This window comes from Marmota monax, unplaced genomic scaffold, assembly GCF_021218885.2.
Source record: "Marmota monax isolate L192 unplaced genomic scaffold, Marmota_monax_Labrador192_F-V1.1 WCK01_AAM20220418_F8-fsc00104, whole genome shotgun sequence".
Taxonomy (NCBI): Eukaryota; Metazoa; Chordata; class Mammalia; order Rodentia; family Sciuridae; genus Marmota; species Marmota monax.
In genome coordinates this window covers 3,401,504-3,545,682 of record NW_026693836.1, presented here as the reverse complement: position 1 = coordinate 3,545,682, position 144,179 = coordinate 3,401,504, and the positions used below count along the sequence as shown (strand labels likewise).

At 40.7% G+C, this 144,179-nt stretch overlaps 2 protein-coding genes across 2 annotated transcripts; both read right to left on the bottom strand.

Moving 5' to 3' along the window:
* Positions 1 to 22,726: 22,726 nt before the first annotated feature.
* Panx1 (pannexin 1) lies at positions 22,727 to 63,162 on the bottom strand. The gene is made up of 5 exons (XM_046462388.2): positions 62,522 to 63,162; positions 41,687 to 41,826; positions 29,070 to 29,293; positions 27,361 to 28,010; positions 22,727 to 26,821 (listed from the first exon to the last, which is right to left on the bottom strand). The coding sequence occupies exons 1-5, from the start codon at positions 62,700 to 62,702 to the stop codon at positions 26,742 to 26,744; spliced, it is 1,275 nt and encodes a 424-aa protein (XP_046318344.1). The 5' UTR covers positions 62,703 to 63,162; the 3' UTR covers positions 22,727 to 26,741.
* A 2,236-nt stretch (positions 63,163 to 65,398) lies between these two features.
* Positions 65,399 to 142,628, bottom strand: Hephl1 (hephaestin like 1). The gene is made up of 20 exons (XM_058584968.1): positions 142,459 to 142,628; positions 126,356 to 126,600; positions 113,687 to 113,899; positions 112,792 to 112,971; positions 109,590 to 109,844; positions 106,776 to 106,944; positions 104,296 to 104,435; positions 104,014 to 104,145; positions 102,260 to 102,471; positions 100,197 to 100,347; positions 97,231 to 97,443; positions 94,010 to 94,223; positions 89,475 to 89,614; positions 86,884 to 87,024; positions 74,963 to 75,069; positions 73,339 to 73,561; positions 71,147 to 71,286; positions 67,957 to 68,119; positions 67,427 to 67,495; positions 65,399 to 67,327 (listed from the first exon to the last, which is right to left on the bottom strand). The coding sequence occupies exons 1-20, from the start codon at positions 142,626 to 142,628 to the stop codon at positions 67,134 to 67,136; spliced, it is 3,471 nt and encodes a 1,156-aa protein (XP_058440951.1). The 3' UTR covers positions 65,399 to 67,133.
* Positions 142,629 to 144,179: the final 1,551 nt, after the last annotated feature.

Below are 144,179 nucleotides of genomic sequence, written 5' to 3'. Positions count from 1 at the left end.
TGAGTTCTCCCTTCACCAATAGTTTCTACCTCTCCTGCTCCTGATACTATGAAAACTGGCATCTACCAGTTCGAAGAATCAAGAAGATGATCTTTTCCCCTGAAGATAATTTTCAAGTTCTGGCTACATTGTTTCTGGATGTTATATCTGTTTTATGCTGCTTATGTCTTAAAAGCTGAGAGAGGACTTCTGCCACCTAGTCTCCCCTGGTTCTGGTTCAGAACTGCCAAATTTTTATCTTCATCATTTCCTTTTGATGGGTCACATTTGGGCTGCAAGATGTGGTTTCTGCAGGCATTTTGGGCTTCAGAGCCCCATAAAACTCTGGGTGAAGTAAAGCAGACTTTTTATATTTGATTTTAGTATTTCACTACCTTAATGGGTTCTGTTAACTCTGCCCAGGGGATGCCTGGCTACAATTCATGTCTCTTTCTGAAGGCAAGCTGTTCATCCATACAAGATGTGCTGGATCTGCAATGAGCTTTGAGAAAACCACTCTACCTCCTTAGTAGCTTCAATTATGTATACAAAGAAAGAATTTTACACAAAGCTGTCCACAAAAGAATCTGGTTTGGCCATTAATTTGGGCATACTCAAACCCAAAATTGGTTTCCTTTCACCCCAACTTTTTGAGGTAAAATTGATAAACCTAAATTATGTATATATGAGATATATTTTCTCTCTTAGTCCATTTTCTGTTGCTGGGAACTATGAAGACTAGAGGTTTATTTAGTTTATGGTTCTGGAGGGCTGTGAAGCCCAGGAGCACGGTACCAGCATCTAGTGAGGGTCTTCTCGCTGCTTGAGAACATGTGGGAGGGCATGACATTGTGAGATAGGACAGGCATGCTAGTCCTAGTCTCTCAGCCACTTCTTATAAAGTCACAAATACCCTCATGGGGCCTCACCCTCCTGACCTCAGCTAACCCTAATTACCTCCTAAAAGTACCACCTCCAAATGTCATTAATATGACTGGACATTAAATTTCCAATCTTTGAATTTAGGGGGACATACTCAAATCATAGCAATAATATTCTGATATACAGTATAAACAATACCACTATCAAGCTAATTGATATCCATCACCTCGTATAGTTACCATTTTTAATAGAAATTGAGTATTTTTATCTATGAGTTTTGAAATATGCATACATTGTGGAATGGCTAAATCAAGCCAATTAACATACACATTAATTTCACATACTTTTTTGTGATGAGATCACTTAAAATCCACCTAATGATTTTCGAGAATATAACATGTTGTTATTAGTAATTGTAGTTACTATGTTGTGCAATATATCTGTTAAACTTATTCCTCCTATCTAACTGAAATTTTGTATCTTTTGTTTAATATCTCTCCAGCCATCTCTCCATTTCAGCCCATGATTACAACCATTTTACTTCATGTTTCTATGAATTCAACTGAGTTCATGCTGAGTTCTGGGAGCAAGAAAGAGAAGGCACCTCTGGAGCCTCCCCCAAAGAAATGACCCACAGGCACCAAAATACTCTGTACATTTCACCTTCCCTCCCCCAGGGCAGCATCTCCTCAAATGTGCCTCTATGAGTGGTGAATGGATCTTATGCAATAGCCGGTTCAATTTTGCAGGAGAAAATATACACTTGAACATTCCAGGGCACCACCTTAGGAAAGATAAATGGGAAAGTCTTAGCTCTTGGTTTGGCTTTTTGGAATCAAGAGAGAGAAATGCAAACATAAGAATTCCTTCCCAAGAGGAACAAGAGATGTGGACTAGGCACACCCATACAAAATGTTTCAGAGAGTCTCAGAATATCTTGTTAGGCTGACTAACATGGGTGATTCTCTACTGGGGAAGGTCAATAAAGACAGCACGAAGTAGCTATTTCTTTAAATGCATAGACAATACTGCACCACTTAGAGGAACATGAAAAAATTAAGAAAATATGGTACACCAAAGGAACACAAGAATATATCATAACAGACTTCAAGGAAATGGATATCTACAAATTGCCTGACAAAGAATTCAGAAATCATTGTTTTAAGGGAGGTTGTAAGCTATAAGAGAACACAGACAACACAATGATATCAGGAAAATAATACATGGACAAAATTAGAAGTTTGATAGGGATAAAAATAATTTTTTTAAAACCCCAAATTCTGGAGCTGAGGTAAGAAAGAATTAAGTCTCTTGGGCAGCACCCTGTATAACTGAGGTAGCTGGGTACTCACTGAGCTCTCAGAAAATGCAGGCTGAGGGGTAGTCCCTCTTGGTATTGAGCTGTGACACCTTGGGGGAAGACTGATGTGGACCGAGTGAAACTTTCATCTTACTTACGGCAATGTATCCATTCTCAGATTTTTTTCCCCAATGGTGTGCTTCTCCACCGGACTCCCAGACACACACAAAGCTGCTCTTTTTGTAAGCAGTTGTTAAATTGAAGCTTCTGTATGTGTGTGTGCATATATGTGATGGGAATAACAGTAAAAAATAGCCTACTCTGCCAATTTCTGACATCCCAAAGTTGGTTTCTAAGAATATATGCTCTGTATATAATGATAATAAAATTCTAATAGATTACTGTAGATAACTTTTATTGAGCAGCCTCTGGCCTAGGAACTTTGTATATGTTATCTGATGTTGTGAACAATAACATCTGCCTTGTGTGTGGATTTCATGGGCTAGCCTCCATGTTTTATGTCATTTATTCAATGGATCTTCTCAACTACTCTGTTCCCATTTTACTGTGGAAACTCAGCACACACCTTTTAAGTGACTGAACCTGAATTTGAATCTCAGCCTATCCATGTGAAGGCCCAGCCCAAACCTCTATCCATTAGGCCACTCTGACTTCCTCAAAGGGAAGATTATAGCATGTCCAGCTCTAATACCTTCTGCCACCCCAACACACTAGGTGAAGGCACTCAGCCACATGCATTATGGCCCTGTGACAGCCAGAGTTCCTATCAGCTGATTCATACACAGGGAGAACAATGTCAGGTCCCCAGAATTGCTCAATTAGAGACACTATGTGGTCTGTTAACAGATGTGAACTTACTCAGTGAGCAACTTGGCCCTTGCTTTTAATTTCCACAGAAACCCTCTGTTCTCTCTCAGGGATGGGGACCTAGAGAACCAGACTGAGAAGCTCAGGCTGAGATCTAGCTCTCGCTACTGGTCTTTCTTGGTTGAGGTCAGACCCTCATGTTTTTCAAGCATGTAGGCCACCTAGCTGGGAGCTAGGCAAAAGGTTGTTGCCTCCCTGGCCCAGTAAGTCCTGTTTCTTTGTCTGAAAAATAAGAGGATTAGACAAGAGAAGTAGTTTTTCAAGCTTAGAGACTTTTTCATAAGAAAAAAACATTAGACTTCTAGAAATTACATTTATTTATTTATTTATACAACATACATACATACCAGGGATTGAACTCATGGGCACTCAACCACTGAGCTATATCCCCAGTCCTATTTTGTATTTTATTTAGAGGCAGGGTCTCACCAAGTTGCTTAGGGCCTTGCTAAGTTGCTACGCCTGGCTTTGAATTTGTGATACTCCTGTCTCAGCCTCCTAAGCCTCTGGGATTACAGGTATGCGCCACTGCATCTGTACATTTTATTAATACATTTTCACATCTATTTGCTTGCCCCCTCCCCCATCTTAGTCAATTTGAGATGCTATAACAAAAATACAATAGACTGGATGGATTAAAGAACAAAAAAATGATATCTCACAGTTCTAGATGCCAGGAAGCCCAAAATTAAGGCAGCAGGAGTTTCAGTGTTCAGTGTATGATGAAGGCCCCTCCCTAGCTTATAGACAACCACTTTCTTGCTATGTCCTCTCATGGGAAAAAGAGAAAGACAGAGACAGAGAACAAAGAAAGAGACAAAGATAGAGAGAGTCTTATACATATTCATCTTCCCACACTGTAACATAGTACTTGGCACACAGTAGACATTTGGATGATATTTGATTAATAAATAAATCAATGTATAAATGAGTGAAGGAATGGATGGATGCCTGAAACAATCAGAAGCGTTGATAAAATGGTAGGAATAATCTATAATGGGATACTGGATAACTTCTTGAACCAAGGGACTATGAGAAGAGAAAAAGAAATGCCTTGCCCATGACCCATGCGGAAGATGAAATTTGGGGTTCCTCCGCATGTAATGGGCTGGCTGTGATAAAGCTAAGAAAGAGAAAACAGTGAAGAAACTACAGGACACAGGAAGTAATTTTATAAAGTGGGGGAGCAGGACTGCTCTCCAATCTTAGGGATCAAGCTTCCATACTGGAAAGAGAGAGCAAGAGCCTGCACTTGCTTTATATGGGGGGAAGCATTAAAGGATTTCTATGGAATGTTCTTTTGTCAAATAAGGTAGGAGATGGGCTGTCCAGTTTCCAACAGGTTGTGCCCATTCCAGAGCTACAAGAGTGGTCTCCCTAGCAGAGCGAAGACAGAGGTCACATGCATTGTGCAATCCATTGAATGGGAAGAGCCACAGAATAGTTTGCCCATGCCAAACCTAAATCTCCCTGGATCAAGGCTGAGTGAAGACGCTCAAATAAGCTCAAATAATTCGTCCCACAGAAATGCACTATAAATACCTTATTCTGGTAAAGATATAGATGTATTGATGTCATGAAGCTATTGATGGATTTAGCAATTCCTTAAACAGACCACCCTCAGGACCCATTATATTTGTGTGTGTGAGTGTGTGTGTGTGTGTGTGTGTGTGTGGGCGCGCGCGCGCGTGCACACATTCTAGCACTTTGGTGAGACCTTCAGAATCAGAAATTAGTAAAAATCTTTTCCCTTAAAATGCTCTTGATTAGGAATACAGACAAATGTATAAACAGAGTTATTACAATATAAGGATTTTAAAATGCAATGTATCAAGCAAGATAAGTCACTTAATACTACAGTTACAAACATCCCCAACTTTCAGTGTTTTTAATTGATAAAGCTCATGTTCATCTCCCTAATCTCCACTCATATTATTCTGACACTAAGGCCCAGGCTGACTTAAGCAGCCATTGCTTGTTGCTATGGCAGAGATGGGGAGCCTGGCATACTACTCATTGGCTCCTTAAGAGAATGTCATTTTACTCACATTTGATTCATCAAAGTAACATGAACATATCTAATTCCAAGGGGACAGGGAGTAATTTAACTTCAAGCAGACAGAGGAAGAATACAAAACATCTGGTGAACACTATTGTGGTTATTGCAGAGAGGTATGAGTGAATTATACTGGGAGCATCAACAAGGGCATTGCTCTGAGCAGGTAGCTAGAGTCCTGTTCACAAAGGAGCTGCCACTTGAACTGAGTCATGAAGTCCAACACTAGTACAGAGGCTAGGAGGCCAGTCAGCTGGTGGCTCAGTCACCTTTGTGCTGTCTGAAGGTATTCCCCTGGGCATAACTCCACCTGGAGTAGTTAGCAGTTTGGGTTTGTTAGAATCTACAGCTTCACTAGAGACATCATGATTATGTTTACTGAGTACCTTCTCTGTGCCCAGGAAAACCTGGGGACAGACAGTTCACCTGAGTAGCTTATTCACAAAGGACTATGAATTTAGACTACTGTGTCATATTCAAAAAGATTATAGAGAAATTCACAGAGATTTCCTGAGAAAGAGGCTATTCATCACACATGCTTGCATCTAACTTCTGGACAGAGTCCATGAGGACTCTGAATTAGTATTTTCTAGAATTCCTGTAATCACCTTGCACTGCATTTTTAATACTAAAAGTGACAATTCATTAATGCACACGTTTAAGCTCTTCCCCAAATTAAGTAATTTTGTTTGTTTTTCATTTTCTACCTAAGAGCCTTAAAAAGTGGGATGCCCTGAGTCCCTCCTGACCTGGGCAGGGCTTCCACAGGTTCTAGGCACTCTACTTTCCATCTTACTTGCATCATTTCATTTATTTCTTCATGGCAAACAAAGGCATAGCTATTGTTATCTTGATTTTACAAAGGAGGAAACTTAAATTGGTGAAGGAAAGGAGATTTGCACCCAGGCCTGTCGTGAACTTAAAGTTTTAATACCCATAACCACTGCATAAGCTGCTTCATATCTCAGGGGACTTGCACCTTCCTCTTTGCTTTTTTTCCACTGCGGTCCACCACTATCCTCACCTCTCTTGGAGCTTCTAATTTCAATTGCTCCTCCTGCCTCAGATGGAGAAGCAAGCCCAGAGAATCAGATTTTTTGTCAAGCATAAGGTCAGGAAAGGATCTCACAGTTACACCGGAGTCTGGTGGTTCCCTTAGCAACAGAATCAATCAGTCCACATGAACTTATTGAGTGTTCCTTATAAACTCAACCTGGTGTTACACCTGAGAGGTGGGGAAATAGGCAGAGGGTGGGAGCAGCAACAGAGGTGAAGGCAACAGTGGGGTGCTGTGTGTGTGTGTTGTGTGTGTTTGGTTGGTTTCCTGCATCAAATCTGCACTGAGAGGCTGAAGTTGGCTGTGATTCAGACAGACAGGCATCATTCTCAGCCATTGCTTGCCACTCTGTCCCCTGTAGCAACTGCTGGTTCATTCACTGTATTTAAGCATTTTAACAGAACCCCTGGCTGCTCCTGAATGTCCAAAGAAGAGGAATTAGGGGTAGTTGTTGAGTTAGTTGGGCATGGACTAAAGGTTTTGTTGAGAAACAGCGTTTATATAGAAAGCATACTGACTTTTACTTAAGTTGCATGATGATTTGGGCCTGCAGGGAGGTGGATCTGATGAAAATTACTGGGGAATAAGCCACCAACCCTGCCCTTGACAGCAAGTATTTATCAAAGACTTTTAAAGTGTATATCACTGTGCTTTTTCACTGGGGATTTTATAAGTAGGACAAAAACTGAGAAGAATTGAATACACTCTAAGAAATGGTGAATTTAATGCACTCATTACTTAAATATAAATTGTTAAATTGTAATACTCCAGAATAACTACAGGGCAGCTCTGCTGCCATTCTCCAGCTCCTTTTGATGAGGCCAAGAGGAAAACTTTCAGCAGGAAAGGCCAGTCATCTCACTCCGGCTGATGCACAGTTGTTCTTGGTGGTTTGATCACAGATGTCATACCTCCAGCCATGGAGGTAGCTTGCTCCCCATTAGCTTTAGGAAACTGAGCCTTTGCCAACTGTATTGCCAGAGTATCAGCTCCTGATGCTGCCTGCTGCTGTGTGCACACCTATTTAAAGACTGGCACTGAGAGAGGGGAGAGATGATTCTTGATCTTTGATGTACTTAGAATCATCTGCAGAGCTTCTGAAGAACTCAGTTTCCAGGGCTTCACCATGGAGATTCAATCTGTGAGTTGGAGGTGGTGCCAGGAATCTGCCTTCTCCAAACACTCCAGAAGAGTCCGAAGCCTGTAGGAAGCCACCCTGAGAAACACTAAAGTGCACGGTGGTCAGGCAAGTCTATGCTTCATCTCTCAAGTCCCATCCTCTCAATTTTAAAGTGGGGAAAAGAGGACCTTGCCAGGTGGCTACTGAGTGGCCCTGCAGCTCACAAGTAGCAGAGCAGACTTGCACTCAACTTTATTGACCCTAAAGCTGTGCTTGGCCTGTATTCCAGAAGACATCTAGAGGCTGCAGTATGACTCCTTTCCAGGTCTCTAGCTTTCACAGGCCAAGTTGGGGTGCATTGGCCATGAGGACATATGAGAAGTGCATGGCCCAGAGAGGAGGTACTCAAGAAATGTCCAAAAAAAGGTTGATCATAAAGTAATTACAGGAGGATAATTTATGAAGTTTAGTCCCATCTCTGGCCAGGCCTTCTGCTAGTGCTTCTGAGACCTGAACTGCTGGAGATGAGCCATGGTCTTTTTTTTCATACAGTGGCCACTTATTTGATGGCTACCAGCTCTCCTCCTCCCTATCAAAAGACAGGTCCAGAGATATGACTCCCTTTGCCCAACACCTTTCCACTCTACCTCCACACTTCCTGTCTCAGTCCTCATCTTCCTCTCTGTAAAATGGACATATTCAACTCTCTTTCTCCTGCTGTTTAAGGGAAAAATTATATCACACCAGTGTTATGAATTGAATGTTTATGCCCCTACTCTATTTTCTATGTTGACACCCCAACCTCCAATATGGTGGCATTTAGGAGTGGGGCCTTTGGAAGGTGTTTAGGTCATGAGGGTGGAGCCCTCATGAATCAGAAGAGTACCCTTAAAAGAAGAGGTAAGAAAGTGAGTTAGCTCTCTTTTAGTCATGCAAGCACAGTGTGAGAAGATTCCCTTCTGCAAACCAGGAAGAGATGTCCCTCTGCAAACCAGGAGGTAGGGTCCTCACCAAGAACTGAATCGCCAACACCTTGATCTTGGATTCCCCAGCGAAATCCAAGATTTTCCTTACCAAGATTTTCCCTACCATGAGGAAAATGTTCCTGTTGTTTAAGCCACCCAGACTACACTATTTTTGTTTTAGCAGCTCAAAGTGACATAGACAACTTTGTCAAGTGCTTCCTACACATAAAGGATGTTCTATCCCTTTTCTCCCACTTCCAACTAAGGATGGCCAACCACATTGGTAGTAGCACTTTGCCAGAGTTCAGAGCAGGCTACCCTCAGATTAGAGCTGTGGCGCACAGGGTCATCAGGGATACTTGTCCCTTGGGTCAAGGTGGTCAGCTGAGAATGAGAAGTGGACCAAAACTGGTGCTGCCCTGCTGTCTCTTTGAATGCAAGTGGTTCTGGAGAGCACTGGGGATTTGTCTTTCCTTGGGACTGGTGAAGGAAGTTAGTGATGTTTGCATAAGGGAACATGGAGGCCTGAAGTGGAGGTGTTCCCTGGGACCTTCATTGTTCCTGCAGCTCCTAAAAGCTCCGTGGTCTTCTTTATCAGCCAGTGTCACCAGACTGTGCTCTCTCGGCTGGAACAGTTGCCTCTTCTTCCAGCTGTTTCCCCCTTGTCCTCCTGGTTGAGTACAGAAGAAGCAGGGCAGCACAGGGATTCTCAAACAGTGGACACTTGAGTCACCAGGAAGGAACAACAAATGCACATCCCCAGGCCCCACCCAAGGGTTCTGATCAGTGAATTTGTGAAGAGGCCCAGAAATCTGCCTTTTAACAAGCACGTCTGTGAGTTCTGATGGAGTTGGTGCTCAGGCCATATTGATACTGACATACCCTGGGTTTGGGGGTCTGGCTGGCCCAGGATGAGATCTTGACAGCATGGTATAGGCAGGCCTGTTGCCTCATCTGGGGATGGTGATGGAATTTAGTGTGTAGTGAGGAGTAAACTAGACAACTTAAGGGCTTGCTGTGTTTGGACGTGGTCTTTTCTTCAAAAGTTCATGTGCCAGAAACCTGGTCCCCAGTGCAGTGATGTGGGAGGTGGTGGGATTCTTAAGAGGTGGGGTGTAGCGAGAGGTACATGGGTCATTGAGGTGCTGCCCTCTAAAAGAATTAGGTACTTCTTGAGGGACCCCTGAGTTATTTCTCACAAGAGTTAAGTTTTTATAAACCTGAGCTTGACCCCTGGATTGCTCTCTGTCTTCCTGTCTTGCCATGTGATCTCTCTCATGTTCTTGCCATGAGGTCCTCATCAGAATTGAGCAGATGCCAGTACCATGCCCTAGAACCTGTGAGCTAAGTAAACTCTTTTCTCTATTAAGTTTCACAGCTGCATGTATTTTATTATAGTAATGGAAAACAGACTAATGCAGAACTTCAGCATCTAAGCAGGTGCTTAACGAAGGCAACTCTTTTCTTTGGGCAAGACTTCCTTCCTGTCTCCCAGGCCTGTGCACCACCACCTGAGCACATGTCTCTTCTGATGAACTCATGGGGGTGGGTTCTCTGAAGGCAGGCCTGGCTTATTATGGGGGCTGTAGGAAGAGGGAGATGGAATGATCCTAGAATGGAGTTAAATTGAGGAGAAAGAGAGCCCTCAGCCCAGCCCTGCCTTGCCCCTCATTCCTTTTCACCCAAAGGCCTCTAATCTTTCTCTGAACTACAGGCTGCATCTCTCACCTTTGGTACGTGCGTGCTTTTGTAGTTCCCTTCCTAGATTGTCACCACTGTCCCAGCTCCTTAATGTTTCTAGGCTCAACCCCAAAGTGACCTCTTCTTTGTTTCTGCTCTCTCTGTTCCAAAGCAATATTCCAGTGGTGTTTTACACATACCCTCTGACAACAAATTGTGTTGGGATTTCACTCTCCCTTTGTTCCTTTACTTCTAAACTGTAAGCCCTCAAGGGCAGTGATTAGGTCTGATTCATCCCCAGTGTCTGTCACACCACTGGCTACAAAGATGAAGCATATAACATATTTGTTTAATAAATAAGTGAATGGATGATGCTGAGTTGATTTTGTTGCAAGAACCTTAGTCCTTACATTTCAAAGAAGAGCATCAGCCTGACACAGGGGTTAACTGCACAGGGTTTAGAATCCAGATTTTTCTTATTTTATTAAATTGCTTAATTTGGGGTGAATTAATCTCTATAAGCTTCACTTTCTACATATGTACAATTGGGATTGATGGGATCCATCTCAGTGAAAGTATCTATCTTATATGGTTTTCAAATGAATCAATGCCTGTAAAGTATTTGGCATCGTGTCTGACACATAATGAGTACCCAACAACTCCCCAGCATGACGCTCACCAAGCCCTAATCAAGCCATACACATCACAGAAATTTTATTATTACTTTTTTCTGATATGTACATTCTAGATTCTCCCATATTAACGTATATTACTGCTCGTTATTTTCGCATATAAAGTGTCTCTCAAAGACTCTTGTATTGAAGGTTTGGTTTCTAAGGCAGCAGCGTTCAGAGGTGGGTTTTGGGGGAAGTGATTGGATCATGAGGGCTCTGACCTCCTCAGTGGATTAATCCATTGGTAGCTGAATGGACTACTGGGAGGTGGTGGAAACTGTAGGCAGGTGGGGCATGGTTAGAGGAGGTAGGTCACTAGGGGCTTGTCCTTGAGTACTGTATCTTGTGCTTGTGCTTGGTCCCTCTCCCTTTATCCCTCTCCTTCCCAGCTGCCATGAGCTGAGCATCTTTCCAAGTTTTTCTGCCATGGTGTTTCTACCTTGGAGCCAGCCAACCATGGATGGAAACTGTTAGTCAAATGAAACTTTCCTCCTCTAATTTGTTTTTCTCAGTTATTTGCCACAGCCACAAAAACAAAACAAAACAAACAAACAAAAAATCACTAACAGACTAGTCTAACCCAGAAAAATATGCATATACTTGCTGTTAATCTCTGCCCAGCAGAACTGACTCCTTGGACTTGAATTATACGCCATCAGAAGCCTAAGTGCATCATGCTCCTTTTTAGATGGATTTCTTTTTGTGAATAACCAGCAAGAAGCTGAAAATGCACTGAAAGATTACTCTCCAAGAGCAAAATTACAAGGCAAACACCACAGATTCTGATAAAATAAAAACTGACATCAGGCTCCACCTGTGCCACTCACTATAACTCTTCACATCTGCCCCTTCCTTTCATCTTCACCACAGTCTTTTGAGGTCAGTGACCTTATCCCCATTTTCAGTCAATTTCTATGGAGATTGAGCAATTTCAAGTCATGCAGCCAACCCACAAACAGGAACCGGTCTGCTAACTTGAAAGCTCCTTAACTCTCCACCCACAGAATTCCTCTCAAAGCAGTGCATTTGACTAAAATCAACTATACCACAGAGCTATAGTAATAAGAGCTGTATGGTAATGGCATTAAAAACAAATACATAGAGCAATGGTAAAAAAAAAAAAAATAGAAGACACAGAGACAAACCCACATAGATACAATTCATCTGATCCTTTATAAAGGTGCCAAAAACATACACTGGAAAAAAGACAACTTTTTAAACAAATGGGGCTATGAGAACAGGTTATCTATCTGTAGAAGAATGAGACCAGACTCTTATCTCTCACTCTGCACAAAAACTAACTCAAAAATAAATAAAAAACTTAGGAATTAGGCCAGAAACTGCAACTCCTAGAAGAAAACATAGGGTCAACACTCCAGTACATAGGCACAGGCAAAGGCTTTCTTGATAGGATCCCTAAAGCTCAGGAAATAATGCCAAGAGTTAATGAATGGGATGACATCAAATTAAAAAGCTTCTGCACAGCAAAGGAAACAATTAAGGCAAAGAAAAGACCCATAAAATGGGAGAAAATCTCTGATAGCTACTCTTCTAGTAGAAGATTAATATCTAGAATATATAATAAACTCAAAAACCTTTACATTAAAAACCCAAATAACCCAATTAATAAATGGGCAAATGAACTAAACAGACACTTCTCAAAAAAAGAAATGCAAATGATCAACAAATATATGAAAAAATGTTCAACATTATTAGCAATTAGGGAAATATAAATCAAAACTATAGAGATTTCATCTCACTCCAGCCAGAATGGCAGACAACCAGAATACGAGTAATAAAAATGTTGGAGAGGATATGGGAAAAAAGGAACATTTGCACATTGTTGGTGGTTTTATAAATTAGTACAATAATTATGGAAATCAGCATGGAGATTCCTAGAAATACTAGGAATGTAACCACCCTATGACCCAGCTATACCGCTCCTCAGTATTTATCCTAAAGTATTAAAGTCATCACACTACTGTGATACATAGCTGCTCATGTTTACAGCAGCACAATTCACAACAGCCCAACTATGGCTTAGCCTAGGTGACCATCAAGGGATGAATTGATATAGAAAATGTGGTATATACACATAATGTAGCATATATACATAAAATATACATACATTTTATTTATTCAGCCACAAATAAAAATGAAATCATGTCATTTACAGGAAAATTGTTAGAACTTGAGAACATTATGTTAAGTGAAATAAGCCAAATTCAGAAGGTCAAAGGTCATGTTTCTCTTGTATGTAGTAGCTAGAGAAGAAAAAGGAAAAGAAAGTGGAGATGGGTGGGGATAGGCAGATCTCAGGGAAAGGCACCATGAGAAGGAGGAAGGCAAAGGGAAAGGGGAAATCCTGGGAGTGATATTGGACAAATCGTATTTTTATATTGTGTCCATGTACAAATATGTTAAGACAAATCCCAGCATTATGACAACTCCAATGCACCAATTAAGAAAAAAGAATTTTTTAAAAAGAACAAACAACTGGTGTCTTGAAAAAAAAAAAGAAAGAAAGACAGATGTTCTTAAATATATGTGTTAGAAAACTATGGTGCTCTTTCCCTTTCGGAACAATTCAGACCTAAATCATTAAGCAGAAGAACAAGGCAGATGTCTGGAGATGTAGCTTGACATGGGGAGTAGGAACTCAAGATCAGCAAGAAGCAAGAGACTGGTCACTCAGCCACCATTGCGACTCTGTCGGGTAGAGGCAGCAATGGATGGTGGATTTTTATTCCATATATATCTGTATTCTCTAAATTTCTCTCTCTCTCTTTCTCTCTCTCTTTCTCTCTCTCTCATGAATAGCCTGCTTCATTTCTTAAAATTAAAAATAACATGAATAAATGACAAAAGAGAAAGGGGGGAATAGAAACAGAAGAGCCACAGCCAGTTTTGGCACCTGCGGCTGCCAGGCGGGGAGGATGAGCTGGTGCCCCCGGCCCAGGAATGGAGCAATGACGCTGCGGGAGCCCGTGTGCGTCTGCAGAGCCCACGCGATCTTGCGCAGTGGCCTGTGGGCTGGGGTTCCCGGGGTAGCTTCTCCAGCCTCAGCTCCATATGCTGGGGAGGTTCACGCCCACTGTGCCCATCTGGCTCATCGTCTGGGGGCTCTCTGAGTCAAAAATATTCCTGAGTAGGGTTCTCTCCCCGCTTTCTTTCTACTTAGTTGTACATGGCAGCAGAATGCATTTCAATTCTTTGTACACAAATAGAACGCAAAAATTTCAATTCCCTGGTTGTACACTGTGTAGAGACGCACCATTCGTGCAATCATACATGTACCTAGGGTAATGATGTCCATCTCACTCCACTATCTTTCCTATTCCCATTTCTGAATAGTTTTGAATATACCTCCCTCACCCTCACAGCTCTGCCCAATCTTTGATGCCACTCCACAGGGTCCAAGGACAAAACCTGGGGTTGAAGAGTGGGGCGGAGGGTTACACTTGAAAAACATGGGGTTTTCCTGTTTTAGCAACTGCTCTTTCCAGGATGCTCCCGGCTGAATTCTCACCTTTGAGTTCCAAGAAGCACGGCTAAATGACTTCACTTTCACTTAGCTGTTGAGTGTTTCTATTTGAGGTAAGAAAAATAGCTACTATCTTCTGAGCTCCCGTTGAGTGTCAGGTATATTATCTAATTGAATCCTAGGAACAACCCTGAAAGGAAGACAATAGTACAGAGAAAAACACTATAAGTAACCCCCAGGGCATACCGTGTGAGGAGGATCAGAGCTAAGACTCCACACCAGATTTTCTGACATCAAAATCCAAACTGAGCCTTTTTTTCAGTGCACCCCGTTGCCTTTCTCTTAAGCTCCCATAGTTTGGGATTTGTGAGCAAAGAAAATACTACTAGACTTTAAAAACAAATAAAAAGGCTATTTATCATATCTGGACACTGTGCTTAGTGCCTTTAATCAAATTTAACATTTATCCAAACCGCACAACTCATCTGTTACAGGCCAGGAAAGCAAAACTTAGCAGTGTCAGGAGTCAGGGTCAGTCAGGGGGCAGCCTGACATCAGAATCCAGGCAGCTTGTCTTGAGAAGCCATTCCTTAAGTGTCCCTCACCCCACAACTAAGGGAGCATCCTTCCTGCATTCTGAAGATTTGTGAGCTGAAGTGTATTCTTTTTTCTTTCTTTCTTTCATGTAAGTTTATTTCCTCAGGGATAAAATTATAAAATTAAAATTGATTTCAATAGTCACGAATTAAATGAAAGAAAATATACCCTGTTAACTTCAAGCAATGGTAAATGCAAAATACAGACTTTATTTAACAAAAGTAACAGGTAATGTCAAACAGGCACTTATATTAAGAGAAAAACTGATGAGAAGAAATTTTATCTTAAACACCTTACAATAACCTACTTGCAGTTGCATTTAACCGAGCCCTGTTGCTGTGAAGATTACAGCTCATGCACAGGTCTGGATGAATGATTTGTACATTTTTTAAGTATTCACTGCATACTACCTTATATACACATGTACGTTAAATTTGCAAAAGATTTAATTGATGATCCCAGATAGACTTCATTTGTGGTGCACTTTTGGAAGAGGTTGTCTAAAGAGAAGAATATGCGGTTCCGGCTTGTGAATCATGTAATGAACGCAGCCTAGATGCCAGCTGGGGTTCCGGGGTAGCTTCTCCAGCCAAGTCTCTGTTGGACACCAAGTCTCCTCCACTCCTCTTCAGATATTAGATGAGTTTGGGGTACTTGATTGGAAGGTTCTCTGGGTAACATGACATGCTGGTACTCATAGTGCTTGTCGAACTACTTGTCTGAGTAGTAGATCTGCTTAGGGGCCATACTGCTGGCACGCAGCAGGGCAGAAACAAGGCGGAAACCTGACTGCAGAATGGGCGAAGCAGAACGCACGTCCATTTCAGGCCAGGGCATCGACTCCTGAGGTGTATTTTTAAGTGACTAGCATGTAAGTGCTCAAGAATTATTAATTCCCTTTTTTCCTTCTGTCTGGGTTCTGGGGAGCTAGTGTAGGACACTCTGGGAGAAGAAGGAGACCCGAGAAGTACAGACTGTTACACTTTAGAGGTTATTTAGTCCAAGACTCTAATTGGGCCAATGAGTCAGTGGTGATGTTATAGTTGGAAACAAAGCTTTCCTCTCCCTGACCTTCCCCTTCCTTTTTGCCACCATCATTCCTAGGAAACTCCACAAGCCTAGTACCCTGCTGCATGTTCTCTCCATATGCTACCACCTGACCCAGGAGGGGTTTGAAGAACCTCTGTTTGACAGATGCATGCCAATCTCACCTCAACTGGGCAGAAGTTGAAGTCCTGAAGGGTTTTTCTGCACAGGAGATTTGTATCTTGGGAGAAAACGAGCATCCTTGGCTCCCTGTGCCAACTTGATCAGTGCTCCGGGATGATTCACCAGCTTGGTTAGGAGCCCAGTTTCCCAGCTGACATGCTACCCAAAGACTATCCAGGGCTAAGTGCAGAATTCACCAGCTGGCATAGACTGTGGGCAGGAAGTAGGCACAGTACAGTGAAAAGGGCTCTGGGCTGAGAGTCAGGGACCAAGGGTCTGATACTCCTGGCCACACCTCTTTGAACCTTCCTATCCTTGACTCTAAAAGGAAGAGACAGGACTGTGATCACACCACAGGGCTTTACAGAAAAGACAGAGCAATGGGGGAAGAAGGAGGGTGAGTTCACAGCCACTGAGAACTACTGCCCTAACTGTTCTCTATCTTCAGCAAGAGCTCAGAATTAGAGGCCAGGAAAGAAGACCTGACATTTACTAAGTATTGTGTTGGTGACTTACCTTTATACACTTTTTGTGGAGTCCCCCCAAACAAGTTTTATAGAACACTATTCAGCAATAAAAAGGAACAAACTACTTATATATTCTTGGAAGAATTATCCTGAGTAAAAAAAAAAGAAAGAAAGAAAGTAAATCTCACATTATGTTTTATGATTACATTTTAATAGCTTTTCAAAATTACAAAATTATAGAGATGGAGAACAGATTAGTGGTTGCCAGGGATGAGGAATAGGTTATGGGTTGGAGCATGGCTATAAAGGAGCAACTTGAGGGAGTTTTTTGTTTGTTTGTTTGTTTGTTTGTTTTTTAAACCATGATGATGTTCTTTACCTTGATTGCTGTGATGGTCATACAAATCAATCAATGTGGTGAAATTGCATAGAACTATACACACACGTGTGCATGCACACACACATGAGTGCATGTAAAACTAGTCAGATCTGAATAAAGTTTGTAGTTTGGACCAATTGTACTCTCATTATGCAAGGTGTTACCATTGAGGAAAGCTGGGTTAGGATAGAGGGACTTCTGTTCTTTTTTCGCTATTTTGGCAACTTTTTATTTGTCCACAATTACTTCAATATTAAAAGTAAAAAAACAACAACAACAAAAACGTGTTTGAGATATTGTTATTCCATTCTATAAATGAAAGATCTGAAAATCGCAGAGGGCCTATAGGGTCATATAGCTCTAAATAGTAGAGTAAGGATTTGATTTAATTTCTCTGACCCAAAAGCCATGAGCTTCTTTCTCCATCCCAGGGCTTTGGGTATGAAAAGGAATTGCCAGAAGCTGGCCTATACAGTCTCAAAATCTTCACTTCTTCAAGAGAGCACATAGGTGTGACTTTTTTTTCCCACCTTGGCAGTGGGAGTCTATGACAGCCAGTTCATTTCAGAGGTACTCTTCTACCATACCCTTTTATTACACATCTAACCCTAGGCCTATCCATCAAAGCTCTGGTAAAAGAATAAAGAATGACTGAGCATCTGCAGTTTGATCTCAAGGAGTGAAACACACTCATCAGCCACTTGTTGATTTTCCCTAGGTCCTCTCCCATCTCCCTTCAACTTGCTATGTGCTTAGCAAGTGGTAGACTGAGGTTGGGGGTGGTATGATTTACAAAGATTCTTCACTTGAACACACTGTAGTCAGTCTCCTGAGTCTTCTCCTACATTCATCTGGGAACTTCCTTATACAGTTGTTAGTAAGAACCCTGCTAAATCAGTTTAGCAAGAACCCTCTACTATCAATACCTAATCTCCATATCTGATCAGGTTCCTCATCCTCCACTATCCCCCAGGTGATGTCCAATCACCCTGGCCTGTCTTTAGCAAGAACCCTGTCAGGTCCAGGGACCCAGAATCCCGCTAACCTCCAATGATCCACCTTAGTTACTTTCTACCACTGATGCCCATTCTTCTTGTTTATATATTTCCAGTTACTCTGTACTTGGAGTTGAGCCCAGTCTTCCACTGCAATAATCCCATTGAAATGCCTCCTATACCTATTGAGATGGTCTTGAACAGTATGTTTTACCATGCTTTACCAATTGTCATTGAATAATTTTGTAACAAAGTCTACTAAGAAGACATTAACACAAGATGCCTGAATTTATCAGAGTTCACAAACCTGTTTGAAGAGAACAAGGATACGTAGCAAATGAGCAAACAAGACAACAACACTTAAGACAAAACTGTGTAGGGGCTGGGGAAGCAACCACCAGCTCTCACTCTAGACCAAAGCTGCTTCAAAGCTAGGAGGTATTTAACCTATTCCAGCCCATTATTCAATTTTTATTTTATTTATTTTTTGGGGGGTACCAGGGATTGAACTCAGAAGCACTGGACCACTGAGCTACATTTCCAGCCCGATTTTGTATTTTATTTAGAAACAGGTCTCACTGATTATTGCTTAGTGTCTCACCATTACTGAGGCTGGCTCTGAAATCGTGGTCTTCCTGCCTCAGCCTCCCAAACTACTTGGATTACAGGCATGTGCCATCTGCGCCCCGCCCATCATTCCATTTTTGTTTCATTTATGGAACACTTAAAAAAATAAATAGAGCAACAAATATAACACTAATTGTAACTTTGAAATATTTATGTTTTTAGAGTTCTGTGGTTTTGATAAAAGCAATAGGTGAATGATTCATGATAATATTAATGTATTTAATGTTACTAATGGCAATAAATTACACAATAAGCTCTAGATTATTATTTCCAACCTATTTTAATGCATCGGTGTCAATTTCCTTGAAATATTTACAGAATTGAAAACTTGGGACTTAATGGGTTAATGTGCAACTTGCCGTGAGCTGATGGTAAAGCACTCACAGATTTGTTGAGTTTCAAAACAACAGAGAATAAGCACCCAATTAATTCTGTGTAGAAGGACAGATAATCTTTCAGAAAGGTGGTATACTTTATGGACAGAAAATCCCATACTAAAAGAAAGGCACTGATAAGGATGCAGGGACACCAAAGTACATACCATTAGGTGGGAGTAGACATGCGTCAATATAGCTGCCACTAAACAAACGTGACTCCTGGGTATTTTAAGTGAGATGTACTATAAGTAAAAAATATATTTTTTTTTCAAAATTTGGTATGAAATATTTCTTATATTGATAACATGATGAAATAATATTTTGGAGAGGTTAGTTAAGTAATTATTAATTTTAATTTCAATCATTCCTTTTTTTATATGTGGCTAGAAAGTTTAAAAATTACGTAACATGTCTTGCATTATATTCTGTTGGCCAGATGGTCTAGACCATTCTGACTCTATCTACAGATTAGGCTTTCTTTTGCTCCTCTTTGCAGAAGCCATCATTTTGTACAAATTTCTTCTTTCTGAAATGAAGCTTTCCTTCTCTCAAGGGGGGGATATTATTTATAAAGTACTTAGCAAGATGGTAAGGAGCCTCAAGGGCCTCTGTACTTAACAATGCTTCCTTTGTTCGCAGGCAGTCTTGATATTCAAAATGAACAAACGAGATGAATGTTAAAATCTTCGAGTCTCTTTACCTCTGAAATTACTGTTAGAACATTACCTTTTATTTTCCTGAAGTTTCCATGGAAGCTCAAGTTGTACTAGACAATCTTTGCTTCCTGTGGTAATGCAAATTTCATTTCTGGGGATTTGGAAGTGATTTTTGATAACACTTTAGTTTCCCTTGTTTTTCATTTCCTGTGTCTGAGAAAAGACATATTGATACAGGTTTCTTGGAAAATGTATTCTTAGTTCTCTTCATTCAGAGGGTCCTCTTATTTCTCTCCCTGAGGGACCTGCCCTGGCTCTGTTATAACATAAAAAACCCCCATAATATTCTCTCTTTTTCTGTTGTTTTCAAAGAGGGGATCCTAGCACACTGATGTTATTGGAGGGGGGAGGAGGTAGGATCTGCAAATTCTCAATTGTTTTTCTGTTTGGATACCGTAACCAGTTTCATCTGGAAGGGCCTGGAGCCTCCAGCTCAACATCTCTCTCTTCCCCTGCCTGGGTAGGGGGATCACAGAATAAACCTCTTATAAACAAAAACTCTATTTCTGTTCTGACTATAATGACCATCAATACCTTAAGTCAACATACACCCAGCTGCACTCAAACAAGGTGGTGTATGTGAGAAACCACTGAAAATGAAATGAGCTGGCTACTCAGGGTAGCTGGTGTGAATGTACATGGGAGAAAACACTGCCAAGGAAAGTTACTTAGAAATGCTCCAGAAAGCCCTGGGTTAAATCCTCAGTGCCTAAAGTGGAAGAAGTAACTGGAAGATGAGGTATACTTGGCCCCCTCAAACCAGACCAAATGCAAGGAGTGTGGTGGAGATGGAAGACTGGCCCAGGGTAGAGTTCACTTTTAATCTGATGCTGTCCCTAACATGGGGGCATTGTCAGAAGGTACTCACAGGGAGTGGGGGCATAAGTAAGTAATTCCTTAGTGTCTGGGTGCTGGGCGTACAGGAAGGAGGAAGCCTGCTTCCTGGCCTCCCAGTCTTGAGGGAGGGACAGAGGAGAAGGCATAAAAATGCAGCAGAGTTCTAAGCACTGAGGCAGTGAGCGATGGTGAGCACAGGAGGACCATCCAAAACCAGGCCAGAGGAAGAAGGGGAGCTTGGGAATGTCCTGAAGGAGATGCTGGTGCTGGTTTTTGAACAGAAGGTGTGGGGAAGTGGGAACAGTAAGAAGAGTGAGAAAGCAGAGGCCTTTAAGGACCAGTGTGTGTGACTGCATGAGAGGAGGGAGGTAGGGGGTGATCCTGAAGAGGTGGGCAGGGGTGGCCCATGGCCCCTGATATGGACTAGACCACAAAAAAATGCTCATTATCCTAAAATCCAGAGTCCTGAGGGCTTTAAAAGTGGTGATGGAGGATGTGGTAGGACAGGTTGGCATCATCAGATTTGCATTCTAGCAAGCCCAATGACAGGCATGTAGAAGATGGGTTAGACCCATAAGACCTTTTGAGGCAGTCACTAAGGAAGAGACAAGGGCCTGGAAGACAGCACTAAGAATGGAGCAGCCTCAGATGAATGAGGAGGCATAGGAACTAGTTTCAGAGACAGTATGGATCATCTAGGCAGATGGATCATGCTTCTCCTTAAGTTCTTGCCCTATACAATCTCCTCTGAGTTTGGGTAGGACCTGAGACTTATTTCTAGCCAACAGAATATGGAAGGAGAAATTTTGCAGATGACATATTAAGGTCCAAAATTAATTGATTTTAAGTTAATCAAACTGAATTCTGCTGGGAACGCAAAGTAGCTTACAAGCAGCAGCTTCCCAAGTTGAACCTCCTGATGAGACTACAACCTGTCCACATCTTGATTGTGACCCGTGAGACCCTGAGTAAAAGACCAGCTAGGCTTTGTCCAAACTCTTAACTCAGAATACCACAAGATAATAAGCATGTGTTGCTTTGAGCTACTTAGTTTGCATCCTGGGGATGGCCCCCTGAGGAACAGCTGGGGAGCAGGGAGTACTGAGGATAACCGAAGCTAGTAGTATTTATGGAGTGCTTAGTATATGTGAGGCACTGTACTATGCTCCGGTGCATGGCATGGCTCTGGTTTATTACAGTAAAAGGTGGGCAGGATCACGCGTTTATCTGCATATGGTCCCTGTTCCTTCCTTCCCGAGCTCAGACAAATAACTCTCAGAAAGCATGTGAGTTCTGCTTTAGATATCCCAGAGTCTATAGGCCTTTAATCAAGCATTTTCTTTAGTTATTGCCAGCTGGATTTTAACAAATTCCATGGAGCCTACTCAATTTTATGCATCCAGCCAGTGGGGAGGGAGCTTCAAGACATTTCAGAACTGATGTCCTGTTATACCTTCCATGAAGTAAAGGGAAGGCAAGAATTTTGTTTATTCATTTAAAAAAATTTTTTTTGTTCTTTTTAGATATACATGAGAGTAGAGTGCATTTTTTGACATGTTATACATACATGGAGTATAACTTCCCATTCTTGTGGTTGTACGTGATGTGGAGTTACACTGGTTATGTATTCATATATGAACACAGGAAAGTTATGTCCAATTCATTCTACTGTCTCTCCTATTACCATCCCCCTTCCCTTGCCTTCATTCCCCTTTGTCTAATCCAATGAATTTCTATTCTCCCCCGCCCTGCCCCCCTTATTGTATTAGCATCTGCATATCAGAGAGAATATTCTGCCTTTGGTTTTTTTGGGGGAATAAGGCAAGAAACATTAAGACACTTTTTATTACTTAGAGAAGTTTTATTTCGGGGGACACCACAGTGCAGAATTAAAACATTGTTTCACCTTTGTCTCACACCAGCCTAAGCTCTCAGCTTCCAACCCTCTTTACATGGAAGTCAGCCTGGTCAGATGCAGAGCTTGGCTGAGTAACTTACATGGAGATATGAAATATAACAGGGACAGCCACCAAAATGCACCACTTTCAAAATTCCTGTGTTTTCAAGAATAATCATTTTCTAACACATCATTTGTTCTCATCTTCAGATCTTCATGGAATAAAATTCATGAACTTAATTTTTAAAGTTGTTCTTCATCGGTTGGCAGCATTCTTACCAAATGACACAGCAAAGTGCATATTTTTTCTTCAGAAGTTCTGAAGAAATTCAGCCACTGAAAAGAATTTAACTTGCACAATCAGCATCACTCTACTGAAAGCCATTAAATTGTAATTATGGTGATTTAAAGAAGTCAACTTGTGAAAGAGGAGCTGATTGTTTCAGTTTGTGTAGGGGACACTAATAACACTGTAGAATCCTACAAGGATTTTTCTCCTCTGATGGGCAGGGGAAAAAGGAAAACACTTCAAGACATGAGAAACTTCTATAACTTTATGGAACCTGAAGAATAATGACTGCTCAAATTGCATGCTTTAGTGACAAAGTATTTTTACAGCTAACGGGGACCCAGAAACACAATACATTTAATAAGCAGGTAGGAAAACCAATCACGAATTAACATCTATCATATTCCACAACATAATAACATCTTTGTCGATCTTTTAAAAAAGGGTTCACTGTTCCTATGAGAAATAGGGTCAAATGCCAGCGATTGCCCAGATAAAACCTCACCCTCAGATAAAACCTCTATTACTGGTAATTGCAAATTTCAATCCACATCTCCTTTTAAGAGACTTATTCTGGGGATAAGACCAGGACTTTTAAAACTTCATTTTCTCTAATCACTGCAAGATAATATCAAACTTGTACTGAACTTGGAAAGTGGTCATGACTCACTCCACAATAATAAGCTAGAACTATCAGTGCTTACAGTGGAGAGCTAGTCATTTGCAGAAATACTTCTCTTTACCAAGAGGTTAAATGAGCCTCCCCTCCCTCCTGTCTCTTGCAGAGGACCATATGCCTTTAAAAATACATTACTAGTCATCAACAAACTAGGGTTGGTTCTCACAGTTAGTTTGCTCATTTATTCAACAAGTACTTATAGGATACTTATTATGTATGAGTCACTATTTCAGGAACTTGTGGTGATACAGCAGTAGATAATCCCCACACCCCCATAGATCTCCTATTTAACCTAGACTGACATAAGCAAAATAAACCAAACCCAAAGGCTTTTAGAAAGGAAAGGTGTGTGACAATCTTTTTCTCAGATTTTCACAGGAACAAAGGCCACCTCAGCTCACTCTGGATGGGAAAGGGTATGTAATAAACGGAGTTTCCACACACAAAGCATAAATGTGCAAACCAGACCCACCACACAGATGGAAGTTTCTAGCTTTCTCACAGCACATCTCTGAAGAAGGACGACACATTTTATCCATGCTATGTCCACCCTCTCCACACCTGGGTGAGGCTGGATGGGACAATGACTTAAAGAAGACAACAAGGCATTAGCCTCGTGACTTGGAAAAAACAGCTGCCTGCTCACTCCAGGCCTGCTGCTGCTCCATTCACTCTTTTACTGACTTTTTTTGGACTAACTCTAGTAAATGAAGGCAGTTACTTAAAAATACACAAATAAGATTTAATTAAGCAAACCCACATCTGAGGCCTGATTCAGAAGTAGTGTCCTCAAGAGCAGAGGAGCCTTATTCTCTACGAGGGGCTGGCTCTTCCAAGAGGCCACAGCTGCTTCTCCTCAGATACACAGGTAAGATCCTCTTGGAGTTATGTTTCAAATGATGTAGAAGCATATATAGAATTTTTGGTGTCTGTATGAGAGGGTCTGTAGCTTTAAAAATATTTGCAAAGGGGTTTATAGCCCCCCATAGTTTAAGAACCTCTATATTAGAGGCCTCTGCCTGTTGCTTGATAAAATTAAAGGTGTGCTGGAACACTGTTTTAGGAATATTTGTGCTGCTCCCAGCTGCCACACTATTGTTGTGAGTCGGTTCAGCAGCTTCACAGTAGTTCCCGAGGGAGACATGAGCCAGAAACCAAGTCAGCAGTCCCGGAGTGGCCATTAAGGGTCTGTGTGTGTCCTTCATAAGGCAGTGAGTGCTGATGAAAGCATTCCTCCTCGCTCTCAGAGATGGGCTCCCAAAAGCGGTCCACCAAGCCAACAATTCAGTGGTTAGAAGAATTAACTTTCAAGGCCAAGATATGTAGCCAGGTATCCACACCAACTTTTCAGAGCTATGGCTATTGCTCATCATCAACTACTCCACAGCTATTCTCCCTGCTCCCCTGAAGGAAGGTAGAGAGGGTAATTGTTCAAAATCACAATCTATGATATTGTTTTGCCCAAACGTCAACCTAGAGGTTTTGTGACTATTAAGAGGTTCATCTGCCTCTAGGAAAAATTATAACTATATTCTTAAAATCAGCTATGTGGGGGCAGGTGGGGTTGGGGGAGAGACAATATGATGTCTCCCAAGAACATGGAGCATTTGATGATTTTCTAGCAGGGCTTTTATTGTGGGTGATATTTCTCTTCTTAGTAGTCTTTTACGAGATTCTCAAGTCTTCCAACATGGGTCCTTCCTATTTGTATCTGCATGGCTAAGTGCCTAGTTGATTCCTGGGATACTGCAGATCCTACTGGAATTCAGAAAGTGAGACTGGGAAAATTAAGTGAAGCAGAGGTCAAGGCCCCTAATTATTTGAACTCTGATGAAAGTATTATACGTGGTAGGACTTGGAGAGTTCCTAGTTTCCCCAAAATATCCATTTTTACCATTTCAAAATACAAATTAGGGGTAGTCCACAGGGAAGATGCTGCTTCTGAAAAAAAAAATCATAACTTAGAAAAATATATTTTAAAAATTTTTTCAAATTTTCAATAAAGAAAGCAGAGAATTATGGTAGATTATCTCAGATACAACAATATAAAAGTAGCAAAATCAATGACTTAGATTACTGCCATTTCTAAGTCACACTATAATTCAAGAGTAATAAATATCATGCAATGGACAATAATTTAAAGCACTGATTGCATCCTTGATATTTTGTCATTAGCTGTCCTCTTCAGCTGTCACAGAAGTACAAATAAAATCTGCTTTTCTGTATATTCTGAAAGGCAGATAGCAGCTTATACAACTTCTGTTCTTCACCAGAATGCTATCAGATTAGGTAAACAACTCTCCTCGAGGGCCAAAAGTAAACTCTGAGCTTCCTGAGGGCTACTCGTGTAAGCAATGTATTAACGTTGTAAGAATTAAATTGGAAGAACCAAAGATTAGAGGTTTTTGTGTATAAAATGGGAACATACAATATATTTACATGGCAGAAATGTGAAGTTTTTTTTAACATATTATGAGTTAGCCTTAAATATTTATGAAATAGTGTATCCATTCTTATTCAACCATTTGTAACATTTATGTTACAATTTTCCATCAATACTAGGATGTTCTTCTCAAAAATTCTCAATTCTGACATTGTATGAGTGAAAACACATTTTTAGAAGCTGTGCTTAAATACAAATAAAATATACTGCTGGCTCCAAGAACACCATATGTCAAATGTCATTTATGTGCTCTAATCATATTAGGCCAAGTGTCCTTGACCGTAAACATTCCTGTGTTCTGATAATATTTGAGTAGAATTCTGTTTTAGATGTGTTTGACAACGCTCTATAGATAACCTCTTTGAAAGTGACTGAATTTGCTTCTTCTGTAATCTCAGATTTGTCCTTTGGGCTCTCTTCCAAAGCCTTTTTTCTTGAACTGAGGTCACTGTGGTATTAACTGAGCACCCTTTATAATCTATCTCATTAACTAAGTTTTCAGCCAGATGAGCACTTGGACCCTTCACAGCAGAGTGAAACACACAGTGGTGAGAGGGCCACAACTGGCCAAGGCTGACGAGGAACTGTGGAGACGGATCAAGTGGATGAGAGCCAAGACACCAGACTATACCCAGCTGAGGACCCTGCCAGGCTCAGGTCAACCTAGTGGTCCTCAATTATCCAGTGAAGGCTTTTCTTGTCCAAGTCAGTAAGGGCATGTAAGAAGATTCATATTAACTTATATTCTGACATGTTTATTATTATTTCATAAAACAAACCTCCCAAAGTGCCTGCTTTCTAGTAGCTCTCGGTCTTGTGGTAGCATGGGTACTGAAAGCTGTTTTTCCGAAGCTCTGAATGGCTCTTCACTGCTCTTACTAATCCTTCCTCTTTTCACTGATGAAGACTTAACACATGTATATTTGCTAGAGTTTGCAATCTTCATGTTGCTTCTCATAAGAAAGTCACAAACCATTCTTCATAATATCTTGCTGCCCATTATGTTCCTCGGTAAGACAAGCTCAATCTCTCTACCAAGACCCATTCATTTACCACAGATCAGCTGTGAACCCAACCAGGGTGCTTTAGCCAAAATGAATTCATGTCACAGAAGTCACAGATTGGTAGTTCAAGAACAAAATCATCAGCAAGAAGAATTTAGAAGTCTCTGTCGAGCATTCTTCTCTCCATTACTTGTTTTAGTTTCACTGTGTATGTCCAAATCTGTCAAAATTGAAAGCAAATATTTACAAAAGGCATGTAGCAAGAAGTATCAATACTAAGTAACTTCTCTTCTAAAAGATCCTTTTTATCTACTTTGCTTTACTCCTTAGCCTAATTTCAAAGCAGCGAGTTAGGTCAAGGCAACAATTAAATCAATAACTCTCTTGGTTCCTTTTAAAAGAAAAAGTTGGAGAACAATAAATGGGTCAGAGGTACAGAGAGAAAAGCCAGTAAGACAAGACAAATAAAAGCAAGAAAGACAATAAGGAGGGGTGCTGGGGCAGCAGGCAGAATATGAGACAGAGAGAGAGTCAGAGAAGGAAGACAGAAAAACCAGAAAAAGCACAAAGTGATCATCTTTGGAAATTTGGGGTGGCACCAATTCATTCCCTCTCCCTTCCAGTCTTGGACTCCCCAGGGACCATAATAGGACAATGATGGTTCAGATGACCGATGGGGTAAAGATGGTCAATATTCATAACGGGCTGCTGCAGAGTACGCTGTGGCTCCACAGCCTCTGCCCTGAGAGCCAAGCCTACCTTTGAGCTCTGCCATCTGGGCTTCTCCCTTGGTCTCTGCCGACATGGGAGATTTGCCATCCACAATATCCATCTTGATCATGCCAAGGTTAGTCAGCAGTAGCATTGGGTCGATCCCCTGACCACTGCTTTTAATATTCTCCAGTACCTTAAGACACTTGTATGACTTGAGTTCACTTATATTCTCCTCCAAGAAAAGATTGTAGAGGCTCAAGTCGTTGTACCCTTCAGACTTGAAATGCAGAACATCAAACGTGGGCAGAATTTCATACACTTTGAGAACATCTGTCTTCTGTCGCAATGGAACAAACAGTGTATAGACAACCACAGGGGCCAGCAGCACATACACCATGAGGTTAATGAAGCTGAGCAACTGGAAGATGCCGACTGCGATGAGCTTGCACTGAAACTGATCGGGGACAGTGCTGTCGTTTCTCAGGATCCCTGATTTGATGCTGCACACAAACTCATCTGAGAGTGAGGACAGGCTGAAGTAATACCCCAGGTACATGCATGCTAACAGTATGACAGTGAGTGTTATCAGCCGGCAGCCAATGTACTTGACAATCAAATTACTGGAATTTTTCTTTGTCTTCAAGTACTGTTCCACAATTGGGTACTTGAAGTGGCTTTCAGATATCTCCCACAAACTAAAAAGAAAAGGAAACAAATGAAAATAATTTAGATACTCAAATATTAAAGACATAAAAACATCCAACAATGTCACTAAAAATTTCAAACACCCATACTTCTCTACCTATAACTTTATTAGGGTAGTAAGGAATAACATTCAAGTTGAAAAAGTGGGAGTAAGAAAAGAAATAGCAAAATACCTTTCCTCTTAATATTTTAAAGAAAGTCTAGTTAATTAAGTGAGTTAGTACTCAGAAATTCTTAGAATAATACTAGAACTTAATTGTCTGTTAAATAATCAGTTCCTAAGTAGGAACTACTGCTTTGGTTAACTACAGTTTTTTCACAGAATACATTATTCCACAGAATAAGCTAAAGAAATGTTCAGCTCAATTGCAACACATAAGCCTTAAGCAGAGAAGGTCTGGAGACACTCGAGGGCACAGGCCTGTGGGGCCCAATTGAGATGGTTCTGAGCCCAGCTGTCTCACTTACAGCTATTGGGACAGTGCTTTTATCTGGAAAAAATAGGTAAGTGGAGTAAATAAATACACTTCGTTAAAAATGTTGTTCTGAGAGTTAAATGAGAAAATGTACTCAAAGACCACAACACAGTGTCTGGAATATACTACGTATTCAAAAAAAAAGTACAGCTATTATCATTACTGTTAATAACAAGAACTAGAGGAAGAATACAAGAAGACAAGGCACTACCAACTTTTTTTTTCCATTTCTTTCACAATTCTCTAAGTTTGATTCTCAAAATCCTCTGTGCTTTTCCACAGAGGAAGCTGTATACAGTACCTTCATCTGCTGCCCCTGTGAGAACTGCATATAAAAAGGAGATGCCGACATTTTACTTAACAAGGATGGTGTCTTGATAGGATAGATGTTGGGAACATATGGGTGGATACACTTTGGGGAGAGTGGGTGTTTCTGGCTCCCATAGACTGTCCCTGGGTGGATGACGCCTCTCCCCTTTAATTTACAAGCAGTGTAAATGGCAGACTGGCAGGAGAAAGGCAGAGAATGAGTACTACTGAACCTGTTGAGCTACCTGCTAGGGGCTAAGTTACCTTTGCCCTATGTTCTCATTAACACCTGGAACTGGGCAGGCACCATCTCTGAGATCCAGGTCACGTGCACTCCTTGCAGCCTTAATTGCTCGGTTGTAAACTTTGTCAAGTTCTTCCATGATAAACTTCAAGTCTGAGCAAAGATGAGGAGCAGCTGTGAAACGCCAGAACAACGTGGGCAGGTACAGGAGGATGGCAAATAGTAACAGGATGTAGGGGAAAAACTGAAAAACAAGAGAGCAAAACATAAGCTTAACAGGCCCCTGCCTGGTAGTAACAGTCACCTAATCTGCTATGTGTGGCTCACTTCTTCTCATTTTGAGACAAATGTGCATGCCCCTGTCACTTATGGAAACTGAGCTTATTACTTAGTGACAATTGCTTATGGCTAAATGCACCTGTCCAGGCAAAATGTAACCAAAACTTAATTTGACAGATATTAATTTGAAATAGTCAACAACAATGTGACACAGTATTTTCTTTCTAATCATAGAAGGAAAAGAAAAAAATAAATAAAATCACTCCCATGTCCTAAAGATCAATCTCTGAAAAAAAAAAAATTCCAATTAAAAAAAACAAGTGAGGGCTGGGGATGTGGCTCAAGCGGTAGCAGGCTCGCCCGGCATGCGTGTGGCCCGGGTTCGATCCTCAGCACCACATACAAAGATGTTGTGTCCGCCGAAAACTAAAAAATAAATATTAAAATTCTCTCTTTCTCTCTCTCTCTCTCTCTTTAAAAAAACCCAAGTGAATGTCATAACAGACTGCTGGGTTTTTTTTGAAAAATCATTTATTATAGGTTTAAGAAGAAACTAAGGATTAAAACTCTGATTTTCTTTACTCTCTAGAATCTGGTAAAATGTCAAAGAAACACCTAACTTCACCCAAAACAAATTAGAAAAATTCTGGCTTCAGTGATTATCTCAATAAGACAGCTGGAAAAAGCAGTGCAAATTCACAGAAATGGAAGGAACCATTAGTGCTAGAACAAACCAGGAAGATCCAACAATCCAGCCCCCTCATTTTACAGTTGAACAACCTGAAGTCCAGAGAAGCCAACCACCACGGGCAACAGAATTGAGAAGAGGGCTTCTGGATATGAGGTACACATAAAACAGAGGAGAGGGGATTTGGAGTCAATAAATGTGAGGGGCGACTTGGAGCCTGGCCCGCCAGGGAAGGAAGGCTAAGGAAGATCTGACCACAAGCTAGCATTGAGCTTGATTGAAACTCAGTTTTGTGTTCAGGAACAGTGAGGTCACTAAGCCTCTAACTCTCAGCGTCACTCCTCATGAAATGGACATGAATACGGATGTGGGGAAGATTAAATTAGATCACTTATGAAAAATGCTTCGCATGGTACCTGGCATGTAATAGGCAAATACATCAAATACACCAAAACCAATAGAAGGGCTAGCCAGGTGAGTGGTTATTTTTAGCTCTCACAATGACCCTAGCAGAGCTATATGGATTGCTCCATTGCCCAAAGGAAGAGAGGAAGCTCAGAGCAGTTTCTGGCCCCAGATCACAAAGCTGGTAAGCTGGTAATACCTCTCACCCTAGAACCATGCCTTTTGCATCCTAATATACTCTACTTCAATTTACTTCTCTGGAAAAACTCTCCTTACCTTTGGAGTGGCCTGTCTCCACAGTTCTTTGGAGTGGTACCTGGAAGAGGCCACGATGGCCTTGAGATGATGCAAACCCCCACCCCAGCATCTGTGGGAGTGGCCATCAGAGCCCACCCCACAGCTCTCACTAACTGCAGCTGCACAGAAGACAGTATAGTTCCCATGACCTCCTCACCATTCCCCCTGTAAGAAACGGATATTGGCACACCACTGTGAACCATGCTCCTGACTTTCATCTGGATTTCACAGTTTTTCCATCATTGTCCTCTTTCTGTCCCAAGACACAGTGCCAGCACCCAATGTAGTTAGTTGTCCTGTCTCCTGGCTGTCCTTGGTTTTGTGAAAGTTCCTCAGTCATTGTTTCATGGAAACAATTTTTTTTTTTTTTAACAGAAAGGAGATCAGTAGATTAGAGGAGGAAGACCAGGGGGAGGGAGGCAAGGAGGGATAGGGGAGATGCTGGGGAACAGAACTGACCAAATTATATTATGTATGTGTAGGAATATGTCAGAATGAATTCTACTATTATGTAAAATTATAATGCACCAATTAAAAAGTTAATTAAAATATTTTAAGTGCATAATTAATACACATATATTCACAGGGAAAATGGGATTACATTCATGTAAAGTTATCAAAACATTTTAAAAACACATGAAGGATCCACTAGATGGTCTAATAACTATCATACATTTGAAGTAGTGAAGAATAAACAATATTCCAGGGTACCTGTGATTTTGGTGGTGACACTACTATATGTTATTACCTACATACAATTTTTTAGTGTTAAATTTTAGTGAGAAGTGAATGAAAAATAAAGCTGTTATTTATTTTCCTGTCCCCATTCATGGACGCCCAATGCTATTAGGACCCACATTAGGAATCCCTAAAAAGGGGGAATTGAACAAAATGGCCCTGAAACTTTATAAAGCCCTCTCACCAAGACAGTATTACTGTGGGGTTCTGGCATGGAATAGGGTTTCTCAAAATTATTAACCCAATTTGCAAAGGGTACACCAAGTCATGTGTGGCAGGCTACGATTAGTTGAATTTTGGCTGCATAATTCAGAGTTGGCTCTAAAGAGAAACAATGCTCATTCAATCCCCGACTACTCTGATGGTTGTCCATTAGTATAAAAATGGAACTGCATGACTGTGCTGCTTTCACAACTAAGAAAGCCTGGCATTTCCTCTGGGAACCACAGGGAAATTTATTTCTAACTTGGGCTTGTGAAATGTTTTGTATGTCACTTTTGTTTCAAAGCTATTTGAATAACAGCATTTTACCTCAAACTGTTCTCCTAAATTAAAAAGTGACTGTTTATGGTCTGTGGCAATTTTTCTAACATGCCCAAGCTATGCAATGATTAGTACCAATGAACAGTTCAGAAAAGTTTACTGTAATTAGAAAAACAAATATTTAAAGGTATTACATATTGGGTATTTTCGTTTTTCCTAAATCATCTTATACCCTGATCACCTCTGTAGGAATGTAGTTGAATACTCCATTTCCTGATTTTCCCCAAGCTAAACTGCTTTCCTGCCCGCCAAAAATAAGACAGCCAACTTTCAGTGAGTCTTTAACAAGGTAGTAACATCAATTCAACTGAAACAGAAATCCAGAAAGCATTAAATTATAGTCTTTAGAATCCTTTCATCCAAACAAGGAACATAGAAGACATGCAGTGCTTTGAGAGTGATTTGTTCATAGGCTCCGTCTACTACATGTTAGGTCTGAGATGCTCAGCTTCTCTTAAAACCGTGATTGTACTATTTTGTAGGATGTATCAGTTAGTACTGAGCTCTTCTAAGACAGTGAGACACTAAGCAGTTGTTCCAACAATTTTCAGTCTATTTGCTTAAAAATTTCTGTTGTTTCTGGAAGGGGCTGTAGTTAGAATAACAGAACCCCCAGGTGGAAGGATCCTTAAAGGTGATCCAATATACCCTCCCTCCATGGTAAATCCCTGCCACTCTATCTAAGGCAGAGAACCATCCAAGTAGGATGAATCACTCCTCTCTGGAATGTATATGGTCTTGTCTTACGGGTTCAAACACAGATAGGTGAATTTACTCAGAAACAACTCCCAGGGACCTGTTTTGCGCCATGAAGCAGACAGAACACAAGCCCTCTCAGACCAAGTGCAAGATCTGTCCCAAGATCACAAAGGATGAAGAATTAAATAGCCAAAGCATAGAATATGTAGGTACTGAACACTGAGGGAATAGAAAATTTCTGGGAAGGCCACAAAAACTTCATAAAAGAGGTAACCAATACCTGAACTATGTCTTAAAGTATAGGTAGGTAATAAAAATTAAAACAAAACAAAATCTTACTATGTTAAGACTCAGTCATTGGATTAGAAACCACTCTAACTGCTATGACATTGTCATATTAATTACATATACAATGACCCCATTTCCAAATAATATCATATTCTGAGGTTACAGAATGACATGAATTTTTAGGGGACACCATTCAACCCAAAACACTCTTCCAGCCTCAGTTCTTTCTACTTTCTCATTTGTGAGCTTGTTGTTTATTTTGATGTCTTAGATGGCTGAGAATTCAGAGGATAAAAGGCTTTTGAGTAGGGGAGGATGGATTCCCACAGGGCAGCAAAGGAAGAGACTTCACTCAGGTCTGCATGAAAACAGAAATTAAGGCAGGGAGTTCCCTCCGTGGAGTCTTGTCAACTAGTGGTGGTACGTGTCTTTAGGATTCTAGATAGGGGTCTACAAAGGTTTTCCTTTAAAGAGCTGAAGAGTAAATACTAGAGGCTTTGTGAGCCATACAGTTTCTGTTACAACTATTCAACTCTGCCATTATGGTATAAAAGCAGTCGCAGATAAAGTATAAATAAATGAGGAAAGCTGTGTCCAAAAAAGCTTTATTTACATAAAGAGAATAGGTTTGGCCTGAGCATGGGTATCATGGTTTGCCAAACCTGGCTCTGGATTCTTGCTTCTCAAAGATTGGTTTGATCCACAGAACAGTAACTTCAGTTATCTCCTGGGAGGTTGTTAGAAATGCAGAATTGGAGGCCCCCATCAGGCCTACTGAATTGGAGTCTACATTTTCACAAGATGCCCAGCTGATTGCATGAACACAGAATTTGAGAAACAGCAGTCTGCAAGAATGGTGCCCATGTTGGACTCCATTCCAGGCTGGAAGCAGCAGAATCTCCTGTGAAGCTGATGAAATTTCCAGAGATTCCAACCTAATGGTCTCGATGGGACTCAGGACCCTGTATTTTCTCAAGCCCCCTCAGGTAATGCTAAGGAAACCTATCTGGCAGCCTCAAGGACTCTTCTAACTAAGTTTCTGTGAAACTACTTAAGAGAAATAAAGAAAGATTTGCCCACTTTGTTTAACATTTTTTATTCTTGTTGGTTTTATTTTTCATTTTCTGTTTCAGGCGAAAATCTTGCCAACAGTTGCTTGTCTACACTCTAAACTTCAAGAACAGAACATTAAAAAAAAAAAAAGGCTAGTAATAAAGCAGTCCCAGAGCACCACCTGCTGGTGTTTCTGAATGCACCCACACCTCCAGCCAAGACCTCTCTCCCGCTCTACTGGAGGCCATCAGCACTGAATGGAGAAGGGGAGGAAAAGCAGAAAAAGGAGAAAAGAAAAACAACGGAGGTGGAGAGTAATTGTGCCACTGACTATACCAGTGCCATAAGCTCTCTACACTGATTCTCACTTCTATTTTACAATGAATAATGTCTTTGGTAGAATTTTGAGTCTCCAGGTTTTAACTTCCACATCAGAACTGAAGAGTGTTTAAATAAAAACTGTGCCTTTAATTCCCCATCCTTAGTCAGACTGCCCTGGAGAACTAAGTCTGGTTCTGCACAAGGACACACAAGCCACCCCATTCCTCCTTTCTGCATGAGCATCCTGAGCACTCACTATGCGCATGCTATGCTTTATCCCAAGGCATATGATGAACAAGATCTGGGCATGGGCTGTTTGCATGGGACTCTAAAGAATTCACAAAGTAGAAAGGGAAAGGGGAAAAAGCTGGTCCTGCCATGGGGACATCTGGTAGGTCTGATGACAGGAAGCTGAGAATGTTCTCATGACAAGCTTTCATTTTCTCTGAAAGCAGTGGGGGAGGTCTTCTGAGGGTAGATGGCGGAGGCAGGGAGTAGTAGGCTGTTTGACTTTAGTTCCAGATAACCAGTTTGGAGGGAGGAGGCAGTGGGAGTACATGGATGAAGTGAGAGGAGGTGCAAGTCCTTGGAGATGATGCAGAGAATGGGAGTCAGGGTGCCACGTGGGAGGACACAGAAGTCACCTCAGGGTGGGGAAGGAAGCGTCACTACCAAAATCCTGCACAAATGATAAAGGGGTGATTGGGAGGATGACAATATGAGAAGGACTGAGGAAGGTGCAGTCAGCATTTCAGAACATCCAAGGAGCTGGGCTTCTATCGAAGGAAGAGCAATCAGGGTAAGAAACAAGGACAAGGGAAGAAAATACAAACCTCCGTGATCATCCTGAACTAAGGGCCTCCTGGTCAACTATGGGCTCCCTCCCTGGGTACAGCTAAAGCTTACCAACTGGCAATTTTCACCCACAGGTGGGTCCAGGTTTCCGAAGCCACAGAAATTAAACCTGTATCTTTTCACATGTGAAAAACATCTGAAATCTGAGGGAGACACTGTGCCCTCCATCAAGTGGCTGTGGGACCTCAGATAAGGCATTCTCTGCTTTGGCCTCACCTCTGTGCGATGAAGAGCCTGAAGAGAGATGACCCCAAACCAGCTCAACAGCCTTAAGTCTGCTGAAGGTAAAGAGGCTAAAAGACCACTAAAAGGAAAACCTTTTTCAACTTGGAAAAGAATCTAGCAATTCCACTTCCAGGTATATGCCCAGGAGAACTGAAAGCAGGGACTTGTACAGATGTTCACAGTAGCAATATTCACAAGGGCCAACTCAAGTATCCCTTGATGGATGAATGTATAAATAAAACATGGCATAAACTTACAAGAGAATGCTATTCAGCCTTAAAAAGGAATGAAATCTTAAAACAAGCTACAATATAAATGGACCTTAAAAACGTTATGCTAAGAGAAATAAGGCAAACACAAAAGACAAATGTATGATTAACTATGTGATCTATCCAGAGTAGATAAATGTTTTTTGTTGTTGTTGTTGCTTCTTTTTTTGTACTAGGATTGAATCCAGGGGTGTTCTACCATTGAGCTATACCACCAGTACTTTGTATTTTGCAACAGGATCTCACAATTTAAGTTGTGCAGGCTGGCTTTAAACTTATAATCCTCCTGCTTTAGTCTCCCAAGTAACTGTTGTACACCACTGCACCTGGCTTAAAATTGACAAATTCTTAGAGACAGGAAATGGCAGCTCCCAGGAGCTGGGGAAGGAGCAGTTGTTTAATGGGCATAGGGTTTGGAGTTTCAGTTTGGGAAGATGAAAGAATTCAGAACATGGATAATGGTGGTGACTGTAGAGCAACATGAACTTAATGTACTTAATGTCACAGAAAACTACATGCCTAAAAATGGTTTAAAAGGTAGAATTTTATGTTGTGTATATTTTACAAGAAAAAAAGAGAAACTTTGAAAAATATCAATGTAGGAATAAAGGAGCTATGATTACCAACTCTGGCCTGGCTAAGAAAACCACATTAATATTCACACCTGGAAGAGGTTTATTCTTCTAATTAGGTTGAATCTTGATTTATCTCTATACACCTGTATTAGTTTCTTATAGTTGTGGCAACCAAATCCCACAAACTAAATAGTTTAAAACAACAGAAATATTTTCTCTCACAGTTCTGGAGGCTAGAATTTCAAAGTCAAGGTGTTGCCACAGTCCTGCTCCCTCCCAGACCCTTCCTCGTCTCTTACAGAGTTCCCTGTGGCAGCACAGCTCCAAGCTCAGCCTCTGTGGCCATGTGGCCATCTTCTCCCGAGTGTAGAATCTCTGCCATGTCTGTTCACATTTTTTTCTTTGTAGGAGGACACCGGTTGTACTGGAGCAGGGGCCCATGCTACTCCAGAATGAATTCATGTTAACTTATTACATCTTCAGCAATTCTATCTCCAAATAAGGTCTTGTTCTAGGGTCCAGGGGGTAAAGAGTTCAGCACTTTTTAGGGGACACTATGACACCCCAATTGTAGGGTTTATCTAAGTCTCAATCCTAACCTCACTTGCCCTTTTGGCAACATTTAACACAGGTTATTATATTGACACAGGACTGCTTTACAGGATCCCCTGCCTTTCATTCATGTAGCACACGCTTCTCCTTCTCCTCTCCACCCCCAGCTCTCTGTCTCTTCTATTCTCCATGTTGAGTCCCCTTGTAGACTTCGCCCCACTAAAACTCACTCCCTTGGAAACCCCTCCAGTCCTGCAGCTTTCCACGCCATCTGTTTTTTGAAAGACCACAATATTTATAGCTCCAACTCACCCTGCGATCTCCAGATACCATACCCCACTATATACTTGGCACATCCTGTAAGCCATAGAGCACCTCCGATTTAACATGGTCAAGCAGGACTATCTGGTTGTCATTCAAAACCTGCTCCTTCATTAGGCTTCATCAAAGCAGTGCATGGCCTCACCTCCACCCACTGCTTGCAACCTTGTTTGTGTCCTGGATTCTAATCTTTCCCTTATTCTTCCACATCCAATCAGAACATTTTGTTGGTCCTACCTTCTAAGACACTAGGAACCTACCCACTTCCTAACACCTCCACTGTTAGTGTTAGCCCAGGGGTAGGCAAACTGCTGCCCCTGAGTCAAATCTGTTCACAACCCATCTTGTACATATTGTTTAATTTGGCAGAGCTGAGTAGCCACAACAGGGACTGTGTAACCTACAATGACAGAAAGACTCTGCTATCCCACCCTCACAGGAAAGTCTGCTGACCCCTGACCTAAGCACTTGATATCACCTTTCACCATCCTTTAGGGTAATCTTCTAATCAAAAAGTGCTGCTTTTTATTTGTTCTGTGCCTTCTCAGAAATACCGGCTTCTCTTCCCTTCTGTTCCCTGATCAGAACCTTCTCTCTGTGCCCAGCTAATGGTTCTCTCCCTGCCTCTACTCTCGCCAACACACCACCCTAAGGATGAACTCTTGGAACCACCGGGTTCATCCTGCTCAGGCACCTGCCATGGCTCCCATGTTCCAGTATTTAGCCTGCACACCTCATTAGCTCTCACAGATCCTCTACAACCTAGCCCGCCTTCCAGTCAGTCAAGGCCCCACTGCTTCCCGACAGGACAGGCCTCTCCCAGAACCTCTGTACCTTTCCCAGGCAGTGCTTTGAGCTGGCTGGACTCCACACCCCAGCCTCCTCTCTACCTTCTTACTCCATCAGCATTTAAGTTTGTTCAGAACTGTCCTATTCCAAAATCTCTCTGGACCTCAACCTTCCTTACGGTTACTACATAGATTGTTACTCATTCTTCCACTTATTGGGAAGAGAGATTTTTCTGAAAAGGAAAAAAAACTGAAGAAATTGTCTATTCGCATCATTTCCTTTCCTCACCTCCCACTCACTCTTCACCCACGGCCATCTGGCTCCTACTTCTGCAATAAAATCCCTCCTGCCACGATCACCCGTGGTTTAATTAAATCCAGTAAGCTCTGATCCACCCTAATCATAGTGGCAGAGAATAACAGAGCTTATTGCTCCATCTGGAAACACCTTCCTTGGTTTCTAGAATAACCACACTCTTGCTTTCCTATCTAGCTTTCTGATTACTCCCTCTCAGTATCATTTTTTTTTTCATTAACTTAAGAGGTATTGGCTCTAAAACAGACACCGTTAGAGTTGACACACAGTGCTGAGGGACAAAGTCAAATGATAAAATATCAGAAGAACACATAAACCAAAAAAGAAGCCATGCTCAACCAAATGTTTATTATTCCTCCAAAGATAAAATAACAATTTGACTTTGTTCACCCTAGGGTAATAGACTGTATCAGGTGACTCCAGTTATCTCAATGGCTATGGGCCATGCTGCGCAGATCATGTATGTCTGGTGAGATTAAGTGAAAACAGAAACTGTTCTTTCCTGTACTAGGGATTGAACTCAGGGGCACTTTCCCACTGAGCTACATTCCCAGCTCAGTTTAGGTCTTATTCATTTAAAGTTGTCAATGAATCTTTTATTTTTATTTATTTATTTGTTTATATGTGGTGCTGAGGATCAAACCCAGGGCCTCACACATGCCAGATAGGGCAAAGGGGAGGGAGGGGGCAAGGGGGTTAAAAAAAAAGATAGTGGAATGAGGAAGACATAACTACTCTAAGTACATGTATGAAGAAGACACGAATGGTGTGAATATACTTTGTATACAGAGATGAAAAATTGTGCTCTATATATGTAATATGAATTGTAATGCATTCTGCTGTCATATATAACAAATTAGAATAAAAACAACAAAAGCCACCACCAAAAAAAAAAATACCCCCAGATACAGGTTTAAAAATTTCAGTATAGCCAGATGCATGCCTGTAATTACAGTGACTGGGGAAGCTGAAGCTGAGGGACAGCAAGTTCAAGGCCAGCCTCAGCAATTTGATGAGACCCTGTCTCAAAATAAAACCTAAGGACTGGGGCTGTGGCCCAATGGTAGAGCACTTGCCTGTAGTGTGTGACGCCCTGGGTTTGATCCTCAGTATCATCTTATGTGTTTGCTTTGCCACCAAGGAGTGAGATCCATGAGGAAGGGACCATGTCCCTTGGCAGCTCTCTGCTATCAAGCCCACATCCTAGCTTACCGAGGGCCTTCAATGAACGTCAGCTGAAATAAAATTTTTTGCACCTGCTGTTTGAGAATTTGTTTGACTCTTTTATGAAGTTTCCAGTTCTGTGAAATTCTCCACATTTTCATAACTCTTTGAACTCATTAGTAATGATTTAAAATGGGTGTCTGAAGTGGATTTCCTATAGGTCTGTTTCCATTCTGATTTTTTTCCCTTGGTTTTCCTGCACATCTGAATCTCTGAGTTAAGTTCTAAATACCTTATATGAAAAACCAGAGCACAAATCTGAGGCTGTAGCCAGTGACACCTTCCTCCAGAGAGGACTTATTTTTAATTCTAGCAGGCAGGTAGACAAACTAAAGACACTGGCAATGCCAGACCTCCTTCATTCCAATGGCACTGAATGATGCAAACTAGGACTCTAGTTCCTGTGCGGGCTAGTTTAATTCTGCATCACCCCTTACTCCCAAGGAATGGCATTTCAGGGTCCCAACCTCCGAATGCAGCAGATCCTGACTTCAATTTCTGTTCCCAGCCCTGTGAATCTGGCAAGAACTCTGCTCATCTGTCCAAACAAGCTAATCTACTGAGAAAGAACTTCTTAGTCTCTCCTGGATGTCAGGTAATCCAAAGCTTGACTACTCACTGACTGCTCCCATACCCCCGCTTCCTTGATGGTAGGAAAATGGGCTGGGAGTCTGCAGGCCTGAGTTCTTATCTGTACAGCTGGCAACTAGTCCTGACTCTTGGGCCTGATCTCTCAAGGTTCTCTAACATGTGAAATGCATCTGGACAAAAACCTTTTGAGTTTCTTCTTGTTCCAAAAGTTTCAAAATCACAAATATTGCTGCAAGCTCTTAAACTAGACAATCCCAGTTATACAATCTTCTTCAGTGGCTGCCTTAATGCCCAACACAGTAGCTGGTTACAACTCTGCATTTCCATAACTGCTTTTAATACATGGATGTAAATTTCCACAGCATAGACTGAGATTTACAAAGCTGTCCAACTTCAGGACCTGTGTCTATTTGTGCCACAGATCCTTATGTTATGTTGCCTTGGCTACAAAGCCAGGCAAAGCTGGCAAGGATTCATCCAATGGCTCGGCTGAACATCAAAGAGAAAAGCCCAACCCAAATACAGACAGGAGTCACTGTAGGGCACCACAATGCCAAACTACATGCAATAAACAAATATGATGAAAAACAGGCCTGAGTTACAGCAAACTGCAATTGTTCTTTTCAAAAGGGAAGACAGTGACTGGTCATCCAGCAGTAGCTTAAAGCAAGAGAGAGTCAAACAGAACTTCAGTCTTTCAGTTTTCAGAGCTAGAATTTTTTGCTTTCCTCAGTAGATGAGAATACCAGAAGATACACAAACATCTTCTCATTTCATGAATGACAAAAGAACCAGGGGTTGAAACAATGACAGGCGGAAAGGAAGACAAAGTCCTCCTTTCCTATGCACAGAGAAAACCTAAAGTAGTTACTTTATTACTCAGAATGTTCTTCACAAACTTGCTAATTCCAGCCCAGGTTCTTAGCTTCCAGTCTCTATGTGCTCCTGCTCCATAGCACTCCCCTGACCACAGAGCTCCTGACCTGCCCCTCTTCTCTATAGGACACAGAACCTAATATTGATGTCTCTTGTGTAGTATCTCTCCTTCCTTGCAAGGCCTGGACCCATCAGAAAGCAAAGGAATCTACTCCAAAAGCCATGCTGCACCTAGCACTCCCAGAAGGAGTCACACTTTTGGGCTTCTGAATGCCCCAATAATGCATTGGCTAGAAGAAACCAAACTCTATGTTGGTCCTTACTTTTTCCAAGATACCCTGTACGTGACAGAAAAGTCACTGGTGAAGGAGTTTTGCTAAATCCTGACTCTGCTACTCTCAGCCCTGCTCTTTCAAACATTCAGAATGTACTGAGAACCTCCTAGGAACCAGACATTCTGTTGGGTATTAATGGAAAGTAATAGAGACCAACAAGGTGCTTCTGTTATAGAGCTGAAAATCCAAAGCACCTGTGTCCCCATCTGCTATGCAAAGCTGCAGGACCAAGGAAGCTCTGAGGTATCTTTTGAATTGAAAGTGCTGTGGCTTTATAATCTGAGAAACAGTCCTGTTGGCCATACCTATCCACAAGGCTGTGGACAGGCACAATCTCTCTAGGCTTCCACTTGCTCATCTATAAAACGAGTAGGACAGATTGGAAAGTTTCTCTATTACCTTATGCAGCCACAATGGAAGGTTTCCAGACTCACTCTGCAGAGAGTTCTTTTGTTGAACAGCAGCCCAGCAATAAGAATCCACAAAGGCAGCCTGACGCCAGGAGAAAGAACTTGGGGAGAAACAGCTTATTTGGGTACCTGAGAAGCAAAACAGATTGTTTGGAATGAATTAAAATGCAAGAGCCTGCACCCTCCCCACACTACCCACTCCCTGCAAGACTATGGCAGGAAATTAGCCAACAGGACCTGGGGGGCCAGGGCAGAGCTGTGTCTCATAGCAGGCACAGGGCCTGGCACTGAACCTCCACTTGCAGCCACTGGTCCAGCATGCTCCCTGGTCCACATCAAGCATGCATGGAGTGGGTGTGTCACAGGCATAGGGACCAGCTGCTGGGTCCCTTGTAGGCACAGTCTCTCCCACAACCTATGCAGCATGGAGAGTGCTAAGTGCCTGGGCTTTGACATAAGTTGTATTTAAACCTGACTCTGCCATTCATAACTGGGTGACTCATAGCTGTTAAGTCACTTAGACTTCCAAAGCCTGAATCTAAAAAAATGAGATTGACATTAACATCTACATTATAGATTCGCTGTGGTGACCAAAAAAGGAGGGCAGTTTTGACAGCACTTATTACAGCGTTTGATTCCCGCTAGGTGCTTGGTGTCATACTTTTCTCGGTAAAGTAATGAGTAGTTCCTGGTATTCCTTTAAAGACTAGAGCATGCCTGCCATTCTGCCTTCCCACCCCATGGAGGGGCAGGGACTAGACTTCCCCCAGACTTTGGCACATAAAAGGTCTTAATAAGTCACCTTCTCTGGGGAAGTGTGGCCTACGCACTTATGGCAGAAGAGGGAAGTGAAGGGTAGGTCATCAGGAGAGCGGATGCTTATAGTAGGAGGAGGTGCATGGGAAAAGCTCTGAGCACCTCTTCTTCCTTGGCAGAAACCTCCATGCCATAGACTTCAAGAACTTGAGATCCTGCATTTTTAGCAATCAGGAAGGCACAAGGCTCATGGCTAACCTCACACTGCTTTTGTATCAGTGTGACTATCAATGCTTCCTATGTATCATTCAACACCAAGCTTAGGAGTATAACAGTAACACAACAGGGGATGGCAAGTTCTCAGGTTACAAATAGATAGCTTCTGGTAAAATTGTTGATAAGCTGCCAGCTTGGGAACATCTGTTCAAACACTTATTCATGAAAATGAACAATGCTGTTAGAATTTCCTAAAAGCCTGTGCAGATCAAAATGTTCTTAAAGTTCTCATAGTGAATTAAGTAAAATTCTTTCTGTAGGTAATGATGCTTCCAGTTCTATCATAGGATCTCAGGGGCAATGGTACATATCATGGGATCTCAAGGCAATGGTACAAAGTTTTGGAGTAGAAAATACAAAATGCTAAACATTTTATACCAAAGTTTTTGCAAAGAAGGAAGAAGGAAAATATAACTGAGATGAGAAGATACATATATAGAGAAAGAGAGATTGAGGACATGCTGAGCTGCTCAGGAAATGTTTTTCATCTGGAATAGGTCAGGAAAAACAAACAAACAAACAAATCTGGAGGTAACCAATATTCACTGGATACAGCCAGTCCTTTCCATCATTACCACATTAAAGCTTCCCAGACTAACGGGGAGAGAGAAACCTATCTCCCTTTCTCCTTGGAGGGGACCAAAGCTCAAGAGTAGTCAGTAATCTTCCACCCATCTCAACACTTGTCTCTAGGCTGGTCCCTTCAGCAAGGCTACAACAGAGGAGGTCCCTGGACTTAGTCTTGGTGGAATGGGGTGGTCTCAGAAGGTGTTTTCTCCAAATCACCAGGAAGGGGAGAGCTTCCTAGAAAGGGTCAAGGACAACCTACGAAAAGAAACAGATTAAGCCCCAGTACTGAGTATTGAATGGGAAACTAAGTCAAGGAAGTCAAGTCCAGGCACGGGCAGGATCCAAGACAAGAGTGAAAAGCAAGAGCAAAGGGAGGACACAGTCAGAGGGTGCGAGGGACCTGCACATGCTGCTTGAGCAGCACTATGTCTTCACTCACAACAGTCTGCCTAATGGATAGGCACTGTTTCAGAGTGACTGCTGCTGCTACTGGATTGGGAAGCCTGGGACCTGTATCACCCTGACTGATGCCTCCAAATGTACTTCTATGTAGAAGTACATACTTCTATCACATTTACTCTTAAAATAATAATTGGAAGATAAACAAACTTTTGTGTTTACATAGTTTTCTAGTAGTCTTCCACTAAAGAGAGTTTCCAGTCTTTTTAAACTCCACCCATTTAAACTGCTGCCAGATGACTCACCCTAAAACTCCATTCTGACCTTGGCACTCCCTTGGCTCAACATTGCCCACAGGTCCTCCCAACCCAGGGTACAAATCCAAACCAATGCTCCAATACAGCTCACTGGTTGGCATATACAGTCTGACATGTTTCCAAACCTGTGCCTTTTCTCACACTACTGCCTTGGCCTGGAGGGCTTGACCTTCAAAATCATCTAACAATGCCCCATCCACACTGGCTACCTCAAGGAGCCATCTTTCCAATCCCAGCTCAGACATCACCTGCTCCACAAGCTTCCTCCCCACTGACCTTCCCCAGAACTTTGAAGCCATAAGAGATGTGCAAAAAATCATCTTTAAACACCCACACATATCTTATTTCCCCTAGTAATAGAAGTCTTCACAGGCAGGACACGTCCCCATCTCTCTCAACTTCCACACCATCCTGTGCCAAACAAATTCTGTCTGGTGCTTGAAAAGTTTCAAAGTACTACCATAAGTAATGTCTCAATTAACATGCAAGTGTTCACCATCCCATTGGGCATTTGGGGAAACAGCCCCATGAGAGCCTTCAGCCAGACTCCTGGGTTTTGCGAGGCCATGCAGCAGCTGAACAAGCACTCCAGGGTTTCCAGGAACAGCTTCAGTGAGATACGCGCTGCTGTTCACAATGCACAGAAGTTGTGAGTTTCAGGTTTACACCCTAAAGGACAAAGAACACTCCTACTTGGCTGAAGTGTTGAGGCAGTTGTGGGCTTTACACTCATTCATCAGGCTAAATATAACAAAAGACCTTGCAGTAGAAATGGGTGTTCACTGGGTCCTGTGGAGGTAGTCACAACATCTGCTGAGTGGCCTGGACCACAGGTCTTTCCCAAACACCCTCTAGTGACGCAGTCTGGCTGGGCACAAATGCCGCAGTCTGGCTGGGCACACAATCACGAGCCACCACACAGCTTGTAGATTCAAACAGCAACTCTTTATTCCCGAACTCACACCAGCCGTCTACAATCACGTTCTGGGGAAATCCACGTTCTCTTCCCAAATCCACGTTCTCTGCCCAAATCCACCTCCACTGGGCTTCTATCTCCAAAATATATTGTCTGAATCCCGTGAGAACTCAAGGGGAACTCAGGCAGCAGGATACGCCCTATTCCCAGCAGGAATAATCTTAAACCTGGAACGCCCTAAACCCGATTATCTTAAAACCGGGAACACCCTAATCTGCCTTGGTCCTTGAGCAAGGTCACGTACATTCAATGTCACTGCAACATGGGGTACGCTGGCAAGGAAATTGTCATACCTACTTACTTGGCTAATGGCTCCCAGCACTCTAGGTACCTCCACCTGGAGCCCAGGGCATGGTCACACCTTTCTGAGTGGCAGCCCAGGTAGCCCTTCATGTAGCCTAGACCTGTAACTGTGGCTGTCCCACAGTAGCTGGTAGAGAAGCAGACAGCAGCAATGCCTGAGGAGAAGCAAGACCCAGGGAACAGAGAGCAGAGAGCCAGACAGAGGCTTCTCAATGCCACCAACACCAGTACAGGGCCTCTCCACTCTTATCTAGCTGCAATAGGAGGGATTCTGGCCTACTTTTGCTATAGTCCTGGGCTGGTCAGAAGGGCACTGAAGATCTTGAGGGCTGAGCAAGACCCCAGCTGCCCTCTGACAATTATGTCCACCCTGCCTCCCAGGACCCAGAGCATGGACCCAGGCACCAAGTTTTCTGTGTTGCTTCCACATGAGAGTGCTGTGGGATGGCACAGAAATCAGGCCTCCTTGGAGTTAATGAAACCAACAAAATCACAAGTCTAACAAATATAAGAACAGGAATGGTGAGCTACAGTAAACTAGCTGGGAAAACTTCAGAAGAACTTGCAAATGGAAGCTATTCTAAGCTAATGAGAATGCAGGGAGCAGCACATGGTTGCTAATGGGATGGACCCATGCTGTGTACTTTCACCCTCACGTGAGAGACAGGAAACTGAGACACTGAGATCCCCTGGCTGGTGAGAGACAGCTGGGATATCCACTTGGGTCTCCATCTTTACTTCCAAACTCAAGAAAGATGAGCCAAAAGGCACAAGTGATTGAAGAAAATTGGGTCAGACAGGGGGAAATGAGAAGAAACAAAGCAAGGGAATTTTTTGGAGGGGAAAAAAGAATCAATTCTGAGGTGGCTGTTCTGGGAGGCACAGAGGCAAAACAGAGAATATAATAATGATTATATCAATAACAGTCATTAGTATCTACATGATATTTTAAGGGTCTACAAAACATCTCATTTTTTAAAACAAATCTGTACACGTCAATGTAAATTACACACACACACCCCTCATACGTATGGGATCCAGGTACATCATAAAACAACCTACAAAGCACTGAACTTGAAAGGGTTGTCTCTATTTAAAGGCTGCCAGGAAAATTTGAAAACTGCTCTACTATAAACTCTAAGTTCAGTGAGAACAATTACATAAAAAAGATCATGAATTTGTGCTGTAAAGAGAAGGGATGAGTAATGTTTGGCTCTTAAAAATCAACAGAACAGCAACAAGCCTTATTAGGACAATGAAGCAGGCCTGAGTCTGCTTAAAGTACCTTTGACTCCAACACAGGAAGACCAAATGACATTTGCCCCAGAAGGTTCTTTCCTGCCAAATACTCATAGATCCCAACCATCACAAAATACAGTAAAATTACAAGAATCTCATGATAACTTTTCTTCCTAAAAAAAGAACCCCATTCCTCTCTTTTTGCCTTCCCAGCAGACTTCAACCTAAACCCATCTTCCAACTCTAAATACCAAAAAATTTATATATCCTTGAAGTCCCAAATTATCCATGACTGCCTCCATTTCTCCTTTGCAGAAAATGACTCCAAGGCTCAGATGTATTTCAAAATAGTGAGGAAATACAAGTACTCTTTACAGCCCAAACTAAAAAACGGAATTGAAATAATTTTCTTTCCCTTTAAGCCAAGCTGGTTCACTGGGTCCCTTTTTTTCATAGCTGAGCTGACTTTTCAAGAGAACACACCAGAGCTAACAACACCTGTGCCTTTGCTAAGATGGGCACATCGATGCTATTTTCTAGAGTTCCAAGGAATCCTGATACTTCACTAACCCATCACCTATTGTACAGAGCAATAAATAGCTGTTCCCTGTCTCAGAACAGAAGGTCTTCCCTCATGGATTAGACAAGGCCCTGTTAGTATAGCAACTCCCTTTGTACCTACCAACCACACAGACCAGGATGTGTGACCACATGGCCCCACAGCCAGAGAAGAAGACACAAGGTGGTGAGCCTCAGCAGGGAGCTGACCAGAACCCCTTAATCCCATGAACAATGGTGGGAGAGCATGGCCTGCTAAGTGCCAGAGCAGAAGAAGAAACTAGACTGTGGTGACAGCCACAAGTCACCACGAGACCTGGTTTATATCTAGGGAACAGACAGACTGGGGAACAAAGGGCTAGTCTGAGGGACTTCTTCCTGTGGTAGCAAGTTCAGTTCCTTAGCATACTAGGAAGGTCTAAGCCACACAAAAGAAGAACTTGAATAAATCTAGTAAAACCTGACAACCATTCCACAAGTAATATTTCCATGTCTACCACGGTGTGAAGTTAGGCATCAGAAGGACCCAACAATACATAAAGATGCAAAAGAGGATTGAATGTATTTAAATTTTTTTTAAATTTTGCCATCTTGATATTAACATAAAGCTCAAAAAGTTTTAGTTTTATAAAGCCATATTGATATTACACAGTGCTGCATTTACCTCATCTTTTTTATTTTTTATTTTTAGATGGGGGTCTCACAATGTTACCCAGGCTGGATTTGAACTCCTAGGTACGAGTGATCTTCCCACCTCCCCCACCACCCCGCCTGAATAGTTAGGACTATAGGGGCACACTCCCATTCCCAGTTTACCTCATCCTTTTTTTTTTTTTAATTAAACATTTATTTTCAAAAGTTTTCAGACCTACAAAAAAGTTACAAGAATATTACAACATCATGTATATTCAAGGTTTAGCTTCAACCCCCGTCAACATTCTGCCACACATCCTCTCTATGTATATATGATATATACATTCTATTTTTATTTTTCTGAACCACTTGAAAATGCTGCCGACTTCATGACCCTTTAGAATCAGAATTGTGAATCCTGAAGGAATGGTCTTCTAAGAACAAGGACATTCTCTTAATCCAGTGCAAAGACTGAACTGAAAATAGCATATGTGGTACAGTTTGCTATCTGTAAAGATTGAATGTCTCTTATTCAAAACACTAGAGATCAAGTGTTTTAGATTTTGGAATATCTGCATGGACTTTATTGGTTGATTATTGTAATCCAAAAATTCAAAATCTAAAATGCTCTAAAACCTAAAACTTTTTGAGCTCCATCTTGGTGCTCAAAGAGTTTCAGATTTCAGATTAAAGATGCTAAACCTATATTTAGATTTGCCAAACTATTCTTTACAGAAACTTATTTTTTCTTCAATCAGAATCCACACTGCATTTAGTTGTCATGTCTTTTTAGTTACCTTTTCTGGAATGGCAGTAATCCCAAGGGCAGGCTGTGGGTCCTCCTCAGGACACTACCTTGGGAGTCACTGAGTGGATAACAGTTTCCCCCATGACTGCTGATCTCATCTATCACCATAGTCATTTGGCTAAAGTGCCTCCACCAGGACTCTCTCCACTGCACAAGCATCTTTTCCCTGTGAATAAGAGGAGACCCTGGGAGACCATGTAAATATTTTATCATGGTATACTTCATATTCCTTCCTCTTCAGCATGCTTCATCCAATGTTACTTGGTGACACAAATCATCCACTCCATGGGAAAAAAAAAAAAAATCACATGTGAGCCAACATGACTTCCACATCATTCTGATGTTCTCTTAAGTACTGATCACCTTTAAGTTCCTTCCCAGCACAGAATCACCTCTTTGAGAGAGACAGAGACAGTATTTATTGAATTCAACTGAGACAGGAGTTTGCCACTCTCATTCAATTCAACAAAAGAAACCTCTCAACTAGCTATTATACCCATTTTACAGATGAGGAAATAGAGGCTGGGAGGGTTAGGTGACTCATCAAACACTTGGCCAAGCTAGGATTCACCCCCAAGTGTGGGACATACATGATACCCTGGAAGGAAAGTAGAGGCAGACCTGGAGCAGGGCAGAGTGCAGATGACTGGACACTGCAGAACACAAGGTTGGCCAATACACAGGAATCAACAACATCCTCTCCCAGCAACCTGGTCCTAAACTCTACACCCAAGTTCACCAAAATGTGTCATCAAAAACCACAGAGCCAAGCCAGGCGCAGTAGTGTATGCCTGTAATCCCAGCAGCTCGGGAGGCTGGGGCAGGAGGATCACAAGTTCAAAGCCAGCCTCAGCAACTTAGTGAGGCCCTAAGAAACTCAGTGAGACTCTATCTCAAAATAAAATATAAAAAAAGGGCTGGGAATGTGGCTCAGTGGTTAAGTGCCTCTGAGTTCAATCCTTGGAACCAAAAGAAAAACAAAAAATCCCATTATATTCAATAGGCAGTGGGTTTTTCTTTTACTTCCTAGCAAGTTACTTGCTCTCTCTAAACCTAATTTTTCTCATTTGTAAGACTTCATAAAATTCCTATAAATATCAAAGGAAATGTCTGCCACAGTGCTAGAACACAGTGAGAGCTCAATAAATGGTAGCTAAGATGTTTATTTCTAGGTGTCAGGTGCCATGGTAAGCCCAGGAGATATATGGATGGAAGGTCCCTTTGTCATATCATGTATTGTTTCTTCTGTGCATTTATAATTATTTTAATTTCTCATTTATTTACTTTTTTATTTTCTAAAATGTACCATAAAAGCTGACCTTGAATTTTTAAAAGTCTACAGCCTGAAACTAGATTCAACTTCATGAAGTCTTTTTGTATCATCTCTCCCTCAAAGATGACTTTTAAAAGCTAGCTTTTGTAGCTCCTGAAACAAAGAAACCTTTTTATGTAGTAGAAGGCCTTGGGCATCTAAATTCAGTTCTGAATCAAACATTAGTTACTACACAAAATGAGAAGAACTCTTAATGACTGTTACTATTATGTAGACAACTGGTCATGAGACTGCTTTGCAAACAAGGGCAATCTAAATAGACTATCATGAGTTTCACGTGACAGAGGCAGATGCTGAAGTGGCAAAAGCTCTTTTCTCAAATAGAAAAGGGACTTCCAAGCTGTCCATTAAAGTGGGGTATTTACTACCCCATGGCCTTTGTGCCTGCAGCAAACCACTGAGAGCCAAGGGTTCAGGCCTCCCAAGGGTTCCATCCTTCCCATCTCTACAAGAGGCAACAGATGGGAAGGATGTTTCCCAAAGGCAGAGCTTAACTCAAAAAGCATTCACAGGGCACCTACTATGTATGTGGTACTGTATGTGATGCAGAGGATTCAAAGATAAAGCAGGCACAGTCCCCACCCTTCCAGGGCTTCCAGTCCAGTGGAGGAGGCCAAAAATAAACTACTAATGATAACAGATTAAAACAAACAAACATTGCATGAGGGTAAGGGCTGAACCATGATACTCACCAGATATTCACACTTAAAGCGAGGAGAGGAGAGAACACAGACTGGGGAAACAACACAAGAAATACCTTGAGTCTGTGGAGTTGAAAGTGTGTTGAGGACAGGGAGCAGACTACTGTGTCTGAAGAACAGAGTCCAGCTGGGGATCAGGGCAAGGACATGCTGGGACCACACTCTGGAAAGCACAGACTTGATTCTGAATAGTGGCAAGGAGGTTCGGCAGTGTGGCGTGGAAGAACATGTTGTCTCCACATTTTAGGTGCTGTAATCCATGCACAAGTATTTCTGGTGACCAGCTGGGGCTACAGTATTGAGCTGGGGTAAGACTGGCTGGGACTCTAACAGAATCAGCACCCTTCCCAGCAAGAATGCAAAGAGTAGGAAAGAAGATCCCATAGAAGCAGAGTAAGAGACCTAGTGCAAATCAGCAGTCTTCTGAGCTGGGAGCAAGCTCCCGCCATTAAGTGTACTGCCCTGTCATATGTACAACCAAAGGGTAGAAAGCACACAACACTGGCCAAAACCCAGGCCTTGGAATGAGAGCTGCACTCCATCCCTGCTCTGTGTGCCTGGGCACAGTTCCTGACCCCTGTTGGCCCATTCATCTTCTGTCATAACAGGATTAGGGGCATTTCAGTACTTAACATGCACTGAATGCGCCCTATGTTCCACAGTATGTTCTGGTGCTTCCTGTGTATTAATTAATTTAATTCTCTCCACCCCATGAGATAGGTTCTTCTATGACTCCTTTCACTAAGGAGGAAGCTGGGGCGCAGAGAATTACATAACCTGTCCAAGGCCTCACACTGAAAGTGTGTTGTGTCTAGACTAGGTCCCATGCATGCTGACTCCAAACCTCAAGCCTTAAACCACTACATATTCCACACAATCTCTCAAAAGTGGAAAAATATAAATGTTTTGAAGAATTGCTGCTGAGAAAAATATCAGGCCTAATGAATGTAGCACATACACAGTGGCTGTTAATATTAGCAATAAGGACAGAGGAAGGCATGAGGAACATGTCCCATTGGGACATCCCTACTTAGTTGTTCCCTTCTAGGGCCCTAGCTAGGCCCTTAGCAGACAGGACTTTCTGTTTTGCCAGATCGTGAGAGCCAAGTGCTGGAGCCATTTGGGACCCCATCACACCACACCTGGTCCACCCCTGCCAGCCACAGTCTTATTCCACACTGTCCACTGTACTGGCCGAGCTTCATAAGTGATCATAAAGTTTCAAAGCACACTCATTGAATGTGACCAGCTTGAGTTCTTCCTGAATCAATTCCAGCATCCCCAGGACAATAGACAGGCATGTCCGCAGAGCTCCAGCAATGGTTCCTGATAAATTTTTACCCCATATAATGTACCACAGCAATTCCAAGATATATATGATACTGCTGGCACACAAGTTAGTAAGCTGAAACTTCCTGCAATGCCCCTAATTAGTCTTTCCCCAAAGTATCTGGGGTATGATTTTAAAATGCTCTTAGTTCTCAGAAGAGGATATACAATTAATCAACAAATACATGAAAAAATGTTCATCATCTCTAGCAATTAAAGAAATGCAAATCAACACTACTCTAAGATTTCATCTCACTACTGTCAGAATGGCAGCTATTATGAAGACAAACAACAAGTGTTGGCAAGGATGTGAGGGGAAAGGCACACTCATAAATTGCTGGTGGGACTACAAATTGGAGCAGCTATTATAAAAAGCAGTATGGAGATTCCTTGGAAAACTGGGAACGGAACCACCATATGACCCAGCTATCCCTCTCCTCGGTCTATACTCAAAGGACTCAAAAACAGCATACTACAGGGACACACAGTCACATCAATGTTTATAGCAGCACAATTCACAATAGCTAAACTGTGGAACCAACCTAGATGCCCTTCAGTAGATGAATGGATTAAAAAATGTGGCATATATACACAATGGATATTACTCAGCAATAAAAGAGAATAAAATCATGGCATTTGCGGGTAAATGGATGGAGTTAGAGAAGATAATGCTGAGTGAAGTTAGCCAATCCCAAAAAACCAAATGCTGAATGTTTTCTCTGATATAAGGAGGCTGACTCATAGTGGGGTAAGGAGGAGGAGCATGGGAGGAATAGAGGAACTCTAGATAGAGCGGAGGGACGGGAGGGGACGGGAGGGGAAAGGAGGGGGCAGGGGGTCAGCAATGATGGTGGAATGTGATGGACATCATTATCCAAAGTACATGTATGAAGACATAAATTGGTGTGAACATACTTTTAAAAAATAAAACCAATAAAAAAATTAAAAAAATAAAATGCTCTCAGTTAAAAACCCTCTGAGATCCAAATAAATTCTGAGACCCAAATCCCACAAGGCCCTCAATAACCAGACTCCTGTTCACCTGTGCATTCTTTTTACACCACTTCCTCTTACCCCTTCCTCAATAGGTACCAATAACACTAATTTTCTTTCAGTTTCTCAAAAAAAGCACATCCATTCTTCGTAAGAGGTCTCAACCATGCTGATGTGTCACTTGGTTGCAGTGTTTCTTCCTCAGTAAAGCCATTCCTGAGGCCCCATACTAGATGAGGTCCTCCACTACCTCTCTTGTTCCAATGCACTGATCAGCCAGAGTTCTGAAATGACTAGGGAGATGGCAAGCTCCTGGGACCATGTCTGCTTTCTCACTGATAGATCCTAGGGTGAACCACAGTGCTCAACAGATATGTGTCCAACAAAGGAGTACATGAATGGAGAGAAGAAAAAGAATGAAGGAAGAAAAAGAATCATCACCTTAAGGCAGGCAGAAACCACAGTTCCTGAATCAGACGGCCACGGGAGTGCATGCAATATCTAATTTTATCTGGTGCCCTCATGTTACAGGGTGAGACTGACCTCAGGGGAGATGCCTTCTGCCCACACATGGGCCACACAGCTGTTCCTTGCTGTTAATAAAGGGATCATCTTTCTGTTCCATTATTCACTTCAATAGCTCAATAAGGAAAACAAACTGAGAACGCAGGGCTTAGATTGCTTTTTAGAAAAAAATGAGGCCTTATTAAGAAGAAGAATGTTATGACCATCAGTCTCTGGGCTCTCCTCCTGCCAAGAACACTGGGGAAAGGAAGGGAGGCAAGTCACAGTCATCACCATTCAAGACTTATTCCAGCTAAGCCTCCAGAGCCTGATGAATGGCCCTGAATCTGAGGGGGAGCTGGAGACAAGCCTGAGACTGTCTCAGGTCTGCTGGAGGCTGATAATTTTTGCAAAGTACCTTCAGACTGTATTAGCTTAATTCATCCTCAGTACTAAGTCAACCAACATTTACTGAATATCAACCATGTGTCAGGCCTCTATGTATTATGTCATTTAATGGGTACTGCCTGCCTTTCAAATGAACACCTGGGGCTGTCAGAGAGGACAGGGAATCTTCCCCAGGCAAAAGAAAAACTGAGAGAGTGTTTCTCCTTCTGAAAAGCAGCCTTCCCATGGGAAAGTGCTGTGCTTTCTGGGAACTTCAGGAACTCTCATGCTAGATCTTCAAGTGTGAAGAATATGTTAATACTTATAAGAAACATTTTAAAGGTATTTCCACATTTCATAATAAATGATATTTGAAAGTTTTATGCTTTGACTAAATTTAAACAGGAAACAGGGCTCAGAAATAAAATGTTGTTAACCTTTTTGCTTAAAAAGAAAGTTAAAGAGAAGTAGTTAAGATGGATTTCAGAGAGGTGAGAAAAAGGATTTTATAAGCCAAGTAAGAAGTGTCAATCTCTCCAGGACCACACACCCAACAGGAAAGAATAAATAGCCCAACAGAACGAGCAGCTTCCAGACTTGGCTAAGGGTGGCTGTGAGAGCCCAAAAATATGTCTTGTGAAATCCCAGTGTAAATAAGAAACTACAAACCAAGACCTCGAGATGCCAGTTCAAGTAAGAATGGCAAATTAGAAACTGAAGATTTTAAGTGTCAGTAAAGAAGTGGACAAAGGGGCATTCCCCACCTTGTAGATAGAGAAGTATAAACTATATTCTGAAGGGCCTCTGAAAGTACTTTTTAAATTTAAATGGTGCACATCATTTGACCCGCTGACTTTGAACTCCACCTTGGATCTTGACTCCAGAGCTTTTGATCTTCAAGTGCAGTGTGGCAACTTTAGAATCTGAGACCACTTTGCAGAAGGAGGTCTAAGTCATTAATTCACAATAATATCACATTGTTATCTGCCTTTCATAAAAATTTATTATAGGACTGGGGTATAGCTCAGTGGTAGAGAGCTTGCTTAACATGCTCTGGTTCAATCCCCAATATAGAAAAAAATTTATATATATATATATATATATATATATATATATATATATATATATATATACACACACACACACACACACACACACACACACACTATACATTTCTATATATTACATATGTCAACATGCAATGAGCCTACTATTTTAAATTTAAAAATATTTTTAAAAATTTCTCAATTTTAATTTCTAATATGGTAAATACCAAACATAAAACCCTCAAACAAAAGATTTTTGGAATCCTTAAGAAATTTTAAGTGTGAAAGGCTCTTGGGCCAAAAAAATTGAAACCACTGCTCTAGAGAATGACATTTGATGTTGAATGATAAAGTTCATTTAACTTACCAGGTACCTCCTCACTTCTGGAAACAATCCAGTATAAGCTATTCTGACCAGAATGATCAGATGTTTTTATGTGAATCAACAGATTTACATGCAGCACAATAGAAACAGTCCTAAAATGGGCTTATTTTCCTAAGAGGAAACCAAAAACCAATGAATTAAGACTGGGTTTTCCAATACATAACAATGGGGGAATTATTGGCTACAGTTTTGATGTCCCATCAAAAGAAGAAACAGACTAAAGTGGTAAAGGTTTAAATATAATTATTAAAGATAATCAGAAAAAAATAAATGAATATTTATCTGCTCCAAGGATGGGCTGTGTCTAACCATGATGAAATTGAAAAAAAAAATTAATGCATACACAGTTTTGACAAAACCCCCACAAATCTCTCATCAAAATTACCAGACCAAACAAACAAAACAACCCTCACCAGAAACAAAATTCGAAAGTAATTAAATTCTGGTATTGCAGATATTTTTTCTTTTTTCAGTGGTTCTAGTATTGTTTTTCTTTGCTCTCACAATTACTAAAATGTTTGCTTATTGTCTGTCTCGTCCTACCTCCTGCTCTATTACTGTTATTCTAGTCAACTCCAATGGTACTACAGAGTTTTCAAGTAATTTTAATGGAGATTTTTTTTAAAAAAACTGATTCTATCAAGACACATAAAATTCCTTTTAGAGACAACATAATACTAATACTCAGTATCTAAAAATGGTAAAATCCTACTGACATCCCTGTTCATTTTGATGTTTACACACACTTTACTGAATGCCTACAAGTGACCTTTGCCCTTAGTGAGTTTATTATAGGGTGGGGAGATAGAATTCAACAATTAATTATAGGAGGGAAACTTACAGGGCAAATGCAATGAGAACCTGTATCAAGAAGTTCAACTCAGGGGGCTGGGGTTGTGGCTCAGTGGTACAGCGCTTACCTAGTACATGTGAGGCACTGGGTTCAATTCTCAGAACCACATAAAAAACTAAATAAAGAAAATAAAGTTTTGGGTTTTTTTTGTTTGTTTTTTTTTTTAAGAGGGCAACTTAAAATTTCAATTTTACCCTAAAATGGTTAATTTCTTTCTTAAAACCAAGAGCACATCAATGCCCCTTCCAGACTTCCAAAGGTTACATTTAGAGGGAGTCAGCGGGACTCCCTCTAAAAACACAAGGCAGTGTTGTTGTTGTTTTCCTTTACTTACTTGAAAAAGGAACTCAAGAATGCAAAGCCATCCTGGAAAATGATTTCATCTTCTGGAAACTGATAATGTTCTAATCTCTTTTACTTTCAAAGTTAGGAGTAAAAAAGCATTTGCAAAGATTTTATACAAACAAGCTGTATGTGTGAGAGTAGTAATTTAAAAGAATGTAACCACCCATTATCAGGGGCCTGCTTAGATGAGCTATGAGAATACAATGTGCCATGGAATGCTGTTCTGCCCTTCATAAAACTGTAAGGCCTGTGTACTGACACAGAAAGCTCCTCAAAACATACAAAGCAGGAAACAAACTATGACATCGTGACTCAATTATTTAAAAATTAAAATAAGATATATACATGTTATATGAATGTAGAGAAAGGCAACGACAAGGCTATTCACAGCATAATGGTTACCCCTAGCACAGGGTGAAGGAAATTGAAGAATCCTTTACCATGAGAACATATTTATGTACTACTTGTACACTAAAAACACTACAGAACACTAGCAAGGCAATATCTGTGCAACAGCAGCCTCTCTGGACAGCATGCATCCTTCTCTTGGCTCTTTGGTTCTGAGCATGAGTAGGCATGTGCTTTTCTACGGGATCTATGCCATGAGACCTTAAATACTAGCCCACTCTTACAGACACCACTAAATGAAGCAACCAGCTTTACCAGTTGGTACAAGCTGAAAAGCAATCCGAAGATATTCCCAAAGATGTGCATAAATTCAGCCACAAGGCAGTGGATGACTTCCCAGCTGCTGACTCAGTTACAGGAAACACAAGAACTATGGTTCTGGAAGCAGCTGCCATTTCATCTGCCCTTTGACTAACTGGGCCTGGCCCAATGCCTTTAATGATAGCAAAAAAAAGCAGTGCTAGCTAACTTTGAAGACCCATATCCCTTTCTGTCCAGAAATGAGGCTGCCCACTGGGAGGGCAGTGCGGAAGGGCAACAGGAGAGAAGGATCCCCAACAGATTAGATGCCCTTTTCCCCAGTGGTCCAGCCAGCCTGGCTCAGGGCAAGAAACACCCCGGCAGGAATCTGGGGCACTCCTCTCCTGGAGCTACATGCCAGATTAGGATATCAAAGGATCAAAGCAGTCTCTGAGGCACTGGGCTTTGCACAGCCCTAAACCAGAGCACTATAGATTCTATTTGTCAGAAGACCCAAGAACGTAAGTCCCATTCAGAGTCTGAAAATTTTGTCTTAGTCTGCTCCAGCTGCAATGACAAAATATCACAGACTGGGTAGTTCAAACAACACACATTTATTTTCTCACAGTTCTGGAGTCTAAGATCTGGAGTACCAGATCAAGGTCCCAGCAGAAACTGTGTCTGGTCAGAGCTCTCTTCCTTGTTTGTAGAGGACTAACTTCTTGCTTGTGCTCATAAGCCTTTCCTATCAGTCACACTTGTGGACAGATCTGTCCTCTTCTTATTAGGGCACTAAACCCATCAGGGGGATCCATTCTCATGACCTCTTCTAAATTTAATTACTTCCTGAGGGCCCCATCTCCAAATATCATCACACTGGGGGTTAGGGCTTTAGCAAACATTTAGGCCAGAATAGTAGCAAACTTAAGAGAGTTCATTTCTTTAATAGTTTAGATATATTCCTCTAGAATTTCAGAGTTCGAAGGCCACTTAATACAATCATGCTCATATTCTACAACAAGTGGTCACCCAGCTATTTCCTGGACCTCTTTTCCCGCTCTCCATGGGTAAAATGTGCTACACTTCTAGAGGTATTTGAGGGGGCATGCCGATGGTATAACTTTGCCTCCTGCAGTCTCCACAACAATTACAGATGTGTGGCAGGTGTGTGGTGTCTGTGCCACACAGAATGACACCCTTCCTTCTTCCACAGTGCAATCCTCTAGCATTTTGCACACAGATCCCTCCCTTGTCACAAAAATAACACAAAAGGGGATGGGCCATATAATCTAAGCTTCTAGATCCAATGGTGCAACTTACCTCCCTCCCATAATGACATTCATCCTTTATGATCCTTATCAGATGCAAATGTCTATGAGGAAGCATGCCTGGCCTGACACAGGACAGAATGGTATTACCAAAGGACATGAAGTGGGAGCACTTCCAAGCAACTGAGACTTTAGGAGGATATACATCCCCTCCTTTCCCTCAGCCCAGCTGTTCTTCCAGGAAGGACCCAGGATGGATCTCTAATGTGCTCTGGTATCTCAGCACTAAGTTTCTACTGAATTCATCTTGCCGCATGCAAGATGCAATGCAGGGTGAGAGGAGAAAAAGGAGAGGGTTGGGAAATGCAAACTCTCATTTCTCCCTAGTCCAGAGTCACAACTGAATTTAAATTGTCTTCTGTGGTATGCCAGTTATGTGTGATGAAATCCCCTCCACCCTCTGCCACACACACCCCCAACTGGATCTTGCATAGAATTTTGGAAAGGCAAAGTAGAAATATCAGGCCTTGCAAAGCAAGTGCCTACTTGTGTTATTAAATGCAACTCAACAGTTAGTATTCCACTGTCCCATAGGCTTCAAAACACAAGCCACAACTCAGAAGTTAAGAGTCTCCTAGCCACTTCCTCCAGAGTGTTTCTGCTTCCAATTCTTACCATCAAAGGGCATAGCAAGACCAATGAGTGGCCATGGCCCCAGGCTGCTTCAAAAGCTACCAGAAGTTCCCTCCACCTTGACGGTGGCACCAACTCCACTCTGCCCCTCTGAACCACATCACTTCTGTGATGACCTACAACTCACAGGAGAGCAAGATTTAGTGAATGAATAAGCAAAGTCCCCTCTGCTCTCTGTCCCTGCTGTAATCCTCACCTCTCAGGCAGCCCCATGGCAGCACCCACCATGCTGGGCCCATGTGAGCTATAGAGGTAAAAGGGCCAGAGCCGTGGAGAGCAGTGCTTTTAATCACAATCAATTTACTACTATATGCAGTAGTTTATCAATACAAAAGGAAAACTGACATGAATCATTAAAGATGATCTTCTCATTTCTAATTTTGTACACACCCCAATGCAAAGAAGAAAACAAGGAACATTTCTGTACCCCCTTTCACATAGAGCAGCCATACACTAGTTTCACCTCCCACCTAAGGTGAGACTAATTCTCTCAAGCTCAAGCCACCTTACACCTCCTTGCTTTAGCTCACACTGCTCCATATATTTGGAATCCAGCCTCAGAACTCAACTCAAACTCTTCTCTGCCCTGAATACCTCACTGTTCCTGTGAGTCATCAGAAACCCCTCCTTCTGCCCTCCCACTGCATAGGCTTTAGTATACACCTGACATTTCCCACATCCCACGAATCTTGTATTAGGAGGGTTCCATGTCCAACTGCTCTGCTAGATGATGCTTCTGAGAGGCAGATTCTATATCTCATGTGTCTAACCCTGCCAATATCAAGGAACAACACCATGCACACCTGGCTAACAATTAACAGTTAACAATGCTAAAAGCTCTCACCTTTCACTCTCTCACCAGTGTTTGTGAAGTGACTTCCATGTGCAATGTAGGACACCAGGTTCTAAGGATCAATAGAAGATTAAGTATCTTGTAGGGGAGGCAGCCACACGGTGATGTATAATGTAAAGTGTAAAGTGTATCAATGAGAGTGTCTTCGACACCCAAGAGGGAAGGAATGATTATTAGGAGCGGAAAGGCAAAGCCATGTTTGGAGTTTGCAGGGGCTATCTCATGCTTCTTCTAGGCCTGTGCTCGTGGACCAAATGTGGTGGGCAAAGTGCTTGCTCCATTTAAATTACTCCACTCTGTATTGTTGTGATTGTTCTCTTTTGTTTCTTTGTTTTGTTCTTGTCTGAATACAGCTACACTGCACAAAACTAAATATTGCATGACATGATCCCAATGTACCAATTTCACATATTAATTTATGTACCTTTTCTCTAAAGCCCTCATCATTTTATGTACATGAACACTCAGATATATCTGATACGACTTCCCTGATCCTGTTGGCTGCATCCCACATGCCTGTCCTTCCCTTGCAATTCCTGAAGCACTTTAGAAGATATGGGAATTTGCTTGAAAGTTCTATACCAAACTACCTGCCAACCTTCACTCTTTGGGACCTGAGTTCAATACTTGTCTTGTTACTGAACCACACACTGCTGAATGATGTTACTTAATAGCAGCTTCATTCTAGTGCCCAGGGGGTTTATAAATATCCACAAAACAGGGAAAGGACCCTGTCTCAAAAATCCTTTCATATCCTCCTCAAAGCACAGCAGTGCTATGCACACAGCATGAGCTTAAACCCTTGCTGGGTAAACCCATTCCCAACCTCCTTGCAAATGCCTCTCAGACAAGCCATTTCTTTGGAATTTGGAAGTATCTAATGCACTTCTGGCACAGATGTCTTAAGAGTTCCTCTAGTAGATGGGACTAGAGCTGAAGGTAGATTTGGTCAGAGTGACCAAGATCTCCCTCCTGACTCTGCCCAGACGAGGGGCCCAAGACTTACTTCTTCAGCACTCGGACCATGCCTCATTTATTCCAGGGACCTTGGTCTCTGGCATTTGGTTCAGCACACAGCTGGCACTCAAGGAGCAGTCACTAAATGGAGAAATTATCTTCAAGACCCATGCAACTTAGTGGTTTTCCTTTAGGCTAAATTCCCTGTCATCTAGAAGGCAAAAGGAAACCCCGAAGACTAACTATGCCCAGCCCAAAGACTAGTAAAACTAAAAACTTAATTTCAACATGACATTTGGCAACTTCCTGCCAAACTAAACAACTTAGTGCTGCAGATCACAAAATTAAACTCATTACCACCTTTTCTCTAAACACCTGCTTCAACTTCACTACTTCTATGAACAACACATCCATTTATCCAGACCTACAACAAGCTGAACAAGTCTCTGCCCTTCCTGGCCTATTAAAAATCCAGGTTCCCAAGTACTTCTTACTGTCCCTTGATCTCTCAGAAGTAACACTTCCTTTCCCTTCCACTCTTCAAACATCCATGCACAAGACCTCAACTGAAGCTTCACCATAAGGCATCTGACCTTCCTAACTCCAACCTCTCTCCTTCTTCACATCCAGATCCTGCATACCATCATCAGGCTATTGTTTATTAAGTGCTATTTTCAACCAGTCGGTCCTCTGCTCAATACTTCCCACTCCTGAGACTGTCAGTCTGTGCTCTTCTGTTACAATCTGACACAAGCCCATCCTCACTCTGAGATTCCAGGAACTCAGACTAATCCTCCTGCCTTGGCTAGGACAGTTGCTGTATCCCTTCCAGGAACATGTAACATGCTCTGCCATTTCAAAACTTTGCAACAGTCTCACCTCTGCTTATACAAATTTCATCCATCCTCTGACATAAATTTTCCACAAGGTCCAGCCCCACTGTCCTCCAGACCACCCCTAGAACAGTCTTTAGCCCTCCTACACTACTTCCCAGTTGATTCATTGACAATCTCTTCTGTGCTGAAAGTTAGGACAGCTGCCAAGGAAGACCAGTCACTCAGGTGACCTTGTCCAAACTTCCAGACTTTTGAATCTCATAGGACTGTTAAGACAAAATGAGAATTGACATAAGGGGCATTTGTTCATCTCGCTCTCTATATATGAAGGCCCTCCAAGTGAAGGATCTAACACCTGCCTAGTGCAGTATTTTCCATCATTCACAACTCTACAGAACTAAAATAAGTATCAATTAAATGTAAAACAATAAAAAGGAGAACAGGCTTTTCATGAAACACTTGTCTTCACATCCTACTTTTGGCCACTCAGGAACCTCTCTGGCACAAAATTACAGGTGACTTAACAAATACTGAGGGGAGAGGTTTAAAAGGGGGAAACAGTTGTCCTGGGGCAAATCTGGTGGCAAGGGCCTCAGTCAAAAGGATGCCACAGTCCGATCAGTGGGGATGCAAACAGGGTCAAGGCGGATAAAAATGCACGCGGGCAAAGAACGCTTCGGACCATAAAACTAGGGCCACCTTTATTCCCAACTTTCACGTCCATTGATAATAGAAGCTGTTCCAGAGGCCTGCTGAGATTCAGGCGGTTGTGAAATTAAATCACATCTCACCAGACCCGGGCAGACCTAGATAACGTCGGCCCAGCCTGGGGCCGCCTCTCCCGTCCAGGGGCCTTACCGATCGAGATCTCCTGCGCGAAGGCCAGAGAGATAAGCAGCAGCGGCAGCCCCACAGCTATGCATGTGACCATCTTGTCCACCGCCAGCTCCAGCCGTAGCCCCTTAAACTTGGGCTCGGTGGGCTCCTTCAGCAAGAAGTCTGAGAACACGTACTCCGTGGCCAGATGGGCAATAGCCATGGCTACGGCGCGCTAGGTTTGTCCAAGCAGGCTAACTGGGGCAGGTCCCGGTACCGGCGGCGTCTGGAGGGCAGCACGACGCCTTCACCCCGTCACCGGCCTGGTGGGCGGCTTTCGCTTTCCCTTTGCTGGCTCCCGCATCCTTCCAGCCTTTGTGCCTTGATGTGTCTGGCTCCCAGCGATCCTGCAGGAGCCACAGTTGCCTGGGATCAGCGCCTGGCCAGGCACCTCTGCGGCCAGGGGGTCTGGATCCAAAGCTCTCCCAGGTGCTGCAGTCCCGCCCCCGCGCGCTCAGCCTGCGCTTCTCCCCGGGGGCGGGCGACACCCGGGCTCCGCGCCACTCGCGCACGCCGCCCGCAGGCACTACAACCAACTCGGGAACAAAGCACTTCCCTCACTTCCCCGCCCCTCCGCGCGCCCCAGCCGCCAAAGCTGCCTCCCGGAGGCCCTGCGCCCTCAGCCCGCGGCGCCGGCTCTTCCGGAACCTAGAGGGAAACCGAGTACCCTGGGGCCTGGAGTTTCCGGAAGACGCGCTGACGCGCAGCGGAGTGGGCGCGGCTGCATCCCGCCCCCTGCCAGAGTCCTGGGGAATAAGCAAAGGGTTCATCCCCCGTAGTGGCCCCTCTGGAAAAATCTCCCTCCCTTCCATCCACTTCCTGGCATTTGAGATTTTTCAAATCATTTCTGCAAGCGGCCCCTTCCTTTGAGCACAGGTAGCCCCCTTTTGTGCTCCATCCCCAACATGTCTACACGGTGAAATCAGGTTAAAGGGGACTGTAACAACTTCATCATACAACGATGCCAAAATAAGGCAAATCGAACGACCCGGCGCTGGACCCTTCCAGGAGCTCTGCTTGAGAGGGAGACCTGAATTGAGAGTAAGCGCTGTGTGACTGTGTCTTAGACCAGGGTTAGCCTGTATCCTTTGCCTTCCAAGTCATAGCCGCAGTCTGGGAGCCAGCAGAGAAGTGTCTACTGGTGCGTGGGGGCTACATAAAGCTGCTTCTGAACCCCTAACAGGGAGTGGATGATGAGAAAGAAGGAAGGAAATACTCTGACCACCAACACTGGGACCAGGCAGGGCTTTTAAACCTGAGAGATCCTTGAGATGAAGCTCATCTGCCTTCTCTGTTCTTTGTGTACTCGAACATCCATGAATGTAAGCCTCAAAACTCTCACATGTTCCTCTCCACCCTGGTGTCCTCTAAACACACATGCAAGGGACTACACAATCCTTCAGCTGGGTTGCTTACAGGACTTCAATCATAATGTCTCCTTAAACCTGAACTCTTCCCCACCTTATTAAATGCACCACCATCCACTGATGTGCCCAAGCAGAAACCTGGATTGACATCTTTAACTCATCTACCTCTCCCAGCTGCCACAACTGATTTCCAAATTCTCTTGCTTCTCTAAATATAGTAAATCTGACAGCTCTCCACCTGAATGGAACACCCAATTCAGCCCATCATCCTTTTTCCTAACTACATACAAAAATGTCTCCCCAGACCCACCAAGCCATTCTCCTCCACAGCTGCCAAACGGAGATTTTTAAAGCTCTAATCTCATCATATTACTCCTCTACTTAAAAGTACATTTTCTTTTAGGTTAAAATCCAAAATTCTGCCTGGTGTGCTGACTCATGTCTGTAATTCCAGCTACTCCAGAAACTGAGACAGGAGGATCCCAAGTTCTAGGCCAGCCTGGGCAATTTAGCAAGTCCCAATCTCAAAAATAAATGAATAAAAATACAATAAAAGATTGGGGATATAGCCCAGTGGTAGACAGCTTGCCTAGCATGTGGGAGGCTCTGGGTTCAATCCTTAGTACTTTAAAATTTTTTCTTCTTTTCAAATTCCTTACCATGACCACTCACTACCTATCCACTATTTTCACTCCTCCTCTTTCAGTTCAAGTTATTTAGTCCCCTTGCTTGGCCTTCTTCAGGCCTTCCCCAGTCCAAAGCTCTACCCATAGTGGCAACTTTGCCTGTCACACTCTCACAACTCCTGTTCTCAGCTCAGTGTCACTTGCCCAGAAAAGCCTTCCTGGGTAGACTGCACTAGGTTAGGTCCCTTTGTCATACTGTCACTACAGGTTACTAGCTGTGGGTCTTGGAGGAAGTTACTTGACCCTCCTGTGACTCCACTTTCTCATGTGTAACATGGTTATACGTACCTCTTGTGATTATGGCAAGGATCTAGTGAGTTAACACATGTAAAATGCCATCACCGTGCCGGGCAACTGATGAGCACTGTATAAAAGCTTTCATTGCTTTCTATTTTTTCTTCTTCAGAATAATCACAGCCTGGCCCAGTGGCACATGCCTAGAATCCCAGCAACTTGAGAGGCTGAGGCAGGAGGATCTTTTGTTCAAAGCCAACCTTAGAAACTTAGTGAGGCCCTATGCAACTTAGCAAGATGGTGTTTCTAAATAAAATATTAAAAAGGGTTGGGGATGTGACTCAGTGGTTAGGTGCCCCTGGATTAAACCCCCAGTACCAAAAATTAATTAGTCAGAACTCCTTAAATATCTAAAGGATAATTTTCTTTTAACCTCTCCTCCTCCCAGTTTAACAAAAGGTAATTTTGAATGGAAAAAAAAAAACCATGCAACTGGCCATTTTATGATATGTGAAACTTTATTAAAAAGAGAAATAGTGCAAACTCATTTAAAAAATCAACTAAGTGAAAAGGAAAAAAACTAAATAATTTGTTGTTTTATGAAAGGTAAGCAATAAATAAGGCATTTATCATAATTATTATTATGTGATTACACAGCCTACACACATATGAAAACCGTAGTGCATATACTACAAAATCACATTGGTAGGCTGGAATTCAAAATCTTGTGGATACTGTGTTGATGTGGCATTCAAGTAAACTACAAACAGAATTTTTACCATTTGCATCCTGTCTTATGTAAGACTATAGCTTCTATCAAATTACCCATTTCCCCTCACCAAGATGAAGTTGAGAAAGTGTGAAAGGTCCCACCACCAGAGTATTTATTAGTCCTACTCGTTCACCTGGATATTCAAGGATCCACTGCTAAGGCAGATGTTCTAGTATCACTCATTTGGCATTGGCATCCCAGGGCAGCTTGCCCTGAGCTAAGGGCAATTTCTCAGTCTAGCAATAAACAACTTGCTTTTATCAATCTTATACCTAATGTCCAGGCATGCCTTCAGAAAGGGTGGATTGCCTCATAATGGGCTGAGTTTAGTTGCTCAAAATTTTATTTTTGTATGTGAGCCTTGAAAACTGTAAAATTATCTTCAAAGCTAACTTAATGGTTTAAAAAACTGCCACTGAGACTCTTTTTCTCACCTTTCCTTTTCCTTTTTTCTCCTCCCTCCTCTCAAGGACTATATGTTGAAGAGGCAACCTGTCTAGGATTTTGAATGATCTCTTCTCCCAACCACTAAGCTGCATTGATGAATTCCTCCTGGTGCTTCTCAAATACTGAGGATGTTCTTCTTTCATAGAAGATGGAGACCTGGGAAGAGCCCCCCCTAACTGAATGAAAAGATGAGACTGAAGATTCAAGCCCAGACTTGAAGTTCTCCCTGTTGCTGAAAGCTCACACTAAACTCTGACTCACAGTGAGAAAACCCAGCCTGCTCCTTCACAGATTCCAGCCTTCCTGCAGTCTGGAACAGAAATAGAAATTCTCTAGTTGATTTTTAAAAATGCAGACATTGCCAGGGAAACATATTGTAAAAACATATAAAATGAAGTGAATTGTAAACATTCAAGTATTTCTACAGGTTTGCATAAAACAGCAGCAATTAAAAAAAAAAAAACCTTATCACTTTGCCTTGTCTAGCAAACAACGCACAGGTTATTTATATTAAGGGGAGAAAGGCCAGGAGAATTGAGACTCCAAAAAATTCTATCGGCAGATACTAACTTAGACACTTCCATGAACTCCTTAGAAACTTGTTTTCCCTGTGACAACTAAGGGATGCATCTTATGTAACAGTGTTGAAAAATCAGTGCTATTCCAGTTAGAAAAATGTCTAAGGCACTATAGCTTTTCTAGAAGTTATTTGTCTAGAAACTTTGGCAATTAACCAAGGAAGCACTGCTTAATCTAAAAATTATTAAAGATGGAATATGAAAATATCTTTCACAGAGTCTCCCACTTCAGCAAATTTGTTCAGAGAACAGACTAAGTGTTGGCTTTCCTTGGTCCCACATATTCTCCTTTTTTGGCAATTTTATACCTGAGGATTATTCACAGCCCATTTAGAAATAAATAAATAAAAGCAGATTGCTTTGGATAATGTTCCAGAGGATCCGAAGCCTGACACAGGACTCAGTTGTCAGCCTTCCTTGGTGAACAATGCCTTGGTCCAGTTTCCCTGTTGACCGCCATCCAGCCAGCTGTGGAACCTCATCTATTCCTGCTGAGGAAGACCAAATGATTCACAAAGCATCCGTGGGGAGCGCACAAGACTGGACTTCCTGATAAGGCCTCTGCCTCCTTGCGGAGCGCAGTCTGAGGGAGAGAATCACGGTGGTAACCAGGAGGAGGAGTCCCACGATGAAAAGGATGACCAAAGTAGCCTTGGCTCCTCTCGGACCCAGATTCTTGCCAAAGAAATACAGCTCCTCCCTACCTGTGAAAAAAGAAAAGTGAGGTGTCAGGCACCTGCCTCTCTCTGAGGAGTGAAACACTGAGGCATTCACATGTAGGATGCAGGAGAGAATATCATTACCGTTGGAGGGCACTGTGGCCGGGTGGGATGCCCCTCCAGGAGACTTGGTGGAGTATGGAATCCTGTTGTCTGGACAGGGAAAGTAAGTTGATTGTTTTATGAGCAAGAGAAAGAGATTATTTTCGTGATATAAGTTATATCATTTTGCCAGCAAGGACTTTACCCCACCAGTATCTGCCATCTTTCTTGGATTCTCACTGGGCAGCTTCATACCAGTGCACATGTATTCTACTCCTCCCACTTCCCAGCTCCCACTCACCCACTGACATCCATCTTGATCATCCTGGTCTCAGAAACCTTGGGTCTCACCCCTAAACTGTTAGCCCTCCTATTACTGCCACTGATGCCTGTACTGTGCCCTCATTTATGACACACCGTACTCCATTATGGTTACATATTTATATATCTGTCTCTCTTACTTGACTTCAAGCTCCTTGGGGGCTTATCTGGGTTTTCTTCAGGCCTCCTATTTTCTAGGTCTACAGGAAACTTGGTGCCATCTATCTGGCATCATTGACAGGCAACACTACCTATGTTCCGGAGGACTGTGTAGGTTGTCTCCATGCCAGCATGGATGTGATCAGACACATGACAGTGTAGCAGCCATGTCCCTGGGTGATCCGCAAAGAGTTCAATGGTTTGGAATGTCCCAGGAAAGAGATCATAAACATCTTCTCGGTAAGATCTATCTATCTGCAGAAATTAAAATTAAAATTAAAAACAAAAAACAGCTTGGGGCTTTCTTTCTCAACAAGTAGGAAAAGACAGGCAAAGAAACACAGTAAGCAGAAGGAATGAAATAATAAAGAGCAGGAATCAAATAAAATCAAGAACAGAAACACAATAGAGATAAATCAAAGAAACTGAAAGCTGGTTCTTTCAACAGATGGATAAAACTGAGAAACCTTGTAGCAGCCAATTTCCATGATGGTTCCTAATGATTCCCATTTTCTAATACTCATAACCTTCATAATTCCCACCTATGTTACATGAGGGTTGTTCTGTGCGACCAATAGTATATGGCAGAAGAAATGGCATTCCACTTGTAAAAAGTAGGCTATAAAAGACTATGACATCTGCCTTAGTCCCTCTTGTACTCTCTCCTCTTGAATCAGTCATTCTGGGCGAAGCCAGCAGCTCCCATGCCATATCTGTATGATAATAGTCAGATGCATTCAGTCAACAGCCACATGAGTGAGCTTGAAAGTGAATCCTCTGGTTCCAGTCAAACCTTTGATAACTGCAGCCCAGCTATCTTGATTGCAGTCTCATGAGAGATGCCAAATCTAAACTAACAAGCTACCCCCAGATTCCTGACTCAGAGAGACTATTAGATAATAAGTGTTTGTTGTGTGAGTGCATTGAGTTTTATAGTAATTTGTTAAGCAGCAATAGTTCAGTAATGCAAATCTGACCAAGAAAAAGAAAAAGAAAGGAAAAAGTCACTAACACCTTATAGACATTAAAGAGGATAGTAAAGGAATATTGTACAATAGCTCTGTCCCCATAAATTCTTCAATTTATAGGTAGGAACAAATTCTTAAAAAGACATAAACTGCCAAGAGAAAGAATATAAGAAATAGATAACCTGAATAGGACTATATCTGATAAACTAAAATTGTATTTAAACCTTCCAACAGATCCAGATGGCTTCATTAGCAAATTCTACCAAACATTTTAAAACATTTTATTAGTGTATTATAGTTGTATTTAATATTGGGGTGCATTTTTACATAATTATGCAAACATGAAAAATAATTTGTTCTAATTCAGTTTCCTGTACTTCCTCTTTTCCTCCCTTCTTCTATTTCCCTGTTCCCTTTCATCTATTCTACCAGTCTTCTATTTATTTATAGTTTTTTAAATTAGTGCTTTATAGATATACATAAAGGTAAAATTTACTGGTATATTCATATAGGTAGATAGGAAAGTTTGGTCAGTCACATTCCATTGTTATTCACTTTTTCCATCCCTCCTCCCTCCCTCTCAATCTCCTTCTTCTTCTTCAACTTCACTGTTTTTTCTTCTATTTTCATGGGATCTCCCATTCCACCTTTTTAAAATATCAGAATATATAAAGAACTCAAAACACTTAACATAAAACAATCCAATTAATAAATGGACAAAAGAACTAAACAGACTCTTCTCAAAAAAAGAAATACAAATGGCCAACAAATCTATGAAAAATAATAAAAATCTTTACCAATCAGGGAAATGTAAATCAAAACAACACTAAGATTTCATCTCACTCCAGTCAGAATATCAATTATTGAGAATACAAGTAATATAAGCGAGGGCTTCTTGCTGCATGATCCTATGGCACAAAGGTGGAAGAGCAAGAGTGCCCATGCCAGAGATCAAGAGATCAAATTTGTAGAGTGCAGCCTATTTATAATCTGCGTGAATCCATTCATAAAGGAGGGGCCCTGATGACTTAAACATCCCCCACTAGGCCTCATCTCCTCACTGCTGGAAGGGGGATTAAGTCTCCAACACATCAATTTGAGGAAACACATTCAAATCATAGCAGAGACAGAAAACAGATGGGTTGCTAAGTGTTAAGCAGAGGGAAATGATTGATACCAGAGGGTGCAACTGGGAAACTTCGAGAAGTGATGGAAGTATTCTTTTTTTTTAATTCTGTATCTTGTGTTTTATTGTTTGTTGTTTACATCACTATTTGTGCTTATAAAACAAAATCGTACAATAAATAGGGTGACTTGTATGCAATGTGAATCACATTTTAATTTTTAACATTTATATATGTATGTATAACCTTTAATAATTTCATAAATTTTTAATTTAATTTTTTAAATGTCTGTTGAAAAAGTCAAAATCTGAAAAGCAGCATAGCCATTTAACACATGAAATGCTAATCACTGTAGGCTAATATTTGGTGTCCTTTGAAATACACAGAGGGGAGAAGATAGTAAACAGTTTATTAAATTACTGCTTATTGCAGTTTAAGTAGAATATAATTCTAACAAACTAGTAGTTTATCTTACAGATTAGATATGATTATCATTCTCTACCCTGCTTCCTGGTAGATGGCACTGAGAACTTGAGATGACAGGCTATTTGGACTTTATCCCTGGAAACCTGATTCAGCAGGTCTGAGGTGGGGCAGAACAGAGGCAGTCTATTCTTTAAACAGTTCTCTAGGTGATTCTGCTGTATAGACAGCACCACCCATACGGTATAACTTGATGCCAGAGAGCAGGAGGTCACACATGGTCCAGCCCAGCTCTTCAGGGCAAAAGTCAAGGTAAAGTTGAGGGGCCCACGCCAGAGCTCAAAATGCCTCCTTTATTGGATAGGGCTAAAATGTTAACTAATCACAAAGAAAAGAAAGGAGGGGTGGGAAGGAAAGACAAATGGGATGAAAAAGGATGGGAAAGGAAAAAAGACCAACCCTTGGATGCTTCCATATGCAATATTAACAGAATAATCCAGAGTGGTCATAACCATGGCCATATAATTGATGAGAAAATGTTCCTCTGAGACTGAAAGAGTTTTTTACAACACAGTAATATGCACATACCTGTTAGGAAATATCTTCAAGGAGAAGGTACAATCGCATTTCTTTGCTCCGCTTGTAATATGAACTACCATCACCCCTCACAAGCATCACATGCCAAGGAACTCCCTTATTTCCCAGTGGAACTGCATTGAATCCATTAGTTCAAAAAATCTTCCCCCAAACATTTTCCTTATACTTACTTTGAAAATATAGCTCTCCGCATGATAATGGATGGTATGTATGTCCACTTCACTTCCTATTCCTAACAAGTACCAATTTGTCATTGTGTCTTCATTCATTATGAGGCCATGGAGATTTCCAAAAATCTTTCCATTAATGGCTAAGAAGGCAAAAAAGAAAATAGTCTTTGGTCATTGAGAAGACACTACTTAATTTGAGTTTAGAAATGGTCCAAAATCTTTAGGTCACCCTTCTTAGCTACCTGTGAAACAGGTAAGAGTCTCACTTACACTTAAAACAACCCTGCCATTCTAGATCCAAAATTCAGATTACCAGGAATCTTTATATAAAGAGAGGCAGGAAAGAGAAATAGCTTGTTTTTCAAAGCTGCATCTTGGGTGGCACTGTTTGTTTATTCAGCATATCCTTCTTGTGAATTGGATTACAGGCTCATTGGTAAGAATCCTGATTTATACCTTTCTGCAAATGAGTGGCCTCAGTCACAAAAAAAAAAATCAAATTTACTTAGATAAACACTGAATTAATTAGAAGATATTTCCTTAATATTTCACTTTCTGAGAACAAGTTTAAGGCATTTATACACAATGGAGTACTACTCAGCACTAAAAAATGACAAGATCATGGCATTTGTAGGGAAATGGATGGCACTAGAGCAGATTATGCTAAGTGAAGCTAGCCAATCCCTAAAAAACAAATGCCAAATGTCATCTTTGATATAAGGAGAGCAACTAAGAACAGAATATGGAGGAAGAGCATGAGAAGAAGATCACCATTAAACAGGGACGAGAGGGGGGAGGGAAGAGAGAGAGAAGGGAAATTGCATGGTAAAGGAAGGAGACCCTCATTGTTATACAAAATTACATATAAGAGGAAGTGAGGGGAAAGGGGGAAAAAACAAGAGAGAGAAATGAATTACAGTAGATGGGGTAGAGAGAGAAGATAAGAGGGGAGGGGAGGGGAGAGGAGGGGGGATAGTAGAGGATGGGAAAGGCAGCAGAATACAACATACACTAGTATGGCAGTATGTAAAAAAGTGGATGTGTAACCGATGTGAATCTGTAATATGTATACGGGGTAAAAATGGGAGTTCATAATCTGCTTGAATCAAATGTATGAAATATGATATGTCAAGAGCAACTAATAATAAAAAAAATTTCAAAAAATGTTTAAGCCTGGCTGGTTCTCCAAAAGAAACAGTTTCCTAGGGCTGAACCAATAACCCAATAATGACCAAACCACACTGGGTTTATGAGAGGGTAACTCTTAGTCCTCCACTAACTTTTTATTTTATGCACCATGGTATAACCAAATAAGTGTGTGCATTAAAAAGAAAGAGCTCTCAGCTGGGCATGGTGGTGTAGGCCTTCAATCCCAGCAGCTGGGGAGGCTGAGGCAGGAGGATCAAGCCAGCCTCAGCAAAAGTGAGGTGCTAAGCAACTCAGTGAGACTGTATCTCTAAATAAAGTACAGAATAGGGCTGGGGATGTGGCTCAGTCGTCGAGCACCCCTGAGTTCAATCCCTGGTACATGAAGGAAGGAAAGAAGGAAGAAGGAAGGAAGGGCGAGCTCTCAAAAAAAGAAAGAAAGAAAGAGCACTCTGAGAAGCTTTTGAAAAAAGAGAGCAAAATTAGTAAGGGAAAGAACAGCTGAACTGGGAATCAGGCCACAATATTCTAATCCATATTAATAACGAACTTTGTGGCCATCTTCAAAAGTAGATCTTAGCCAGAGTGTCTATTTCAAATATTACTCCTACAAAAAAAAAAAAAAAAAAACCTACCTGAAATTACACTGAGTTAAATAAAACATTAAAACAGAAACTCGGTGATGGTGTTTTATTCCACAGTAAATTACACAAATCCTTAAATTGATCAAATGGGACTTTATGGTGACTCATAAAAAAACATACCAATAAGTAGTGACATATTTTTAAAATTACTTCTTTATAGCTTAAAAGATCTCAGCATTCAGAGAGATGACCCTAAATAGCTGGTCCAAAGCCTCAAAGACTTTGCTACCAGTCCCCATTGGCTAGGCTGGTACTTGCTGAAAAAAGCTTTAGAGGAACTTCTTCAGTTCAGGTGCCCCTGGGAAGAGGGAAAGGCACAGAGAAAGAGGTTGGGTGATTCCTACAGTGAGGGGAATTTCTATGAGCCTATCTCAACAATGTTCTCTTTGAATTCCAATATACCATGCATTTTGTTGCTCTCTTCAAAATCATCAGTGTGCTTAACATCCCGTGGATCTTTATTGAGATACTTCTTGATATTGTCATCCAGATACCAGGATTCATTCTCATTAAATACCAAAAACAAGAGAGCAAATTCATAATCAACATCACTTCTTCTTCCCTTTTCATTCAATACTCCTTCTCGGCATGTAATCAAAGGACCCATCAGCCCACTATATGTGTCCTGAAAGAGAAAGCAAACCAAATCAGCTAAGCCATTAAATAATTTAATAACATTTCATTCTATCTGCCACCATTCTGGTGTAGGATCCTTAAACTGGTTCCTCTCTGGTCTGTCTCACCTCACCTTCAGCTCATGCTATTGACCACCATCTGATTAATTTCCTCACTTCCTTATTTATAAGTCTTCAGTGATCTTCCATGGCCTTCAGAATAAAATACAAATTCCTGATAGGTGTTTAAGCTCCTATCTGCTCCTCCAGTGAACTTTCTGGCTTAGGTTCCCTGCTGCTTTCCTTTTGGACCCTGTATGATAGATAAACGGGACTCAACACTTTTCCCATACACCTTCCACTTTCCTATGTTCAGCTTTGTTCATATTGTTCTTTCTTCCTAAACCTTCTTTCCAAGGTATCCTCTAGTGCTTTTAATAGCTAAGGAATTTCCCAGATTCAGAGTCATGGTGTGGACATGTAATATTTTTACCACCAAGTTATGTTTCTTTAAGACAAGGATACTTGCATTGTCTTAGTTTTGAGTAGCATCATTGCATGTTACAAGTACTCAATAAATGTATTTGGATGCATGAATAAACAAATATTTTTTTCCATAATTAGAATTTGTAAATGTATTTTTTCAAGTGTTTTATATGTCTATTTCCTGAATTGTTGTAATCTCCAGGACATCAATTCAAGACATCTATTCTAAAAGGAAGTTTAAGATAATTCCTCACTTTTTAAAAATAAATGATGATGCTTACATTTCATATCAGATATGATTTTAGTTTGGACTTTGGTTTATGACATATAATTAAAGACCAAAGTAATTTTACATACACCTGACTCAAATCAGTATTGAATCTTTGCTTTTTATTTCTCAGTTATCTATCATTCATAGTTTTATAGTTTCAGTTACTATGTTTGAGATGTGCTTTCTTTCCCAGAGCCCTATAAAGGCTTGTCTATAAGACAAGATAATGCCTTTAAAATTAATAGATTTTTACACAGCCAAAACCATGAATAAAGTATATTGTGATACTCTTTTGTTATCTATAGATATATTTTCTTTTGTTTCAAGTTACTATGTAAGTTCTAAATCTGGTAATTGAAATATTGGGGCTATGTTTTTACTTCTTACTTGAAATCAAGGGTTAGCAAACTTTTCTTGTGGGAAAGTATCAGATGGTAAATTTTTCTTTTAGTTTGTGGCCCATACTGTCTTTGTCATCTCCATAGGCAATGTCAATGAGTAGGGGTGGCTGGATTTAACCAGTGGGCCATACATCATTCGATTCCCCTGCTATAAATCATACCCACTCCTCAGATACCCACCAGAGTTGTGATGACTCCGAGTTTACATTGCAGCTGTGTTACATTAAGCATCTTGGTTGCTCTCTTCACCTTACCTTCACAAAGTTTGCTGTTGAATAGTAAACCCATGGAATACAATTGGGATCAGAGGGCCCTGGCCCTGATCTTTTTGGGACATTCCATCTGTAAGTTTTTACTTCTCCTGAAATGAATGAGAAGAAATTGAAAGAAATTTTTACAGCTGCTTCTGCTGAAGATGATTAACCTGCAGAAATGCGAGCGGGTCTTTATATGTTTTGGTGATGAATTTCTGGAGGTAGTGCCCATTCATTATTCAACTTACATCATGGTTTCTATGGTTTCAAAATGAAATGGCAACTGCAGACTTCCTTCCAGTGTGCCTTCTTCTATTGTCAACTACAATGTGTTCAGGAAATAATGATTTGTTTTATATTACACTGATTTTCCTCCTCAAAATTTGTGTCCTTGTCCCAAAAACTATCCTTGAGCACACCTCAGTCATCAAGGGTCTCAGTCTTCAACTCTTTTGAGAATCACCAGGTATCTTTGTAAGTTCTCTTGGCTTGGGCCTCACCTCAGACCAATAGAATCAGAAAATTTTGAGTCTAGGATTAGAGCACCAGTATGTTTTGAAAGTTTTCAGGTGGGTAGAGAGATCCCTTTAGAACCAGAGAAAATCAGAGAAACTTCTTTCCAAATCCCAACCTATGGGAATTTCTATTTAACCAACATTTGATAAGCTACTTAACCCATTGACATTTAGTTTCCTTACCTGTGAACTGGGTTAGTCATCCATCATCATCACTTTAGTCATCCATCATCATTAGCCTGTCAGTGGTCATGACAGCTTGGCCACACCCCTATCAGAGTCTCCACCAATGCCCAATGGACACCTCTCTTCCTCCCTCTGTAGTTGCTTTTTTCTTGGGGGGTGGGTACTAGGGATTGAACTGAGGGGCATTTCACCACTGAGTCACATCCCCAGCCCTTTGTTATATTTTATTTAGAGACAGAGTGTCACGTCACTGAGTTGCTTAGGGCCTTGCTTTTGCTGAGGCTGGCTTTGAACTTGTTCGTGATCCTCCTGCCTCAGCCTCCCGAGCCTCTGGAATTACAGGCATGCACCACTGCGCCCAGCTTTGTAGTTGCCTTTTGACCATTAAAAATTAGTAACTTTACTTGATGACTTAATAACGAGAAACTTGAAGTTTTCCCACTAAGATCAAGAAAGGAACAAGGCAAGATCTCTCACCAGCACTTTCAAAATCTTGCTGAAAGTCCTATCTAATGTAATAGACAAGGAAAGGAAATAAAAGCTATACATAGTTGAGAAGGAAGAAATCAAACAGTCTTTGTTTTAATATTACATGATCATCTATGTAGAAAACCTGAAAGAATTTGCCAAAAAAATCTTCCTGAAATTAATAAGCCATCATATAAGATGGTAAAATGCAAGGTTAATATAAAAAAAATCAATTACTTTGCAGCATGCTAACGATTAACAAGCAGAAATTTAAGTTAAAAACACAATGCCACCTACATTAGCACTGAAAAAATAAGTAAATATAAATCTAAACAAAAGTATAAGATCTACAAAACTATGATGAAAGATACCAGAAAATAAGAGATGTTCTGTATTCATGGATAAGAAGGTTCAATGTTGTCAAGCTCTCTATCCTTCTCAAATTGATCCCTAAATTAAAGTCAATCTAATAAAAATATCTAAGCAAGTTATTTTGTGAATATCTACCCACCAATTCTGAAGTCTATAGGGAGAGACAAAATGTACCATAGTAGCCAACTCAATACCAAAGAGGAACACAGTGGGAGGACTGGCACTTCTCAACTTTAGGGCTTACTGATGGGAGGGGGACGGGGAGAGCTGGTCAAGGTGTGCACTGTTACAGCCAGGTGGGAGAAAGAAGTTCTAGTGTTCCATTGCACAGTAGGGTGACTATAGTTAACATTAATGCATTATATATTTCAAGACAGAAGAGAGGATTTTGAATGTTCTCACCATAAAGAAATGATAAATTTTCAATGTGATAGATATAATTACCCTAGTTTGGTCATTACACTATATATACATGTACTGAAACATTGTATTGTATCCTATACGTAAGTAAAATTATTGTCAATCAAAATTAAAACAAGCTAGAAAACCACAGTAATCACGACAGTGTGGTATTGGTTAAAGAAAATGCAGACAGTGGAAAAACTAGAAAGCTCAGAATAGAACCACATAAATTCAATCAACTGATCTTTGATAAAGTAGTAAAGTCAATCAATGGCAACAAGATAGTCTTTTCAATAAATGGTACTGAAACATCCTCATGCCAATAACAATAATAATATAAAAAAACTTTGCACCCTTTAGAGAAATTAACTCAAAATGAGTCATAGACCTAAATGAAAATGTAAAGCCATAAAACTCCTAGAAGATAATATAAGGAAAACCCTAGACAGCCTTGGTATAATCATGATTTTTAGATACAATACCGAAGGCACAACACATGAAAAGAACAATTGATAAGCTGAACTTCATTAAAAATAAAAACCTCTGCTCTGTGAAAGACAATGTCAATAAAATTAGGAGACAAGCCACAGACAGGGAGAAAATATTTGCAAGACACATCTGATGAAGACTGTCATCCAAAACATACAAAGAACTGTCAAAACTCAACAATAAGAAAACAAACAAAGTTACTTTAAAAAACAAAAAAGCAAAGACCTAAGAGATACCTAGCCATACCTTACTTGATGGCAAGTAAATATATAAAAAGATGTTCAACATCATAGGTCATCTATAGAATTACAAATTAAAATAACTACAAATACTATGCACCTATTAGAATGGCCAAAATCTAAAACATCAGTACTGAAAAAGTGTGGAGCAATGGGAACTCTCATTCATTGTTTATGGGAATGCAAATTGTTACAGACATTTTGGAAGACAATTTGGTAATTTCTTTAAAAACTATACATACTATTACTATATGATCACAGTAAATGTGGTCCTTAGTATTCACCCAAAGGAGCTCAAAATTTGCATCCAAGCAAAAAAGATATATATGGATATTTGTAGCAGCTCTAATCACAATTGCCAAAACATGAAAGCAACAAAGATGTTCTTTTTAAATTATACAAACCACAGAATGGAATATTATTCAATGCTAAAAGGAAGCAAGCTATTGAACCATGAAAAGAGAAAGACATGGAGGAAGTTTAAGTGCACATCACCAAGTGAAAAGATCACATACTGGATGTTCAGGCCACATATAGGACATTCATGAAAGTACAAAGCTTGGAGATGGTGCAAATATCTGTAGTTTCTGGAGGTTCAGGGGCAAGGCAGGATAAACAGTCAGTACACAGAGAATTTTTAGGGCAGTAAAATTTTTCTGTGTGGTACCACAGTGGTAAATACATGCCATTGTACTTTTTTTAAAAAAAAAAAAAAACCCATAGAGTTCACATACCAAGCATGGACCCTAATGTAAATTACAGACTTTGTATGACAATGATGTGTCAGTACAGGCTCATCAATTGTAGCTACCCCCAGTGGTAGCACTCTGATGGGGAAATTGTTGTTAGGGAGTCTATGCATGTGTTGGGTGGGAGGTATATGGGAAATCTCTGTACCTTCTGCTCAGTTTTTCTGTGAACTTAAGACTTCCCTACAAAATAATGTTTATTAATTTCTTTTTAAAATATTTTTTAAAAAGTTTATTTTCCTCAAAGTTATAAAGTTATAAGTTTAAAAGTCATATAATTCTAATAATTAATAACTAATTCTAAAGTCATATAAAAATAACTTTTCAGCAGCAAACATTTCCAGCCCCTTTAGCTACTTTTTATGGTAGCTACCTTGATATTTCTAACTAATATGCTTAAAGTTTCTAGATGTTTCTTAGATATGAACTACTGACCTCCTTATGTAACTAGAGGATTTCACTTTTTTTTTCTTTTTTTATTATTTCTTACATCCATGACGATAGTGGAGTGCATTACATTCATAATTTTTTGCATTACAATCCTTAATACACCTTTATACCACAATTTACCAAATCTCTGTTTGTATATATGGCATGTTGATACCAAATTCACATCTTCATACATGAATTTTATATAATGATGACCGAAACACCACCAACCAGAGGTCTGTGTCCTTTATAAATTTTTCTCAATTACTTCTTTCCTTAATTTCTATGAATTAATCAATTAGGCTTCATGAATTTTCCTTCTCTGAAACTTTTACAAATATTTTTAGGAATATCCCTGAAATTATTCACCACTTAGAACTTTATCATGTATAATCTGCATTACAACTGAAATGATTCATCTTGTCTTTTTCCAAAAAAACCCCTCACTTTTTTTTTTTTAATTTTTTATTGTTGGCTGTTCAAAACATTACATAGTTCTTGATATATCATATTTCACAATTTGATTCAAGTGGGTTATGAGCTCCCATTTTTACCCCATATACAGATTGCAGAATCACATCAGTTTCACATCCATTGATTTACATATTGCCATACTAGTGTCTGTTGTATTCTGCTGCCTTTCCTATCCTCTACTATCCCCCCTCCCCTCCCCTCCCCTCCCCTCCCCTCTTCTCTCTCTGCTCCCTCTACTGACATTCGTTTGTCCCCCTTATATTATTTTTCCCCTTCCCCTCACTTCCTCTTGTATGTACTTTTGTATAACTCTGAGGGTCTCCTTCCATTTCCATGCATTTTCCCTTCTCTCTCCCTTTCCCTCCCACCTCTCATCCCTGTTTAATGTTAATCTTCTTCTCATGCTCTTCGACCCTACTCTGTTCTTAGTTACTCTCCTTATATCAAAGAAGACATTTGGCATTTGTTTTTTAGGGATTGGCTAGCTTCACTTAGCATAATCTGCTCTAATGCCATTCATTTCCCTGTAAATTCTATGATTTTGTCATTTTTTAATGCAGAGTAATACTCCATTGTGTATAAATGCCACATTTTTTTTATCCATTCATCCATTGAAGGGCATCTAGGTTGGTTCCACAGTCTAGCTATTGTGAATTGTGCTGCTATGAACATCGATGTAGCAGTGTCCCTGTAGCATGCTCTTTTTAGGTCTTTAGGGAATAGACCGAGAAGGGGAATAGCTGGGTCAAATGGTGGCTCCATTCCCAGCTTTCCAAGAAATCTCCATACTGCTTTCCAAATTGGCTGCACCAATTTGCAGTCCCACCAGCAATGTACAAGTGTACCCTTTTCCCCACATCCTCGCCAGCACTTGTTGTTGTTTGACTTCATAATGGCTGCCAATCTAACTGGAGTGAGATGGTATCTTAGGGTGGTTTTGATTTGCATTTCTTTGACTGCTAGAGATGGTGAGCATTTTTTCATGTACTTGTTGATTGATTGTATGTCCTCCTCTGAGAAGTGTCTGTTCAGGTCCTTGGCCCATTTGTTGATTGGGTTGTTTGTTCTCTTATTGTCTAATTTTTGGAGTTCTTTGTATACTCTGGATATTAGGGCTCTATCTGAAGTGTGAGGAGTAAAGATTTGTTCCCAGGATGTAGGCTCCCTATTTACCTCTCTTATTGTATCTTTTGCTGAGAAAAAACTTTTTAGTTTGAGTAAGTTCCATTTGTTGATTCTAGTTATTAACTTTTGTGCTATGGGAGTCCTATTGAGGAATTTGGAGCCCGACCCCACAGTATGTAGATCGTAGCCAACTTTTTCTTCTATCAGACGGCATGTCTCTGATTTGATATCAAGCTCCTTGATCCATTTTGAATTCACTTTTGTGCATGGCGAGAGAAAGGGATTCAGTTTCATTTTGTTGCATATGGATTTCCAGTTTTCCCAGCACCATTTGTTGAAGATGCTATCCTTCCTCCATTGCATGCTTTTAGCCCCTTTATCAAATATAAGGTAGTTGTAGTTTTGTGGATTGGTTTCTGTGTCCTCTATTCTGTACCATTGGTCCACCCGCCTGTTTTGGTACCAGTACCATGCTGTTTTTGTTACTATTGCTCAGTAGTATAGTTTGAAGTCTAGTATCGCTATACCGCCTGATTCACACTTCCTGCTTAGCATTGTTTTTGCTATTCTGGGTCTTTTGTTTTTCCATATGAATTTCATGATTGCTTTCTCTATTTCTACAAGAAATTCCGTTGGGATTTTGATTGGCATTGCATTAAACCTATAGAGAACTTTTGGTAAGATCACCATTTTGATGATGTTAGTTCTGCCTATCCATGAACAGGGTATATTTTTCCATCTTCTAAGATCTTCTTCTATTTCTCTCTTTAGGGTTCTGTAGTTTTCATTGTATAAGTCTTTCACCTCTTTTGTTAGGTTGATTCCCAAGTATTTTATTTTTTTTTGAAGATATTGTGAATGGAGTGGTTGTCCTCATTTCCATTTCAGAGGATTTGTCGCTGATATACAGGAATGTCTTTGATTTATGCATGTTGATTTTATATCCTGCCACTTTGCTGAATTCATTTATTAGCTCTAATAGTTTCTTTGTAGACCCTTTTGGGTCTTCTAGGTATAGAATCATGTCATCTGCAAATAGTGATAATTTAAGTTCTTCTTTTCCTATTTTGATGCCTTTAATTTCTTTCATCTGTCTAATTGCTCTGGCCAGTGTTTCGAGAACTATGTTGAACAGAAGTGGTGAGAGAGGGCATCCCTGTCTTGTTCCAGATTTTAGAGGGAATGCCTTCAATTTTTCTCCATTCAGAATGATGCTAGCCTGAGGCTTAGCATAGATTGCTTTTACAATATTGAGGTATGTTCCTGTTATCCCTAGTTTTTCTAGAGTTTTGAACAAAAAGGGATGCTGTACTTTGTCAAATGCTTTTTCCGCATCTATCGAGATGATCATATGATTCTTATTTTTAAGTCTATTGATGTGGTGAATAACATTTATTGATTTCCGTATATTGAACCAGCCTTGCATCCCAGGGATGAATCCTACTTGATCATGGTGCACAATTTTTTTGATATGTTTTTGTATCCGATTCACCAGAATTTTATTGAGGATTTTTGCATCTAGGTTCATTAGAGATATTGGTCTGTAGATTTCTTTCTTTGAAGTGTCTTTGTCTGGTTTAGGTATCAGGGTGATGTTGGCCTCGTAGAATGAATTTGGAAGTTCTTCCTCTTTTTCTATTTCCCGAAGTAGCTTGAAAAGTATTGGTATTAGTTCCTCTTTAAAGGTTTTGTAAAACTCTGCTGTATACCCATCCGGTCCTGGGCTTTTCTTAGTTGGTAGTCTTTTGATGGTTTCTTCTATTTCCTCAATTGATATTGGTCTGTTTAGGTTGTCTATATCCTCCTGACTCAATCTGGGCAGATCATATGACTTAAGAAATTTATCTATGCCTTCACTATCTTCTAATTTATTGGAGTATAAGGATTCAAAATAATTTTTGATTATCATCTGTATTTCTGAAGTGTCTGTTGTGATATTGCCTCTTTCATCCCGTATGTTTGTAATTTGAGTTCTCTCTCTTCTTCTCTTCACTAGCATGGCTAAGGGTCTGTCGATTTTGTTTATTTTTTCAAAGAACCAACTTTTAGTTTTGTCAATTTTTTCAATTGTTTCTTTTGTTTCGATTTCATTAATTTCAGCTCTGATTTTAATTATTTCTTGCCTTCTACTTCTTTTGCTGTTGTTTTGCTCTTCTTTTTCTAGGATTTTGAGATGAAGTATGAGATCATTTATTTGTTGGTTTTTTCTTTTTTTAAGGAATGAACTCCAAGCAATGAATTTTCCTCTTAGAACTGCTTTCAGTGTGTCCCATAGATTCCGATATGTTGTGTCTGTGTTTTCATTAATCTCTAAGAATTTTTTAATTTCTTCCTTGATGTCTTCTATAACCCATTGATCATTCAGTAACCTATTGTTCATTCTCCAAGTGATGTATTCTTTTCCCTTCCTTCTTTTATCGTTGATTTTCAGTTCCATTCCATTATGATCAGATAGGATGCATGGTATTATCTCTACTCCTTTATATTGTCTAAGAGTTGCCCTGTGACATAATATATGATCTATTTTTGAGAAGGATCCATGTGCTGCTGAGAAAAAAGTGTAACTGCTTGATGTTGGGTGGTATATTCTATATATGTCAATTAAGTCTAGGTTATTAATTGTGTTATTGAGTTCTATAGTTTCCTTATTCAACTTTTGTTTGGAAGATCTGTCCAGTGGTGAGAGAGGTGTGTTGAAGTCTCCCATGATTATTGTATGGTGGTCTATTAGACTCTTGAACTTGAGAAGAGTTTGTTTGATGAACATAGCTGCACCATTGTTTGGGGCATATATATTTATGATTGTTATGTCTTGTTGGTGTATGGTTCCCTTGAGCAGTATGTAGTGTCCCTCTTTATCCCTTTTGATTAACTCTGGCTTGAAATCTATTTTATTTGATATGAGTATGGATACTCCTGCTTGTTTCCGAAGTCCATATGAGTGATATGATTTTTCCCAACCTTTCACCTTCAGCCTATGTATGTCTTTTCCTATCAAATGCATCTCCTGTAGACAGCATATTGTTGGGTCTTGTTTTATGATCCATTCTACTAGCCTGTGTCTCTTGATTGGTGAGTTTAAGCCATTAACATTTAGGGTTATTATTGAGATATGGGTTGTTCTTCCAGCCATATTTGTTTATTTATGTTACTAAACATGGTTTGTTTTCCTCTTTGATTATTTTCCCCCCTTTAGTGTCCTACCTCCCACTGTTGGTTTTCATTGTTATTTTCCATTTGCTCTTCCTGTAATGTTTTGCCAAGGATGTTTTGAAGAGATGGTTTTCTAGCTGCAAATTCTTTTAACTTTTGTTTATCGTGGAAGGTTTTAATTTCATCTTCCATCCTGAAGCTTAATTTCGCTGGAAACACAATTCTTGGTTGGAACCCATTTTCTTTCAGTGTTTGAAATATGTTATTCCAGGATCTTCTAGCTTTCAGAGTCTGTGTTGAAAGATCAGCTGTTATCCTGATTGGCTTACCCCTAAATGTGATCTGCTTCCTTTCTCTTGTAGCTTTTAAAATTCTCTCCTTATTCTGTATGTTGGGCATCTTCATTATAATGTGTCTAGGTGTGGGTCTCTTATGATTTTGCACATTCGGCGTCCTGTAGGCTTCTAGGATTTGGGGTTCTGTCTCATTCTTCAAGTCTGGGAAGTTTTCTCGTATTATTTCATTGAATAGATTGCTCATTCCTTTGGTTTGAAACTCTGTCCCTTCCTGTATCCCAATGACTCTTAAATTTGGTCTCTTGATGTTATCCCATATTTCTTGGATGTTCTGCTCATGGTTTCTTAACAGTCTTGCTGAGCTGTCTATGTTCTTTTCAAGTTGAAATACTTTATCTTCATTGTCTGATGTTCTGTCTTCTAAGTGTTCTACTCTGCTGGTAGTATTCTCAATTGAGTTTTTAAGTTGGCTTATTGCTTCCTGCATTTCTAGGATTTCTGTTTGTTTGTTTTTTATAACCTCTATTTCCCTGTATAGTTGATCTTTTGCTTCTTGGATTTGTTTATGTAATTCATTGTTGAAGTGATCTTTCATTGTCTGATTTTGCTGTCTGATGTCTTCCTTGAGACTCCAGATCATCTGAAGCATGTATATCCTGAATTCTTTATCTGACATTCCATCTGCTGCAGCTATTACCTCTTCTAACGTTGAGTTGACCTGCAATGCTTGTGGTCCTTTCTTTCCTTGTCTCTTCATACTGTTCGCGTTCCTTTCTACTTGGTGAAACTGTTGTGCTATTGAATTTTCCCCCTATATATTTATATTGGTCTTGTATAGTTGCAAAGTCTCCCTCGCAGGCACGGGCGGCGGCTCTGTCCCTCTGCGGGCCGCTAGGCTTGTTCTGTCGGTGGTCACAGTTCTGTCTACTTTGCAGGCGCAGGCAGCAGCACTGCCCCTCTGCAGGCCTCTGGGGCTGTACTGCCAGTGGGTCGCAGGTCCGCCTACCTTGCAGGCGCAGGGGGGGGCGGCTCTACCCTTCCTCAGGCCACTGGGCCTGTTCTGTCTCTCGGTTGCAGGTCTGGCCTGTTCTGATGGTGGTCACAGTTCCCTCTACCTTGCCTGCGCAGGGGGATGGGGCGGCTCTGCCTCTCAGCAGGCCGCTGCTCCTCTTCTGCCGGTGGGTCGCAGGCCCGCCTACCTTGCAGGAGTGATTGGAAGCTCTGTCCCGCTGCGGGCCACTGGGCCTTTTCTGTCAGTGGTCACCGTTCCACCTACCTGGGAGGCGCGGGGGGTGGGGGGCGGCTCTGCCCCTCAGCAGGCCGCTGGGCCTGCTATGTGCGTGGTCGTGGTCACAGTTCCCTCTACCTTGCCTGCGCAGGGGGAGGGGGCGGCTCTGCCTCTCAGCAGGCCGCTGCTCCTCTTCTGCCGGTGGGTCGCAGGCCCGCCTACCTTGCAGGAGTGATTGGAAGCTCTGTCCCGCCGCGGGCCACTGGGCCTTTTCTGTCCGTGGTCACAGTTCCACCTACCTGGCAGGCGCGGGGGGTGGGGGGCGGCTCTGCCCCTCAGCAGGCCGCTGGGCCTGCTCTGTGCGTGGTCACAGTTCCCTCTACCTTGCCGGTGCAGGGGGAGGGGGCGGCTCTGCCTCTCAGCAGGTCGCTGCTCCTCTTCTGCCGGTGGGTCGCAGGCCCGCCTACCTTGCAGGAGTGATTGGAAGCTCTGTCCCGCCGCGGGCCACTGGGCCTTTTCTGTCCGTGGTCACAGTTCCCCTACCTGGCAGGCGCGGGGGGTGGGGGGCGGCTCTGCCCCTCAGCAGGCCGCTGGGCCTGCTATGTGCGTGGTCACAGTTCCCTCTACCTTGCCGGTGCAGAGGGAGGGGGCGGCTCTGCCTCTCAGCAGGCCGCTGCTCCTCTTCTGCCGGTGGGTCGCAGGCCCGCCTACCTTGCAGGAGTGATTGGAAGCTCTGTCCCACCGCGGGCCACTGGGCCTTTTCTGTCGGTGGTCACCTGGCAGGCGCGGGGCGTGGGGGGTGGCTCTGCCCCTCAGCAGGCAGCTGGGCCTGCTATGTGCGTGGTCACAGTTCCCTCTACCTTGCCGGTGCAGGGGGAGGGGGCGGCTCTGCCTCTCAGCAGGCCGCTGCTCCTCTTCTGCCGGTGGGTCGCAGGCCCGCCTACCTTGCAGGAGTGATTGGAAGCTCTGTCCCGCCGCGGGCCACTGGGCCTTTTCTGTCTGTGGTCACAGTTCCACCTACCTGGCAGGCGCGGGGGGTGGGGGGCAGCTCTGCCCCTCAGCAGGCCGCTGGGCCTGCTCTGTGCGTGGTCACAGTTCCCTCTACCTTGCGGGTGCAGGGAAAAACCCCTCACTTTTAACACCTTGAGAGAAATGTGTGGTTAATAGCTCAGGTCCTAGAGTCAAGCACACTGAGATTCTACCATTACAAAAAAGGGACCTGGCCAAGTTCTTGACCCTCCTGTGCTTTAGTTATTTTTTAAATTGACATAATAATACCATATTTCATCTGTTACAGGATGCAAATTTTTTACATTTTAACTTGTCTGAAGTCCAAAAGTGTTGTTCAATCTGAAGTTCAAATGTATTGTTCAATCTGTAGCATGTTAATGTGTAATTGGCATCGTGGTTTTCATTAACAGATAAAATAATGATGGGCACTTATGGTGTCAGAATTGATTAAATGAGTTAGCACCTACCTTGCCAGGCTGTTGTAAAGATAAATGAAGGGTTTTTCATTTGTTGCTTTTTTTGGCTTAAACATAAAGCATAGCATCTGACACAAGTTTAACACTCAGTATGTGTTAACCATTATTATTTCTTACTAGCCTACGAGCTTCTTAATGGGTCCTAGACATTTTTTAAATTCTTGGTCAATGGATGAAAGAAGATTTCATACCAGGAGAGGCCAGAAGCACACTGACATTAAGATGAGCTTTTCAAGACTCTTCATAGATCACAAAAGGGTGAGGTCTTGTGGCCACATTAGGATGAAGCAGACCTCTGGCATTTCATACCTGGCTTTGTGATGGGCACATCGAGTCGCTTCCCACTGTCCATATCCTCTATACCCTGGGCTGAGATGGAGTAGGGCCGGCTGGCTTTGTTCTTAAATATGATCAGGATGGTGTCACCCACCTCAGCATGAATCATTGGACCTAAAGGCAAAACACAGGTCTGTGTGCATTATCATTGATCTTTCCAATATCAAAGTAATTTAAATGTAGGTAGTATTAGAGAATAAAACAAGGGTTAGCTTCTTCATTAGTGCACTTCCTTTAGAGGACAATATTGTATAGAATTAAATATCAAAAATAAATAAATAAATAAATAAATATCATGAAGTGTGTAGTAATGGGACCAACCTAGGTTCATATTCTGCCACTTACTAGAGGGGCCTTAGGCAAGTCATGTAATCTGAGTTTCAAATCTTCATCAATAAAATGGGCATGGGGTTAAAGTAAGGGTGGAATAAAATAACCTATGTAAAATACTTGTTTCACTGCATTGAACAGGTAAGGATCAATATGCTTAACTTTACTACTAAAAAATAATTTCTAAGAAAAGGCATATTCATATGATATGGTGACTTTCAGTTGTCACCCTGTGTGTGACCTTTGGTGAGTCTGAAACTGCTTATTTTCTGGTTAATGAATACAATAATAATGAGGAGGATCCCATGAAATAATGTATATTAAAATATTTGGAATGAGTGGAATAAGAAATTATGCATTGATTTATGATCAACACAATCATTTCACTAATGCATGTCTAATGCATTTTTTGGATGTGTGGATACCTTGAGGAGGCCATGTACTCTTTGGACCCTCAGTTGTGCAATTTTCTGTTGGAAGCAACCAGCCTGCATGCCCAAGGAGATGAGCCCACAACCCTCTAGAGAGAGCCTGTGCTAGCCTTATGATGCAATGACCCTCACCATGCCAGATGCCTGTCACCTCAAGATGCTCAGAACATGACACCCCACATTGGCAGAGTATAGCACTCAAAAAGGTCTTCATGAGACCTTACCCAGCTTACAAGTAAGTAGACTGCCATAAGGAAGCACCTCAGATCAGATCCCTATGGTTCTCTCTTGGGCATTTTGTGCATTTTATGTGCATAGGTGGGGGCGGATATACTTGGGGTTGGTGATATTCAACCTGTTCATTCTTCACTGGTCCAAATGGGTTTGATTGCTTTTCTGATAAACACCACTAAAAGAGTAAATAAATCTAAAATTTGTTGAACTAGAAATATCTTCAGAAAACATTAAGCATGAATCCAGAAGTTTCTGAAAACCACTCTTTTCTAATGAAAAAAACTAGAAAAGAAAATTTCTACTGTTTTTAAACATTCAGTATGAGCATAGCTACAGAGATAGGTGTGCGTGTCCATTTATTAAAATCATTATTTGTATACCACTGGAAGTGTACATGACTTGCTGTACTGGTGAGTAAGAGAAGATGGCTTCTAATTTACAGTGTGATTGAACCCAGGTATGCCTTCCATGCCCTCTGAGTATTTTAGAATCCCAGGACTCTCCCTGAACTGAAGAAAATAAGTGGATGAGCCTCACCCACCCCTAGCTGAAGGCTGCTGGTATTGCCTCTGATGAAGTCACTCATTTCTTTCATTTTACTGAGTGGAATCAAACGGGGCTCTTTGCAAGCATAACCCAAATGCCTCAGGAGGACCAGCACCTCTCCTTAAGAGGTTTTTGGATACATGGGGCCCAAATGAATGATTCCACTGGGAATGACTCATTCATTTGATATGACAAACAAGCTTGCGTGCCAATGTTAATAGGTGAGGGGGAGGGTGGGTGGAGCATTTAATAATTCATCAAGCTAGGAGTCATGGTTCTGTGGAAAATCATATTGTTTATATGTTAACTTGTGTATTTTAAAGCAGCAAAGGATTTCAAGAAGTCCTCTAGATTAGCCCTCTGTTTTAAAATCCTGTCTTTAAGATGGGATCAGGTCTCCCAGGTGAGGGAATATGGGGATAGAAAGCAGGGGGAGCTTATCTGAGGGCCAGGCCAGGCAGCTGGGCATCAGGTAGTGCAGAGGCTGCAGGCAGACCCAGTATGTTCGGAGGGCATGGGTCAGGGCCTCCCGAACTGAAACTAGACCTTTCACCCTTGGCACCCATCTCCCATGGGGGTTCCTCCTTTGTCATAAATATTTTTATGGTGTGTTAGTATGGCACTGTGCATGGATAATCTAGGACCTTGGAGAACTCATACAAACACACTGCCTGGTGTTGTGAGACATCAACTTGTTTTAAATTAAAATTCTCTAGCTCAGTAAAGGAATGGGAAAGAAGCTCAGTATTATTAGACACTGAGTAGACTGCCCTGATGGAATGGGCTCCTGTTTGAGTGTTATCTGGTAGTCTTATTATGCTATTCTTTGTGTGAGCTGAGGACCCAGGACACTCCCTGATAAGGAAAATATTGCACTGAATGAATGCAGTCATGCTACTCTGTCCCTTCTCAGTCTTACAGGAAAGTGTGTGTGTGTGTGTGTGTGTGTGTGTGTGTGTGTGTGTCTTCAGACATGTGCACACGCCTGGGGCTGACGGTGCATGGCTGAAATCTGTGCCATACCCAGGAGTTCTAAGTGCTCCTCTCGCGGTGGTCGAGCTTTGATCTCCACAAATTCTCCATTGGTATATTCCCTGTAAACCACTTTCTTGTACTGAGAGCCAATCCAGTTTTCAGTGTGGTTCATAAATATATCTCCGTGTCTGCAAATCGGAAGCATCAAAAATTAAGTTTTTCAGAGTGATTTGGGGGTACTCTGGATCAATGCTCCCCAAACCTGGCTGTAACCAGGGTCTCTCTAGGGAAGTGGCCTCTGGGAGTGGGGCTAGGAATTGGCACTTCAAAGGTCTTCAGGTTCTGATAAGTTCAGCCCAGTATGGCCCATGGTCCACCCTTGAAAACAATTGCTATCCACTGTTGCCAGGTGTTGAGTGGGGTCAACCTCAGAGATTCTTAAGGTCCCTTTGAGATAGTCTTCTCTTTGAGGCACTACCTAACCTCACACACATATATATGAGTGTGCACACATTTTCACCATCCTGAATTCTTCCAGGTTTCATATATATCATTCCATACCTCATTCTTTTTTACTTGTAAAGATCTTTGCAGGTTATATTTTGTGTATGTACCTATTGCAAATATAGTTACAGCTGATTCTTCTTATTCATGGCTCTTATGTTCTAGATAGTCATGGTGAACACTGAATTATCTTGTTTCAAGTGTGTTCCTGTTTGAGGACACTTTATTTAATAGTTGTTGGTGATTTGTTAATATTGAGCTCATAGTTAACTGCACTATAACTCATACCCAAATGAAGCTTCGCAAATACATGTATTTTCTCCATAAGTCACATCACAATTTTCTTGATCTTAGAAATTCTGGACAGTGCTTCAGTGCTACTCTTAAGGGGACCATCTTAAACAGCTAAATAGCCAAAATAAAGAACACAAATGCAGAAGATATGGCACTAAATTAAAAGAGGAGGAAGAGGAAGGGGGAGGGGAGGGGGAAGGAAGAGGCAAGGGGGAAGGGAGGGGAGGTGAAGGGGAGAGAGAGGGGAGGGGGAAGGGGAAGGGGAGGGGAGAATAATTAGAAAAAGAAGAAGAGGAGGAGGAGGGAGAAGCAAAAGAAGGAAAGAAAGAAGAGAAAGAAAGGAAGGAAGGAAGGAAAGAAAGAAAAGGCACTTCTTTACAGTAGGAGAGCTGAAACAGGAAAGCAGGAATGTTCTGGTTGATCGCCTCTGGAAATGTGTGCATCAGCATTTTTTTACCACCCTGTGAATATCTTTGAATAACCAGAACAAAAGCCAGAATTGATTGAGGTGTTAAAAATAAATTTTAGCAAATAGGCAAGTTTACAAATATGGAATCCACGATGAGGATCAAGTGTACATTTACATGTGTATTTAATCTATCACCAAGGTATACTGTCACTAATGATTGATTCAAAAAAATCTAAAAGAGCTGGGTGTGGTGGCTCACACCTGTAATTCCAATTACTCAGGTGGCTGAGGCAGGAGGGTGTCAAGTTTGAGATCAGCCTGGGCAACAGAGTGAGATCTTGTCTCAAAAAAGAAAGAAGGAAGAAAGGAAGGAAAGAAGGGAAGGAGAGAGGGAAGAAAAAGAAAAATATATCAATTTTGTTTCCAAATTTGATGAGTTTTGTCCCCACAACCTCATTAACTGGCTGTATTCTAAACAGAGCCACCTGCCCCACTTACCTGAATTAATTGGAATCATTCTTCATCACTTCCTGCCTCCCATGCAGCTCCCTTTCCTCTATGCTCTCCACTGCAGGGAGAGTAGCCCTAAGCTATGAATTTGACCAAGTCACTCCTCATGGAAAATAGTTTTATGGCTTCCCACTGCAAAACTCCTTGGTTTGGCTCTCAAGCCCTCCATTATCTGCTTTGCAGCCTCCTGATCCTAATTTCCCATCATTGCCCCCCCCCCACTTGCTCTGCTTATTCTAAACATTCACTCTCTTGAACATGATGTGCCCTCTCTTCCATCCAGGCTTTCATACATGTTGATGGTTCATCAAGAAATGCTTCCCACCTCCTCAACATCCCAACTCCAGGACTACTTCCTCCAGAAAACTCCCTGGAGTTCTGGACAGTGCTTCAGTGCTACTGGACACCTGCCCTCTTCCCACCTTTTCCCAAACAGGCTGTGTTGTGATCTCCATTGCACCCTGCAGTTCCCTTCTCTTAAAATTGATTCACTCTAGATGTTTGTTCTGTATCTTTCTCATGGACCATGAATTTGATTTAAGAAGGGAACTTGTCTGTCCTCCACATTGTTTCACCTCCAAAAGTGAAGCACAATGCCTAGCACATAGTAGATATTCAATAAATACATATACATCTTCTACCCTAGACTGAAGAGTTTGCAAAATGTAGAGAATTTTTCTTCTAGTTTTATTTTCCACCATGCTTGCATGGTGACCCGAACACATCCTGGAGCCATGCTCTATGGGTTTCCAGCTTTCCTCCCCTGCAGAGTAGGGTGGTAATGGTGTACCTACCACAGGATTAATGCACAGATCATGTGAGTTAGTATCTGTAAAAACTGTGTTGGGCACAACTTAAGTGCTATATAAGCATCTCATCATCATTTCATGAGGATGTTGAATGGGATGCTGGGCAAAAGCTAATTAAATGGGTCAAATGTGTTGTAAAGATCCCAAAATATATGGTTTGTAAAAACCTTAACAAAATGCTGGGTTCATCATATACTAATAGCTGATTATTATTGTGGTGAATCCCAGTATGGTTCAAGTAGACACATATTAGTCCACAAGTTCGGGAGCACCAGCAACTTAATTTCCATTTTCAAATTTCTTCTCACTTCACAAACTTGCCCCTTGGAATTGTGCTGATTGGCTCATTAGTCCTTTCTGGGATCCTAAAACTTTCCCAGTGTGTTTTTAGGAAATCTCAAAGAAAGATTTTCAGGTCCTAAGGTGGGGAAGAGGATCTGTACTGGTTAGGACAATAAATGTTTTAGAAATAACCTGTATCAAGAGGTGGTTCAGAAAATAAATATGATCTCACCATGGTCTTGGGGCAAAATACAGAGGCATAGAAATCGAGTACAGAGGGGCATTTGTCACTGGGATCCTACTTAAAGAGGTGCTACAAATGTGCCACTAGGAGAACTTACCGTTTCAATTCTTTGCTAAGTGTTTATCCATAGAACTTGTACTTTGAATATGTGAAACATGTGCCTTATCTCACTTTGCCTTATCATCTATGAGGAATAACCAGAGTGGCAGGGAAGGGGTCCAATTATTTCTTTTCACCCCTCCTTCCCTCAGCACCCTCTATTTTTCCATGTACTAGCACCACTAGTTTCTTGGAGAATGGGTATTTGGTTTAACTAACAAGTAATCAAATAATGGAGGGTGTTTGAAATCCTTCTATCCCCCAGGCAAATCTTCAACAGTCATTTTAATTTTTTTGTTTGTTTTGTTTTCACTTATCCATAAGGTGGCACTGTTATACTCTCTTTTCCAGGAATATGAAACCTCAAAACAAAGGCTAACAAGACAGGAAACAAATGAGTTAAGATTTGGAATAGCAGTGTGTAGAGTTGTTTGGGTGCATCACAGTCAGAGAGGGATTATATGAGGTGTCCATAGGGACTACGGTGGGGAGCAGTTGGGGGTAGGTGGTAAAATGGGGCCACAAAAGAACATAGTATGTTGCAGAAAATGAATTTGCTTTTTAAAAGATCTATGTTCAATTCCAACTCTGCCAAAGACCAGCTTGACAACTTAACTCTGCACCCAAGTTTCCTCATCTGCATATGAGATTAATATCCAAGCAGCTGGTTGTTGCAAAGTGGAGGGTATTAACTTCGGGGGAGGAGATCTGCAGTCTGTGCCTGACTTCCTCCTTATTTCACTCCATCCCAGGATACCCTGGGGAGCTTGGCCACAGGACTCTAGGAGGGCAATAGAAGACCAATACTCACAAGCCTGCATGTGGCTGGAGCGTTGCTGATTCTGTGTCTTGTAGCAATGGCTGACATCACTTATCAAGAAGGGTCAATCATGGAGACATTCTGGGTACAGGGCCCAGTAGAGAAATCTGTTCTTCCCATCCTGACTCAGAGACCTCTCCCAAGACAGGCCTCCCACCCCTCCTTGGCTTCTCCCACCTGGATAGGCTCAGACCATGGCTTATCCTTTCTTACCCTTCCCTGAGCTTCTCAATCTTCAGCAGCCGGGCCCCTCACCTGGAATCTATACACTTTCTCTGCCTCCTCCGGCCCCTTCTGTCTTCCCAGTCACATTATCGCTGTGGGATCCACCTCTTCCCCCAGCCTTTCCCCTCTGCTTGCGCATCTACTCATGGGTCATAGCAGACCGGTCACCACTTGGGAAGGTGTACGAGCCTGTTGCGGATTGCCCTCAGGACGACCTCGGGTTCCCTTCCAAGGATGGAGGCTGGCAGCTTCCCTAATCTGTGCTCCTAAGTAAAAGCTTCTGTCTGACAGAAAAAAAACCGGGCCTTTTCAGGGTTCCACCAGTGATAAACGCCTACAGAGCATGCGCATTCCCACGAAGAGACTTGGCGGCTTCGCCAGCGGTACCTTTCCCCTCCTGCGTCCAAGTGCTGCTTTTCGAACTCCCAGTTTTTGTTAGGGGCATAATCCCATTCTACCTCTTCAGCAGCGATGTAAAAGGTTCTTATCATCCCGTACGGCTGCTCAGAAGGGTCCCTGTTGCCACAGCTGTTGACCTCATATATCTGACCCATGCCTCTGTTGAAGTGATGCAAGGTGGAGCAAAACACCTTGAAAATACCTGAAAGAGAAAGGGATTGGCACTGTGCGCAGCGCTCGGTTTTGTTATTGTTAGTCTGCTCTCAACAAACCTACATATCTTATTCCAAAATCAGTCATAAGTAAGGTAGAACCCAGGGACGCTTAATCACTGAGCCACAACCCTAGCCCTTTTTAAAATTTCATTATATATATATATAAAATTTTATATATATATAATTTTAGACAGGATCTTGTAAAGTTGCTTAGGGCCTCGCTAAATTGCTGAGGCTGGCTTTGAACTCGAGATGTTCCTGCCTCAGCCACTGGGATTACTAGTTTGCACCACCCAGAAGTAAGGTGGACTTTTAAAGTATCAGCTCTAAATACTTTAAAACCAGACTCAAATGCTTTGATGGTATTTGTTTATGGAGGAAAAATACATCTGAAATTAATTTTAATGTAAAAATAAAACCCACAGTGTTACCAAGAAATCAGCCATTCCTGGAAAATCACTGACAGGTGTGACTGACTAACTTAGTCCAGCCCAGTTTATAAAGAACTAATTACCATAAGATGAATATCCCTGACAAAGCTCAAATTAGGCCACATTTCTGAAGTCATGGATTTTGCCCTCAAGGATTTCACAAATTATAAAGCACAATAAAACTGTAAGGTATTATTATTATTAAAGCCAAAAGTGTTACTTCATTAAGATCTTGAGCAAAGGAGGTTCTCATGTCCAATGGTAGGATTTACATTTTTCTGGATGAAAAGGAAAAAATCAACTACATTTTCTATTTAAAAATCAACAATTATGGTCTGGGGTCATAGCTCAGTGGTAGAGTGCTTGCCTAGCATGTGTAAGGCACTGGGTTCAATTCTCAGCTTTGCATGTAAATAAAAGAAAATAAAGCTCTATTGCTAACTAAATATATAAATAAATATATATACACACACACACAATTTTATTTTTAATATACATATATATTTTAAAAATAAATAAAATCAGCAATTATGTCTGAGTGAAGGTAAGTAATTTTTTTTAAGCTGAGATTTTTAGGCATTGGTATCAGATAGATATATCCTAACTGAACTCACCATAATATATTGGGAACAAAATTATTGAAGTTATTAATTCCCAAAGAAATTATTGGATCAATAGATCTTCCCTTTCTTTAATGTACTGCTCTTAGTGGTGATTAGAATTCCTATCCTTAACCATCTTTAAAACACAAAGAGAGCTTCAATCTTGCTATACATGTAACTCCAAATATTGCTATATTATTATCCCTTCTAGATAAGCAACAACAGTTGTTTCAAAGGGTATTCAGACACCCCATTGCACAGGATCCTCATAAAGAAGGGTCTTTGCAAAAACACAGAGAAGACACCTCTGAAGGCAAACTTGGAAAGACCTCCCTCTGCATGTGCTTTTCCTAAGCAGCCCATGAGGTATGTGTTCCTCGTGGTTCTTCTGTAGTCAAGGTATTATCTTCTCTAAGAGCAAAGAGAAAGCATTTGAGTTGCAGGCTACTGTCTGCTCTACCCACTCTTTGAGCACTCTTCCCAATTTACAGATGAGGAAAAGGAATTAGTGAAATGACTGAGCTTTTAGGTAGTTACAGATTTATGTGTAATACCAAACTAAACCAGAAAACATTGTTATGAAGCTTTTTAGAAGCCTGTGGGGCATATGAGTAATTGGCTCAATGGTCAAGTGCCCCTGAGTTCAATCTCTGGTACCAAAAAAAAAAAAAAAAAAGAAAGAAAGAAAAAAGAAACAAAAAACCAAAAACATTGTGTTGTTCAAGGCATCCTTTGGTTTGGTTTGGATTGGGTGACTCGTAATTGATCACCTATAGTAATGTAGAGAGGTTGAACACTACAGGAAATTTACAAGTTTACAAGGCAAAGATTGTAGCACTCGCCAGGTACTATAGTGCACACCTATAATCCCGGCAGCTCAGGAGGCTGAGGCGGGAGGATTGTGTGTTCAAAGCCAGCCTCAGCAACAGTAAGGTGCTAAGCAACTCGGTGAGACCTTGTCTCTAAATAAAATACAAAATATCGCTGGGGATGTGGCTCAGTGATTGAGTGCCCCTGAGTTCAATTCTCAGGACCCACCCACTCCACTCCCCTACTCCCTGAAAAAAAAGATTGTAGCACTCCTAGTGTCTGCAGTCCTTGGGCAAAGGTTTTGAAACTCAAGCCTCAGGTTATTAATTGATGACACATAGGCATCTAAACTGCAGTTCCAGTAAAGAAGTAAGAGGTCCATTAATAAATGAGAGAGTCAGCAGTTTCTCATTTGGGGTAGCATATTTGTTTCTTGTTAAGACTGATGAAAAAGTTGGATTGAAAAAACATATCGAATGCCCAGAGTACTTGCTGTCCTCACTTTTAATGTGGCAGCTAGCATATGCTCCCATGTGTTGCTCTACATTTTTAGTAAAAATGTTCCAGTTATCTAAATAGTTTGAAATCTTTAAAGGAAGAAGTTTTCATTTCACATTGGCATTTCACAGGGACCTCCCTGGACTACAGACACAATGCAGCTTTCCCTCTCAGAAAACCAAGAGTGTCCAAATGAATAAAAATAGAAAGGTCCCCAAATAACTCATACAAAGGCCACTAAAAGTCCCTAGGGATGGGATACCAAGCTAAAATTATGACTACATTTATACCTACAGAAACTAAAGTCATCTACTGGGCTATCCAAGCCTGGAGGTGCTTCAGGGCAGCAGCTAGAATGATGTTCGTGCTTCATGAAAGCAAAATATGCTGAGGGATGAATTTTCACACATATGAATTAGGAGCATTCAAGGGATTTGTGTGGCAAAGTCATTTAGAAGACACTCACTTCTGCTTTGTAGATGCCTCTGTCCTTTACACTATGTGTTCAGATTAAAATAGCCAGTATTCTCTGACTTGAATAAAAATTATTTCTATACCTTTCAAAGTGCCTAACATCTACAATTGCTTCTGGGGGAGGAAGCTCTGAGACTGAGTAGGAATCTGGTCACTTGAGATGGACCTGCCAAATTTACCTGCATGGTCTGGCTGCATGAATACCGTTGTGGACACGTGGGGAAACAGGGTCAGGGAATCGCGATGAGTCCCTCGTAGGTGGATAGTGTTGCCTTGAAAATAAACTCCATGCATGTCAGTGTCAGTGCCCATTCCAATCAAATGCCAGGAAACTCTGTCCTTTTTGCACATACTTAGGCCTGGCTGGTTGCCATACATATAGCCATTGATAGCTAAATGGAAGGGAGAGGATAGTCAGAGCCCACAATAATTATGTCCACATACTGAAACCACACTACTTTAATGAACAATTATCAGGATGTTTGGGGAAGGATGTTTCAAGTTAGTGAAGAGTAGAGAAGACCCTGATTATCAGAGAATAAATAGTACTAAGGAAGAAGCCACATGTGGAATCAATTTAAAATAGAGATCAAATTTAACAATGAGTAATAAAAATACACTGAAATTATTAAAAAATTTAACAAACATATACAAGGACACTAATTCTAAGAATCAATAAGGAATAAATAAGGTTGTTTTCTTGCATAATATTTTTGACAAAATTGTTTAATGGCATGATATAATACCACTCACTTTACATTTTACTTTTTCCAACCACAAAGATTATCATTCTTAGTAAAAATATTTGACTTCACTGTTCTCTCCAAATTTGCTTGACATAAAAATAGTTTTCTTTTGCGATTCTTATGCTGTCATGTCCTCTGTTAAATATCTCTTCCTTTGGTTGTTAATTCCTTTAACTCTGCTAGACCTTCTTTGCAATGGCTTTGCATTCAGTTCTAGAAGTTACCAGACATCCCTTTACTTTTTTCATGAATTCTGCATAAATTAAAATACTTTCAATGAATTGACATGGTTTGCATGTCTGATCAGTGGGAAGGAGTTTTTGGAGGGGGAGTAAGGGAACATTAAATTCATAAAAAATTAGCTCTGAAATAAATAAGTTTGTTTTATAGTAACGTTTACTTCCTTGCCCCAATAAAATAATTGAAGCATATTTAACAGTTTTTTAGATATGAATGAAGACCTTCTGTGCTTCCAGGGTAACAAACTGATTTTATCTTTTACATTCAACCTCAATCCATTGACAGTAGCTCTCTGGACCAGTGTCTTGAGAAGAATTTAGAAATGACATTCTTACTCTATGAGGATAAATGTCATGATCTAATAGCAGTGTCTGATGGGTGAGTGCACATACTTATGTCTCATACTTGATGTCCCCTAGAGAGATGAATATTCTGTCCTCTTCCTTCCTACTTCCTACTAAATGCCTGGGGTTAGAAAGAACAACAAGGCCACGAATGGCTTCCTGGTATAATCTTGCTGTCAAATAAATAAAATTACTTTTGGTTCCTGTGTCTGCAGAACCAGTGGTGCTTGGTAACCATACTTTAAATCTTGGATTATTAGTAGAAATTTCAAGAAGCTCTGGGGCTCCTGAGATCACATATTCTCGGGCGGGGGGGAGGGGAAACACTTGATACTGCTTTTGCAAATAAATAATCTAAATATTGTCTTTCAAATATTAAAGAATATTTGTGTAAGCCATGGTGCTAATAAAGTTTAGTACTTGACTGGTTTGGTAGAGACTCTTCTCTTGACTTAGCACTCTTGTTTAAAGCTTTTCTTTCTAGGACATTCACTTGTTCAGCAAACACATTTTGAATACTCAAACATTGTTTGAACAACTCAAAGCATTGTTCCATATGAGGGACATGTTAATTTTGTTGCTTTATTCCTCCCACTGCAGTCAAGCAAGATTGGAACTAGACATTGGTTTATAGTTGATCATATTGAGATATATTATTTTCTTGGACTTTGCTTTAAGAATAACATGTCCTGCATTTCCAAAATATGAAAATGAGTTTTGTATTATCAAACCAGATTGGAGCTGAATTCAACATGGTCCATTCAGTTGTTTTATATTTTCTATATAATCACCTTCTGATGATAAATTCATTTTATAATTTGAATTCTCCATTAGGAATTACTATGTTTCCTTATTTTCAGTTTAGTTTCCTTTTTTTATATTACTAAGAAGTTCAGAAAGGAATTCATATTTAATTGTAGCAAAAGTTTTCAGAGATGGTCTTGAAAATGTATTGGTCCATGCTTTTCATTGGTCCAAGAGGGGACTCTATTGGAACTGAACATCAGGAACCCTGGGAGTCTAGGACCTGGTTGCTGTGGGTCACTTGTTAACCTGACTTTTGGGGATTCCTCAGCTGGGAGGGAGGCTCAGGGCTATTTTTAAATTCTTCCATAATATTTTCAAAGGCCATGTTATAGCCTAGATATTATGCTTGGTCTTAAAATGAACAATTCAGCATCTCTTATCTTACAGCACTTACTTTAGCACTTGGTCAGCTGCACACTCTTGGAGGCACTGAGTTTGGACCCTAGCTTATTACTCTGCCACCTTAGGTAATATGCTCAAGACTAATGAGAATCTTGTTGGTCCTAACCAATTACCAGGTGGTTTGCTATTATAACACTTGGCATAAAGAGAGACAGGGAGAGAGAATTAGGTCATTCCTCCCAAATGAAGATCTTGGATAGGAACTGCTAGTCTTTTACAAATGAGCCCTTTCAGCAGTCATTTATATTATTTGATTAGGATACGTTGCTGTGTAAGATTACCTCCTATTATATCTTGGGTTATCAGACTGGATGTTATTGTGAACACAAAGGAATTTTGTCAGCGATTTTCTTCATTTCTGATGTATTGTGATCTTTGCTAATTCAAATTCTGTATTTCTTGATCTAAGACTGATAAAGTGTTTTAAAAGTTATAATTAAGGATCATTATCTCCAAAAGATAACTTGCAAAGCATAGAATAATTAACTTCATGACCAAGAGCAATACTCAAGAGACCAAAATTCAGATAGTTAAAACATTCCAAATACACTCACTTCAAATGCAACTAAACCTTTCATTTACAGGAGGGAAAACCATTCATCATACCATGCATTCGGTTGGATTTCACAAACTCTTTGTCTTCCTTGTCAACACTGAAGGGACGCCAGGTAAACTTCTGAATGTTTTCATCAAGATACCTGCTCAGATTCTCATCAAACACTGTGAGCAGCAGGTAAAATTCCTTGTCTATTCCTTTCTATAGAAAAGAAAGAAATGTGTACTTAAAAAGTACAGCTTGCAGGAATTCAGAGCACTGATTCCCTTTTAAAGTTCACACAAAGTAGGATAGGGCTAATTAACATTAACCATAGATCCACCAGATCAATTTGTAAGACAGGATCCTGGGCATGACTCTAACAAGTTCACTTGACACCCAGAAAATCATCTGTCTCATTTTATCCTCTCCCCTCTCCATGTGACTTCTTGCAAGAAACTATGTCCCTGCTCAGAAACCTTTCTTCACTGTGCCTCCATTTGTCAGGGTTATTTTTATGATTATTAAAATATGGTCTTATAGCACCTGGCCTTATGCTATGACATCCTTAGAATAGAGATGCACGGAGATGCAAACATCTCTTTCCATGTTCATCTTTCCACTTGCCTAGAGAAACTGACACATAGTAGGTCTTTTTCGTTTGTTTTGTTTTGGTTCTGGGGATTGAACTCAGAGCTACATCCCCAGTCCTCTTTACTTTTTATTTTGAGACAGGGTCTTGCTAGGTTGCTTAGGGCCTTTTCATATTGCTGAGGTTGGCCTAAAACTTGTGGTCCTGCTGCTCCAGCCTCCCAAGTTGCTGAAGTTATGTTTTAAGATGTTTTACCACATCTGGCTATGTTTCTTAAGTATTTCTTGCATTGAAACATAACTTTCTATCTGGCCAAATGGATTTCTCTCTCAACCAAATTCTAGGTATAAAGTGCTTCAGATTACTTTTTTCCCATGAATCTTGTGTAAGTGGTCTCATCAGAAGTAGTATTTGACTTGGGCAACAACTTCCACAAACTGTAAGATACTTCTAGCAAACCTTGAAGTTAGCATTGAATGTATACAACAGGGAAAAAAGTCAGAATTATCTTACAAATATTTTCAGGCACTTAATCTCATTGACTCAAGTATTTAACTGTTAGGAAGCAAGTTGATGTCCTGGGAAAAGGACAACTATATGCTCAAAGTCCTGAATTCTGCCAACTTTCACTACTTTCTAGGTGTATTTCCTGGACTATTACTCAATGTCTCTGAGCCTCAGGTTGTTCAGCTTTATAATGTGAATAATCATTCTGCTTTACCTCATATTCTTGTTGAGGTACAATACAAAGACTCTGTTTATTATATATGCAATAGACATTTCCAGGATCATTCCTTCATTCAGGGAAATAAAAATCTTAGATAGAGCAAGATACTTTGTGTTCCCTAAACCTAGAAATTCCTTTGATCCCAGAAGGAATTCCACACAATGCCCAATATTATAAAACATACTATTTAAATAAAATGCCTTGCAATTTGTGAATGGTGATGTAATTGGTGAAGTAAATGGTGAAATGACTAGAATTTCCTCTTTTCATAATGTGTTTAATAGCATGTAGATGTAGCTTGAAGTGTTATGGTTTCCCCCACTACTCAGTGAGACCATCCAAGCCTCTAAGTTGAGACTCACAACAAGTTATCTACAATTTTTTTTTGTTCCTTCAGCCACAGACAGTAACTTCTAGTTTCCAGCAGGTAATTACAGTGTTTTCAATGTTGCTTGCACACTGAATGCTCAAAAGATCACAGGAGATGGCCAGTGTGGGAAACCTTGTCCACCAAGAAGGATCTCAGCTGCATTACATGTAAATCTCTGAAGATTCCAGAATTGAAGCAAGACAGAGAGTGTGAGTTCCACAGAATTCCAACTACAACAACTATTAACTTTCTGGGTGGGCACTGGTAACTTTGGATATTTAAAAATTAAATTTACAAAAAAATAAAATAACCCTCATTATGTAGACATGAATTTCAAAATAAATTGTTTTTGCAACTGACCCTGTATCACTTATCTAATCTCTGGCCATATCACTGATCCTTCCCTTATACAACTCTGAAAACCTGGGGACATTTGATGGCCTACCTGTGTCCCATCAGCATTGAGAACACCCTTTTTACAGACTAGCAAAGGCCCTACAAGGCCAGAACTGGTGTCCTTGATTGCGTCAACTGCTGAGAAGTATACATAGGTCAGGCAGGGGGGGTCATCAACTGTTGGGCTTACGCTTTCAGGCACCGTCCACCTGTATGTGAAGGTTTCACCTGGCTTAACATGTGCCCCTGGTTTCAGAAATCCTGAGGATACAAATCAAATAGTTACTCAAAGCAACAGCCAAGAATATTAAACGTGTCAGACTGGGTCTTCATCCTTGAGCATCTCTCATTGGTGATGACATATTTTGTAGGTCAGTTGTTTTCTCTACCAGGAGAGACCACTGTCATCTTCTGCTGTTTTATAAGACAGAAACTTAAATCCAAGAATTATCTTTGTAGACTGTATTCTATTTTGTACTCAAATACCAGTTTAGCAAATATTGAAAGAGTGATAATAGGCTATTCAACAATTAAATGCAAATCCATAAAATATCTTGAGTGTCTTCTATGTAAAATATACTTGGTATGATAGAAGATACCCAAAGAAAGTTAAGAAAGAGAACTACATTCAAAGAGTTTGAAACCTGGGAGATTGAACTAGGAAATAACCCAGATAACTACAAGATACAGAAAGTATGTGAATGTCCAAGTCTAAGTTAATAAATGGCAATTCCAGGATTCATACTAAGGTCTGTCTGATTCCAAAGCCTGTGCATTTGACTCTCACATCCTATTGCCAAAGAACACAGCAAATCTCTTCTGCTAGACAAGGCCACAGACTCATTTTTCATCTTGGCCTGTGCTGTTCAAATACATGTCCAACACATTTGCTGAGTTAAAAAAATGGAAAATAAAACCATTTTTATTGTCCCTCCTGTTCCATCTGTATCCATACACAAAAAGTCATTCTGAACATTTTGACCAAGGAAGAGAGTACAGGCGCAGGAGATACTGCTGAGGCAGGAGAGGGTGAGGATGGGCCTGGAAGAGGGACTTCTCCCTCCATTCCTTCCTTCTCCATCCCTTCTCCATCACCACAAAGTCTGCTCTCCACTGGGCCTGGCCTCACACTCAGGCATGAGGAAATATCCCAGGCAGCCGTGATGTCTGGTGCAGTGATGGGGACAGCTATGGAGAAACCAGGAGATTCCCAGAAGTAGCACCATGAATGCAAGAACAGTTCCTGAAGACAAAGGAAAAAAGCTGCCCCTTGTACGTGCAGAGGACCTGTGTTGCCTTCCTTCTAATGGAGGGAGGCCATGTGGGATGGTCAACATACCATGCTGATTTGAAATAAAGGTTTGCTGGTAGAGCAAAGCTCTAAGATTTTGATGTTAACAAAACAATGGAAATCAGACTTTCCCCTCAGCTTTTGCCAGCAGAATCCCATGCAACAGGTAGCAGGAGCACTCTCCATCATAGAGAAGGGAAAGTGATTGTGAAAATAGCTCACTTTGGATTACTGCATTATTGACAGGAAAGGAAAGAATGTAACTTTTCCTAAGAACCTAAGGTGGGCTATACCTGTGCTCTGTTCCCTTCATTCCTTTCCAAATCCCTATGAGGTGAGGTGTTATTATCTGCATTTGATAGATGAGAAGAATACAGTTCAGAAAGTTTCAATAATTGTCCACACTCTCAGGATTGGTAAGGGAAGGGAGAAGGATCTGGACCAGGTCTGCCTAGCTCCTGATCCTTTGCTCACTCATTCTGTTTATTTCCTAAGTCCAGGCCGAGACTTACCATCTACATTTGGGCCTGCATCAGATGCTTTGTCGTAGAGCACCCCATGGGGCAAAATGCTGTAGACTTTGTCAGCTTTGTTAGCAAAGGTCACGAGCAGGGTATCACCCACCTCTGCTTTGATGACTGGACCTGGGAAATATCAAGAGGAAGAAAGAGAAGAGGAGGAGAAGGGATAGAAAGAAGTGAATAGGAGCAGGAGGGTCATTCTGTGTGGGTGTATACTCCCAGCGGAAACATCTCCCACTTCAAAAACCATTCAAAAGGATAGTTTTACTGTACCAAGAATTCCAAGATGGGCTTCTGTCCCAGAGGGTCTCTTTCTCTGAGTAAAAGTTGCATCAGCATATTCTATATATTGAGCCTTCCAGTATTTTCCTCCTATTCTGTTTTCCCCTTGTGTGAAGTAGGTTGCAGAATTACTGTGGAAAGACATAGGAATCTAGCTGAGTTTCTCAACACATCCACCAAAGTCCTTAATTATGGAGCTTCACGTTGTTATCCATCCCACTCACCCACCTGTCTCCCCAGAAAAAAAAAATGGCACAAGTTACAACAAAATTCCTAGGAAGAGCTGACCAGCCTGCATGGTGCTCATGCTCATTTTTCTCTTAGTCATTACACTTTCTTCCCCAGAGGTCCAGTAATAAACGAAGTCACAGGTAAACTCCTTACCAATATTGGAGTCCCGAAATGATTTCCTACAAAGTAATTAAGAGCTAACTGGGATCTCTGCAGAGTAAGCATTCCTCCACCTCTTGCTGATGTCAATATGAATAGTCTCTGCATATTGTAAGCTCTTTGATATCTGGCATGATTAAGGAATGGGATGTCTAGTTAATCCAATTATTTAATTAATGGAGGATTATTTTAGAAACTATACACATAAAATAACACATTTTGAAGTTGTGAAATATAATAACATAACCTCTGACTAATACTACATCTCTGCTATCTCATTTCCATCAATGGGAGTATCATTCTTACAGTCATATAAATTGCTTTTTTTTCTCTTTTTTTATGCCTCATCCCCTTATCTCATGCATTCTTATTTTTTAAAAATGTTATAGCCTCTCTTTTCAACACTTTTTTTGCACCTTCTTTTTGCCTTTTTTTCCCAGTTCATGCCCTCATCATCTTGGGGTTGGAACGTGATGTGAACCTCCTAACTGCACACTCTGCATCCTCTATCTTACACTGGCTCATTCATTTTTTTTCTCAGGGTGCACACTCCTGCAACATTAATTTCCAAAATGATAATTTTCAATGTCATATACCTGCCCCCAAATCTTCAACTACTGTCAGTTGCCAACCAAATAATGTTCAAAAGTATTAAAGGACCTCTGCAATTTACATTCAGCTTATTCCAATTTTCTCCCTAATGCTCTAGGCAAATGCTCATTCCCCTATCCACTTGTTATTCCGATGTATTTACTCTCTCCTGTACAGTGGGTGCTTTGCCCTTACCTTTGCATCTAAAATTCCCCTCTCTTCACTATTTACTTAATTCTGTCACTCTTGAAGATTCCGTTTAAATCCCACTTCCTCTGTGAAATGTTCTCTTTCTGAACACCCAGAGAACTCACTTACTCTTATTTGTAATTTGCAAAGTTACTTTTCTTGCCCTGTGTACACAGCTACTTCCTCCACATAAAGTGAGAACACTGTCTTAGACATCTTTGCATCCTGCACACCATTTAGTACATTGAGCTTTCATCTATCATGTTAAATATACATGGGAACCATATATGAAAAACTCTTTAATATTAACATTCTCTATTTGCCAGTATTTTTCCAAACAGAATAATGAAAATTAGCATTAAAATTGTGTTTTAGCACCCTTCCAGAATCCTGGCATACTTTTTAAAATATGAAAGATTAGATTATATTCAGTCAATATGGTTCCCATAAATTCTTTAGGGAAGGTTCAAGTGCTTCAGTTTGACAGAAGAATGTATGTACATATGTATGAATGAATGAAATATGCAGTTTAAAAACACATGGTGTTTTCTCACTGATCACAAAGCAAATTTCTTAAATATTCCCTTAAATGGGAAAATATATCATAGGGTAATAGCAATCATTCTTAATATCACATTGCACATTTTTAGTGCTTTCACAGACATCATTGCACATGATTCTGTAAGTCACAGAGTCCACATCAACTTAATGAATTTCCAGATCCAATTTGAAAAATAGTATTGCTATGAGCGCCTAGAGAACAATTAATTATGACTTAGAAGTCAGGGGAGGCTTCACTTAAGAGGCAACATTAGAGTCAGGCTTTCAGGAAAAATGGCATTTTACTGCACAGGGAGGAAAAGGGCATTTATAGCCTACGGAGGGGGCATAACTTATGGTAGGTCACCCTAAAGTAAAGAGCTCACCTTAAAAAAAAGGAAAAAGAAAGCAGGAAGAGAGGAGCTCTTCTCCATTGAAAAAAGTCCTGTATTATTCCCTCTTCAGGACTGGCCTGCTTCATCTGTGGAAAGGCTTTATTCATTCTGTCAGTTTTGTGGTATGTAGCACTGTAATTTGTGCATGGGAGCTACTCAAGAAATGTTTGATGAAAAAATCTCATGCTCTAAGTTAGCCAGCCTTTCATAAAGCACCAAATCTTCCACCCACTCTCAGCAGTGACATTATGCCATCTCTGCTGTTTGTCATCAGAGCAGCACTTGGAATACAAATGAGATCACAGGGAGAACCTAGCACATGCCTCTAGGGAGAGGAGCTTAGAAACACCAATAAAGAGTGCTTACCTTTCAGAGTCATTTAGCTGGAGACCACTGAATTTGTCATATCCTAGAGGACCATAATCCCAAAGAACTTTTTCTGCTGCTATAAAGTAGCGCCTCTGTTGACCCTTCATCTTGGGGTGAGAAACACCACTTTTGCAGTTACCAACGTTGTATTGTCCCAGCATACCAGCTGCAGAACAGAGGGAAACCACAGCTAAGGTACAGATGAAATCATACAGTAAGAGATTGATAGATTTGACTTCAGGAACATTAAAAGTTTTATAGAGAAAATTGGACTATAAACAAAGTTTAAAACAAAGGGTAAATGATAAGGAGGAAAATATCTGTAATGTATATGATAAAAGATTATATATAAAACATTTTTAAAATAAAGAAGAAAAAAGTAAATCTCTAATAGAAAGTAAGCAAAGGGCTTAAATGGATTATTCATTAAAGAAATAATATCAGCAATAAACTAATTAAAAAATAATTTAACCTTAATAGCAATCAAACATCACCATTGTTCATGGTAAAGATTAAAAAGACTAATAATTCTAATAATTCAAATGAGTAAAGGCGAGATCTGCTAACACTCTGGGTGGAACATTAACAATTTTTAAAAGGGAATTCAGAAGTATAGCTTTTTTGAAAAAAAAATCAAATTCTGAGGCAGGAATTCCAAATCTGGATGTTTTCCTAAAGAAATATTCAGACAAAATTGCAAACATACATGCAAATTGTTTATAATAGCAAAAACGATGAAGAAAAGTACAAGTGTTGAGCAATAAAGTGATGGTTAAGTACATTGCAATCATCTCATTATGGACACTGGAAGTTATAGCAATTATGAAGTAGCTCTGTATTAACTGACATGGAAATATTGTTATGATACATTAGTAAGTGGGAAAATTAAGTTATAAAGCAGTACCAACAGATAATTAGCAGACTAATTTTATTTTCTAAATGATCTGTGTATTTATATATAAGGGTACAGAAAATAGTGAGGGGACAAATTTATCAATATTGCTGGGTATGATTACTGATTTTTAAAATTGAGTGGTATTTATTTTCTAATTTTGGGGGGGAAAGTACTAGGTATTGAACCCAGGGGCAGTCAGCCACTGAGCCACATCCCCAGCCCTATTTTGTATTTTATTTAGAGACAGGGTCTCACTGAGTTGCTTAATGCTTCACTTTTGCTGAGGCTGGCTTTGAACTTGTGATCCTCCTGCCTCAGCCTCCAAAGCCTCTGGGATTACAGGTATGCAACACTGCACCTGGTTTATTTTCTAATTTTTTACAATTATTTTCTGAAGGAATGGACATTTTAGGAAATATTCTATATCACAAATACCAGCTTATGTCCACAACTACTGGTCAAATTTAGCAATCTCACTAGTCTCAAATATTCCCTATTTTCTTGATGTTATATCTAGATTTGGAATTCCTAGATCAGAGAGTTCCTTCCAAGATTTAGCAGCATGAAATCCTTTCAGGATAGAAACCTTGTCCTATTCATCCTTGTCTTCCCAGACAGTGTCTGGTACACACCTACTGATCACCTCTTGAGTTGAATTTCACTGGAATAACCCAGCTGACTAATGCTAAGATTAGTTGCATTCAGTTAACAGGAAAAAGAATGTGCTATCAAAGCAGCCTTGAACAGTTGGATTTCTGTACCTAAGTGACTGTGTGTAGTCAGTAGTATCTAAATTTAATCAGACGTTATTTCTGAGCTAACACGTTTTTCTCTTCCTATTTTTACTATCTTAGGCCAGACCCTTTGTGTCAAAATTCTAATGCTGTTGGTGCTTCTTAATTAGCTTTTAGTGGCCTAAATTTGCACATAGAATCCTTTCTGCACACATACATCATATTAACCTTCCCAAACTGCTGCAATGATCACAGTATGTTGCCTAGTGTGCCTGAATCCAGGAGGATCACAATTGCCTTTCCAGACACAGTGCCACCTCCTTCACCTGACCATTCAGTGCCCTTCCCACCAGGGCCCAATCTGCCTCCCAAGCCTTCTCACTATGGTTCTCTATCTAGTGTGGACCTCATGGTCCAGCTAACTAAGGACCTCTTCTATGTTGTCCCAATGAATCAGGACCAAGTCTTTCAACAGGCATTTAATCAACAAATGTTTTTCATCCATCTATGGTGGGCCATGGAGAACACTGTGTGTCAATGTCTCTGTTTAGGAAGAATGTGCTTATAAAGTTGCCTGGAGATGAGATGAACTGATATAATTACTTAAAAGAACTGTTCTAAAGGAAATTCAAGAATTGGATGGGGAATTAGTCCTGATTATCTAGAAAGGACTTTCCAGGGCTGAAAAAAAAAATCATTATTCTATTCACTGTCGCTGAAAGAGAACATGTGCTTTTCTCAGTTCATGTTTCTTATACTGGAAAAGTTTTCTTTTCTTGCTCATCTACTCAGTTCCTACCCACATTTCAAGGCTTGTCTCTTCAGAAGTCCTGCAATTGCTCCAAAATAGTGACTATAGCACCCAAAGAGTGTTCTCTCATTCTGCTTCACATTTTGCTCCTTTAATAAATATCCAACCATGTCTAACTACTAGCAGGTTCCTTGAAGGTCTGACCATTTTTTCTATCATCACCTTCATCCTGTTTTTAGGGAGGTGATTAATAAATATCTGTTGACATAAATGCCAACTCAACACACACTGTATTTTCCTATGTTTGATGTTTAAGTAGACACAATACCTATAGGAACCTACGTAACAGCAAGCCCTAGACAGGCACCAGTGGCTGTGTGGTTCCACTGCACCATTCTAAGCATCTTCTCACAGGTCTCCATCCCTGTTACCTTGTAGGTGATCGCTGACTTGGCAGGTTATCATCCATTTCCCAGGGTTCTTGACTATCATTTCTGTCGTAAGGAAGGTGGCTGGGAACAGGTTGACAGTATCAGTCCGATGCCCTCTGCTGATGAAGGTGTTTCCATAAAAGTAGATAGAATGGATATCTATTTCATTCCCCATTCCAAATAGGTGCCAGGACACAGATTCACCAACACACATTTCTGGCTCGGGGAAGTTTCCAAAGAGGTATCCATTGAGGGCTGAAAACAGAAACACACTAGTGGAAGAGACTCCCCTGCAGAGGCAAGCAGGACCAGAGATGTTGGTAATATGTACTCTAGCACAGCTGGGAAATCAGTGCAGATCATTTCTAATGTTTTCATGCAGAAATTCTGGATCTTAAAAAAAAATGCCTTAGAAAGGAATGAAAATCTTTGTATTGGTCTTTTTTTTTTTTGAGAGAAAAGTACCTCATAAGATGAAAATCAGCATACATTAAAAATAGCCTTGGAGCTTCTGTTTGAGTAGTCATGTGGTCAAGTATAAAGCCAGCACTGCTCACACTTCCTGGATGGCCCAGTCACCATCTAGCCTGGTTCTCCATTACTCTGACATCCACACTGGACTCTATGTTCCTTGGAACAAGAAACCTGTCTTGCTCATCTTACGGCTTATGCAACCAAGCAGGAAATGCTGGCACATAGTGCTGTTAGGTATAGCTAGCAATGAGCAGTGAAATGCACAGCAAGGTCACAAGTGTACTTTAAATCACTTTAGGATCTTCTCTGAGCTACTTTCAAAGCAGCTGAGAAAGCAAAGGGTGCTTGTTTATTTGTAGAAAACAGAATCAAGGAGCTAATAGGAAAAATACATCAAAAGAAAAGAATTAATGGGATTAACTCTTGACGGGGTCCATTGAGATTGGTGTGAAGCTAGGAATTGTGGCAATGGGTGTCTCCATCTGTCTGGGAAGGAAGAGTCTTTTAGTAATGCAGGTGCACTAAAGTAACTTCTGATCAGCTTTTGAGCCCAGTGCCCACATTAACATGGGATTGACTTGTAGACAACAGCCCCCCTAAATAGGATGGCTACCATGAGGGTTCCAGAGAGGACCAACTAATGTCAAAAACTCCACTGCCCAACACGAAGGAGTAGTTAAACACCTGATTGACAAAGAGTACAGAAAGTTGTCCCCAGTTCTTCTGGTAAACATCAAACAGTAATAGATTTGGAGACAGCATTGTCTCCTTTGTCTCTGCTGAGAGATTCTCCCTTGAGATTGCTCTCTGCTTAAGCCTCATTTTGCTTTTACTTTGCATTCCTTTTCATGGCTTTTAGTGTCTGACTTTAAATTTTCTTTTTTCAGAACACAAGAATCGAGTTTTGGCATTTTAGCTCCCCCACTTTCCTATGATGGTAATTAATTAAATGACAAAAGCATGCTAAGATAAACAGGAAAGGAAATGGTTAGAGGACACGTATGAGATGTTTATATTTTATTACTTTAAAAAGCAGAGAGGAAAAGGCAGCTTTTATTAGATGATAGTGGGGCAGAATCTTATCAGTTGAGCTTATGCGGTTAGGCCAGCACTGAATGCTTTTAAAACATCTAAATGCTAGCCAGGACTTGACCAGTGCAGTAAAGAACTTAATTCAGTCACTGCATCCCTTCTTTTTTTAAATTCAAACTGAGATAAAAAGCTATTGTTACTAAGACAATAATGACTTAGGCTGCACACTTAATTCTAAGTCATTTTAGTACATTTAAATAAATTGACTGATAAATCTTGTATTAATTGAACATCTTACATGGATTAGGTTTTGTGTTTCGTTTTGTTTCTTAAATATACTTGGTCAAATCTTCTTGGCCAGTCTTGAAGAAGGATTGATTGTTTTCCAACACCTCTTTGCACACAGGCTGGTTTTTATTTAAAATATGGTCTATATCTGGTTATATAATTCATTCTTTTTTGGGGAGGGGGGTGCATTCTCACTTCAAAAAATAAACACTATGGAAGAATTATGTGAGTAACCAAGTCTGAAGCCATCATGTTACCCTAGTAGTTTCCAGCAACATTTGAGACCTTCACTCCCATTTTGTAAAGAACAGGAATAAAGCTGATCATGCCATGATTTGAATTTAGGTCTTTGTTAACTTCAATCTTCAGTGTTTCTCTGTTTCCCTCCCCTTTCTCCTCTCCCTCACTTTCATTTATCCAAAAATGGTTTCCAAACACCACAAAGGGTATGTTGTACAATGGAAATAGAGTACCCACGATCATGTCTCAACCAGCTTTAGACTCAAGCATAGCCAAATTAAACTTTATTTACTATGAGAATTCTCTCAGGTTCTCCTAGGCAACAATCTGTCACTAATTATCATTTTGACTTTATACAAGTCATTGATGTTCTGTTGTGGGGGAATCCGATGATCTTCAGTTCCTTCCCTTTCTTTTATTGAGGCTGCCTCTGTTAAGATGATTCTGAGAGACAGGCAAGCAGAAGATGGGGATCATTAGCAACAAGTGAAGCGAAATGTTTATGTTGAAGATTTCCCTTATGCTCACTAGCACTCTCTAGGAAAAGACTGGAAAATATCACTGGATTCCCAACATCTTAAGATAATTCATTAACCCACTGCTCTGCAAAAGAGACATGGGAAATTTTTCTGTTTCACCTGACAGCATAACTACAGAAATTCGCTATTTTGAACAAATACAAAGTCTGGTAGACAACGAATGCTTGATAAATCTTGTACTTTCAAAGAATGCCTGGGACACATAACAAATTCGCAAGTGTGTACTTAAACCCCATGTACAGGAAAGATCTTAAAATTTAGCAGCCACTCATAAAATGCTTGATGGACAAGGCAAGAGGTTGGATTATTATGCGGTAAAGATTTTATTCTCCTTTCTGTCAATCCTCTGGGCTCACCTCAGGCACTGATTCTTTCCTGAGTTTAACATAGATTCTCCCTTATCTCTCCCACAGCCTTGTCCATTCTTCATACACAAATTAGCTCATATCTATTGCCTGTCTTCCCTCCAATTGTGCAGGCTCCAATGTATATCATGTCCCATATCACTGCCATCACTGAGTTATACATCTTGCCAAGCCAGGTTTGGCATTCCCATGCATCTTGCCTCCTGTGTAGTACCTTGCAACACAAGGGTCCCTGGCGTGTGTTTGAGGACACAAGATACTCACCGTGCATTTTGTTGCTTCTCTGGAAAACAGCATCATCTTTGTCCACTGAACTGGGTTTAGTGCAGAAATGCTGGATATTTTCATCAAGGTACCAGCTTTGGTTCTCATCCACGAGTGTAAACATTATAACAAACTCTCGATCCACATCAGTCCTCGTCCCTGAGTACCTGTTCAGAATACCTGTTGGGTACATTCAAGAGAATAAAGAGTTCAAGGTGAATGAAATCAAAGTGAGCTTTCCTTCCTGACAGTGGTATCAGGTAGGTCTGAAGCTTGCCAAAGACCTAAATACCCAAGGATAGACCACAATATAAATTGACCTAAGACTTTGGTGGAAATGACAGAACATAGAAGAGAAAAAAATCATACAACAGAACTCTTCATAGTCATGGTCTTAGAAACCTGGCTATGTCTCAAGAAGGTAGACTTTATTTTTTGGTACTGGGGACTAAACCCAGAGATGCTCTACCATTGGGCTACATCCCAAGCCCTTTTAATTTTCTTTTCTTTTCTTTTTTGAGACAGGGTCTCACTGAACCACCCAGGCTAGCTCCAACTTGCAATCCTCCTGTCTCAGCCTCCTAAGTAGCTAGGACTCCAGGCATGTGCCAGCAGACACAGCTCATTTCTCTCTATCTTTTTTTTTTTTAAACAAAACCATCTGCTTCAGAATGCTCAAGAATGTGATGAGTCTTAGAATCTGAAGTATTGCCCTTTGCTATAGTGTCAGATTGATTTTCTGTGTTAGAATAATTGTCTAAGCCTTAAAGGAAGTTCAGAAGAAGAAGCACATTCTGTGTAAAACAAGAAAAAAAAAGTGAACCAAGGCCTGAATCTTGTTCACACTTTGAACACACCAGGTAGGCACAGGCTTCTGGGGTTGGGGGATCCTCACCTTCCTTACACACCAGTAGGGGGCCAATCAGCCCAGAGCAAATGTCCTTAGGGGCATCAATGTGTGAATGGTACACCCAGGTCAGGCAGTTAGCATCTGCAGAAGTAGGTGCATATTCTTCTCTCACTGGCCAGACATAGGTATAGTTTTTGCCAGGAGGAACCATGTCATCATCCTTGTTCCTTCCGGATGTTCCATCTGGGTATAAGGCTCCTTCCAAGGGAAGAGAAAGCATAGTTAGAACACAGAGCTCCCTTGCTGTAGTGGACAGGACCAGAGTTTTGGAATCAAATATGACCAATTTAAGAAGTAATTCAAAGTGACCTGGGGCAAGTCACTTCAGTTCTCAATGCCTCTGTTGTTCATCAATGAGACTAAAATATTAGTATCTACCCACAGTGAAGAAAACTAAATGATGCAATGTGTACACAGTGCTTCGCCCAGAAATAGGAACTTAATAAATGCTCATGATTAAGATTTTCTGCTAGGCCTACTGCACCAGTCAGAAAGATTTCCATCTACCTTACTTGGTATTAACTGGAGAAAGAAGGAGAAGTAGCCACAGGAAGAAATAATGAACAGTTCTTAAAGACTTATTTTACATTCTGCACCTGTGTAGGTCTCACAAGAGATAGAAAGCAAGGGTATGATCTCTTTCTGCTTCTAGGGATCTTACAGTTCTGTGGGGCAGACCAGAAAGTACGTTATGAACTCACGGGACCACTGGCGAAAACATCATGCTCATGTGTGGAATGTAATTTTGGGTCAAATTAAAGAGTACCTCAGAGAAGACCTGTAGCAAGATGGAGGAGACCTGTAACAAGGTAAAGGGCCTTCACAGAGTGATTAGGACAGGTAGACAGGGAAGTCCCTTGCTCTGTCTTATAAACTAGGATCACATGTGATTTTTTTTTTTTTCCTTTTTCTTTTGGGTACCAGGAATTGAACTCGGGAGCACTCAACCACTGAGCCACATCCACAGCCCTATTTTTGTATTTTTTATTTAGAAACAGGGTCTCACTGAGTTGCTTAGTGCCTTGCTATTCCTGAGGCTGTATTTGAACTCCCCATCCTCCTGTCTCAGCCTCCTGAACCACTGAGATTATAGGTGTGAGCCATCTTGCCCGGCATGATTTTTCAATTAGGAAACTGCATTGCTAAAAATAGTGCAAAAACCACTTGGGTAGAAGGCTGGTGAGCACTCTGTGCACATTATAATTATCACAAGCTTCCCTGTGGAGGTGGCATTTGAGGGGCCTCAAAGGACTGGGAGCAACTGGACTGTTATTAAAAAGAAGGTTGAGGGTGAGGGACGGAGAGGACTGGATGCACTTCTGGTCTGTTTACCACTTACTCACTCTTCCAATTTATTCTTTCCACACCATGAATTAGGCATAAACCACATGCTAATAAATGTAAGGCATCAAGAATGAAAATTCAAATAAGACAGCAAGCACCAGTGTAGCCAAGGAAAGTCCAAGAAAAGACACGAACAGAAATCTAATGTGATCTGTCAGCACATTCCACCATGGAAACATAACTTTCTGTTTGGAGAGGGATGCCACAAGAAAACAACAGCCGTTAAGCCCCTACTATGTGCTGATTGTACAGGGTACTCTGTATTATCACATTTACTTTTCAAAGCCACTCGATTTGGTAGGTATTCATATCCACTGTATAGATTAAGTTAACAATGCTAACATATGGCTGAGGCACATTCAGATCTATTTGTGTTTGACCTCCCATCCAAATTATTGAGAATAGAGTGTACAGACTTATTTTTAAAATTTATTTATTCACTTCACTTTCTTTCACATATTAGCTCTTAATGACTTTTATTCTAAAAAGAATATGAATCATTTTACAAATTAAGTATTTTTAATACTTACTAATTTTAAATTATATTTAAAATTAAGTCAGAGACACCTATATTGATAAACTCAGAAAAAAAAACCTGTACAGATAAAGCAGGAAATAAATTTAATTATTTATAATCCTTCTGTATTAAGCATAGCTCTAAATTTCTGGTTATATTTAGGTTACATTGTTAGATATATGTTTAATGTATATTAGGTTAATATACTTAAGTTTCATTATTTCTTTGTGCATTAAAGGAAACTTAACCATATCTTAAGAGAGAAAGGACATTTTGCTAGTACTGATTTGTGGAAGAATATTTTCAAGAAAACCTTATATATACATTATTGAATAATGTAATGAATTAGGTCTTCAGTGTTTTCAAGAATAGCTTCCAAAAGATACAAAAATACTCTTTTTTAAATAATTTCTTACATTTTTCTCTCCATATGAGATAAGAGTATAACAATGATTAACATATTGAAAAAACAATTTTTATTCAAAATGAAACTAATGTCAAACTACAATGCTGGCTCCTTCCTTCCCTGCCTGGTGCTTCCTCCTTGGGTCACCTATTCACATAGTTCCACCAAATCAGCCACACACGCAAGTGGCTTCAACTTAAATCTCCAGCCTGGACATTATCTAAGAGCATCTTTGCATTGATACCTAACTGTTTATGTAACATCTCCACTTGTAAATCTCAAAAGATCTAAAACATAGCTTTTCTCTGAGAGTTTTACCTCTCCTTTGCCAAGCCTGTTCCTCAGTCACTGCCTCCTCTCTCAGGGGAAGTCACCATCAGTACTCAATGCCACAAGCCAAAGCAAAGGGAACGTTCTTGTCATCCTTCTCCTCCTCCCTCCGACTTCCAAACCACCACCAGACCTTGTTCCTGCTGCTTCTCAAATTCATCGATGTCTGTCCATCTCCACCATCACAACTCTCACCCAAAGGGCCATCATTTCTCACCTGTGCTTCTGAAGTAACTTCTTTGCTGGTTTCCATTCATCTCTTGCTTCTTGATCCATTCTCCAAGCTATAGCAAGAGTGATCTTTCAAATCCCAAGTCCAATTATGTTGTTCCCTACTTAGTCATTCATTCTATGGCTCCCCATAGTATTGGGATTAAGGTCAAGTCACAGTATGGTCTGACTCAAGCAATCCTGAATTCTCTGGACTAGGTCAGTTTTCTAAAGTGCGTTCATACAGAGAGAGGGCAGCTGATAGCCAGAGGTTAACCTCACAGCCACTGAAATTAGTTGGATTGACTAGAAGCAAATCCTATCTCCATGACTTGTTAGTTATATGATCTGGGAATTCACTTCTTTTCCATGAGTCTTAGTTTCTTATCTAGAAGACAATGATAATTTTAATACCTACTTCACAGAGTTGTTGAGGCCATGATACAATATCTATAAAGCACTTATCAAAGTGCCTGACAAATAGCACGCATTCGATGAACACTGGTCATCATTTATTCCTAGTATTTGCTTAAGTGTTTACTTATATATGTACTTCTTATACACATATGTGTGTGTAATGGCTTGATTAATTTCTATTCTCATGTCAAACTCTAAGTGTTTTAGTCAGCTTTTTCACTGCTATGACCAAAGACCAGACAAGAACAATTTTAGAGGAGGAAAGATTTATTTGGCAGCTCATAGTTTCAGAGCTCTCAGTCCATAGATGGCTGACTCCATTCCTTGGGACCTGAGATGAGGCAGAACATCATGGCAGAGGTGTGTGATGGAGGAAAGTGGCTCAGGACATGATGATAAGGAAGCAGGGAGACTCCACTCGACAAGGACAAAATATATACCCCAAAGGCACACATCATCAACCCAGCTCCTCCAGCCACACCCTACCTGCCTACAGTAACCACTCAGTTAATCCCTATCAGGGGATTAATGCACTAATTATGTCAAGGCTCTCATGACTCAATTATTTCGCCTCTAAATCTTCTTGCATTGTCTCACACATAAGTTTTTGGAGGACACCTAAAATCTATCTAAACCATAACAACAAGTTCCATGAAAGCAAGTTCCAGCTTTCCTTTTATCATGACCTGTATCCACAGGATCTTCCCCAGTGTCTGGTATGGAGGGTGCTCAATACATACCTGTTGAATAAAATAATAAATAAGTGGCATTATCTTATACTCTCTTTTTCAAAAGTCTTATGAATGAAACGCATGGTTTGGAATAATATGAATTTAATTATGGAGAGGCTGAGGGTAGAGAATTGGGGGAAATTGGATGGGTAGACAACTTGACTTGAAACTTCAATTGAGACCATTCATTTTGTTTTGATTGTATGATACAAATCAATACAAACATCAAATTTTCTAGAAATTATTTATAATTCATTGAATAAACTGTTTATTACTCTTATTACTGTTATTATTATTGGGAGTTGCTGATGGCTGTTACTGAAATGAGGAGCTAGAGTTCCATGCAAATCCTCAATGTCACTTTTCAAGATGAAGAACATCATTTGGGATCCAAAATAAAGTATATATATAAAGTAGCAAAGTGATTTGGGATGGATAGTATATCAAGTTGTTCTGAAAGTCATTCCCAAAAACAGAGTTTGATAACATTAACCATAAAAGAGAATAAATAAACTATACATTTAGTTAAGTATCTTCTAGGATATGTGGGCTTTTAAAAATTATAATTTTCCACCCATGAAATCTGGGAATTTTGAGGGTTAGTGACGTTTGGAAAAAAATGCTTGTTCATAAATTGTGGAAGAGTACAAAATGCAATTTCTTGAAGGACAACTTGTAAACTCCTATCCACCCCACCAAAAAAAAAAAAAAATATATATATATATATAAATATATATATATGCAGAAATTTCACTCCTAAGAATTTATCCTAAAAACATACTTGAAAATGTTTTCAAAATATAAAAACTGGAAACATCTCAAATAATTACATATTCATAGAGTGAAATACAGCACAACTATTAAATGTACTAATGTGAGAAAATCTCTAAGAAAGTAAAAAGTGAAAAACAGAAAGAATGTAGTATTATAGATTAAGCCATTATGATCATGCATACACATAGGTATACATACATGCAAAAATATGTATATAAATTTCTTCATAAAAAATTATAAGCACCTGTTAAGGTGATTGCTTTTTGGGTAGGAGAAGAGAGAGAAGATTGGAGATTGCTTTTCTTTCTTTCTTTCTTTCTTTCTTTCTTTTTTGTGGAGGCTAGCAATACAAACAACAAACAACATAGCACTGTCTCTAGCAAAAGACCCCTTTACTGTGCCACATTGTGACAGAGGGCACAACAATGGCTGGAGTATATGAGAGAGGGAGAGAGTACATGTTAGGACAGGAACACAAAATGAGGGAAAGGGGATAATCTTAAAACCTCCTCCTAGGCTCCGCCTCTTAAAGATCCAACCACCTCTTAACACCACCTCATTGGGGCCCAAGCCTCCCACACATGAAACCATAGGTGACACACTCAAACCAATCCATACTACAGCAGCATGTTACAGAGTGCAAAGTCTATATGATCTTCAAATACACAATAGAAAACTAGAAGAAAAAATGAAACTTTCTGCAGGCCAATTTGAACCAGACCTCTAAGTATGTGAAGATATTTGTTCTCCTTAGGGGAAGGAAAATATAAATACTCAAAATACAAAGATTGTACCTCACAATCTTTGGTTGAAATGACTTTGTAAATATATATATATATATATATATATATATATATATATATATATATATATATATATATATATATATACCTCTCTGTACTCTCAAGAATTTTTAACCATCTTTTTATGCAGTTTTTTCTTCAATTTTGTTTAAATTTTGAACTAATTAAGAATCAGATTGTGTTCCACATCCCCCCTTATAGTGTCATGCGTTTTTTAAAAAACAATAAAATTTGTTTTAAAATAGTAGAATAGTCCTGATACTTAAACAAATTTTACAAGAAGATCAAGAAAATAGTATTTCATTCTATCATTAAATGAAATACTGTGTATAAGAACTGTAGTGCAAGTGCTGACATACAGTAGCTGTTCAATCAGCATTAGTTCCACTCACTCATCCACTTCTAATTTCCGTTCTCTACCCCTCCCTGGACAAATATCTTGGAGGCAGCAGCAGTGTATTTACTCATCTTTGCAACCCAATTTTTCAGCAGTGTCTGGTTCACAGTAAATACTAGGTTGGATTTAGCAGAGACCTCAAGAAACAGAAAAGTGTGACTCATAGTCAGGAGAAAAAAAAGAGTGAGCAGAAACTATTCCTAACTGCCACAAAGGTAGAATATAGCAGATAAAGACTTCAAAGCAGCTATTAAAAAGTACATACAAACATCTAAAAGGAATTATATTTAAAGAATTAAAGGAAAGACAGAAAAAATGATTCAGTAAATGGTGAATCTCAGTAAGGACACAGAAATTATTTAAAAAATAAGCATATTAGACTTATGGCATTGAAAAGTACTATAAATGAAATGAAATACTCATTAAGGAGCTTACTAACAAATTCAAAATGACAAAAGAATCAGTGACCTTGATGACAGATCGATAGAAATTATCTTATTTTTAATAGAGTGGGGAATTTGATAAATACAAAGAGATCCGAACATAGATACATCGTTGTCAAATTGCAGAAAGAAGACAAATAATATTGAAACCAGACTCATCACACACAAGGAGAATCAACACAGTTAATGGCTGATTTGTCATTTGCACACTGGGGACTGCTCAAGTACTGGGAAAGAGAAATCAGCAGACAATGCTATATCCAGAAATCCATTCCTCAAAAATAGAGGCAAAATATGGACATTATAAAAAGCAAAGACTGAGTTTGTTACTATCAAAATTGCCTTCCAAGGAATATTAAAAAGAAAGCACTTCCGAATAAGAGAAAATGTCATTAGAAAATAATTTGTATTCAAAATAAGACTTAAAAAGCAATAGAAATGGGAAATATGTGAGTTAATATAAAAAATATATATAGCACATTTTCCAATTCTTAACTTCCTTAAAAGTCATAAGATAATACAAAGTATGAAGTACAATATATTATATGTACATAGTAAATATATATCTCATAGGATTTATATTTATCAAAAATACATATCTTAAAAATATAAATCTTACAGGAGAGGAAAAGAACTTTATTGAGGCAAAGCTTATATATTTTATCAAAATTTAATTTGTAAAAATATGAAATACATTGTGATAAGTTAAGGTGCATATTACAATTCCCAGACCAATCAATAAGAAAATTACTTAATAATATACAGCTTTTAAAATTCAACAGAAGATTATATTCCATGCATACATAATATACTCTACTGTCATTAAAAAGAACAAATAAAAAAATAAAAATTAGCAGAAGAAATAAAATAATATATTCTAAAATGTATTAAACACAAAAGAGGACATTAAAGAAGAGCCAGAAGAACAAAAAGACAAAAAATATATAAAAACAATTAGCAAAATGACAAATATAAATCAAACCAGTCAACAATCACATTTAATGTTAATGGTCTAAACAGCTCAATTAAAATTCAGAAATTATCAAACTGAAGGAAAAAGCAAGATCCAACTTTATGCTGTCTATATTTATGTCTTAGAGACATGAATGTGTTGAAAGTAAAGTAATTCAAACAGAAACAATAAGAGACTATTCTGATAACAAACAAAATATATTTTATTGCAAGAAATATTATTAAAGAAAATGATAGCTATTTTGTTAAGATAGATGTATCAGGAAAAAAAATACCAATTGTAAATGTATTTACACCTAACAAAATAGCTCCAAAATATGAAGCAAAAACTGACACAACTGAAAACATGAATAGACAACTCAAACATACTTTTTGTAGATTTCAGTACTCCACTCTCAATAAGTGATAAAACTACTAGGTAGAAAGTCAGCAAGTATACAGAAGACCAAACACTATAAAACAACTCTAAATGACATCTATAGAACATTCTACCCAGCTACTAGAGAATATACTCTCTTTACAAGAGCATACAGAACATTCTCACAGAAAGATGATATTCCAAGCATAAGATGTCTCAGTAAATTTAAAAGCATTGATATCACACAAAATATGTTCTTCACTCTTCATGGAATTGAATTTGATATCTACAGAGAGAAATCCTGGAAATCACCCAAATATTTGGAAATAAAACAATACATATCTAAATAACCCTGAGTCAAAGAAAAATCAGAAAAGAAATGGTAAAAAAATTGCAACTGAAATAAAATGGGGACAAAGCATATCAAAATTTATGGGATTCAGGAAAATCAGTGCTTAAAAAGTAAATTTAGATCTTTAAGTACCTATGTTAGAAGAGTCGTCTCAAATCAATAACCTCAGCTTTCACCTTAGAAAACTAGAAAAAAGAAGCCAGGGGTTGTGGCGCATTCCTGTAATCCCAGCAGCTGAGGAGGTTGAGGCAGAACAATCACAAATTCTTAACCAGCATCAGCAACCTAGCAAGACCCTGTCTCTAAATAAAAAATAAGAAGGGGCTAGGGATGTGGCTCAGTGGTTAAGTGTCCCTGGGTTCAATCCCTGATTACAAAAAGATAAAAAGAAGATATACTGCAAATTCTTTACAAAGTCTTTTGGAAAATAGAAGAAGGTAGACTTCCTGATTTATTATGATGTGTTTCCTTGATACCAAAGGCAGATGATGACATCACAAGAAGACTACAGAGCAGCACTCCACATGAAGGCAGGCATGAAAATCCTCTACAAAATATGAGCAAATCAAATCCAGCAACATTTTAAGAAGATTTATATCATGACAAAATCAGATTTTAAAGTTGAAAATCAATGAATAGAAAGAAAATCAAGGAAAAATATTACATGGGTCACAGAGGCAGAAACTCATTCAACAAAATCTAGAACTTAAGTTAAAAACTCTCAACAAACTAGGACTAGAAGGCAATTTCCTCAACGTGATAAAAGGTAACCAAGAAAAATCCACAGCTGGTATCATGTTCAACAGGGGAAAAACTAAGTGCTTTCTTCTTAAAATTGAGAAAAAGGCAAGAATGTCTGCTCTTGTCACTATTATTAAGTAATGCTCCACAGGTACTAGCCTATTAGGTAAAGAAAAAAATTAAAGGTATATGGATTGGTAAGAAAAAGCAAAACTGTCTTTATTCATGATGACCTACATAGAGAAAATCCCAAGGAACCTACTAACATATATTAATAAACAAGTTTAACAAGCTGATATAAGATCAACACACAAAAATGAGTTGTATTTTTATGCATTGGTAAAAACACTCCAAAAATGAAATTAAGAAGATTATTCCATTCATAAGAGAATCAGAAAAGATACCTTGGAATAAATTTAACAAAAACTCAAATTATGGACACTAAAATCTAAAACATTTTTGACAAATTAAATTAAAGATCCAAATTTCATGTTCATTTCATGGATTGAAAGACTCAATATTGTTAGTATGTCAATTCATTTTTAAAATGCAGACATAAATTTCTCCACAATTTATCAATACATTCAATGCAATCCTCATCAAGATAAAAGTTTCTGGTGTTGTGGCTCAGAGGTAGAACGCTCGCCTGGGACATGTGAGGCCCTGGGTTCAATCCTCAGCACCACATAAAAATAAATAAATAAAATAAAGGTATTGTGCCCAACTACTTCTAAAAAAATAAATGTTTAAAAAATTATTTGGGGGGTAAAAATTAATAAGATGATCTAAAATGTATATGGAAATGCAGAGGGGCTAGAAGAGACAAAAGTCCTAAAAAGAAGAACAATGATGGAGGATTTACACTCCTCAACTTGGAAACTTTCTATAAACCACATTAATCAAGTACTATTGGATAAACCAAGTGTGGCATCAGTGCAAAGATAAACATATAGATCAGTGGGATAGAACTCAGACCCTAAAATAAATCCCTTACACTTATCATTAATTTTAACAATAATCTAAGATTCATTCATCTTTTATTGCCAAGACCCAGTGTCAATCTCTAACACCTACTGGGTATTTCATGGAAGACTTATGATTGAATGAAAACCTTTTTAAAAATGTGTATTGGTATTGGTAGCAAGTAAAAGTCAATCTAGAGCCCCTATGTCACATGAAGTAAGGACCTGGCCATTGCTCTGAATTTTAACAATCACCCCTCTGGCAGATCCAGTAAGGTTAAGGGTCAAGGCCTCATGGTGGCCTACTGATATTTGTACATAGTAAAGGGAGGGCAAAAGATCAGTATGGAGTGGTAGGGAGAGCCCCAGAATGGAAGAGAAAATGGGTGACAAGTATCCTACGTCTATCACAACTCAGCGCCTAACCAGTTGGAAGAACTTGTGGAGGCACTTTCCCTCTCTGGGTCTTGACTTCTTACCTTTATGATTCCAACATCATATATCTGGGAGGTACTAAAGTGTTGTGAGAGCACTTGGTACATGCCATGACCTAGGCCAGGCACTGGGGACAGTGTCCAACACATCCCAGGATAATCTCTGCTCCCTGGAAATCTATGGTCTAATGTAGAGACAGACACTAACAAAGAAGCAAAGAAAAAAGTTTCCTTTTGCTATGCCATTTTGATAAGTGCTATTGGATAAAACAACAGGCTCCTCAACATGGGAGAAATGTTCTTGAAACAGGGTGTAGAGAAGGCTTTTTTTGGGTAAACAATATGTAAGTGTCCTTAATTTAGGGATCCATGGCTGATTTCAAGGACTCTAAGAATCCCTAAACTTTGAGTTCCAGATTTTGTGCACATACCTATTTTCCAATGCAAAGGCTCCTGACTTTCACAGATGTTCATAAGGATCAGTAGCATATCAGTGTTCATAGCAGCATTATTCACAACAGTCAAGAGGTGGAAATGGCCTAGGCATCCACCAAGAGATGAGAAAATGAATAAAATGAAGTATATACATAGAATGAAATACTTTCTGCCTTAAAAAAGGAATAAAATTCTGACATGCTTAAGTATAGATGAATCCTGAAAGTAGTATGCTGAGTGAAATAAACCAGACACAAAACGACAAATATTGTATAATTTCACTTACAGGAGATCCCTAGAAATTCTTGGACAGATGTCTATAGAAATTACCAAGGAAGGAGAGGGAAAAAAGGGAGGTCTTGCATAATGGATAGAGAGTTTCTGTTGGGGGTAATGAAAAGTTCTGGAAGTGGATAGTATTGAATGTTGAACAACATTTAATGTACTTAATGCCACCAAACTGTACCTGTGAAAATGGTTAAAATGGTAAGTTGTTTCTTATGTCTACCTTAACCACAACTTTTTAAAGGATCTGTGGCAGTGGACTAGTGGATCTTAGAACACCATCAGTTCTATAAAGGTATGCTTTCCAGAAACATGGAGTGATGAAGACAAAGATTCAAAGATGCCCTATTTCCTCCATATTAAAAAACAAAAACAGTCACAGCTATCTTGACACATCCTTACTTTCAACCTGCAGCAAAAATAATACTTTTAAAAAGTTAAAGAAAAGTCATAAAAGTATCCCTTATATTTGCAAAACTTCTTAAAATTTACCTGGCATAATTTAATGTGTTCATCCTCAACAACTAAGAACTACCAAGTCCTTGCTACAGGTCAGTTGTTAGCAAAGGACTGAGAACAAAGGGAAAAGCCATGTTCACTGCCAGAGTTCTCTCCTCTAGCTGTGTGTATACCTGGTGGGGTATAAGCAGCCAGACCTGGAGGGGACAGCAGCCAGACAAGCTTGGCTGCCCTGGGACATGTGTCTGCACCCAAACTCCTCCTTGATGATAAGATGGGTGGAATCAGAGTTAATGGTACTGTGTGGACACATTCCCAGATACAGTCACCCAGCAGGTGCAGCATTATTCAACCCATTCCACCTGGTTATGAGCAAGACTGCTCCAAGAGGTGCTGCTGTCATTTAAATCCGAAATGTCTCCCAAATGTTAAAGACTTGTTCCCCAGGGCAGCACTATTTAGAGATGTCCAATCTCCTTCTTTTTCTCTTATCACTTTTGCTGAGCCACACAATCCTGTCATGATGGGCTTGCTGCCTTACCATGGCCCCAAAAGCAATAGGCTTGATTGATCATGGACTAAAACATCAAAACTGTGAGCCAAAATAAACCTTTTCTCTTTGTTAAGTTTATTTATCTCAGGTATTTGTTATAATGATGGAAAACTAAATAACACAGGCAGAAAAATACTTCTGATGTCTAAGAAGTGCTTCTATCTCAAAAGTCTAAGAGTATTAAAGAATTTTTTTAATTAGGGAGGAATCCAGAAACTACCCCCTCAAAACTCAAGAAGACAGGGCTGTTTCACAAAGCAAGCACCAAGACAACTGCCTAGCTGAGCAGTGGAGATCAGCATATTGAGACACCACCCCTCAGCCAAGGGTGCAACTAGTGACAGCAGCGGGCTGCTTTTCTGTCTGCCGTTTAGGTGCAGCTGAGGGGCATTAGAAAGAAGAAAGCTGTGTTTCTGGGGGCATAGTGGAGTGAGCATATGCCAAGGGAGTCCAGCAGCCAGACAAGCTTGGCTGCCCTGGGACATGTGTCTGCACCCAACCTACCTGCTCTGTGTCAACATAAAGAAGAGCAAGAAAGAAGGAAGGAAGGAAAGAAAGGGAAAAGAGAAAGGGGAATCGATGGATGGAGATAGGGAGAGATGGAAGGAGGGAGAGGAAGGCAAATTAATGTGTGTAATCATTGTGCTCTTAGAATCCCTTTACTTGTAATGGACAGTTACCTTTGCTCTGAAATGGAAACAAGACCTCAATAACAGAGAACTGGTACTTACCTTCTGAGTCTTTATTGTAGAAAACACCATGTGGATGCAAAGAGTAAGGTCGAGAAGCAAAGTTCTTCAGATGAATGACAATCACATCACCCACTTCAGCCCTCAAGATGGGGCCCAGGAACCCAAGCCAGGAGGGCTTGGGGATCTCCGTGGAATAGGTCCCATCTGTAAAGTGTCTGTAAACAGCCTTTTTGTAAATATTGCCTATCCTGTTGGGCCCTCTTTCAAGAAACAAGGTTGCAAGTCTAAAAGTAAGAAGAAAAATATTTTAAAATTAAGATTTAAAGAGAAACACTAAGCACTTAACCTTTAGAGATTGCCTGTATGACTTCTCATTTAACGTTCAACATAATCTACCCTGTGTAGAACTGGTAAGATTATCTGTAATTTACCAATGTGGAAATGAGGCTCAGTTAAGTGACAAAAGGTACAAATAGAATTCACAACCAAACTAAAGTCACAGAATTCTACTCGTTTGCTCCTTTTTCATTCAACAGCCTTCCCCTAAGTTTTTCATTTAGCAATTATTGTGCATTTACTGCATTCCCAGCACTTTGCTAAGTGCTGTGGAGGGAAATAAAAGAGTTTTTAACCTAATAATGGAGACACTAAATACTGTAAAAAGCAGTGTATGATTAAGTGCCAGTTGAGTGATTGATAGATTGATACAACAAATACAGGCTCAACTTTTCTAGAGATAAAATAGTTCAAAGAAGGAAAATATCAGTGTGAGTAGAAGAGATAAGAAAATACTCGATAACAAATGTAGGTATTAAGGAGGAGGCTTGGATAACAACAGGAGAAAGTGAGGACACTGAGACACAGGGACAGAGGACCAGCAGCATGAAGACAAACATGCACGTAGCAAGGGGAAGGCAGTTAGAGGCTGAGCACAGGCCAGAGAAGGGGAAGAGCAGGACATGTGCATGCATGTGAATTCTAGAGATGCACTGAAAATGAATGTTAATTTCAAGTTCAAGAACTTAGAATTGACCTTGGAAGCACAGAGGTTTCTCATGCAACGGGAGACATAATAATTGGGATTTAAGGACCATTCTTATGCTAGCAATGTGTAAATTTTAGAGAAGTCAGGCAAAAGGGAGAGCAAAGATGAAGTGTAGAGAGACTATTAGGAGTCTAGAAGAGGGTGGTGCAATAGAAAGAAAGGAATGGCTCTGGAAAAATGAAAACATAATCCTATGACTTGATGTGACCAGATGCCCTCTGGGGTCTAGCAGTCCAAGACAGTAGTAGCACTGGTGACACACTTCAGAGTGACCATGCCATGAGGGTGGTGAACCTCCTTTCCCACTCAGTCTTTATGCTTACCCTGCAATTTCCAACCCTAGAAGTGCCAGCTTTTGCTTGAGCAAGCGTTCTACTGCTCCTCAGTGCAATTATCCAGGTGTAGCTGTGTACGCTCTGGGAATGAGAGGCCACAGCACACAGTGGGCTACGTTCCTGCAAGTATCCATGCATGCATTCCTTCTCAGTCATTCAACAAACATTGTTATGTTGAACCCTGAACTCAGTACTATGGATTCAGAGAAAAGAAGCAAAGTCCTTGCCTTGAAGGAGCTCTAGTTCTGGAAGAAAGAATTATAAGTCCACTCCAGAGTAGATGCACAGATTATGTTCTGGGCATCCACTCTGGAATGAAAGACAGGTCATGGGAGGTTTCCTAGAGGAAGCAATGCCTAAATGTACTCTCAAAGAACAAAGATGGATTAAATACGCAGAAAAGATGGAAAAGGCTGAAGTAGTGTGCATTATGGAGTCCTGGAAATGCAGCACCTATACTCCATTCTGTGGTCTAAGAGCACACCCTCCCCATTCGCATCCTGTGTGCTTGGATGCAGCCCCAGCTCTAGCTCCTGTGATGGAGCAGGTGACCAGGCCTAACCCATGAACCCCATGTTCCCCTAATACATCATTGTCAGAGCAGGACTTGTGATCCTGACCTGGCCAATCAGTGCCATCATCCCCTCTCCAGCCCACCCGGGACCACACTGATTAGTTCAGGGACAGCACAGAGTGGCTGATGGTTCCAATCTAAGGGATCTAGAAATTGTGAAGAAGCTCCTTATTTCATGCTCGAGGACGTGGCTCTAGAGCTTGGGGCACCAATTGGCCAGGCCCAAAGGGAGTCTACCTAAGAGGTGGATGTTTCTTTAATCACTTAAATTTGCTTTATCTCTTCTCATATCCTCTAATTGCTTCCATTATCATGACTACTTTCATTATTTTTACCTTTCCCATTTCTTATATCTCCTATTCTATTTTACTCACTTTTAAGAATTTAATCATTCATCTAATTCATTTTTTTAAATGTGACAAGTGTTTATCAGGTGATATCCAACATTTATTTTCTATTTCTCTGCTTCCCCAAATCCTTTATGATTTATTTTTTTTCCTTCCCCAGTATTTTTCTAGTGAAATCTGTCCCAACCTTTCCTAAAGGATATGCCCTTGTCTTTAAAGGAACAATTAGGCAGTCCACTCTGGACAAGGATGAGCACTTCATGCAGCTCTGATCACTTCAGGTTTGCAATGAGTGTCCAGTGATTCTAGAAGTGGTAGACCAGTGGCATCTAGAAGTCCCTAAAAGATCTGCCCTATGGAATGTCAGCCAGAAGCCTTATGCGTTGACCCAAGTCTCCTAGAATGCCCTGCATCAGTTCTTCCCCCACCTCATCTCACTCAGCACAGGACACGATGATACCCTTTGACTCCTCTCTCTCTCCTCTCTGAGTCAGAAATCTAAGCAGATCCAAGCACTTGCTGTCCCAGGCCCCAGACTCAGACATTAATAGGTGGAGCTTGAAGCTAGACCCAGACACATTCCCCTTCTGCTGAAAGACAGAACCAAGGACAGTGCTCCTCCTGAAGTAGATGTATTTCTTAGACCAAAATATATAAAGTTTATACATCTGTGTGACTGAGTCACCACACTGGGACAAATGTAAAGAAACCTGACCACTCTGGATGGGGACCAGTGAAGCTTGGCCTTGTGCTAGGCTCTGTCTGCCTCCATCAGCACACAGAAGTCCTCTGAGAACTCTCCCAGAAGATCTCACACACATTTCCTTATTTCAATCCTGGGATGAGCTTGAAAACCATTCTGATGACTTCCAACAAGTACACACCAAGGATTCATAGCATGCAAGGTGCTGGGATAGGTGTGTCAGACATGAAAATGAACAAGATACAAGCCCTGAATAAGTATGTTTATGATCAAGAGGAAGAGTCGATAATATTTACACCCGAGAGACTGTTAAGAATATGAGAACAGAATAACATGCTCTGGGAAATTTTGGAGTCAGGAAGAGACAATGAACACTCCAAGTGGAAGGAGCAGCTTGAACAAGGTGCCAAGGTGAGGGATTGGAGGTCAGCGAGGGAATCACAAGCAGCTTTATATGGCCAGAACACTTGGAGCTGTGGAGAAATCTGAGAGTTGCATTATAGGATTGGGGGAGGGGGGGAACTATACCTGCAATTAAAGGTCTCTGAAGATTCATGAGCAGGGAAATTTGGATCTGTGTTTGGAAAAGAAAATTTTGGCAGAATCCCAGTCTGGGCCTCTTTCGTCATATCTGCCCATGTGATTTTTTTTTTCCATCTGCTTTCTGCTCATCAGACCAATCCCTTTCCCAACCTTCCACTTCTACGTGCTGAGTCACTACAACTGTACAACTGACTAAAGCCCCATCTAACTCCATGCCTGATTTGGGGAATTCTATTATTTGGCAACTGATTCAGCTGAATCTCCCACTCCCAGTGGCCCAGATGTAATTTCCACTTGCATCATCTAGCCTGGGTGTTTTTGGGTTTGCTTTGTTTTGTTCTTTGTTTGGATTTGCTTTTTGGTTTGGTTAGATTTCGGCAACTTGGCAAATTTCACTGTCTCCTTTCACTTCAATGTCATCTACTCCCAATTCCTCTCCCCTCTTTCTGTGTCCTATCCAAGCAGAGACATTCTTTTGTCGATGGAGTCACACTAGGTCTGACGGTCTTGGATTTTCATTTCCCAAACCATTAAGATTGGGAAATGCATTATAGAGCCAACAGTAGAGAGAGATTTTTCAGGATTTCATCTTCATTTTCTCAAAGAAACATGATACAGACCTGTTGGTACATCAGCGACTCAGACACAAGCACCTAAGCAACTCAGACTCAGGCGATTGAGCAGTTCCTACTATGAAGCTCCCCAGCAGTCTCAGATATGAATGATGCCCACCCTTCCCAATTTTTAGGTGGACTTTGAAGATGGCCAATGTGTCAGATGGCCCAGAATCCATCCTGCCGTGGACATAGATCATGGGATGCCTTCTTGATGGTAGAAGAACCATTTAGGCCCATGGTGGAGAGGGTACCTGAGTTAAGCTGGGGGAAAGGATTCAGAGGTTCAAATTAAAGCAGAGAAGTCCTCTTCAGAGCAACCAGCACTTGCTTTCCTTTCCAGACTCATCGCCTTCCTCTTTGTCCCACTCCCAGGTCCTGTCAGCATTCCAGGACTTCCACACACTCTTTCCCCCATGCCTCAGCTGTCTTCCTCATTGTCCATCTACCAAGCATCCTTCAAAGTCAGTTCAAACTCCCTCTTCTCTTCTTCTCTATAAAAATGATACTCTGTTGTGTACTAGCAACGGCACTTGCCAAAATGTGTTAAGGGGAGATGTGTACGTCTCTGGTTTGGAAGCTTGTTTTTTTTTTTTTTTTTTTTTTTTTTTTTTTAAAGATAGAGTGAGAAAGGGAGGGAGAGAGAGAGAATTTTTAATATTTATTTTTTAGTTTTCGGCGGACACAACATCTTTGTTTGTATGTGGTGCTGAGGATCGAACCCGGGCCGCACGCATGCCAGGCGAGCACGCTACCGCTTGAGCCACATCCCCAGCCCCTGGAAGCTTGTTGAAGACAAAACTCCTTCAGGTATCTTTCTTATTCCTAATGCCTTACCTAACTTCCTAATTTTCTAGAGCCTAATTTCCTACTCCAATCGCCTGAAAGATTTGGAACTCAATGGCTTTGGAATCTAAAGTAAACACATTTTAAAAGCTTTGAATTTGCCCCCATATTGGCGAGTTAAAGCCGGTATCATTTTGCAAACTGTATTTGAAGAAAATCATATGTTCCCATGCCTGACTTTAAGTATTCTCTAGGCCTAGGGTAGCAAATAGGCTTCATTTTATGCACCAAATCTGACGGATTGGTAGTGGCTACTTGGAAAAGGAGTCGCAGTTGAGTTCAAGTGGATGGGGACATCTTCTGTGCAGGTGGCACTGAGCACACCCGACACCCAGCTGCCCCTCTCACTTGATGCAGACAGTCAGGCAGCACAACACTCTAGGGCCTTAGGAAGTGACCCTTGACGCAGCTGGGTGACATAACACCTTAGCACTGGCAGAACACACACTTTTTCTCACATGGAATAATCCACCCATGTTTATTTACTAGGCCCCCCTTATAATCAATCTAATCAAGGCATTTACCCAGTGATATCTGACTCCAGGGTATAGATTGTAGTTATCAGAAAAAAATGTGGTGATCATGTCTCAGAACTCCAGCATGTGCCCTTTTGAGCCTGGCTGTGCTGGACTTGTCTTCCAAAGACTGTTCACTTCTTCCCAGGGACCCACTGGCAAGAAGGGCTATAGCTACCTTGCCTTTTTGTAATTTATAAATGGAAGCTTACTGAACCACAAAATTTAAAAAGAAAAGCATTTAAACAGAGCATACCACAGTTTCAAAGTCAAGCTTTAAAAAAGTGATCATCACTTCCTCTCTAATCAGCTGAGCCATCTGGCATGCACCAGACCACCTGATATGATCACAGGCCAGTCAAACTCACCAGCAACTAAATACTTTTTAACAAAGCTGGCCTTGGGCTCAGAGGCTGGAGAACCTTCAGGAGTCCCCAACTGAGCCAGATGGTGAAGCAGCTGGATCTCACTTCTAAAGGGCCCTGAAACATCACTGAGAAGCCAGAAGCATCACAGAGGCGGTGAATAAAATTCACTGGAAATGACTTTGAAGGCAGAGAAAATTACAACTTCTAGAACTTTTTCAAGGTGAGTGTTGTGTGAGATTGGATTAGCTGCCTGATGTAGGGTTTAGGAGACAGGTGGAGAACCCAGGGTTGTGCTTCAGTAATAGCAGGTGGTCACTAAAACCTTTCCCAAGGAGGGTGGGTTGGTCCAGTAGACTGTAAGGTGGGCTCTTTTCTACTGTATCCAAAGGGAGGTTGTAAGCTGTCACCACCTTCTCCTCTCCACTGTTCTAAGCTGAAGAAGTATTCACATAATCAGCTGAATGAGCCCTGTATCACTTATGTCCTGGAACACCAGCTTATTAACTTGTCCAGGCTACTCACCATGCATCAACCATGACCTCCTTGTGATGTGATCAGTATGGGGGGTGGAGGTTCCTGGGATGAAGTGGGGAGCTATGGGCTCAGGCTGCTCATGGAGTTGCCAAGGGTATATGTGCCTGGAGAAGGTTGGAAACCTGGGGAATCCAAGGCCAGACCTCACAGAGGCTATGAAACTCCCCTCCCTCCCAACTTCCTGGGTTCTCCCAGCTGGAGACAGGAATCATGTGAAAAAGGAAAAAGAATGGTTGTGATAGCAAAAGTTTGGAAAGATAGAAGTGGTTTTCAACTGGTGACTGGGTGAATAAATGATGGCATATTCACACCACATAGGTGCCAGTACAGCATGATTTGGAAAAAGCAAATTGTAGAGTAGCATGCAAAGTATGACCCATTTGTGTGGGTTTTAAGGCAACATCTGTATAAGCATATGAAAAGTAAATAACTGAAAAGTGACCAGAGAAGCCATAAAAGTGTAGCCTCTGGGTCATAGGATCATGGGGTCTTTCCAGCAGCAGGAGCTGGCCCTCTTCTGCTCTATGATGCAGAGGTTTATATTTCCATGTGCACGAGAATGTGATTAAAATAAAAAGTCTGGGTGCCTGATCCTGGGGCTTTATAATAGAGTCTGTTGTATTCGTCAGTCTAACTTATAACTTAGGTTAGTCATGCAACATAAGACCAATGAGATATAAGCAGACACCATTTGGTGGCATTTCTCCAGATGTAGCTGGCAGAGACACTTTTGTCCTTTGCTCTTACTCTTATTCGTATGTGAAATGAAGATATGATGACTAGAGTTCCAGGAACTATTTCAAGATAATGAGGAAGAGGGTCACACCCTACAGACAGTCAAGTGGGAAGGAATCTGGGACCAGGTGATTGGCAGCATTTGGGTCTCTTTTGTGTAAGGAAAGGAAGAATGAGAGGGAGAGGGACAGGGAGAGGGAGAGTGAGAGGAGGGAGGGAGGGAGGGAAGGAAGGAAGAAAGGAAGGAAGGAAGGAAGGAAGGAAGGAAGGAAGGAAGGAAGGAAGGAAGGAAGGAAGGAAGATCTCCAGTGTATTTAAACCACTTGTCTTTAGGCTTCTGTTAATTAACTAGCAGATGAGTACAACTCCTGATTGAACAGATTGTTCAGAAGGAAAAGGAGAAGGAAAAAGCAAGAGGAAGAAATGAATCATCCACAAGCTACCTAATTAGCACCAGCACAGGCAGAGTTGTCTAGTTTTATGGGTGACACTGGGCCACCCAATAAGATAGTGACGGAGCAAGTATTAGACTCAGAACTCCTGATGTGCTCTCTGGGCTCAGCCTGATGGATCAAAAGCTGTAATTTATTTTTATAAGCCCTCCTCACCCCAGCTTCCCTTTACAGGGAAGACCCTCTGAACTTTTCTACCTTGTTCTCCCAGCACATGCATAAGCACGCACACACACGTGAGCACACATGAAAACACATACTCAAGCATGCACACATACACACATGTGAACATACACACTTATTGCTGCCTTTAAACTTCTAAAATGTCCTGACCCCACCCCTGTCTGAAACCTTTCTCCATCACCTCCAGGTGTTACCATGACTTGTCTGGCAAAGCCACCCAAACAAGAGGCGAAATGGAGCATCTGAGGGAGGTGAATTGCTTGCTGACTTCCCACAGCACTTATTATACATGCTGCATATTTTATCTCTGAGTTAAACATCTTGTTTTGCACATTCCTGGAGATGTGTCAATCTTATTGCCCCAACTGTCAATGGTTGTCCCAAGAGGGGACTAGGTTTTCTAAACTGGTTTTCCTCAAATGTCCACCCAAGTCCCACCTGCACTAGAATCATTAGGGATATTTGCCAAATGTTTAGGTTCCTAGGCCCCATTTCAGGGCCAATGAATCACACTTCCTGGTGGCAAGACCTAGAATCTGTATTTTTTCTAAGCTCACAAGTAATTCTTATAGTAGAGCTGTCCAGGGCTTGTTGGTTCTGATCCTTCTTTCTTCCCAGCATAAAGAGAATGCAAATAACCTGTCCTTTGAGTTAGTTGGAGCTTCAAGGTTCCCTGCCGATGGTCTGGAGTGGAAGTATGTCAGAGCCTTTATCTGTCACTGCAAGACCCTCTGTGCCTCTGATGCAATGATACCTCCTGTTAAGATGGTGAAGCGTCAGGACCAAAGCTGCCAGGACTTCTGAGTGCCCTGGACAGACAGTTAGTTCCCTCTATGAACTCCAGTGGCAAGAAATAAACCTTTCTGATGTCGAGTCCCTGAAATTTGGGGATTGTTTGTTGCTCCCACATAAACCTGGCCTATTTGGATTAACACAATTCTGGTGTTTACCTAAGTTTGGGGATCACATTTCTAGAATATATAGCACAAAATAAAGAACATAGTTAGCTATGTCAACTAACTTTCCTATGTACATATATAAATACACCACAGTGAATCTCACCATCATGTACCTCCAAAAGTCACTAATTTAAAAAAAACTGTAAGTAAAAACAGAAGATAATAGAGAAAAAGGAACAGGGGAGGATGGAGTGGAGGAAAAGGGGAAGGACTGGGGACTGAATTAGAACAAATTATATTCCATACTATTATAATTATGTCCAAATTGATGCTAATGCTGTAAGTAACTGAAAAGAACTAATAAAAATAATACAAAATTTTAAAATGGGAGGTCAAAAGAAAGAGAAAGCAGTTTTTAGTGTCTGTTCAAGCAAACTACCTCTGAGAACACATGATACATTTGAAATAGTAGCTGCGAATCCCCAGCTTCTAGAAGATGCAAATCTTGCCCAAGAAACAGAGCAGAGGGGTCACTTCCAAAGAGCTATTCATAAGAAGCAACCTCTAATTCACTTAGAGAGCACTCTTAGAAGGCCTGCCCCGGTGAACTTTGTTACCCAGTAGCCATAAGAGGCACTGAATAGAACATTCCCAACCTTCAGTCTCACATTGACTTAAGCTAAGGAGGTGTCTATTTCCTGCTGTGAAGGAATCCACTGAAGAGGGGAAGTTTCCCACTAGCAACAGCCTTAATGACAGGTGGGGATTTACTACCACACTGACATCATCAAGGGACAACACCATGATGTCAGATACCTTCCAAAAGCAGATGAGATGAACCAGTATCTGAAAGAACCAGCCTAATGGGAATCATCCCAACAGTGCAAATGGAATTCCAGACTAGATCCTGAGGGGTTCCTAGATACACGAGGTGTGCACCTCACCAGCAATCCTTTCCCCAAGATCTTTCAGTAGGATTATGTTCCCCATTGCTCACCATGGAACAACTGTTGGACATCTACTATTGATGGGACATGAAACTAGAAATAGGTGAGCAAGATATTAATCTCAGTCCCTGAACTCTAGAGACTTTTTTCCCATCTGGTTGGGAAATCAAAACATACACATTGGAGAATAAATAGCAACACACAGTTTTATATGTTAATTGCCAACTGTGCTATAAAGAGCCTGAATGTCTGGGGTGGGGAGACATGGAGTGAAGAGGAGCCAGGAAAGAAGGAACGTCCGCAGGAGGTGTGGTTGAAACAAATGTGTGACATCATTACAGTCACAGCAAGAGCAAGCTGCGGCTTTGTCTGAGCTTGAGAGGAGACCGTGCTCATTGAGGAGGAAACAAGACCAGATCCAGGACAAATGCCACTTGACAAAAAGGGTGGAGATGGAGATTACACATTATAACTCAGTGTAGCCACACCTTCCCTAATTAGATTAATAATTTTCCAAGCCATCCAGGTGATGTACTCCTATACAGCTCTTTCATCCTGATTCGCCCAGCACCACCTAAGCCTTGGGTCCTTCACTCTCGCCCTTCATTACCACCACCCCCCAGCTGAACACAGGCAACTTGTGTCAAAAAACATATCCACGTTGTGAAGGAGAAATGAGCCTGAATCCCAGTTTCCCACCTGGAGAAGTGATCTGCATTCTCTGAACTCCAGTTGCCTCCTTGCAAACCAGTAGCCAGGACAGAGGATAGAGCTGTCACGGGGATTAAGTGAGAGGAGATGTGCAGCCCACACTCAGCCGCGGGGAGCCTGGTGCTCGGTCCATGCCAGTCGCGATTGTTTCTGATGAAGCTCTCTTAGCAAAAAAGTGACCACTTGGCATCTCTTTCCACAAAGCTCCTGCTCTCTAGAACCCTCTGAGGTGGGAGAACTGCCATTTATGATGAAAGGGAATTATAAATGAAAATAAGTGGGATCAGAGTGGCCAAGGAATGCTGGAAGCCATCAGCAGCCACAAGAGGCAAGGAACAGCTTTTCGCTCAGAGCCTCCAGAGGGTGTGCTGTGCCAACACCTTCATTTCAGACTTCTGTATCCCAAACCAGGAGAGAATAAATTGTTTGTTTTTATTTTATAATTGTTATTATTTTAAGCCACAGTTTTTAGGCATTTGCTACAGCAGCCAGCAGGACACTGATGTACCCACGAACCCAATATATCACTATTTCCATTTTACTGATGAGAAAACGGAAGCAAAGAGAGATTTGGTCAGTTGTCTAGAAAATAGAGCAAGAATTCTGAATTTCTCAATTGATGGCAGAGTTCCAGACTTCATCAGAAAACTGGGCTGCCTTGGAGTCTCTGCTAGACCATTGCCGGACCATACTTCGCAGAGGAAGCCCTTCTTGTTCCCACCTCTTCATCCCCTTGACCAGGGACAGATCAGTCACCCTTCCGCATGGCATGTAAAGCTTTTAGAACAATGTATGGAGCACAGTAAGGATGCTGTGACAGTGTCTGTGAGCTCATCAGACCCCACCAACCAGGCCTGGGGGCCCTTCTATGTGGAGGTGAAAAAAGGAAGAGGGAGACTAAGAAGATGTTTGTGAATAATGGTAAGCAGGAGAGAAGGAAGAACGTGGGAGAGGGCTAGAACCACCTTGCAACACTCACACTCCCATTTATTCTTAGTGACAGAATTGAGTCCCCCCCCCTTTTTTTTTATAGACAAACACATAGCAGATTTTTCAGCCCCCTTTGCAGCTATGAGCATCCAATGAGGTATGAGCTGAATTGGTTGGGCAGGGTTTCCATGAAAGCCCTTTAAAGGGATGAAACAGCAAGAATTATGCCCCTCTTACTTTTTCTTCTCTTTCTTTCTGGAACATCGATATGATGGCTGGAGTACCAAAAGCCATCTTGTGATTATGCATATCTTTAAGGAAGGAAACCACATGCCAAGATGGCTGAGTCAGAGACATAAAAAGTTCTGAGTACCCTATCATATCTATCCACCAGCTGTGGGCTACCCACTTCTGGGCTTCTTATCAAGCAAATTCAAAATCCTAAATTGTTTAAGTTGCTACATTTGATACTCTCCTGTCAGCTAAAAGCAATTGCTTACTGATATAGGGCATGACAGCAGCTCCAAGAGAGTCACACAGCATTAGATCCACACATGATTTTTGATGGTCAGATAGAAGTTCAGATTAGAAAGTCTAAGACTAAAGTCTAGTCAGATGATATCCTCTCCTCACTTTAAAGCTTGCAAAAGCCACTCTATCTCACTTACTTGCGTCCCTCAATTGGCCCTTTTTTCTGAGACATGTGGGTCTCTCCCTCACATTCCTTACAGAGCCTGCTCCTAGGGAGTGCTCAAAATCCCTTCCCACCAACTGGGTTGATGTGGTTATCTCGCTAGGTAAACTCTAACAGGTCCTACAACCATGGGTTTGAGCAGGGGTCAGCCTCACTATGTCCAAGGCCAGTCCTGCCCAGCAGCTAACATCCATGGGAACCCTGCATTTCTTTAAAGGGAAAAATTATCTGTGTTTGTGTTGGTTTCTTACTGAGATCTATGGTAAAAACTGTGGCTTTAACTAAGGTGACCCCACTCTAGTCCCAATAAAGACCAGGTTTTACCACTGAAGCATAGTCACACTCTAATTAAGTACTTTATGAGCCCAAGCAGGACGGGCATGAGTGGATCAAAATGCTGACACCATCCCCAGGCAAATCAAAGGAACCTGGTGTCCCCATTAAGCCCAGCGAGGAGGAGGAGGAAGATATTTAGGTAGAGAAACATACTTCTAAATAGCATATAACTCCAAAACCCTGCACTCTTCGGGAAATATGAGTGACTCATGTCTCAATCATATTTTTGAACCTTGAGATCAAGCAAAGGTACTAAGTTAAAAAGTGAAATCGCACCATCTCTTTGTTACAGAGTCTTGGTGGAATGATTTATTTCCCATTTCGCTCTTATGCATCAGATTCTCTTAGGCTCTTGATACTGCCAAATTCTGTTTCCAGATGTTTTTACATAATTGAAACACTGGCACCTACTCTCTTATTTTCCCTGTTCCCCTTATTCAAAGATAAAACAATCAAAACAACTAAAGTGATAAAATGATTAGTCTTTGCTTTAGTGATTCCAAATGCCTGGCTTTTTGCTCTGTCCTCCATGGGATACTCTCAGTGACAAAGCTCTCTGTAGAGAAAGGAGGTTATTCAATATATTTGGATCTTCTTCCCTATCACCACAGTGTTTTTATTCCAGCTGAGAGGCAAGAAATATAAATCACTTAGAGAGTAACGCAGAGATCAGAAAAATGATAAAGACCAAGTACATAATTTTAAAAAAAATGTCAGGAAATAGTTTAGAACAAGCCAGAGTTGCAGAAAAGTTTTATGCATAAATGACAGGGGACGAGGGTCTTAAAAAATGAAAAAAGAATGGAAAGTACAGAATACTTAAAAAATTGTCACATGTCACCACTACCATCCCAGGCTTTCTCCAATTTCCATTCCTAGGACTGAACATTTGTAAGTCATTTTCCTTTTATTCAACATTGCAAAAATCTTTCTGATTGGATAAGATGTTTTTCATTCAGTTTCAAAACTGCATTTGAAATTATACTTCTCAAGTGATTTTAATGGCTATATTTCAGTTCCTATGTTACACAAATTAAGGTGAGTGATATTCAGGTAGATAATGTCACATGTTCAAGATGACACAGCAAGTTAGGGCAAAGTCAGACTAGAAGGCAGGCCTCCAGATCTCTATTTCAGGGTCTTTCCACTCTCGGCGGAATACTGGGCACTGTCTGTCTGTCCTCTTTGTATCATAGCATTTGTCTGGGTCTCAATATCCAAAACAGCAGACTGTCACTAAGCAGTCTACTCAAACTGCAGGAAGCTAAGGACGATGAATCACCCAAGACGGCTCCTTCCTGCTCTGGGGAAAGTGGCACAGTACATAGTACACTTGCCGAGCTCCATGTGAATCCCTCCATCAGGGCATCTTCATGTGCAACTGGCATGTGTATCTTGTGGTCTACAAGCAAGGTCAGCAGCCTATAACAACCATACTTTCTACGGACCTTCCCTGAATCACCTGCCACAATGACTAGAACCTCCCTGATGTGGTCACTGATAAAATCCAGTATATATTGTTGCTCACTGAGACTCCCTCTTCAAGAGTCAATAGTCAGCCCCACACAAACACTGTCCCTCTATACTCCAAAAGGATACATTTGGGAACTTTAATACTATAAGTGTGACATCTTAGCATGCCAGCTGCTCCCAAGGACAGAGATTTATTCATATGGAACCAACGCATTCCAAGCCACCTCATTCTATTAGGATACCTAATTATTTTCATCATGCCTATTTTCTTTTTCACCCCAAGAATTTTCATATGTTTTGTTGTACTTTCTTCAAAGCACCACCTTCTGGTTGAAATGATCATCAGAGAGCCCCTCAGTTTTTTCCTGTACCCACCTTTGTGAAAAGAGTATTCTAGCATAGGGGTATTTTAAGTGCTTTGGGATTTTGAATAAACCAAATAGCTGGTTTGGTCATAGATCTTTAGTGATTATTTTCAACAACTCTCAGGGAAGAGAGGCTAAATGTGACTTTGGTAAGAATTGGGACTTTCTAGAAGATTCTTACTACTGGGATCTCTGGCTTCCCTCAAAGCTAGGTTGAATTCAGTGGGAAAGGGTCATCTTTACCAAGAAACAGGTTGCATGGCAAGAATAAATATAAGCTTTGGGACCAAAGCAATATGAGTTTGGTGTGTCCATTTTCTCAGTAAATTCTGGCAAGAATTTAACCTGAGAGTTTCCATTCTTGGTTTGTGAAATGGGAATAATAACACCTACAAGCATAGTGGACTGAAAGTCCCTAGTGGAATTCTTGGGTCAGAATATATTCCCACAACAGCAATACTGACATGGACATTTTTGTAGAAAGATACAATTTCTGTGCTTTTTACTTATTGTATGGAGAGACAGCCCACCATCACTTTTAGTTTGAAGACTGAATTCACTGCACTCAATGTACACATTTTAAACATTCTTCTGTCCTATAGTTGCTCATGCTGAGCATTTTCTAGTGACCCCTCTATGAGGCCACAGAGTTCTATTTTTAGAGACAGCTGCTGGCAGTTAGGATAACTTTTTAGTGCCATATCCACTTGTTACAGTAAAGACTACCACCAACGAGGGTCAGCAGATGTGAGGTCGAAAGAATTTGAGAGCTTTCTTCAGAAATAACCCTATAGACATTAAGTTTCCCAGTACAAAGCTCAAGGAAAAGCTCTTGGCAACCTGGTTGACAGGAGCATCATTGTTCTTTTATAAATGTAACATGACTATGCCACCACTGTGTGGTTAGAAAAACCAGAAGTTGTGTATCCAAGCCAAATGGATCTTAGCTCTTTCTTCCAGAGGAGGGGGAACAATTCTTAAAGTCTTATTGGCAGAACCAGTCGTTCCTGAATCTTATCAACTAAGCTCACCTTTAGGAAACAGAATGCGAACGTTGATGTAATGTGCTCTGCCTATCGAGAAAGAAGCAAGCATTCAATTACCCAACAGTGGTTCAGAAGAGGTTCTGAGAACCACAAGCCTGAAAATGTACATGCTGGTTTCTAGAGGCAGGAGGTAACCTCAGAGGGAGATCCATGAAACAAATAAGACATTGAAGATGCTAGACTCTGCAGGGAGGGTGAAGGAAGGGAACTTTATGGAAAAATTAAAAATTGGGGGCATAGAATATTCCAGTACTATCTTCTCCAGCTATGCCATCGGCTCTGATAGGATATTGCCCTCAGAATTGCCCTCAGGATGTTGTGGTTCTCAGAACATCTTCTGAACCACTGTTGTAATTGAATCCAAGATGGATCAAACCTTTCACCAGAGCCATTTCTAAGTAGATTCTAGGAAACTCTTAAAATACCAGTCATAGCTATTGTAACTTCCCCCTATTTTAAATATTGCAAAATAAAACCTGAACATAACGACTTTCAGCATAGTTGTTTCCAATTATGATGCTTCATTCTAAAAATAAAAACTAAGAGAGCACTACCTGTTTTAACACTAAATAATTCATGAAAATTCTCAGATTTTCATTCCAAGTTTGCCATTATTTTTGCCTTTTTTTAAACAAACTAAGTCCTGAACCCCCTAGAAGTTGTTAGTGAAAATTATCCTTATATAGAATAAGCTATTATTCAAAACACCTGGTAAAATTTGTCTCTTCACAGACACATTAATAGATGGCTCAACAAATATGTGGAGCTAAGAATTTCTCTTACAAATTGAAGGTCCACCCATACTATGGTTCTTCAAGCAAAAATGAAACCCTCCTATTGATCTCAATCAGCCCACCTCCATTATAACCACCCAAGGAATACAAACTTCCCCACACAGAGACAAAAAGAGGCCAAATCTAGGTTGTGGAGATCCCAAATTCACTCACTTGTCTTCTGAAAAACTTGTGTCCGTAATAACGTTCTTCCCTTGGGGTACATAGTTCCAGTATTCTTCCAGAATCCCAATGTGGTACGTTCTGGTAACTGCACCAACCAGCCCAGACAGACCCAGGAATGCGAGGAGAAGGATGCAGCCAGCCGGCTGCTCCCGAGGCATTGGTGGATGTAACTCAGGCAGCAGCCTGCACAGGAGACAACCCTGTTGGTCCCTCCCCCTCACTCAGACCTAGTTATAAATGAGGAATGGACCAGGCCCAGCTCCTCCTCCTGAGGTAGTTCAGAGTTGGAACAGAGGCTGATAACTTGTGTAAGCAGAGTGAGCCTGAAGAGAGAGTTGCTATGATGACAATATTTTTGCCAACCATCCAAGAAATGTGTAACTGACTTATTTATTTACTGCCCAACCTAAACAGGCCTGTTTCTGTGAGTTTTGGTACTCTGCTCTGACATGAGTCATTCATCTCTGCCAGAAATGGTAGTGTAACAACTTGAGCTGATGGGTTTCCCCCTGCCTCTTTTATTTTTCCCCACTATTACAGAACCTTATTACTATCTGAAAAGTGGGCTGTCCTGAGTGGGAGCATCAGGAAATATTCTGAGCACTAAAAAAAGTCTCATCTCTGTCGGGAAAGCAAAGGGAGTATTGTATTCACCCTGCAACTTGTTTTATGAGGCTACATGAAACGATCAAGCCACATCATAAAGTTCATAACAACACTGTAAAACCCCACTACTGCTACATTAGCTCATGCACCATATCCCCCAAATCCTCTCCAACCCCACTAACAAAACCCAGGGGCTTAACTACCCAGTTCAGCCAAAAATCTTAGAAGCGATCATCCCCAAACAATGAGCTGCCTCTCTCAGGATGAGTGACGATGACAGAGTAGGAGTACCCCTCGGGCACCTGAAGACAAGATGCACCAGCAGGTCCTTGGGTAAAGAGGTGAAGGGTGTGCCATGCTTCCATGTGTTCTGATCCGTGACCTAGAATCTCAGTGTTGAAAGAGACCTGGTTCAACCTTGGAAGAGAGCCAGTCTGATCCTCAGGCAGATTGCTCTTGAGGCAGTAGTCACAGAGTGACGGAAACAGCCTCATGGGCTTTAAGGTTGGACAGACTTGGATTTAATTCTAAGTCTCACCACTTACCAATGTCATGGCATTGAGAAATCACTTAATCTCTCTGAAATCGAGGGATTCTTAAGATCTAAAAGATGATGCCTGCTGCAAAGCACCAAGCATGGCCTCTAAGCACAGAGTGGGGCTCAGTAGATGTTAAAGTCCTCATCTCCACCCACACCCTCTAGGAGGAAGACCACATATCCTGTGTGTCTGTTGACTTGCCTTTCCACCAACCTTCTTCTTTCTTTTCACTTCTCTTTCCCAAAGTCCCATCCACCATGCCTTCCACCAGTTTCAGGTAAGGGAGTTCTTTTTTCTTTAAATTGTAGATAACCTATAGATGTTCCATAGCACAGATTTTGAAATAATCCCTCTAAATAAAATATACATGAGTACTCTGTTTCATTGTCAGGCTCTTAATGTCTTTGCTTTATTGATTTGTTTTTCTGTCAAGGACAGTGGTAGAATAATTGCCCTAGCATGTTTTCCTTTAACTCAGATCTGCTTTTCAGTCTATGAGTTTGGAAGCTTTATGTGAGTTTGGCACATCAACAGCCACTGTAGAGAACTCACATAATGATCTCT

Excerpts from the sequence above, each read along its gene's own strand:
- Hephl1 (XM_058584968.1), bottom strand. The coding sequence starts at position 142,628 with ATGCCTCGGGAGCAGCCGGCTGGCTGCATCCTTCTCCTCGCATTCCTG. Across the intron at positions 113,900-126,355 it reads CTACAATAAAGACTCAGAAG|GAGCCTTATACCCAGATGGA; the intron begins GTAAGTACCAGT and ends TTCCCTTGGAAG. Across the intron at positions 87,025-89,474 it reads GGAGCACTTAGAACTCCTGG|GTCCAATGATTCATGCTGAG; the intron begins GTATGGCACAGA and ends TTTTGCCTTTAG.
- Panx1 (XM_046462388.2), bottom strand. The coding sequence starts at position 62,702 with ATGGCTATTGCCCATCTGGCCACGGAGTACGTGTTCTCAGACTTCTTG. Across the intron at positions 29,294-41,686 it reads TTCCATTGTGGCTGCATAAG|TTTTTCCCCTACATCCTGTT; the intron begins GTAATAGAGAAA and ends CTTGTTTTTCAG. Across the intron at positions 26,822-27,360 it reads CCAGATGGCAGAGCTCAAAG|ATTTGGACATACACAGTGAA; the intron begins GTAGGCTTGGCT and ends CAATTTTGACAG.